At 36.8% G+C, this 144179-nt stretch overlaps 1 protein-coding gene across 1 annotated transcript; it reads left to right on the top strand.

Moving 5' to 3' along the window:
• Window positions 1-34080: 34080 nt before the first annotated feature.
• On the top strand, window positions 34081-100653 carry LOC149922561 (acetylcholine receptor subunit alpha-like 1). The gene is made up of 6 exons (XM_090164205.1): window positions 34081-34607; window positions 89339-89383; window positions 90363-90472; window positions 92741-92921; window positions 92990-93838; window positions 99640-100653. The coding sequence occupies exons 1-6, from the start codon at window positions 34380-34382 to the stop codon at window positions 99826-99828; spliced, it is 1602 nt and encodes a 533-aa protein (XP_090020331.1). The 5' UTR covers window positions 34081-34379; the 3' UTR covers window positions 99829-100653.
• Window positions 100654-144179: the final 43526 nt, after the last annotated feature.

Genomic DNA, 144179 nt, shown 5'->3' with positions numbered 1-144179 from the left:
ATTACCGTTAACCTGGACAAGTAAACAAGTGGAAAGGGAAAACTGAAGAACTCGAGCTTAAATCCCTTTATCAAGTAGAGAAACAATCGAAATTGTAGGAGTTGTTCCGGGTTTTCACCCAGGAACTGGAATTGAACTAACAAAGGAGACTACCCGAGGTGTTACACACCGATTTTGTTCAAACTCGGGGGATTAGTAGACCTTCATGTAACTTGAAAAACCCCATAAGGGATTTTATTCAATGGGCAACGGTTTGGCCATGGCAACGAAAAATGTTTTTGACTACAAAAATTTAAATTTTCCCATTGAAAATAACATGGGATTTTGACCGATTCCAAGGGTCACCCCCCTGTGAAAAATTTTACAAAATTTAAATGAAAATTAAAATACCATAATAATAAAAATTGATGAAAAAAATAAAATTTATCACATTTTTTACCAATTTTTTAAATTTTTCTCACAGGGAAATCGGTCAAAATCCCATGTTGTTTTCAATGGGAAAATTTCCATTTTATGTTGTCAAAAACATTTTTCGTTGCCATGGCAAACTTGTTGCCCATTGAATAAAATCCCTTTAAGATTTTTCAAGTTACATGAAGGTCTACCAATCCCCCGAGTTTGAACAAAATCTGTGTAACACCTCGGGTAGTCTCCTAGTAAGTTTCTCTTGCTGTAAGTTGAAATTGCTAACCATTCCGTCACAAATATTATAAAAAACGAAGGAAGCCACCGTAATAGACCAATTAGTTTTTTAGTTCTTATCACTAGCTTAATAACACATTTTTAGTTACTAGAGGTGTGCAAAATATTTGGTTAGACCAAATAATTCGATCGAATACCAAATCGAATAGCACTTGGGAAGGTTCGTGAATATTCGTTTTTCTTGATCCAATCTTGGATTAATAATAGGACTATTATTAATCCAAGATCCAATAGTCGAATATTCGAAAAGATAGGAAAAACGTATTTGGTATTACTGGTCGAATAACCGCGGGTCTTTTACTAATTTGTTGAGGTTCAAAGCCATCAGAGGAGAACGCTGTGAAATTTCCGAACTAGTGCTTATTTCTGGCACCTCTCTTTAGGTCACAGCGGCAAGGACCATATAAAGAGTAACTTGCACGTCCATTATTCATACCGTGTGTATTAAAACATCTTAGCGAAGGCAGAAGCTGTTTATTCTAGCGCCTATTGGATAGATTAGTCGCGTGTTCTTTGTTATGGAATTTTCTAGAATAGCAAAGTAAAACTAAAACGTAAACCAAGTTCAAAACCAAACTAATAACTGGGAGAAAAGTTGAAGTAAGTAACTTTTTGGATTTTTCGGTTTTTAATTTTTGAGTTCACTAAATTATTGGTTTAAAATTATTATAAATTAAATTAAATATTTTTTTTATTTGTAATAAAAGATCTGCTCCTTCGTGTTTTACATATATTTAAAAACTCGAGATTTTAATGAAGTGTTTGCAAAGCATGAAAAATATAGCAGATCCTTTGATTTTAATTGTAGTTAGTAGTTACTAAAAATGTATATTTTGAGTGGAAAGCATAGGTCTTCGAAAATTTCGGGAACTTCTTGGATCGTGTTGCTGCTAGCTGGGAACCATTCTCAATGCGAACAATATCCGGAATCCCATATCTTTGCAGAAATGGACTGATTGGTAGCGCAGTTGAAAAAGTAAAAAAAACGAGAGTAGCAATCTGATATTAAAAGATACCATTAAGCGTCGTAGTGCAAATTGTCCATTACTTCGATCTGTCAGGATTAGTCAGAAAACTGCTTTGGCATCAAGGGTTGGTGACTGTTGGAAGCTTCGTTGGCTTCTTCTTTCGAAATCCCCAGCCACCAAACTGACTGTTTGGCTCGTTCCCAACATTTGAAATTTCCTTAATGACATTTATGTAGCCACTGAATAATCTCCTTACGCATCGACGTCGTTATCACCAACTGGCTGTTGTACAGTCCTGGACCGTCAGTTCATGACGAGACGTTTAGTAGACCTGGCAGTCGGATTGCACTTTTCGTTTCTCTGGCCACTTGCTCAGGATAAAACTAGTCAAAACAGATTTTGACTTCCAGCTGACACTTGAGGACCACCGCCAACTACTGATCTGTTGCTGGTAAGGATGCTGTCACCAACTGTACGTGAGCTGCAACTTCATCTTGGTGCTCATAATCGGTCTCTTTGAGTGGATTGCGTATCTGCTAGAATCCGATTATTCATGGAATGTACTTGATATCATACCGTATTCGGAGTCTCAGCAATCTCGGGGCAAATCGTCTACCTGTCATTAAAATCGATAATAGTGGTTTTTGATCGGTCCCCAGAAGTCTTCGAACCCCCGACACATCAGTCGGTGGCTTCATCTCCTGGATTGTATTGACCTTTGCACCGTCAGACTTGATTCTGGAAGCTCCAACTATATGTCCCGAAACGTTTAAGGAATCCTTACCAAACTAGTATTTGTTTCCGTTGAGCGTTATACAGTTCTTCTCTAACGCAGCCAGTGTCTTCCCAAGGTGTCAGTCGTGTTTCTGCGTGTTTGCACCTCAAACAATGGTATCATCTTGGAGATTCGCTGCTTTCTCAACACCCCCAATGCACTGATTAGTTTCTGGTAATGTGCGGCTGAGGTGCTTAATACAAAAGGAAATTTGGTGAAGTAGGATCTTCCAAACGGAGTGATGAAAGTGGTCAACTTTAGGAGGTTTCATGAATAACCCGAATTACAATCGAGCTTTGACCTCTGCTAGCAGCCCCAACAGATAGAGATTCATGATGCCTGCAGTGGACTATCACTTAACACTAATGTTCAGCTCTGTGAAATACACAAATTCGTAGATCACCCAACAGCTTGCGTAAAATGACCATCGGTGCACACCAATCTGTCAGTTCATCGACTGGGTAGATTACCCCTTTATTCACCATGTCGTCAAGCTGCTCCTTTAACTTACCAATAAGTGGTATGGCAACTTTTCTGGGTGCGAACAGGGCGTACGGAACTACTGACTCCGATAATCCTGTGAAACTGCTATAGGGCTCAGCTGAATCCGATAATCCTGCGGAAATGCTGTAGGGCTCAGCTGAATCCGAAAAACCTGCGGAACTGCAGTAGGGCTTCAGAGTTTCTCTTGAATGCCTGTTCTTCCATATGCCATCGCCACAGTGACAAACCTCGTGCAATGTAACTGAGTTTGTCCAGAACCAAAAAGTCGTCTGTCTGACGGTTAAATATGGGCCTTCGTTTATGATTCTGGGACGGCATTAACCACAGCCCCAGGGACGAACTTTAACTTGATCAACTCGCCATTGACTTTGAAATCCACCAACAAACGGTTCTGCTGGGGGCTTTCTCTGACTGTTCCCAGGAAAGCTTCCATCTGATTTTGCTTCTTAGTTACCTCCTGCATTTTGGTCTGCTTGGTACGGCACCGGCTCTGGAAATGAGCTTTTTTACTGCACGTAGCTTTGATGGCTGGGAATTGCGCTCTCCTAAGATTATCCGCTCTGCCAAACCTCGTGCAATTAGCTGGTGACTACCCCTGGCACATGTGGTCCCTTCCTCACAATCTCTCATTGCCACAATGCATTGTCCACCTGACTGGGATTTGGTCTGCAACTCCTCGATCATGCCTGAGTAAGGACATATCAGCCCCCATCTCATTCTGCTGTCACTTGACTGCTTCGACCTGTTCGGCCTTATTGACGGCTCTCTCCAGTTCAGGTTTGAATCCTACTGCCACCTATACGAAAGAATCTTGTCGCGGATTCCAACGACAAACCTATCTCGTACAAGATCATCATATCTCCAATCTTGTAGTACTTTGCCAAGGCGTGTAACTCGGTAATGAATTATTCCACACCCTCGTCTTGTGGACGCTGCCATTGAATCTTGCCCTCTCATATGGAATGTGGCGTTTGTCAATGAAATGGGAATCGAACTGCTCCATGACCTTGTCGTAAGCCAGACGCTCCGCTGAAGTCAGCCCATGATATAAAGCAGGCTATTAACTCCCTCCTCTTCGGACTAATGCCTCAGACCAGGTTTCAGGCGAAATCGTTCAAATCGTCGATTAATAGAATGTTTATTTACTTAAAATTAAAGTAACAAATTAACAAAACAATACTATGAGACTGCAGTCAACAGTGTTGCCTTAATAGATCAATTGGTTTTTTAGTTCTTATCACTGGTTTGATAACCCAATTTCTTAATTGTTTTCCTATTTGGCATTATCATAGATCATTATTACTTCTTATCAACAATACTGTGTTCCTCTAAATCGGATATTTGTCGCTTGAAGCTTCTCCTGGATGTTAGACAGAGAACTAACGTACAACGTGAAGGCTAGTTTCTTTCGATATATTTATCGCTCGATTTATCTTTGAGCCTTTTTCGTTTATTTTACTTGGTTGATTATAGAACGCCACTTTTGGGAAGTACGCATTTGATCCGCGCTTATTTATCTTGTTGTTTAATGTAACCAAGATCTGTTTTAATTAACTGAGAACGTACGAGTCAACCTGTTTCCAGAAGCAACAAATAGTACGAGTTTACAATGGCAACTCTATCAGTAACCCCGTAAATCTTAATACGATAATAGACATTGTGCCAACTATTTTGCTTGTATGGTGAATTAAATGAATTAAATAGTTAAATACAGTTGTTATTAAAATTACACGAACTGATTTAAGAGTTAATTCGAAATGTTCCTTAAATTTATACGTTTAATTCTCTTAGTACCGATACTAGGGTTTCCGTTTGAGAGTGGATCATGGCAGCGAGCCTGGAAGGAATACTCGTTCATTCTCAGTAACCTAAATATGTTCTTGGTGGAAGAATTAAGAGTTGGTAAGAGTTTGTCCGGTTGTTAGACGCGACTAGGAACTTTCCTTCCTCTCGACTGGTCCGAAGAATAGATAGGGTGGAAACGAGCGTTTCCTCATTCTTATTAAATAAATTTGCTTTGCTAATTAGTTTCATCAGTCGATCGGTGCCGCCACGCAGGCTTCAAATTGTTTTCCTCTGGGATTTTTCCGCAGATTAAATTTCGCCCGCACTTCTGCCTCTTCGTCTTCCCCACCTCAATGAACGTTGCCTTTTATCCCAAAAATGGATTTTGCATCTGGCTCCCATTATCCGATACGATCTGTCAACCAATTTTGGCAACAGTGTCACGCTGATTTGGGCTTTAATAACCGTGTCAATTTTTGTCAATAAAGTGTGGCGATTAGGCATTTTTTTGGCCCAATATTATGTAATGGCTTTACTCTTAAAGAGGATGAAGTTTCCCAATAAATAATTTCATTTTTAGTCAAATAGTTATTCAGCTACACATTAAAGGGAATGCGATGTAAACCGAAAATTCGTTATACGAGTATTTTTGAAATAGAGCCAATAAATCCTGGCTTAGTGTTAAACCTCGTGGCAGAATTGTTAAATAAGTTGATCCATCATGAAGATAAAGCTTTGTCCTTCCTTTAACCATATAACTCCTTCAGTTTCGCAATACTGCTCTCCAAAACGAAACCTTCCATTTTACAATTGTACAGTGATCTCTATTACAAGTTGCAAAAGTTTTCTTTAATTTTTATTTTAATCCCGTAATATTAGCTAAACGTAATTAATAGCTTAGCTATTGCAACTATAATTAAAGCTAAATTGGACTATTTAACTCGTGTTTAACAGTAAAGGTTATAGATTAATAGCATAAGTGTATAATATTGTACCATAAGTGTGACCATTCCTATTCTTCACATGAAAATGTTTTCACAAAACAAACTGCATTACGCGCTTCGTCTCCGTTTTGCGTCCGCTTACATTGAAAACGCCTCGTTAGGGGGATATTTTCTTCTTTACTAGCTCTCAGTAAAATATTCCCCAAAGTGACAAACTTATAGAATAATATTATAGAGTTATGTTAATAGATATGGAAATTGGAAAATGATGTTTCAGAAATTAAAATTTAAAAGTTTTAGTTTTTTACTCAATAAATGGATTTATTTCCACTTATTATATAATATTATAAAGAGATTTTTTAATGTAACGACGTTTTTATTTTTCATAATACATACTAACAATAGTAACTGTACCATATCACTTAAGCCTTCAACATTTTATTATAATTAGAAAATTATAAAAAAATAGTATAAATAGACCTTTTTAGAACTAAAATCATGTTTCGGTATAATATCTGTTTTCTTTTTGAAAAGTTAGCTTAAGTGAATTTGCTTTTTTAATTATATCAGAAGCTAATAACAATGACTTACGAGAAAAATGCCATTGAAACGAAACAGATTTGAATGTGAATATTAGACTGCGTAAAATTACACTATTAATAAATAATATTTTCCCGATGATTTAGCATTAGAAAATAAGTAACAAAATAACAATAAGTATGTCCATTAGGAGAAATTATCACGGAACTGATTTTCGGCACAGAGCCCCCTAGTGTCTCAATCGGTCTAAGTCAATAGTATACTACTACCAAGTACTATAATACGTTACTCAGTTCAAATGCGAGTCCAAGTCGAGCTTGGCGAGATAGTCAGTGTTGAAAATAGGTTCAATGAGGAAATTAGCAATAAAACCATAGGAAGTGTAATACTTATTCTTATTACGTTACTTATGGTTGTACGCATAAAGACGTTTTGAAATACTTACAAATAGGTAACGAGATGGTTCAAATAAATAAGCACACGATTGGTCCATTTCAACGTTTCTGGTTGAACGATTTCTTTTACCAATTTTCAAATTTTGACTCATGTTATTAATTGGTAAGATTTTCAATTATGGGGACAAAAGAAAGTTTTAAACAAGATCTCAGCAGATGGCGTTACTGTTTTAAATTGAAATTGAAATTTTCAATCCGGGTAACGTTCTCTATAAACTAAATAAGCTTTTGATTATTATATTGTATCCCTTCTCTGTAGCTTAAAATTTATAGAAAAGCGAGACTGAAATTAAGTTTGGTAAATGCCAACCGAGATCTTGACCAATTCCGATGGTCAGTCTGTTATTGCCAACGTGTGTGATGTATAAGGAATATGTCGGAAAGAAAGAGGAACTATTTCCGAAAAGAGAACGGTCCGCTCTCGTATTATTCCGGTTGGAGGCTGGACGCAGTCCGAGTCAATTCTATGGAAGTATTGGAATAAGGCAAATCTTTCGCTGAGTCGTCCGTAAGCGGGAAGAAGCGGGAAACGTTCATTGAAGCGCGAATAGATCTCCAGCCGAGCAAATCGAAGGGAGCCCCCCTCTGTAGAGATAGGGAGGCCCATCTTTAGTCCATCCGCTCTCTCCTACATCCATTTTTTGTCCCTTTTTAAGTATAAGTCGCTTTTTTTTATCCTCCGGTCTTTTCCGTTCTCGGAGCATTCTGTCGCAGCGTAATCCTCCGCGAATATGACTCGTTCAATGGGAATCGTCCGCGCCTAATAACTCCATTATGGCCCCACCATCCGTGATCTTGGGCGTCCCTTTCTCTAAAAATAGGCACACCCACCCTCCTGATACCCTTTTTTGGATTGCTCCTGGCTTTACGAAAATATCCCTACTATATTTCTTATCCTCCCTCTCCCTGAGATATACGCTGGAATATTATATAGATCCTCGCGTGATTTACCGAAGCGTATTGACGAACGGTTACCGTTTACGTTTTCTTAAGATAGCAGCTAGTCTCGCCTGGGTCATCGTACCCAAATTCCAGAATAGTAAAGAAAATAGCTTCACTTTAGTGACACTATAAATGCGGTGGAAAAGACGAAAACCAACGTTGGTTATTACAGATTGAGAACGATATACAGGGTGTTTCAGAAGTCAGTGCAATAAATTTGAGGCGTTATAGGGGTTGAGTAAAGATGTTTGACTGTCTTTGTCGCGATCCTCCGCGACGAATAGGAAAAGCGCTAGAGAGCGTTAAAGTTTGGCCTAAAAACGCCTAAATGTAAGCTTTCAACGAACATAAGAACCCAGATAGAAAACCGGTTTTAAAGGGGTAGTAGGAAAATTATAATGAAAAGAGACTTAAAACGGTTTTAAAATTCACAATTTATTTATTTAAAAAATCCTACGTTTCGGAGGAACAGTTCCTCCGAAACGTAGGACCGCGACAAAGACAGTCAAAAATCTTTACTCAACCCCTAAAACACCTCAAATTTATTGCACTGACTTCTGAAACATCCTGTATATAAAAAAATAAAGAAATTGGAGGAAATTGGGTTTTATTGAGTGAACTTGGCCGTTATTTCCCTAAATAAAGCTCAATTTTTATTCCAATTTGTTGATCTTCTCTTGAACTCTTTGTGTTGTATATCATCTGTGAATTGTCAATATTTTAAAGGACTTAATATTCATAATTCGTTGGTTTATTGACCAGAAATTGGTGTTGAAAATTCTGGGTTTACAGGCCGAGTTGCAAAGCCAGCCTAATTACATTCTATGTCCTATTTGAACGAAAAATTTCCATCCATTAACTATCGGAATCGACATATTTATAAGCCTTTTTCCATAAACAACATATTAAATAAATAATTAAAGATGCAATGGAAACGCGTTTGATGATTTACATGTAAGATGCACGTTTTGATACGATGCGGTTTTTTTTATAAATAATTCTTGCTTCAGAAATGGAAAGTAGGATCTTATTTGACTTCCGATCTTCATTGTCCGGAAATAAGGTACTAAATCACTGCCTATCTTTGAAGACTAGGGGTAAACAATTTCCACTAGAAGGAGTTACAGTTTAACTTACTGCGGGGTATTTACTTTGATTAAAACTAGAGAGCTGCTTAAGATGCAGAAACATTAGCATTATCATTACCGTACATTCCATTACCATTCCTGAATTTCCTATTCTAAATATTGAAACCAGATAGAAATTCACACCGACCATTTCTGAGCTTAAATTTATCTTTTCCATCTGTTCCCTAACAAAAAATAAGAAACCATTATGATTAACGTTCATTCCAGCGGTTACCATGGCAAATGGGGTAAGATTGTTCCCACGCAGATCTGTAATAGTTCTTATTTTAATAATTATTATCTTATTATTATAATAAAATGAAAATCAGGATAACATAAGTGGGATGTCGGAGTGCTTAGCGCTTTCGCCTCGCAGCAAGAAGAGCCGGGTACTATCCCAGATTGTGGCGTTGTGTGAAAACTTGGAACAACTCCTTCCGCGTTGAGATTGCAGGTTCTCTCTCCATCGGTTAAAGAGGTTTTACCCCAAATTCACCAGGGTCCCCTTTACATGGAAATTTGCAGGGATTAACGGTAACCGGAAGTTGGCTCACGTGGTATGAAGGTCTTGCTCCCTCCAAAGCGTTGTTACCCTGTTTAATTATTATTAATTAGAAAATCGTTAATTGAGTTTAAAAACATTAAACCTTAAGTTAAGATTTTTGTAAACTAATATAACGCAATGAGACAGAGCTTTATTATAGTGTTTTTGGTAAGTGCTCTAGATATTATAATTTAGCGTGTTCTTTTACTAGCATTGTTATTTTTCCGGAAAAATAAAATGCGTAAACATTTCCGCAAACTGGTAAAAAAATTGAAACATAAATTATTTTTTAAGGGTTTTTAAAGTTTTTACTTTTTAACGATATAAAATGTCTTATATCAGTAAACATACTACAAAACATTAATAGTGTTACATTGTTAATCAGTTTAAACTAGTCTAGAGGTTTAGTTTTACTTTTAGATTCGAAAAATTAGATGACAATGCCATTTATTTAAATTTGCAAACAATATATTAGACTAATTATGGAATGTATTTTTAGTTGGAAAAATATGGAGAATTTTACCCTAAAATATTTTATTTTCTCGTTCCAAGGATGAGATTTACACTGTCCCATAAACTATTAAATACTTGTTCTACTTCTCAAAAGATGCAGTAAAAAGAGTAATTAATAAAATCGTCTGCTAAAATAGAAACAGGCAGCCATTTTGAGAAAACGTTTTTCAGAATAGGAGAAAAATGACGCCATAGGGTTACTCTTCTTATTCTACAGCAAAGCTCATCCGCTCTTTAAAATCAACTATCAAACTCACTACAATCAAAAATCAAAAATAAATGTGTAGAAATCATGATCAAAATTTCCAATCGTTGTTTCGTTAGAGGAGGTAGATTTGAATTGACTCTGCCATCACCGTTCTCTCTCTGTCCACAACTGTTACGGCCTCGGGCGACACCCGAAGCCTTTTTAATACTCGTTACGATCAAGGCCCCTGCTCTAATCCGTCCTTTCGCGTTTGGCGGCTCTCCCTCCACAAAGGAGAGCCACGCTGAAAGTCGGCTTCTCCCGCGGATCTTCCAATTAAACACTCCAGACTGCCATCCTCGGCCAAATCCCTTCTCCTTTTTCACTTTGGCTCGTTCGAAGCTCCTAATCGCCGGCCTCTTCTTAATCCACGTCGTCTTTACTCCACCGCGCCCGCTCATTATTAGAGGAAGGTGGCGCCACTGTAGCGAAAAGGGTATTACTCGAATTTTACGTCTCTGATGGCCTCATTTCTGCTTTCGTAATTAGGAAATGCTTACTCTCGAATACCGAGTAATAACTTTTCATCTTTGCCTAGTACAAACGTAGTCAAATTTACTACCCCTTTCCGACGCTTTATATCTAGAGAAACATTATATTTCCGTATTTTCTAAGTACTCGAAAGTATTTGAATTTCATTAACTCTCAGGGCAATAAACCGAACCAACTGCTTGGGGTTGTAAAAATATATTACAGATCATTATTTTGTATATAAATTTTAGATGGGAGTTTTTTCATTTTTAGTTTAGTCTGCAATTTCATTCCGTTCTTCACGAGCCCTTTAGTACCATAATTTTTATTAAATAAATTAACTGTGAATTGGAGTAGATTTACGCGAGTTTTATTAATTGATGATTCAGCAATGAATCTAGCGACGTTTTCGGCTGTGCATGCCCTAATCCAAATGACAGAAAAGGATCAGATTATGAACGTTGTGATAGTTACGCATAATGTGATATGATAGAGGTTAACGGTAATAGTTAGTGTAGAGCAGTGCAGTGGTTCCCAAAAGGTGTTCCGCGGAACCCCGGGGTTTCGTGGAATGGTCACAGGGGTTCCGAGAATTTGCAGCGCGGCCATCTTTGTTTGTGTCAAGAGTCTTTTAAGATAAGTAAAAAAAAATGAGTTGGGGATTCCGCCAAAATTTGGTGGGTAATTTAGGGTTCCATAGCAAAAAAAATTGGGTACCGTTGGTGTAGGGAGCTTCGGCTTGCGTGGCACGGAGGTCTTGCTACCACCCTCCTACGCATTGTAACCCGGCCACCTGTTTAAAGGCCTTATAAATCGCTAAATAACTTGGACCTAAGGTGGTGCCTTGGGTATTAGCCTAGCTTATTATTATTATTATTATTATTATATGTAAAATTTTTAAAATTGAATATTTACTCGCTTTAACATTAACGCGCAGTTATTAACGCACAAATCGTCTTTTTAAAAAAAATCTCAAAAAGCAATATGTTTTTCTATAAAGTAACTAAGCCTTCTTGTTTATAAGTTTCTTTTTAAGTCACTGTCTGTGACGGTTACAAGTCTACGAGCACGTGATAAGAGTGACAAGGAATTTCGGATTTTCTAGTACGCGTGTAAATCGGGCGTGGTACGATTATACTAATAAAGTTCTGTCTTGTTATTAGGTGTTTCTATAAAATACGGGACGTCACATGTAAATGTTTTTCTACGTCTATTGTCATTGAAGATATAGATCATGCGCTGGACTCGATGAAAAAAATTAAATTTTAAGACCAATAAATTACTAAAAATCTTAAGCTCGAGACGCAGAGTAAAACATTTTAAACCTTTAAATTTTTATTGTTTTATTGTATAGTTTTTTGTCATAAACTAAAATGGATAGCATCACGGGACAATGCTTTGCGATGATATTTTTGTCACGCTAAAACCTCTGACGTTACTTGTGACATTATCTCGCTCTCAATATTTTTGCGCTAAGCACCATTCATTTTATAAGAAATAAATGAACCGAAGTTATCAGTCTGCTATACTCCCCATGTTGGAGGCGTTTTCCTTATGGAGTTATATTTTGACCTCTAATTGGAAATTTTGCACTCTTCTAGGCCTAGACCAAAAAACAAAATGTTTTTCTTTTTATGAAACCATTTTGTATAGATAGAAATATCTATACCCACAATTCCCAAGTGCAATTTATCGCGTTAAAAGACGGGTATGGAAATTAGCTTTTATTTGACTCGATTTTCTCATCATTTTCATATGGAAAACGCCCTCCGATTCTGAGCGCTATTTCGATAACTTCGGTTAATTTACAACTATTTCATTTTAATTTCGAACTGACTGATTTTAAATAATCATATTACTAGTGAAAGAGCCACTACATGTAAGGGCCTAATAGGCAGGTATATAATCCTGCTTGACCCTTACAATGTAGGAAAATGTTCTGTATTCTGTAGTATTCTTTCTAATAATACGACCTTTCAACGAAGATGTAGATTCGAAATTTAGAAAGGTTCAGGTTTAGGTCCTAAGATATCGTGCCAAAGATGAACGCAAAATGTTCGGACGCTGGTAAAGCAGTTTAATAAAGAAAGCGGCACGTAAAACCTTTTTTTTTTTTTCAAAAAGAAACGTCTCTAGTTGGTTTGTATGGCGACTGGAAGCTTACCTATTTCGCGGAAAGTAACAAAATGTAGTAATTGCATTTTCCGCGAAATAAATGCTGTAAGGGGGGATTGAATTATCTCTATCGAGACACCCTTATTGGATTGACCGCGGAAAGAAAGGCAAAAAGTCGTATCTTTCGAAAAAGAAAAAGCGTCCAAGATATTCGCTTTCAGCGTGGTCGGGCTGATTCCCGGGAACTTGTTCTTTTCGTCTGAACATGATCGAATGGGAGGAGTCGGACCTTCCTTCCACTGATCCTTCAAATCAAATTGTCTTTTTTTCCATTCCGGATCTACGAGGATCGAACTGAGTCTTCGGCACCAATCCAGGTATAGGCGCTCTATATACGTTGCGAGCGCGACACAACGGGTAACGATCGAATCATTCGTACGGACCCAACAAAAGTTTCTTTTATACTCGCAGTTCTTCTCCGTCACTAATTAGATTAAAGCGATCACGCGGCTAGTTGCCAACCGCAAAAGACTCCTGTTTCAAATGGTTCCCAGTTCTTTCTTTAGATTAGATTTAATCCGATAGATTTGGTCACAATTTTCCGGCTTAATTTAATATTTATATCGGAACATATGGACGCGTGCAGAATGGACTAATTTCTTTTACGGTCCTTAAGCCATTGTCGAGGAATCCGATTAGGACGCTCGTAACAACAATTTCTCAGAACTGAGCGCAATAATTTACTTCAATGCTACTTAAATGAGCTTCATTAAGATGCCTAATTCCGTAATTTTTCCATCCAACCGTGTTCTATTTTCGCAGGAGCTCATCGAGATGAGAGCATTCAACTATTGGACATTAACGTTAAAAATTAAAGTATGTAAATAAGGGTTGGATAATTAATCAGACTTATGGTTGGTTCGAGGGTACGTTTTGGAGACTACTGTTAAAATGTTCTGACTTTTTACTTTTTGTATTTTCATTCTTAATTTACCACGAAAATAGAAGTATACTTCTATTTTCGTGGTAAATTAAAAATTAAATTTTAAATTCACGAAAATTGGAACAGATTTAACTAGGTCAAAACGTTGAAGCGATGCTGGCTAGCGCACAGAAATAAGAATGTTCAGATATTGAAATAATAATTTGTTTAATTCAGAAGTTTAACAGATATTGAAATATTATCCTTCTTAGGCAATAATGTGATTGGTCTAATATAAGATTTAAGCTTCATCACGAAACAGAGATATTGAATTCTACAAATCACTTAAATGACACTGAAAGCACAAATGGCAGATTTAAAGTTTGCTTTAATATAAGATTTGAAACACGTAATATGTTTTAATTGAAAGTGAAATAAAAGTACAACAAATATATAATATATCGTTCGGTTGATGACATCGAGTCATGCAAAGCTAGTTTCTTTACTTATCAATTAAATCTCTCCTCAGACTTTTCTCATTGTTCTTCAAACTCATATATATCGGGATTCAGATCTTGTGGGGCCCTAGGCCCAAGCTAATTTTGATGCCCCCTTTCAGTGGCGAGCGAATTGACAAGTGGATAGAAAATACAATTTCAATGTAGACTTTGCGGATATTTGAGTGACGTTAATAATGGAAAATGTGGACGCATTTTCTGAAATTCAGAAAAGTAAATGATAAAATTTTTGTACTTTAAATTTTTTCGAAACCTCCTGGTGCCCCTTGTAGGCTTGATGCCCTAGTCGGCCTATTGGTTAATCCGGCCCTAGAGACTTCACTAGAAGCAGGATTGTACAACCCTCCTTTAAGTAATTCCCAAATTGAATCGGCCTTAACTAGTTCAGTTAATTTCACCTAGTGTTGTAAGTCGGAAAATTTTCCGCGGAAAATTTCCCGCTTGGAAAATTTTCCGGAAAATTACCGAGGCCTTTTTTCCGGAAAAATTTCCGTATTTTTCCGAAAAATATTAAAAACTTTTTCATTCCATGATTTGTCTAATATATTGTTTGCAAATTTAAATAAAGCGGCATTTTCACCTCATTTTTTAGAATCTAAAAGTAAAACTAAATCTATAGACTAGTTTAAACTGGTTGAAATGTAACACTATTAATGTTTTGTAGTATGTTTACTGATATTAGTCATTTTAAATCGATAAAAAGTTTAAAACATTAAAAACCCTTGAAAAGTAATTTATGTTTAAATTTTTTATTTTTCCGATTTGCGGAAAATTTTCCGGAAAATTTTCTGGAAATTTTTCCGCATTTTATTTTTCCGGAAAGTTAACAACCCTAATTTAACCTATTTAATTTTTTAATGGTGTCTAGGGTTAGGATACCAGTTATTGCTGGTTCTGAAATGCTTTCGTAATCTTATTTTATATTGACAAATTGCATTTACAAAAACATAAATGTATATATATATATATATATATATATATATATATATATATATATTCCTTCCGTGTAATCCGTTTTAAACGAACGTGAGCTATTCTCCAGGGAATCCTGGCGGGAGTAAATTAGACTGTTAGTGCAGCTTCGAAGTTTTGGGGCAAACTGTGTGACTAGAACGAGCTCTGTTGACATACATAACGCTTCAAAGGCACGGATTTCGGAAAGTGAGGGAAAGACGGGGGAAGGGCTCACGATTGAAGCCGTTAGATGTCGCTTCTCCGCCTCCCCCGCTGCTCCGCGACGGCTCTAAATGAAGTTAGCCGTCGCAAAGTGCTCGCGTAAGCGAATTTAGAAGATGGTGACGGGAGGAGGGCGGCTGGAAAGCGTGGATTTGGGGTTCCGGGAAAGCCAACGCGGCTTTCCTTCTTGTTTTTTTCGGCGTCGCGCGAGGATTATAGCCTCCGGCTTTTGTTTAATCACATCGGAACGTGATAGGAACTAAAAACTTTGATATTACCGGGTGCCCGAGTAAATGGCTTTCGCCGCGCCCGCCTGTTAGCTTCCCTGTTTAGTTGCCAATAACATTTAGCGGGCAAAGGATAGCGCCATTGAAGCGTCAACGTTGTTCTCGCGAGCGTTAATATTTTATCGCCGCCTTTTTTGACTAGCGGGATACTTTCACGTCACATTATACTCTTCCCGTATTTATTAGTACCGAGAACGTACTTAGGTTAGTAAGAACGAGTGAGCGTTTCAGATCTACTAGCCTTAGGGAAATAGGCACCTTTAAACTATTTTGTTTGTACTAAACAAATGATTTCATGTAAAAAAAATTTAATTTCAAGGGCCATACCATAAGTAACATAATAATCATAAGTTTGATACTGAACCTATTTTCAACACTGACCCAGCTCTGACTTGGTTTCGCGACTGAGGTGACTAGTTTATTATTGTCCTTGGTATTAGTAAATTTTTATTTAGGATTATTTTAGACAATAGGGGCTCCGTGCTGAACGAAACCTGGATTTCGCAATAGCTGTGAAAATCAGTTCGCCGATAATCTAGGCCATTGGTCATACTTATAGTTATAATGTTACTTATGGCCATACCAATGTTTGAGCTCTAGAAATAGAGCGGATAAATCCCAGTATATGATTGGCGGTATCTGCCATCATGAGTTACGTAGTTATTTTACGATCTAAGTGTAGTATTTTTTCGCATCCACTGGAAAAATGTATCTCGGCACGTCACGTTAATAATTAAAATTGGATCAATAATTGTATCGCACAATCAACAAAATCCTAATATATATTTTATTCTTCTGTACCAAGAACGCTTAGAAGAAACTACGATAACATTAAGTGGTGTAGCGATGATATTTGGTGCCCGGAACAAAACACTCAAATTGGTGCCTCCCCCCCCCCCCCCTGTTGCTTCTGGAAAACCACATTCTTTTGTTTTATTTAAAAAAAAAGTTTACTTTTCAAGAAACAAGAAAAATGAGTTTAATTTATTATCCAAGAAATCCATTTTACATGTAATAATTTGGGCCATTTTGCTGCCATTATCTTTTACTTCTCAGATTGGAATCTGTCTGTAGCGCCATCTGGAAAATCCTGTCATTTCCTCGCTATGATTGAAAAAAATGGGGAGATATATTTTTTAATTTGCTTTCGTGGACTGAAGTATTATAATTTATAATTATACAAATAATTTCAGTATAATTAATAACAATAATAATAATAATTTTATAAACTTCATTTTCCACTGACATTGTGAGTTTGAGAAGAACAACTTTATGGTACCAGCATTATTTACACAGTTCTTAGTTACTTCTTCGTGATTTTGTCTGTACCAATAGTATTTGAAATTATTAGTGTTTAGCCATTTTGTTTTCGTCTTAAAAGTAGATTTTCCGGTGTTGAATATTAGATTTTCCCTTTTTAGAAATTGATAGTTGATGGTACACCACAGTATCTGGTCGCTTTTTTCACAATGGTCGGTTTGCAATTTGTGTTGTTAAGTCGCTTGTTAGCGGAAGTTGCCAAGTAGTTTTTTTCCCTTCAAATCCGCTTTTTAGCCTGTCCTTTTCGGAGCGAGGTCTTACGAGACGAATAGGTGATCATCTCGAATTGAATGTCCGCTTGGCACCACAAATCTAAAAAGCTTGTCGTTTCCCCCAGGGGTCGTTGCCAGTGTCACTCATGATTATGGGCCCGGCAGCGAAGCCCTTCTTAGACTCTTTTACTTCTCTGGGAAAAAACTCGTTCGAAGATGGGGAGGTTGCCGAACATGTGTCTTCGTTAGGAGGCCCCCCTCTTACTCTGACAGGAGGAGGTATACCCCCGAAATTCCCACCATTTTGGTTCTCGGCGCTGTTAGGGCTATACGAGGGAAACCTCCGAGATGCGGGTTATCGAAGAAATGAGAGAGATAAAACACGGTTTAATGTTAATTAAAATTAATAGGGCCACCAGGCCGACCTTTTGTGTTTTAGCAGACAGCCTTAACTATTTATTTCCTGGCCGAAATGTTTTTGGGGTTTATTTTGGGAGCTCTCTTTTCTCGTTAAAAAAAGGCGGCTTCGTCGAGCGTTATATTTTTCAAAGAAATAAGGTGGAAAGTTTTCTTGTCGTGATATGTCTCCGGGGATATTTTTTGTCGGCGCGTTCCTGGCCATTTAGAAAAGGTTAATAAGGAGTTAACTCGAGCTCGCGTTAATGGTGTCTTTATCTCAGCGGCCTTCTCATTGTGCCCTCGACGTAATACTCGCTTAAAAGACATTAAGCAACGCCCTGTTAGGTAAAGATGTATCTTGTTTTAAAGGAAGTACTCTTTTTTAATCTTGTAATGAGCCGCTAGTCACGTATATACTTTTATATACTTGTATTTCCTGATTTCGCCATGTTTACATTAAGTACATCTTTGCGGAAGTACGCGCTAAACTGAGTTTTTCAAATGATAATCCTTTCCTGTTTGCGAACAATATATGGAATTCACTATTTTTGGCCGTACAGTAAAGTAACGAACTAAAAAATGAAATATGTATCTTGGTAGATTCGCATTTTTTTAATGAACGTGAATTTCTGATGTACATCGCTTCACGGATGAAAATGTATCGCTAGTATTTCTTCACCTATCGATCAGACTGGAATAAGGATATTTCATCGATGTAATTGCTACAGAAAATATTTGGTTCTACCGAAGGGTTCGTTGAAAAATCAGCTGGAACATGGGAAAGTACATGTGTTAAGTATTAAAGGTAGATCTTGGAGAAGAGGAGGTGGTTCTGGAGGGGAAAGACCGATACCCCTAGCACAGGCGGTAAGTACCTAAGTCCGGGACAAGGATAATTTAAGGTCCCTGTGGGAGTAGTCTTTTTAGTCCGACGTAAGATTTTAAAACTATCTAGTGGTCAAGGTTAAATAAGAGAAAAATAACATTGCTAGTTTCAAATTCCTATAAATGTTGGCAGCACTAGACGAGGTCTGACCATAATTAAATTCCCCTTCCCTGAGCTGGTGCTCAGAATTTTATCCCTCCAAAAACACCTCTCTTCTCCCAGGGTAGATGGTTACTTTCTCTAGTACGACCTATATTATATACTTTTTCTACTAGATATAAATCTTAATAATAGGTGGGAAGTTCGCGGCACAACAACCCTGCTCAGGGTAGATAAAAACCGCGTAATGGGATCTTCGAGAAGTGAGTAAAAAGCAAACGTCATTGAGGACTTTTAATGTTCCAAAACGACCCTGAGAACCGCAACGTTTCCGTTTAAATCCGCAGCCAAGCAAAAACTAAATATCAAGAGTCTCTCAATAGCGTACGTAGGAATTCGCGTAGCATATTTAGATAATTCAATTTGTAGTTTCCTCCTTCGTTAGTAATCCATTTTTACCGCGACGGGGCGCTGCGAAAAGAAAGCGTATCTGTGATTGGGTTAGAGCGGAAGAATCTCTTTCCCTAGACTAGGGTCCGTGTTGGTATACACGTCCACGACCAAGACGGTGAATAGTCTTACTAACGAAGGAGAAATCTCAGGTGGCCTCTATTCTGGGCCCGCAGCTCGCTCCGAGACCTGCGAGGGGAAAAGATGAAAAAAAAAAAGCGGGATGGACCGCGCGGTCCAATGGATCTCTCTCTGAACCCGTCCAAACGAAATACACGACTAGTGTGTTTTTTCTGGCGCTGGGAAGAAAGAACCGCGAGAACGTCGGTGGGATCCAGCTAAGGTTCTTCCGTTGGACGATGAACGTAAGAAAAAGAGGCTTCATCTCAACGGAGGAACCCATCGGGAATTACGCCAGCAACGAGAGCGAGCCAGCCCTCCTTGCCCTGGTCAGGGCTCCTCTTCATTCTCCTCACGGCTCCATCCCGGCGCGCGTCTGTGTGTGTCGGTTGGATGGGCCGATCTTCACGGGCTTTGGCTAAAGAAGTTAGGAAGTCAAAGTAAAGATCTAACTAACCTTTCACTTCTATTAGAAGTCCAAACAATCTCCCCCAAAATATCGTGAAATCTCCTTTTTTCCCCATCTTCCAATACTTCCGATCCGAATCGATGCCTCGAAATTCTTCTACTTATAAAACCGCTGGTATTAGCTATAGCTACGAGGCTGAGTTTTAACGTGACTTTTTGCTATGATCTAAATGAACGTAACCAGGGTTGTACCGAAGGGGCGCGGGAGAGGACTCGATTTTGCTAACTTGGCGAAATTTTAATTAAAAAAAAATAGGTTTGCTAAAAAATGTTTATCAAAATCTTCATTTGTCAACTGGATTTTATTATTCCAACTGAACCAAAATATGGGGTGAGTCAACCAACATCCCTCCTCTAATGACGTTCCCTTGTAGTCCTAACCTAACGTAAATCTAGCCTAATCTAACCCTAACACAAATCTCACCTTAATAAGTAGAAAAATTGTGAAAAACGGTTGATTTCGCGAATTTCATAGACACCAGAAAAAAAGGATCAATTAAATTGGAAACAATGGCTTCGTATAGTAGTTGACAACCGCCACCCTAAATACCCTTATACCTAATTCCTAATTCACTAATTCCTTCAATTTGTCCCTGACAGAATAAATACAGTTGATTGAGCTTCGTCCAAATAGAAGAGTGGCTTAACTATATCTTCTTTAAACGACGTCTTTTTGCAAAAAGTATTTCTAGGCATGAGTACTTTTTCTCTATACGATACGTGTTTATTATATACGATATAAAAGGGTCCTTTCATCAAAATATTAGGCCATCAGAGCCGCTGTTACTATTATAGGTCCCCGGTAATAGGTATCATTTTAAAAGGAGGGACTCCTATTTGAAAAATGATCGTTTCGATACTGCACGGCCGACTCCACCATTTCTATCTTTTCCGCTTTTTACATTTGGCCTCGCGCCGGCCTTTTTCGGGGGTGCAACGGGGCTGCAACGGGACTGCAACGGGACTGCATTATTGCGGGAGAGGGTCTTTCCGTGATCTATTCCAGGGCCCCGCGAAAAGGAAATCAAGACGAATAGGGCACTTTAGCCATTCCTTTTAACCCATTGAAAGAAGCCGACTAACTCGTTCTCTCGTAGCCCCGTCCTTTTCGGCAGGGTTCAGAGCCCGCGTGGTGGTGCATCTGCCATTAGATTTAAGGGTTTGCCCGGTGGGAGGAAGGGTGGGCTTTTTTTAGGCGCTTTGGACTTTTACTAAACTGGGCCTAAAGCCAAGAAAAGGGGAAGAAAGTAAACTGCGCAGTTTTGGAAATTGAACCGTCACGCGCCGATCTAATTTTATAGATAGCTTGGGCTTTCTCTCGCTTTCGGTCCAAGGCGTTATTTTTTTTCGCCTCCGTGGCCGATATAGAGAAATCTTTATAAGGAATTTAAAGGGAATATAACCTCTTGAGGAAATTGGGGGAAATAATTTTATTCTCCCCAACCAAGCCGCAATTATAGTAGCACTGTTATATTTAGATTTTGTTTCTTGAGTAACATGACTTTATGTTACAATAAAGCTATTATTGTATAGTCGTCTCTTGATTAATCGACTAGCGACATCTCGAGGTATCAATTTAAACTAAAAAAACTAGGTATTTTTTCACACTATTTATTAATTAATTATTAATTTGCTTAATATAAAATATTCCCGTTCTTGAATAATGTTTACAATTTTAAATCTACCCTCTTAAGATCTAATCTTCTCGGTGGTTGACTATTCTCTTAATAACACAGAATTATTATAGTAGCACCTATCGTGGAATTTAGTAGAAACTTACTGTAGAGTAGGATTTTCCTTCTAATAGACTAAAGTATCGCTTAGATTGATTTTAAAGGGATTAAAATCATTCGAGGATATTGACAGGAATAATATACGCCCGCAGTCATCCGAAAATGAAGTAGAGCTCGGGTTGTAGTAGAAAATTGCCGTAGAGTAGGAGTTTGTTACAAACGGACTAAAATTTAGAATAGGAGGAATTTCAGGGGAAAATAATATACTCCTCTTCAGCCACATAAACTATGTTTCGTACAATTTTAATTATATTAGAAGTTTAGATTAAAAGTTTGAAAAGAATTAAGTTGATTTAAAAATATACACTCATCTTTAAAGCACTTGAAGCTCATTTTAAAGTTAAATGTTTTAGTCCAGTCTAAGTCAGTTTTTTCCCACTTTACCACAAAATTTGGCTTTTCCGTAAATCAGAAAGAAAAGCTAATCATTGGTACTCCACACCAAATAGCAGAGGTAATATTTCTTTTACGGTTTAAAATCACGAGAGAAAGCGCATTAAAAATTAATTTTTTCGTATTTATTTCTTAACATATGCATTTACGGATTGATTAGAGAGTTTCAATATTAGACAGTTTAAGCCCGGTCTAGGAAAACGTGTAGGGTGAACGTGTATGAATGTATACTGGTAGCTCTCTTGTGTATCGACTGTTTCCCTACAGGTTCTCCTTACGCGTTTTGCATATTCTTCACGCTATGAGCTCACATATTCATACAGGGGCAGGCGGGACAGTGCAGTCTGTTCAATTCGGGTCGTGAGATGTGTCAAGGGGATACTTAGGTATACGAATGGTACAGTACGACCACCACCCGTTGGTAGTTGTTCTCCATAGGCCGGTCACATTATCTGCCTACCAAATGCATTCTGGATTACTGGAGCCCGCCAATCAATATTAATTTTAGGCCTTGTCTTTGAATATATCACAGAATAAACCAAACCGTTTTCACTTTGGTAAAAAGCTTATATTTAAAAACCACGTGTAAATTTATGTTATTTAAACACTATCATACTGTGTCATTGAACATCAAGTGCTAGAACCTAAACTTTGTAATTACTATTTGGCAAGAATATAGAGGTTTTCCTTCTGGTGTCCCTGGTGAGAATAGTGTTGGCAATGTCGAAATTCTCATTGCTGGATAGTAAATTTCCCACGAATTCCCACAACCCTATGAAGCCCCGCCGCCAACGAAAACTCAACGGAAAACATGCCATAATTTTTAAAAGTTTTGGAAAATGAACTTTTTAAAATTAAATTTTTATTGAAATTATAATTTTTAAACATTTTGGTTGTAAGGCCTATGAGTTTATTGATTGTTATTTATGAAGTCCCAAGATTCACGAAATACACTGCTCTAAATAATTTTGAGCTTTCTATTGATAGTCAAAAGAAAAAACCAGGATAAATACCTCCAGTCATGAAAATTCCCCCAAAATCAACGTTTTTGAAAAAAAATTACCTTTTTCCCCCAAACCAAAATGTACCCCAAAATTCCCACAAACTGGCCACACTGGGTGAGAACCATCCCTAAATAGACGAGCTTTCCATTTAAAATATTTTTAACGAACTTCCCAGGGAATTGTGGGTAAGAAAGGAGAACATGATTAGCTATTAAGAAAGTCTGCGCAGAACCTATATTATCCTACTTGTACAGTCTTTAACATAATGTTCCGGCGAAGTGGCGGTTCAGTGTTCCACATATTAAACTAATTTTTTTAATTATTAAGTTTTAGAGATTAAAACGGTTTTGAAATAAGAAAAACGAAGTTCCTGAAGATGAACTTAACAACTTGACAAAAAAGGTATGATAATATTCAAATCAAACTTTAAATATGTTTTTTGACAAGGCTTAATGCATCTTTCAATGTAGGTCTGCTTTGAAAGTGATTTTCAATAAAGATTTAAGTTTACCAAAAGGAAACCTTTTACAAGCTTTAACGTAACACTTTGAACCACGTAAAAATCTGCTGGATAAGTGGATAACCCCATTCTCAAAATACATTCCACGTGAAAATAATTTAATTAAAGAAAAACTGACAAACAAATTCTTTACTGGTCTATGAATGCTTTTAAACGTAAATAAAATGGCTGGGTTATAGGAAGGGTCCATTGTTGGAGATCTAGGTTAAACTACTAAGTCGAATAAAGAACAACAACTGCATTTAACCATTGAAACTGAGAAGTGATGTTTATTAGCAGAAACCCATATATATTTATATACATATTAAAAACAAAAACGAGTTAAAAGAACAACTGATAACATACTATCAAATATATACATATTTATCTTCTTTTTTAACACTCCCCCTTAAATGAATATATTTTTAGGGAGGTTTAACTCATGAGATGATATTAATCGCATTAGTGACCGAATTTTCTGTAAATGGCCGGATGGAGTTGCTTTGGTTAAAATATCTGCTACTTGGTTTTGTCCAGCGACATGATCGACCTTGATGTCTTCGGTTTGATATCGCTCTCGAATGAAATTATAGTGGACATCGATGTGCTTCATTCGTTGATGTAAAACGGGATTCCTGATGAGGTGGATGGCGCTAATGTTGTCGATTTGAAGCGTCGGAACATGTTTTAGAGGTGCATTTTCAGCGAACAGGCTCTTTAACCAGATTAGCTCCTTGGTAGCTTCACTTGCAGCGACAAATTCGGCTTCCGTGGAGGAGATTGCTACAGACCGTTGACGACGACTGGCCCAAGAGATTACGCCACCGCTTACAGATCGACAGTAGTAGTAGACTAAAACTTTACCGATTTTTTCCAAGATGGCCCCCAAAATGACGTCAAAAAATTTCAAAAAACCACACAGCCTTGGGAAAGGTCGAAAACATATTTTGGTTTGACCCTGAATTTGACCTTTGACCTCGACGGTTGACCCCTGATAGACCGAGGCTTAATAGTTGTGGTCAGGGGTCAACCGTCGAGGTCAAAGGTCTAATTCAGGATCAAACCAAAATATTTTTTGACCTTTCCCAAGGCTGTGTGGTTTTTTGAAATTTTTTGACGTCATTTTGGGGGTCATCTTGGAAAAAAATCGGTCCAAGTATCGAGAGACCACACCGACGGCGAAGAAGATGTCTGGTCTCGTACATATGGCCAAGTTATTCAATCTCCACGCTCTGAAAGACCCTCGGTGGAATGGTACTTCTCGAACGGTGTAGCGACCGGTTTGGAATTCTGCATTTGAAAACGTTCCAAATTTTTTTTCACGTACATCTCTTGGCCGATGAAAAGAGAGCCATCTGATAACCTCTGTATCTGGATACCAAGGAAAAATCCTGGAGATGGGATGGTGACTTTAAACTGTACTTGGAGCTCTTCAAGAAATTTCGTCTTAGTCTCTTCGTTCCGGGTAGCCCCAAGGCCATTGTCCACATATGACAATAAGAAGAGTCCTTGACTTATCGTTGAACAGGCAAGGATCAGCTGTACTCTCCTGTAAGTGAAATCGGAGTAGAAAATCGGTAAAGCGTCTGTTCCAACATTTAGGCGCTTGTTTGAGACCATAAAGACTTTGGTTCAATTTACAGACTTTAGGAGTGTTGTCCGAATAACCTTCAGGCTGATGCATGTAAATCTCTTCGTCCAAGAGACCATATACAAAGGCAGTCTTTATATCAAATTGAAACAATATGAGTATTTCATCCACCGCTATACTGAGAATGGTACGGATAGTTTCGTAGCGTGTGACAGGGCTGAATGTCTCCTGGTAGTCAATACCCTCCTTCTGAAGACAGCCACGTATCACCAAGCGTGCTTTATGACGTTCAACTGATCCATCCTGTCAGAGTTTTTTCCGATACACCCATCGGCTCGATAGGACATTCTTTGTTGCAGGTGCCTCTAAGATTCTCCGCCAGTGACTGCATCTCCTTTCGAATTGATCTCCTCGGTATATGAACGGGACTCTTCCATGTTGCATATCATGGCCATTGCCACTATGGATTGGTCGGACAGTTTGCCGGTTGATCGACGTTTGATTGCTTACTCTTGGTTTCCGGTCTCAGATTTTAACCCATTAATAACTGCAGAATCTGTACTGGAGCCGAGCCTCTCCTGTCTCTCGACACCCGTATTAGCTTCAGCATCCGTTTCGGTCGTGTCGCTAGGATCTAGGGAAATATATTCTGGTAAATAGGTCTCCGAATCCAAAACAACATCCCTGCTTAGGACCAGCTTGTTCGTTTCCCGAATCCGAACCCTAAAACCGTCAACATCCTCGTTGTAACCAACCATCAGTCCTCTGACTCCTTTAAGATCCCACTACTGACAGCGCTCATCAGGTTTCTTTACGTAACAGATGGTACCAAAGGCTTTGAAATCCTTAAATCGAGGTTGCTTGTTGAAGAACATCTCGTAAGGCATTTTCTCTTTGACTCGACTGGTTCCGACGCTGTTTAGAATGAAGGTCGCCATATTGACAGCTTCAGCCCAAACTTCCTTGGGTAATGTCTTGGCACGAAGCATCGTCCTCGCAAGATCCAGAATCGTGCGAGTTAGTTTTCCTTCCGCGCATGCTCCACAAAGGCGATCCTGTTTTTGATACTTGATATTCATATGGTCAAGCACGGCTTTTACTTGCTGTTTATTTATATGACAGAATCGCTCGTGCCAAAGTTGTAGGTAGACGTTGTTTACTTTGGACGCTCAGACACTAATGTTAAGGGTCTAAAATACTCCATCGTAATCAGCTACCAGCTTCACCACTCCATCCCTTGTAAAGTGCATCTGAGAACCAATGTCTCTGAAGCGCAAGCCTTTTTCTTGCGCCGACTTAATTGAATATATGTTTCGTCTCAGCCGTGGAACATACAGGACTCCCGAGATTCTTGAGAACTACAACTGGTTCCCCACAACAGCATCTACTTCTATGGAAGCCTTGTATTGGAGTTCCATTTCCAAGGATTACAAGAACTGGTTGCGTGAATTCTTCATACTCCGTAAACCAAGCGAATTTATAGGACATATGATTTGTCGCTCCCATGTCTACTATGAAGGCCTCCGACTGATTAGCAAGAACTGGAACCTCTCCTACCAGTAATTAAACTGTACTAGCCGACTCATTTGAATTGGTCTTGTGTCTGGTCGTTGATTTGCTACTTTTGCATCGGCTCATGTAGTGACCCAATTTCTTGCACTTGAAGCAAACGATATTCTTTTTATAACAAAGACTCTGCCTCTGTGGGGATGTATCATCCGAATTTCTTTTCTTAGGCCAGCTCTGTTGATGACCTTTTCTGGTTGACACCTTTTGAGATGACGAATACAGCGCGTCTTCACTGGTTGATGACGTTCTGCTCTCGGCCGTTCGGAGACTATGTCGTTTTTCCGCTGAAATTAGAGTCGATGAGAGGGCGTCAAGATAACGATCTGCCACCGGATTCGCGGACCAGAGCTCGTTGATCGTGTTGAAGGCTTCTGGTAATCCATGAAGTATTTTCATCTGGATACTGGCACCAGTTGGCTTGATATTGAACGGCTCCATTCTTTCAGCGAGCTCTCTAACCCGAGTCACGTATTTCGCCATAGGCTCATCCGAATTCTTCAATAGGGTTCTTGACCACTCAAATTGTAGATTCAAGGCTTCTTGTTCTGTCTTCGGCTCGTATGTGCTATGAAGCGCCAACCACATATCTCGAGCACTTGAGTGCCTCCATATAAGTGGAAAGTCGCTTGGGTCTACCATCTTAGCAATGATAACCTTGGCTGCTTCGTTCCCTTTTTTCCAAAAAAGCTCCTTTCTTAGCGTAATCAGCTTGTTCCCCTGGTGTTGCTGCCGTAGGTAACGGAACGGTGATCTCCCCATTAACCACTTCATGAGCTCCGGGCTTGTCCATGAGGAGTATTTCAACACCAAATTTCCAATTTGTCCAGTTTGAAGCTCCCTGCAACTTCTGGAAACCAGAAACGTCCAACTCAGCCATCGTACTGAATGAGTACCAGGGACAATGGTGAACAGTAAACTTGAACCGTACTAAATGAGTACCAGGGACAATGGTGAACAGTAAACTTGAACCGTACTAAATGAATTTAGTACCAGGACCAACTGCTCACTGTAGACTCGAACCGTACTGAATGATTACAGTACCAGGAACAACTGCTCACTCCGTTGACTAACTACAGAGTAGTTATCTAACCTTCCATGAACCGCGCTCTGCAACCATGTTGGAGATCTAGGTTAAACTACTAAGTCGAATAAAGAACAACTACTGCATTTAACAATTGAAACTGAGAAGTGTTGTTAATTAACAAAAGCCCATAGTTATTTATATACATATTAAAAAACCAAAACGAGTTAAAAGAACAACTGATAAGATACTATAAAATTTATACATATTTATCTTCTCTTTTTTAACATCCATAACACAAAGATCTATAGACATTTTTAGAACCGGTATTGAAACTCTGTTTTTTCGGAAATCTTTTAGAGTTGTTTTAATTTTCAATCCCTTTGTAGCCCTCGGGAAACAATAAAAGATGAAGAAATGATTAGAATAGCGCTGAGTATCGCGCTTCGTTAATATTCGCAAGAATTTTAAATGAAAATTAAACAAGTGCCACGGCCGGAAGCTCGGTCGGTGCCCCGAGAATTGAATCGAGCGAGTCAGTTATATTAAGACGAGAGGAGAGACCTTAATTTCCACGACTCTAATACGCTGAATTTAAATGAGGGAGAGCTATTTCTCCCAAGACCTCCATGTATAATGTATAGCATTCGCGATTACCTTCGATTCGACGCCGCGCTCGAATCTCGCTAAAGTGCCTCGTATAATTCCATCGAATCAAGGCTATCCGACGAACTTTAAACCTTGCAGATTTACGCCGAGCTCGTTACGAATTCGTGGACGCTTTTAAACCCGGAGAACTCTGCGGCCTTTAGTTAGATTAACGCAAAATTTGCAGTCTAAGGGCGGGGTTTTTACCTCTATTTTATACCTCTTAAATGTCTTGTGATAAAGACAGATATAAACTGCTCCAATTTCAATTTTTATCAGATAAAATTTTACGTTTTGAGAGGGTAATTTGTAGATCAATTTTCAACTGGCTACTTTAAATATATTTTTATGATTTTTAATAGCTAACTTTTATTGTGTTTTTTTTTGGGGGGGGGGACTTGACTTTTTCAAACGCCTATTTAATTTAAAAAGATTGAAATTACCACAATCCATAAATTAACGTACCTTTCTGTGTGTTTAAATAAGCCCTTCCAAAATATATTTTTTGAGCAAAAATATTTTAAAAATTGTAATTAAGCTACTTAATAATTTGGCTAAAATCCAAATAGGTGTTTCTATAAAATACGGGAGGTCACGTGTAAATGTTTTTTCTACGTCACTAGCTATAGTTGTTGAAGATAGAGAGCGTGCGCTCGAGTCGATAAAGATTTTGGTATTTGAAGTCGACGTGCGAAACGCGCAAGCCAATAAAGCACTAAAAAGCTTAAGCTCGTGACATGGGGAAAAACATTTTATACATTTAATTTTTTTATTGATTTATTTTATAGAAACACCTATTGTGGTATATTTTCTCATCAACAAAAAATAGATGATTTTGTAAAAACATTAGCGTTTTGAAATTCAATAATAAGTTTTTTAGTTTTTTGTGCTAAGATCTAAGCCGTGTATCTTTTCGCATCCTCTGTGAAACATAGCTAGACACATCCAGCCTTAAAATTGGATCGATATACGCGATACACGCTGGCGCGTCCCAATAGTTGTAGATGATCCTAGTTTTAAATTTAGGGTGAAATTAATTATGAGACTAAAAAATCGATTTAATTCTTCTAAAAATTCCACAAATTTCAGGGATATAAATATACAAGAATTAGATGGAATAGTCTATTAAATATACCATAATTACCGGGAATAGATTTTAAATATACCAGTCTTTTAATTTTACCAGAATTTGAGGGAATAGTCTACTAAATATACGAGAATTAGAGAGAATAGTTTTATAAAAATACCAGAATTAGTAGGAATAGTTTTATAAATGTACCAGAACTAGAGGGAATAGTCTACTAAATATACGAGAATTAGAGGAAATTGCCTTATAAATATACCAGAATTAGAGGGAAAAGTCTTGTAAATATACCAGAATTAGAGAGAATAGTCTTATAAATATGCCAGAATTAGAGGGAATAGTTTTATAAAAATACCAGAATTAGTAGGAATAGTTTTATAAATGTACCAGAATTAGAGGCAATAGTCTTGTAAATATACCAGAACTAGTGCGAATAGTCTTTTAAATAAACCAGAATTAGAGATAATAGCCTTTCTAACACGGACTTTCATCTGATACATTTTGATAAATTTGCTTATGAATGGGCTAAACTAAAATAAAATAAATTAAACGACGGATACTTCATGGTTTATACATATTGATTTAAAACTTTAAAAACACTGCGAGCTTTCGGGTATGCCACCCCTTTTCAAGCGTATGTGTTGAATAAATATATTTAAACCATGAAGTATCCGTCGTTTATTTTATTTTATATAACTTGACCATGGTTAAAAATTTAATTTGTATAATATGAATGGGCTTATTATAATCTTAACATTATATTGCATATTTAATTAAATTATATTATTAAAATCTAAATTATCATATCAAAACCGGTTGGTCTATATAGTTTAATAAAATATAATTTAAATTAGTTTCGTGAAATATTACGAATATTTAGTTAATTTTTATTGTCTATCTGCAACGTTAATTTTAATGTACATATAAATTTATATTTTCTACTAAAACAAAAATGTATTAATTTTTACTTATTTTTAATAATGACTATCTTGAGAAGATTTAAAAAAATATTCATATCAGCTTAGTGTATTACGTCACCAAACGTGTCGGGAAAAATTTTATCTTCTCAAATACAGTGAAACCTTTTCGACAGGGAAAACAAACCAAGAAATAACCTTTTTTTTACAATTCTTACAGATTTCCCTGCCGCCATATTTACCCTACCAACGACTAAAACCACGAATTAAATCACCATCTTAATATAACGGTCGTCTCTTAGGAATTCGCCAAACCGGAGACAGTGTCTGCGGCAAATAAGAGACAGAGTTACGGAGGGGTTACCTTGGTAACGAGGCACGTCTCTCATTCGCGGCCACCCCCCCCCCCCCCAACTTTTTAAGACTGCGATGATTAATCACCTTGGCCCGTCTTGGCATAGTAGAGAAGGACTCTGTCCCTCTCTTATCATAAACGTCAATATGCGGGGAAAGGACCGGGAGGAAACTGATTAAAGAAAGTTTTAGCGTAACCCGAGACCCTTCCCCTGAGTATTCCTCCATCGTGCCGTCGGCCGAAAATTGACCCTTATAAGATATAGTCTAGAGGAGCGGGTGCTGTAAGGTCCAGGCATTTTTTCCTTCCTCTCAGTCTTCTTCTTCCAAGTCGGCATCATCCGTTTAAGCGTACCCGTCATCCGGATGTGTACTCGAGCGGCTCATCTCAATTGACATTCTCGTCCTGTAATTCTCTCGGCCGTTACCCGACACCCCACCGTCCTTTGGTCCTCTTCTTCGCGGCATCCTCTGATCTCCCATAGCGGCACTCTCGAGCCTCTCCCTCCGTCGCTTCTCCCGACGTGAAAAATAACTTTAATAGTTTCATAGATCCTCTTTTATCCGATTCGTTGGTTACGGATTGGGTATCGCGTACGTCTTTGAGAATAGGTTGATTTTCTATCGTACACGGGAGAGTTTTTCCAACCCGTTGAGCTGGGATGGAGTTGATTTTTGATTTCCCGACTGACTATGGCAATTAAGGATATTTCCCCGTCCATTATTCCTGGGGATAATGGTCGTCGAGAGAGAGCTTTGTTTACAACCCGCTTTTCTCTTTTTGACAGCTTTACCGAGCGTTTACGAACTAATGGTGGACGTCCTATTCCTTTTGAAATATTTATCATTTTGCTTTTATAAGCCGAATCAAAACTGGGTACCTTACGCTTTAAATAGACGATACGGAAGTGAGCAATTATTTTTGGTTGTAAAGTATGAAGCTGATTTACTACAAATAAATAGGTGTAGAAAGCGTTGGATATGGATAGACCAGCGGGTCAAGCTATTCACGTAACTTGAACGCTGTTGCTTCCAATAGTAGCATATCTAACATAATCACTCATAAGTATGCCATAAAAGCATTTTCGTTAATGGAACCTTGTTCACGGGATATGACGTAAATTACGTCACTTACAACTCCGTGACGACATACGCGTCATCAACTTTACTGATGGGAAACGGAAGTTAGTGAGAATTCCTCGCGCGTTTCTGGCTTTGCCCGTGTCAAGTTAAGCTCGTGCCTCGCGATCACATGATTTCATTTCCATGGTAACCTTTTCAATAGCTCAAGGATTATAAGCATTTTTGCATTTTTGGGTCTGCTCAATGTATGTTCCGCGTGAAACAAGGTCTCATTGAATTTTTTTCAATGTTAATATTATATAGAGGCATCCTTATGAGTAATTATGTTACATATGATAGTAGTTATAAGGGTTTAAGGGGGAAGAATACTGTGATCGGTATAAATTGGTGAAGTTCGTTCAAGCTGAACACCTACAATTTGCTTCAAAACTAAGAAAATTTTATTTCATACTTAGAAATGAATCTTTATCTAGTGCTTAAAATAATTTTCAAAAAAATACTACTTATCCTTAATTTTTAATTAAAGTTTTCGCAAACCATGTATCTGCATCGTTTTTCAAGCGGAAAGTTTTAACCAATTATCGGAGGATTGCAAAAAGAAATATACCAAAAGATAGAGCTTAAATAACTAGTGCTTGAATGTAAAATGAGTGTCGTGGTGCAAATATTGTAAGAGATATTGCATTAAAACCAAAAAATTGCTGTAGACCATAGATGGCGCGCGGGAGACCGATGGTCAAGAATAATATTTGAACTCCATCGCCAGTGGGATAGTATTCTGAGGGGGGGAGGGGACGCTAAGGGCGGGTGGCAAAACGAAGACGGGAAGTATTCGTCATTTATTCCCCTACTCACCCATTTTCACGCTTTTGTAAAAGGATTCTTCCCCCTTAATGAGGCAAAATCGAAATTTAAACGTTTAAAAAAGCACAAATTTTAATGCGTTTATTTTTATCTATACCTTATTTTTTTAGATTTTAATTATAACTTATCAAAGGGCAATAACCAGGGCTGGATTTACCATAAGGCACTTAAGGCTCAGTACCCAGGGCTTAAGAAACTATAAGGGCCTACGAAAGAGCTGAAAGAAAGCTTGAAGAGCTTACGGTAGCCAATCTAGAGCAAAGTGCTTAGGGCCTAAGAACACCTAAATCCGGCACTAGCACTAGCTGATGATTTGTCGTTGTCAAAATATAAGTAATTAGCTAGGGTAATACCCAAGGCCGAAGTCATCTAGAGACTTTTAAGGCATTTTAATTCTGGTGCTCGAGCAAACAGCTCTCTACACTAACTATTACTGTTAACCTCAACAAGTTTTATGGAAGGGGAAACCGAAGATCTCGGGGGAAAAACCCTTAAACCAGTGGGGAGAGAACTTGCTAACTCTACGCGGAAGGAGTGATTCAGAGTTTTCACCCAGTGCCACAAGCTGGGACAGATTCCGGTTCTTCTTGCTGCGAGGTGAAAGTGCTAACCACCCTATCTACTACTATTTACTTTTGGTCTTACGAATTACATAATAAAAATTCACATTTTTATAAACCAAACTCATGGTAAAAGTCCACATTTCTATAAAAAAATAAATTATGGTAAAAAACCATTTTTTCATAAACCAACTTTGTATTAGATAATTAAAACACGTAACTTGAACATGTAATATATTGTAAATAATTTCTGTTTAAATTGTTCATAACCTTGTAATTAAATTGTTAAATAACATTGTAAATAAAGTGTTCTCCCTACTCTCACCTTCACTGTAACGCCTCTGCGATGAGGACGTCGCTCCCTCAAGCATAGGTGATTTAACTCTTTCATTTTTCCAAATTTAAAGACTTAAGTGTGTTTGTAATAATTTGTAAATAGTCTGTATATATTTGTTATCCTCACCACTTTCGTTCTAAATGTCGCAAAATGTAACACCTTCGTGATAAGGACGTCGACCCCTTACGCGTTAGGTGATTTTACTCTTCATTTTACTATTTGTTTACTCATAACATGAGTCCGTATTTTCGTTCTTCTGCCAGTTTGCACTAACTTGGCAAATTTTGTTTGTCAACTGAATTTTTATTGCATTTCACCATATGTATTTCTCATGAGTCATAATAAAGAGTTCCTTATAAAAAAAAACACGTGTATTCAAGAACATTTATTGATAAATATCTATGTCTACATATTATGAGTTAAAAAATAACTTTATAATTTAAACTTCTAACTCTTCCTATTATAAAATTTAAATTAATACGTTAATTGGAATAGTATTAACTATAGTATTTCATTTGATTAAGTAAAGCACAAACGAGTAAGCGGGATTTCGTTTGATTCGAACGGGATTCGTTGACGGTACAGTCGACCGATGAATTTCACACAATTAAGAGTAGATGAAAACCGAAGTGACCTAATTAAAAACTGCAATTAGGCGTCGACGAATAGATGGCGCTCGGGTATCTGATATCGGTCCACGAGCGATTTCGGGGATCGCGGCGCCGAAGGAGGATGGAGTAAGAGAGACTCTGAGCCGGCGACGATCGGCGACGCTATTGATCGTGAAATCGCTTCCGAATCCCGCTAGAGGCCACCACCGACGCCAGTGCCCAGTTTTCGGAGGCAGACAGCGCTATAGTAGCGCGCGCGCGGCCAAGCCAAGCCTAAGCCCTGCCGCATCGTCTGTCGCACCCGCCGAACTCCCCCTTTTCGACTCCGCGTTACGTAGGCCAGGCTGTCCCGAGGACGACCTCGACCCCTAACCTCCCCACCAGCCCCTCCGAAATAACGGAGCGCACCATCCGAGCCCCGGATGACCGAGAACGAACGCGGGTAGCCCCCCAAAAAAATAAATTCGGGACACGGTGAGCCGAACGAACTCGTCGCCGGAGAAGGAAAATTTGGGAAAGACTGCAACTGCGAGCCGAGGCCGAACGCTCTCGTCCCAAAACGATGATGACCCAACGTGGAAAACGACAGGACTTGGTCAAGGTGGCCAAGGACCGGGCCGTCACCCTGACGCTGTTGCTCTTGGTCCATGTGGTCGGCGGGAACTCTGACGCTAAACGTCTCTACGACGATCTCATCAACGGCTACAACGCTCTGATTCGACCGGTGGGCAACAATTCGGACCGCTTGACCGTCAAAATGGGACTGAAACTGTCCCAGCTGATCGACGTGGTAAGTACCCGATTTTTAGATCATGACATTTCTATTCAATAACCACGCGTGTCGTTCATTTAGTGTTTGTCGTGATTTTTACCGGAAGTAGAGTGTTAAACCTTTTGTTTACGTTGTAATCACATGTTTTCCGTTCCGTCGAAACGTTCGTGAGGGGGAGGCGAGCGGGGGGAGGGGGAACCGGAAGTTACGGGTTAAGAAGTGTAGCGGAAACCCTCGAAGAAAAGGGAGGAAGTAGACTAACGCGCATGTCTCTTACTTAGGCGCAGTAGCCTTCTTTGTATTATCCAATCGTAATGGTATAACAGCGCATTTCATCCGTCTTTCCAACGTAGAGAAGGAAATTCTTGTCGATAATTGAAACTCATGGCGGCTTCGTTAAGCCTTTGCGGCTCCTTCGCCCGGCCAACAGTCGTATTCGCGCCACATCACCCCAATAACGAAGCTCGTTGAAAGATTTGGAATCGAAAATTCCTAACCGCAATTAATGTTGTTCGTCACTCCGGGCTGCAGACGACATTCCTTCCTTCCTGTATTTCAGATCGTTAAATTCCCCAAACACCGCGCTTCATTTGTTCCATGGTACCTGTTTTATCTCATTTAGCTAGCCTACGACCGTATTTTGGGCCTTATTATATCAAAAGTAAATAATGTACCACTTTGGATGTATCCTTCTAAGCCGTACCTTCGAGACAGTTCTCAATGGGAGCGTTTTTCCCAGCTGAACCGCGGAAGCATATGCCGAATCACGCCTCTAAATATACAGAGTGTAAGGAGTTGCTTCAGGATATAATATAAATAACACTGCGTAGGGATACTTACGTTGTACGAACCATATTTTCCCGATGTAATATTATTGCAATTATACCCAAGCGACTTTTAAAACCATTAATTCAATTGGCCAGTTTATAGTGCGTAGGAGGTTGGTAGCGAGCCCTTCATGCCACTGAAACAACAGCTATTTCCCTATACTTAATTATCTATTTCGCCCCGTATTGTTTTTTTTTTCACAAACCTATTTCTTATAATTAGCGTGTGCAGGGATAAACCATACCACCAACGTTTTTCAGAATGGTTCTTTGTTATTGGAGTTAGCGAAATGGAAATTTCAACGACGACTTTTGTAGTTTTCAAAAGTTTCAAAAGATTGCAATTTTAAACTCTGAACCGGTCTGGCCAGCATTTATCCACGTCAATGTAACAGCTTCGTATGTGTCAGACATAATCGAATCTCGAGATTTGCCAAATAAAAGAAAATTATTTCCTTAATTATATATAATAAATATATAAATAGCCAACACATGAAAATAACAAATAAATAATGAAATAGACAACACATCATATGAAAATAACAAATAAATAATTAAATAGACAACACATCATATGAAAATAACAAATAAATAATGAAATAGACAACACATCATATGAAAATAACAAATAAATAATGAAATAGACAACACATCATATGAATATAATAAATAAAAAATAAATAGACAACACATCATATGAAAATAAACAAATAAATATTTAAATAGACCACACGTCATATGAAAATAAAAAATAAATAATGAAATAGACAACACATCATATGAAAATAACAAATAAATAATGAAATAGACAACACATCATATGAAAATAACAAATAAATAATGAAATAGACAACACATTTATATGAAAATAACAAATAAATAATGAAATAGACAACACATAATATGAAAATAACAAATACATATTTAAATAGATCACACATCCCATGAAAATAACAAATAAATATTTAAATAGACAACACATCATATGAAAATAACATAACACATAAATGAGTGGAGAATAATTATCATTAATAAATAAATGACTAATAAATAACATATTAATTATTAAATGACTAATAAATAACATATTAATTATTAAATGACTAATAAATAACATATTAATTATTAAATGACTAATAAATAACATATTAATTATTAAATGACTAATAAATAACATATTAATTATTAAATGACTAATAATTAAAATATTCGTAAATAAAAGACTAATTATTCACATAAATAAATATATATCAAATGACTAAGTGTTTCAAAAGGTTTTATAGGTATTTTTATATACACCCTTTAACAATAAAACAAAACTGGACCTTTAAAATGTATAGCCCGAACAAATACTAGCAAACGGAACCATTTGCATCGGTTAGAATTCGAACATTCCATTTATAACTATAAAGTTAATTTTAGCGATATCAGCTCCCCCTATGTAGTTTCCGCTATTTGAGACCTTTGGGGAAATGAGTGATGGTGTTAGAACGTCTAATAAAGCTATTCCAGCCATTAATAGATGATAACAAGGCCTGGCCGCCTGCGTATCCATTACCAGAATAGCAGACACTGACACCATTAATAAGGAGACGCTGGCTATTTCCTATCGATGGACTCACTATGTCGCTCTCGCGGAATCAAAGCCCTTGTTTTATTGAGCCCGCCACTTTGCCGCTAATGAAAGGCTTGTCGTAAATATGTTTATCACTCCAAATTAAATGCGCCAAGAATAAAAATTACAGTTAAAAAGGTTTCTTTAAATAAAAGACAAAAAGGTCTACTAACTCTTCTCAATCTCATGGGTTAAGTATACCTTTATGTACCTTGAAAACTCCTAAAGGGAAAAGTTTCAATGGCCATTGGTTTTTCCATGGCAACTAAAAAGGTTTTTCACGACTCAAATTTAATTAAAATCACGGATTGTAAACCTTTGCGTTTTGACCGAATTTTATTGATTTTTCCCATTTTTATCGATTTTACCCAATTTTATCAATTTTACCCAATTGTTTTGCCAAAATTTTAATTTTTTAATTTTTGGAAAATTACAATCCGTGATATCCCCATGCTATTTTACATAGAGAAAGTTTAAACTTGAGTTGTGAAAAAAATTTTTGGTTGCCAAGGCAAAACGAATAGCCATTGAAAATTATCCATTTTGGAGCTTTCAAAGTACATGAAGGCCTACTTAATCCCCGAGTTTTAAAAAAATCCGAGATAAACACCTAGGGATGTCTCCTTGTAAGTGGGTTATAAATATTAATGCTATTTGAAAAAACATATTGACAAATAAATATAATAAATGTTTAGCGTTGCTTCCAATCTTCCCCTCTCGTACCAGGGAGAAATTGGATCATTAGATTGTCTAAAAATAGTCATTAATTATAAATAAATAAGGTTCTTGTTTAAAAATAACATACATATATAGAAAAATAAAAACCCTAGATAGGTAGCGGCTAAAGCAGATGCTATTAGTTTTTCCTCATCGTTATTCGTAAATTTGACTTTAAAAATAATGATACTTGCATTTTAATATATTTTTGAGTCATTTGCTTATATTTTGATAAGTTTATTAAAAAATATAACGTTCTTATGAATTTTTAATTTGTCTGAAGTAGACGCGCTACCTCGTACAACCTAGCGCAGTTAACGCCACCTAGACTCGTTTCGGCCGCAAATAACGTTATAATATTATAACTTATCTATGAATATAAATGTTATTTTTGCCTAATCTTATTTAAACATGTTTAATAGCTATTATATTTTTAGATTTAAATTTATTTTAACATAATTTGCGCTATATTCAGTGGCGGCCATAAGGGGGTAGTCCATATAGGCCAGGGCCCACCTTGAAAATTTAAAGGAACCCTCAAATCCGGCGAAAGAGGGCCCAAAAAATTAAAATTAGCGAAAATGTTTTTGGTGATATCTTTTAAAATCCTTGGAACTACTCTGAAATTTATTTCTGATAGAATACTTATTTAACGTATGAAGATGAAACACCAAATTTTGTTCTCTTTAGGAGATAAGAAGTGCTCAAAATCCTCAAGAACTTAGCGTAGATGAATTTTAATCAAAATACTAAATTTTAATACGAAGGTTAATTACATTGTTTAAAGAGCAAAAGAATGACGTTAAAGCTAGCTAACTTACAAAGAAAATACCCTTGGAATATTCAATTTACTAATAATGAATTATGACTTACCTATAGCCAATAGTTAGATAAATTAACGCAACCTCCTTACAGTTGAGCACTAACTACAACCTCGAAAGGGTTATATAAAATTTTCAAGGTTCTAGTTATAGTGCTCATTGCAGGGCGGATTACTGCCAGAATTAAGAGTTTCTACTCTTGCTCTACGGCTCCAGCCCGAGGCTACTCGTAACAGTCCACTGATGATCAGGATCTCGATGGTTTTACGTTCGTTAAGTGATGGGCATTTTTGAAAATTTTGTGATAACTCTCACTTCACCTCATTCCCGATTCTAAAATTTTAAGCTCAAACTCATCTCCTCTAACCACCGTAAACTAACTTTTTATCTCAGCTCCTCTCATCGAATTTTGCTAATTAATCTAACCTCGCGCACACTCCCGCTAGTTTTGTTGAAAAATCTGATCTCATCTCACGCTCTTTTCCGTTTATTTCAATCTCCTCTCTCTGAAATGCGTACTTTGTGAAACTCCTCTCACGCTCCTCTCCTTTTGAAGTTTTGCGCATCTCACCTCCTCTCAGTCTCTCACACTGTTCTCGCAGGGGTAGAACAACGACAATCACTGGCCGGTGGCTACATTAGATTTACTGTCTTTAACTTCTTTATAGCCTTCTAACGTCACCATATTATGTTATTGTACGTTTGGGCTTTGTTATTGGCCAAAGTAACATAATTATTTCCAAGAAGGTCATGTTTTTATAATTCCTTTGTTTTGGTTTTCTTACATCTAAACTCACCTCCTCTCACCACCGCAAACAAACTTTTTAGCGGATCTCGTCTCATCGCATTTCACTAATTAAATTAACCTCGCTCACACTTCAAATACATTCTTTGAAATATCTTATTTCAACTGACTCTTCTCTCACTTAAATTCATAGCTTGGAAACTCATCTCACACTCCTCTCCATTGGAAGCTTAGAGCATTTCACCTCCTCTCAATTGGTCTCACTGATCTCACGGTGAGAGGAGAGTGCCCACCCATCACTGCGTTCGTTAAGTTATATTAGTTAAACGTTGATGCCGCAACTTCGCAAGGCTTAAAGCGATCAGTAACTTATGATGGTGTCAAAAACCCAAACGAATATTTTCATAGAGAAATCTTTTACAATAAACAAACAAACCATAGTCAGATAGGCTAATACCCAAATCATCTAGCGAACTTTTAATGACATTCAAGTGCAGCAGTTTGACAATAGAAAGGAAATTGACTACGTTGGAAGCTCGTAGAATGTTTCTTGGACACATTACGGTTCATGGTCAACCGTCTCTCTTCGTAGATAATAATTCATAAATTTAATTTGTAATTATTTAAATGTATTTATATGACCATAAAATATCGTCCCATGTTGCGTAGCGTCATCTTCAGCTTAGTCCGGGTTAAAATCTTCTTCGTTATATGTTTTACCATAACTGTATAATATTGTTTCATAAGTTTGTCAAACCTCATGCATTTAAATCAAATCATTCAAGAGGTAAGTTAATAAGAGCCACCATCAGTCTATAATATGATTCTACAAGTTTGTCACTTTGGGGAATATTTTACTGAGAGCTAATAACGGAGTGACGTCATCATAAGAAGAAAATCTCCCCCTAGTGAGGCGCTGTCAAAGGCTATACGTGTGACGCGGACGTAAAACGGTGACGAAGCCCGTAATGCAGTCTGTCTTGTGAATAGCACTCAGTAAAACTTTTGCATGTGAAGAATATGAAGTGTCACACTTAGGTTACAAAATTATACATTTATGGTTTTACGTATATATTTTTTGTAATAAAAACCTACTTAGTGTATGGAAACGTGTTCAGTTAAAATTGATTTTCAAACCTTTTGGTTGTGGTTAGTCTTTAGTTTGATATTTCTAAATCACTAACGAGTCAAACTATCATTGTAAATATCATTGTTTTTATAAAATATGCAAATCTAACTAAGTCATTTATTTTCATGATACTTTAAATTCGCATATTGGACTTACAACAACTACCTAAGCCAACGAGTAGGGTGATGTCTACCAGTGGCGTAGCCAGGTGGGGAAGGCAAGGCGTAACTATATGGAAATGAAAAATGCATTTTTTTTATTCATTGGGTTTTTCTTTGTGTGGCTCCAAAGCTCGGCTCGTGGCTTTATGAGAGCGATTTCCAATAATGAGAAACAGCATGTGCTTAAGAGCAGTCTTTCGGTAACCATTTTAGGCTAAATTTTTAAATAAAGGCATAGAAATATTTTATGTTCAATCCTAAAATAAATTATAAATAATTCAAAAAACTTAAGAAAATAAGTTATTGGCATTTTCGGCTACGTTAATTTACACTGAAATGATTTTTCAGGCCTCGACCATCAACAATACGCATAGGAAAAGCATCAAGCTTAAAAATCTTAATATTTTTATCGTGATTTTCCGTAACACATAGTAGCTTACGCGTAGGCCTATTAATTTCAATTAATTAATCATATTTAATTACCTTAATTTATCTTTAAAGTTCGTCTAAAGGCAATGAGAAACCATAGTGGTAGAAAAATTCGGCTGCCCCATGGCAAAACCTTTTAACCACCAAATTTTTGAAAAATTAGATTTTTACGCATCAGTATTACTAAGGCATGTACAAAAGTACTGTAAAAGTTTCAGGTAAAAGTCATAAATATTTAACTATTTATGTCTTAAAAAATGGTTTTGGATTTTATAATTTTCGCATTGAAAACCACTTTAAAATCTTATAACTTAGGTTTTGAAAAAGTCAAATATCTCAAAATTACGATCGTGTTGGTTAAAAGGTTTTGCCATGGGACAGCCGAATTGTTCTTCGCTCTAACTTATAAATATCGTCATTAGAAGTCTCAAGCTTACGCGAGGTTGTCAACTAAATAAAAAAACAATAACACAGTAGTTGAATCTTGACTTTAAATGTTAATCTTAATCCCTGCAATTATAACAAAGTATATAAGATTTGGGAAATTAATAACACTTAATTGCAAATCCGTTCGGTATATAGCGGTCCATAAGGAAATAAAGCTTAAATATAAACAGCATAGTTTTAGATTCTCACGTATTCCCTTCGATCGATTGCCCAGTGCACGAGAGCCAGGAATCCCAACGCATCGCCCACGGAGAAAAGAGAGCGGCTTTGACATTAGGCACGAAGAAATGTCAAGAATTGGATTAGGAGAGACAACGGACTTTCTATTCTTTGACCTTTTCGAGTAGAAGCGACTACTTACTATATTTGCGTCACTATGTATATTTACAACCATTGGTTAAAATGAAAATGGCCGATGTGGACGCCAATGCCAAATGTCTACAGCTTATTTTCGTTCTTTTCCCTAGTGTTTTTCGTTTGAGTAGTAAAATAGAAAATTTATGAATTCGTTTTCGGTTGTTTTAAGGTTGATGGAAGAAGTCGATTTCGTTCCCTCTTCGGGCGTATTTTCGAAAGAGTTACATTGTTTCCAATTCTATTGTATATTCGGGCTTGATAAAGTACCATCATCATTTTTAAAACGGAATATTTCAATTTTTAGAACATGATATTGTGTAGATTATTTGGTTCATTCCCGGGGGTTCCGAGTTTCGCTGTAATGTAAGTGTTATAAATAAATAACTGATTCCCCTGAAACTGCTTATTTGATACCAAAGCTATTATATCTCCATTTACTTTTAAATAATTATAATTATTTTTTAAACTAGTAATTATAATTTAAATAATCGGTGCTTAATTTTAAGCAACGACCATTTTTCACATATATTGGCGTAGCGAAACTAGCCACAGTAATACAGTACACACGTTCTATAACGTTTTTCTATATAATTGAGTTTTTTAAATATTATTACCATAAACGTATGTTAGTACTCAGATCCTACAAACATCGTTACACCTAGGAGCAAAAAACACAGGACGCCACACAAGGAGAACGCAACCCGTCAAAAGTCGTGCATTTTCTCGCGTACAATTTTCATTGGTTAGACGCTTTAGCGCCTGCTGCCGTCGGAAGGGGAAAATTGGGAAATTGTCATCCCCCGCCCGTAAAACGTTCAGCGTAAAGGTTCGTTCAATGAAATTTGTACACAGATCTGTGTTAGCATGCTTAAAGGCTAGGTGCGTTCTCCTTGTGTTTGTTGCTCCTAGGTTACGCGTACAGTCATACGAATTTAAAAGAGCGACATAAAATCACGCGACGAAATATTTAAAGCAACATGTGACTATTTTCGGGGAATTTTAAATACGCGTAAATAATGCCTGCTGTAGTATAGTTTTTTAATTTAAAATAAGCAATTATACCTCAAAATTACAAGTTTGTTTTGTATTGAAATACGATCTAAAAGCCGCAACTATTGCTTTAACGCCGTTGATGATCTATAACTTGGACCCTTAAAGGGGAACGGCCAAGCTTTAACCAGTTAGATAGCCCTATAGCCCATTAAAAACTAAAATTTATGGCGAAAACCGCATCAAAAAATATTGAGTGGTTAATTTTTAATAAAATAAAGAAATTTCGGGAAATCGAAAAGCGCGCGTCCGCCGCGACACCTGGTGAAAAGTCGGTGAGACAGAAAAACTACGTAAAAGCGCGCGCTGCTGAAGACGCAAAAAATTTGTTGTGCACGCGCGGCGCGTTCCAGTTATAAGAAACCTAAGCCTAAATTGCGCGATTTTAAAAGTTAGGATAGTTCGCAAATCGCTCATACGGGGTTAGGGGCGCTGGCGGCAGCCCCTAAGATGGCGCCTAAAATTCAAACCCAAACACCTGGCGTTATTTTTAGTTTCAACTTTTTGGGCCAAAAGCTATTTTTTCAAGACAAAAAAAGGTACGTGTTAGTATATTGAACGTCTTGTTAATCTTTTGATACGGAAATAAGGCCATATTTGGAAAAGCTTGGCCGTTCCCCTTTAAGTCCCTTATGGGGGGCCTCCATAAGTATTTTAAGCACAGGCTGTCCAGTAGTCTATGTCCGGCACGCCAAAAATTAAACTCTTTAACGATGCATATGTTGAATTAATAATAAATAAAGTTTTCCCTCTATTATATATTTAGAAAATCTTATTTTGATCTTTCATAAATTGTTTTTAAAAATCAAGATGGGCCTGCGAAGTTTGTAAATAACATTAGCAGTATATCTTACGAAATATTTTACATAATTTTGTTAGTATTAAGAAAGAACGATAATTAATAAAAAAAAATTGGAATATACAAGTTATGTACTACTTGGAATAAATTTTTTTTCGCTTATAGTTTGCGTACATTTTATGATTTTTTCATTAGGAAAACAAATTTATCGGTACTTATTCTGAATTATGATGGGTTTCCCACGATGCATAACTTCTAATATCCAAACCATTATTTTCATATTTGAAAGCTGCACGTGCACTATTTCTTTATTCTTCGGCTACGCTTTGAGTCGGCACGAAAGCCTTTTTAGAATCCTCTCCAGGCGCGTTCCCACTTTACCTTGATATCGTTTTAAACCGATTTGAACCATTTTGTACCACTTACGTGTGAACGTAGCTTCGGCTAAATTCTTTTCGAAGATATTTCACGCGATTTCCCGTATTCGGTACGTACTTGCTGGACTGAATCCGATATCATCTTTCGTAAACGCGATCCAGCCTTCGCCGAAGTTTAGCACGAATATGAGAATTTCACGCGTGCTCTTAGCTTTAATACACCAAACCTTATTGAATATTTAAGCAGAAACAGCACCTAAAGTGTTAACGAAAGTTCCCCAAAATGTATATTACAATTAACACCATCTTCTTTGACATATATATATACTTTTCTTTTAAGATTTAAGAGTACGTATAGATTAAACCAGCCACTTTTTGGGGCCGGGAGGGGTGGGGGGGTCTGGATTAATGGGGCATACAAAACTCCGTCGACACTTCAAACAAAGAGCGTTTATTTGGTCGTTGGCGCAATAGGCTTTCCGTCACCCGGAACTCGGTCCGCCGGTTCTTTCTTGATTTAGTAGCTAGAAGGCTGCGAAGGGTTCTTTGGCATCAGTCTTCGAAAGCCTGATCAAACACTCATTTAATGAACACTCACGTTCGTTAGCGCCGCGACTAACGACTAAAAATAACGCCCCCCAAATTGTCTTTTCCAATTTACGCATTGTCCCGCTCTATAAGTAAATTTGAGCCAGACGCTCCGGGTCCTTAAATTTTAAACTGAGAGAACGTTTTGCCTACGGACAATTCGAGCATTACGTTCGACGCCTTCCCGCGGACCGACTCGTTTCGAAGTTGCGGCCGTCGTGTTAGGCTTTCGGATAGACAACCGCCTAAAATATCTACCGTCCATAAGTTTATCCCCTCGCGTCAGATAGTCGGCGCTGCCGATAGATTGGGCCGTTGGAAATAAGTGTCGCTTAACCCTAAACCAAACAGACGTGTGTAAACACGCCGGAAACGGGTGCTTTCTAACAACCGTGGATAAATGACAGCCTTGTCTCTCTCTCTTTCCTCGGTCGAATTTAGCCGCCTTTTTTTAAAACTAACGTCCCAGTTTATCAACGCTCGAGGCTCTTCGTTAATGTTTATACAAATGAGAAAAGATTATTGTTAAAGTTGACGTTCGTTGTTTAGGCCGTATTGATGGGGAATATATATATACGTATATATCTTTGTATACGAAAGCTCCGTTGTAGAAGGGGTGGGCAAATCCGTATAGATTCTGGTCTTATATAGCTTAGGGATTTACGGAGGCTTTTCCCAAACGTTATCCTATACTGGGAACGGTCTCTTTTTTATTCCCTCAACTTCTTTTACACCCCTGCCACCAGATGGCGTTTCTCGCATCGCTTTTTTCGCCCCGTATCCTTTTTTTTTATCCCAGTTTCTCCTGTTTCTTTGGCGAGATTGATTCTGATTCGCGATATTACTCGGGGTTACGAGACACCTTCCGAGACATGCCGGAATGATTACTTTGATTAGTTTCTTTTTATTAATATCTATAAGAATGGAAACGATATAAATAAAAGAAATCGAAGATTGGCCGATCCGACTCGATTAATCGAAACCCTTTTCGATTTATCAATTTGACAAGGGCGAAGGAAACGCATTCGAAGCGGAATGCACGAAACCGCGAACACAAAATGGCTTCGAGAGAGAAACACGTTGCGTTATTTGATAAAGCCCGGATAAGTTATCGTACAAGATTTCCGGGCCAACATTCGAGCTATCTGTTCAGAGCTACGGTGAATCGTTGTAACTCGACCGAAAATTGGCCCTTTTTCGTCGTGTCGGTCCTACCAGAGGTCTATTTTCGGTTACCGGAGAAGACTATGGACGTAACGTAAATTTGTTCCTTCAGTCGCTGGTAACCTCAATCTAAACAAATGTTTCCCACTCTAGGTTCGCAGGGTCATATATTCTTGTTTTCCAAAACTTCTTTCTGACAGCGTGTTCGAATCGTAAGAACTAGGTGACGTCAGCTCCGTTCGCATTCGTCAATTTTGACCTACTTCGTATTGTAAAAACAGTATCATTCGGAAGTATGCCATAAAGGTATTTTCTTCAATGAAACCTTGTAAATTTTGTCACTTTAATTTCCGTCAACTTTATAAATGGAAGTTATTGAAACGTCCAGCAGGTAAAAATAAACATTTGGTGAACAACAAGTTTTTAGTTTTATAATAATATAATATATTTCAATCTAGAAAAAAGAAGGTTAAAGCAACATTAAAAATCAAATAATGAGTCAGTCGAATGTAAAAATACTAAAGGATTCTTATTTAAAATTTCTTTCAAAAGTGATGTATCTTCACTTGCTTGAGTGTTGCTCTCAGCATCGACAAATAATCAACAGGGGACTCACTGGTCAGGCTTTAAAAAGCACGCGTTAATACAGGAAATAGGAAAATCACAGTAATTTTAGTTCTATGTGGACCAACTTGGCGTCGCTGAAGTCGATTTCCAACGTAATTTCGTAGAGAAGCTGGAGCGTTCACGCCTAAGCCTCTCGTAGTGATAGTTGAACAGAATTCTTTCAAAATATCGGGAACAGTGAGTCCCCTTAGATTCTTGGTTCATGCTCTCAGGTACCGAGATCGGCTCAAGAGTCGCGATCGTGAGATTTTGTTTCCATGGTAACCGTTTCAACAGCGCAAGGAATTTTGCTAGCTCCGTTTGAACAAGGTATTCATTGAAATGTTTTCTATAGAAATGTTATACAAAGGCCTACTTAATAGTAAAAAACAGCATTTTTGCTTAATTTAAATACACCACGTTTTAGAGCTAATCCAAAAATAACAAAATCAGAACTCGAAATTTATGGTCCCCGGTAAACACTCTGGTAGAGTACGAGAAAAAGACGGCACGCAGCAAAAGTATATAGCCGGAGTAAAGTGCAGGTTGACAGCGTCTTTAAGCGAAAGAACGTGTAATTATATCAAAAAGGCAGTAATCAGAAACTAGAAGATATCTTTCTATACTCTAGTGAAAAAGCGAACAATTAGGATTCCCCTACTTATTCGATAACCCCGCACACCCCCGTTCCTTTCCTTGTCACTCGTCCGCGTCAGACAGTCTCCGAAGCCAGGATTTGAGTCTTCGGTGGCGCTGACAAAAGCTGGTGTGAATGACTCGCTTCTTTTTGTTGTTGGGGCCTTAGCCCCGAAAGTGTCGTCGAGGGTTCCTTTCTCCCATCCCTCTCTCTCTCTCTCTCTCTCTCTCTCTCTCTCTCTCTCTCTCTCTCTCTCTCTCTCTCTCTCTCTCTCTCTCTCTTTCGGGTACGGATGAAGGAATGGAAGGAGGACATTTCTGGCATGCAAAAGTGTTCTCGGAAGCGGCCAATTCTGCAAATGGATGCTGGAAACAAATGTTCCTCGCCGTCACGTGGCTCGGATTGCTACGACAGTGCTTCCATCTTTCCCTCTCTCTTCTCTAGTTTCTATTTCCCCCCAGCCCAGTTCCTCTTTTTCTTCTTATCGGGTGCCCTTTATTTCGGCGGCTCTCGAGATTAGAAGGGAAAAAACGCGTTTAATGGCGTTGTCCTATTTCCTTCCAAGCAACTTTCTTTAGGCACGGCTTTTTTTGGCGTTCACAATTTTTGCGTTTCGTTTCCTATCAGCCCCACTGTTAATCTCCAAATGATTGATACTATATCAAGCATCATCGAATTATTACGATATTTCATTAAAATTTACGGTTGTGACGATATTTAATTAAATTTTACGGTTGTGACGATATTTCATTAAAATTAACGGTTGTGACGATATTTAATTAAATTTTACGGTTGTGACGATATTTCATTAAAATTTACGGTTGTGACGATATTTAATTAAATTTTACGGTTGTGACGATATTTAATTAAAATTTACGGTTGTGACGATATTTCATTAAATTTTACGGTTTTGACGATATTTAATTAAAATTTACGGTTGTGACGATATTTAATTAAAATTTACGGTTGTGACGATATTTCATTAAAATTTACGGTTGTGACGATATTTAATTAAATTTTACGGTTGTGACGATATTTCATTAAAATTTACGGTTGTGACGATATTTAATTAAATTTTACGGTTGTGACGATATTTAATTAAAATTTACGGTTGTGACGATATTTCATTAAATTTTACGGTTTTGACGATATTTAATTAAAATTTACGGTTGTGGCGATATATAATTAAAATTTACGGTTGTGGCGATATATAATTAAAATTGATAATTTAATTAAATTGATAATTGTGATGATATTTCATTAAAATTGATAATTGTGATGATATTTCATTAAAATTGATAATTGTGATGATATTTAATTAAATTGATAATTGTGATGATATTTCATTAAAATTGATAATTGTGATGATATTTCATTAAAATTGATAATTGTGATGATATTTAATTAAATTGATAATTGTGATGATATTTCATTAAAATTGATAATTGTGATGATATTTCATTAAAATTGATAATTGTGATGATATTTCATTAAAATTAATAATTGTGATGATATTTCATTAAAATTGATAATTGTGATGATATTTCATTAAAATTGATAATTGTGATGATATTTCATTAAAATTGATAATTGTGATGATATTTCATTAAAATTGATAATTGTGATGATATTTCATTAAAATTGATAATTGTGATGATATTTAATTAAATTGATAATTGTGATGATATTTCATTAAAATTGATAATTGTGATGATATTTCATTAAAATTGATAATTCTGATGATATTTCATTAAAATTCAACAGGATTACTGACGACAATGACGATATTTCATTAAAATAAATCCGAATTACTGATGATTAGGACCATATTTCATTAAAATTTACGGTTGTGACGATATTGAATTAAAATTGATGATTGTGACGATATTTCATTCAAATTGATGATTGTGACGATATTTCATTCAAATTGACGATTGTGACGATATTTTATTAAAATTTACCGTGGTAATGATATTTCATTAAAATTGATAATTGTGATGATATTTCATTAAAATTGATAATTGTGATGATATTTCATTAAAATTGATAATTGTGATGATATTTCATTAAAACTGTAAATTGTGATGGTATTTCATTAAAATTGATAATTGTGATGATATTTCATTAAAATTGATAATTGTGATGATATTTCATTAAAATTCAGACGGATTACTGACGACTAAGACGGTATTTCATTAAAATAAAATAGGATTACTGACGACTATGATGATATTTCATTAAAATTAAACCGGATTACGGACGATTAAGAGTATATTTCATTAAAAATAAACACGATTACTGACGACTATGACGATATTTCATTAAAATAAAACCGGATTACCGAAGATTAGGACGATATTTCATTAAAATTAAACAGGATTGCTGACGATTAAGATATTTCATTGAAAATAAACACTATTACTGACAACTATGACGATATTTCATTGAAAATAAACACTATTACTGACAACTATGACGATATTTCATTGAAAATAAACACTATTACTGACAACTATGACGATATTTCATTATGAAATAGGATTGCTGACGATTACGATGATATTTCATTAAAATTAAACACTATTACTGACAACTATGACGATATTTCATTGAAAATAAACACTATTACTGACAACTATGACGATATTTCATTATGAAATAGGATTGCTGACGATTACGATGATATTTCATTAAAATTAAACACTATTACTGACAACTATGGCGATATTTAATTAAAATAAAACAGGATTGCTGACGATTAAGATGATATTTCATTGAAAATAAACACGATTACTGACGGCTAATGCGTTATATCAGTTAAATTAAACAAGGTAATTGAGGATTGTGACGATATTACATTAAAATTAAACACTAGTACTGCCGATTATGAAGATATTTCAAAGAAATTAAACGGGATTACTAACAATTAGGACATTTCATTCAAATTAAACGTGATTATTGACGATTGTGAAGATATTTCATTATGACTAAACACGATTATTGACGATTGTGAAGATATTTCATTATGACTAAACACGATTATTGACGATTTTGAAGATATTTCATTATGACTAAACACGATTATTGATCATTATGACGATATTTATTTTAAATTAAACACGATTATCATCAAACTTAAACCCGGTTATAATCAAACTTAAACATGCTTATTAACCATTATGATGATACTTAATTTAAACTGAACATAATTTCTGACGATTGTGACGATACTTCTTTACGAACCATTCGAATGATCTCAATATGACGATATTCAATTTTTAAACATTCCATTTACGATAATTGTGACGATACAACACATCAGTTAAATTTATTTGCTTCCTTAAAGCAACATTTTCAGCTAGTGTTCCACTAAAACGCTAGCCACTATTTGACAGTGATTTTGTGAATAGTCACACTAGTGCTACTCGACTCAACTAAACATCGCGATTGATAATTAATATTATTTATTTAAAGTAGTTTTTTATTTTTCATACTAATTTCGTAACGATAATTCTAAAAAAGAGAATTAAATATTAGAAATTAAGCCTTGGCTATAATTACGGACATGGCGAAAATTCGACATATTTGTGTTAGTGGCGTCTAGGAGCAACAAACACAGCACCCCACACAAGGAGAACGCAACCCGTCAAAAGTCGTGCATTGTACATTTTTCATTGGTTAGACGCTTTAGCGACTGCTAACGTCAGAACGGGAAAATTCGGATATTGTCTCCCCCCCCCCCCCCGGCCGTAAAACGTTCAGTGTAAAGGCTCGTCCAATGAAATTAGTAAACAACACTGCGTTAGTGTGTTTAAAGGCTAGCTACGTTTTCCTTGTGTGTGTTGCTCCTAGCTCTCAGCATGGACAAAGAATCAATAGTGGACTCACTGGTCAGGCTTTAAAAAGCACGCGGTAATACTGAGAATAGGAAAATCACGGTAATTTTAGTTCAATGTGGACAAACTTGGGGTCCCTGAAGTCGATTTCCGACGTAGTTTCGTAGAGAAGCTGGAGCGCTCACGTTCAATTTTGACAAAATGGCGCCGTCGGTTTATTGATGAGGCTTAGTAAGTTTAAAACCTTTTATTTTTGAAATTGGTTCTTTAAAAGTTTAAGTAATGATAAAGTAAGTAAAAATAACTAGTAGGCCACGTATGGCTGAGATTTTTAATCAAATTCACTGGAATCCATTTCATTTCTAAACTTAAAAAAAATATAGAACTAAGCCTAATCTAACTTTCTCGCACGTAATGTCGCCTAAGCCTCTCGTAGTGATAGTTGAACAGAATTCTTTCAAAATATCGGGAACAGTGAGTCCCCTTAGATTCTTGGTTCATGCTCTCAGGTACCGAGATCGGCTCAAGAGTCGCGATCGTGAGATTTTGTTTCCATGGTAACCGTTTCAACGGCGCAAGGAATTTTACTAGCTACGTTTGAACAAGGTATTCATTGAAATGTTTTCTATAGAAATGTTATACAATGGCCTTCTTAATAGTAAAACACTCTTAAAAAACAGCAGTATTGCTTAATTTAAATACACCACGTTTTAGAGCTAATCCAAAAATAACAAAATCTGAACTCAAAATATATGATTCCTGGTAAACACTCTGATAGAGTACGATAAGAAGACGGCACACAGCAAACAACCATCGTTACACCTAGGAGCAACAAACACAGCACCTCACACAAGGATAACATTTTCTTGTGTACAGTTTTCAATTATTTGAAATTGTCTTCCCTCTTTCCGTAAAACGTTCAGAGTAAAGGTTCGTCAAATGAAATTTGTACACAATACTGCGTTAGCGTGTTTAAAGGCTAGCTGCGTTCTCCTTGTGTGTGTTGCTCCTATAGGTGGCGTGAACTACACCACGAAAAAATAAAATGTGAGGTACATTTTAAGATACACTTAAAAGGATCGATATAGTTTCCACTAATTAAGCTGAATTCTATATATTATGATATTGAGAGGATATCATCAAATACCATAATTTGTAATAATTGTTACTATAATTCATGTTGACTATCGTAATGATAATTCATTTCAGAACATTGGGTTTTCAAATATTTGGAAGATATTCCCTACGATTATTATAATGATATACATCATATAATATATATATATGAATATGTATATCAGTGGTCAAATCCTAAAGATAATTTCAATTTCTTGACCCGGGCGGGGTCACCCGTTTCTTTCTTCGTTTTCCTTTGCCGTGGCAAGCCGGGTACAGTTCATTGATTTTATTCCATTCTTTTGTGTGTATGGAAAGATATATTTTTTACGCTAGTTTGGTTTTTATATATATATATTCTTGTATGTCCGTTTTCGGTGTGGTTACAATCACCGGACAGGCTAGCGTGAGCCGCATACCAATGCACTTCTGCGGGCTATAGAATCTCGAAAAATATTTTTTTGTTATTTTCGTCATTCAGCACCGGTTTCTCAACAGAGGGAGAAGGAAAGCTTGTTTATTTTGCATCTTTTCCGCGACCCTTTCAATCCCCCTCGTTTACGCCCCCCCTAAGGCCCCGGCAAAATCAGCTATCAAGTACAGATGCTTTTTCATCCCCTCCCTCTAACGAAGCAACTTATGCACGCGCGACCAAGGGGTTTCTCCAACCATTGTTACCCAAGTTTCACTTCGCGAAATATTCCTGGGGTTGGATTTTTTTGGGGGGTTGGCGGCCCGTTCTCTTATAACCCTTTCACGCGGGAGGTTTCGATACACGCATCGAGAATTTCCTTTCGTGGAATGAACTTAATGGAAGCGGGTTCTAGTTGCTAGTTCCGCTAAATGGGGATAGAGGGCGTATCGGTATAGATATATATTGGTTAAAAAAAAACGACCCAGATAAGCGAAAAATATATATATCAAGAGTGGCGTTGAAATCTCGTCGTCTGCTCGAAAGTTGGCCCCTTTCGCCCGGTGGCGCCCCCCCCCCCCCTCCCACGCTGTATTCTCCTCTTGGGAGTCAGTTTCATTTCCGGCCCGATCTTTCCGCGCTAAAAGACGCGTGTGCGGCGCTAGTGGGTGGCCCATCGCGGAATCGATTCCTCTATCTTTCGAAGGAGTCCCGTTGCCATGGAAACGCCATCTTCTCCATCCCGGCCGCCGACATTGTAACCTTCCCCGTTCCGAGCTCCGAAATTAAATGGTCGCTCGGTGTCTCCGTCTGGCGACGTTTTGGCGTATGATAATAATAGTAATAATTGTTACCGAGAACGTCGCTAGGTGGTGGTTGATAAAAATGCTACATACATATATGAAATTATTGGCGAAACGATTTATTTCAAAACCCTTCTGGCCCCCCATTATCTTATGATCCAGTAATTACTAGGGTGGCGGGAATTATATAGTCTCCGACGGCTCTCTTCCGAGAGTTTAATACCGTGAATTGGGGATACGAGGCCTTTGGGGCCAGCCGCCTAAGCCGGCCAGAATGAAACAACCGCGCCGAGAAATTGCTTCCTAACTTGCCTAAGTCTCGTTGTATTGAAACTTCGTATCGCGTGTGGTCGTTCGCGGACCCAACGCCCTCTATAGGCGTCTCGATTGAAACAAAAGGCCGTGTCCCGCGCGCGAAGGGGTATATCTCACGGAGTTGCGCTCAACCGGAAGCCTCCGAAAATAAACGAGGTTTGTGGGTTCATTCTTCTACTTTGTATACGTTGGGGTATATTTTGAATCTTCCGGAAGTAATATTGGCTAGACTAGATTTATTTTCCAAGTTGCCGTTTCTCTTTGGAAGGTGCGCCACTCTCGCAGTCATTTCGAATACCGAAAAGGAGCCAATTCAGCTCGATTCGAATTTATTCCATTCTATTTTCAGTTGAGCGCCTCTTTTATTAAGTCGCTATGCTACTTTTGGTTTTCAATGCTGATACGCTACCATTTAGATATATCTGTCCTCCTCATAATTACAGCTCATTTTTCACTTTGATTTAGTATTATTTACGTACGATAAACAAATATTGTTTTTATCTAATTTTGACCTACTAGTTAAATGAAGGAGTTTTTTCTCTCGCCTAAGATAGCTTTTAAATTAGAAAGGTGTTGAGCTCATAGCCTAGACACACATTGAAATATGTAGAATAGTACGGATATATATTTAAAAAAAACCAAAATTATCAAAGAAATATATACATTAGACTAATAAAAAATATTTTCAAACCGTATTTACCAAAACCTTTACAAATTATGTTTACAAAAACATATACGTAAACTTTTACAAAACATTTACAAAAACAATTACAAAAACATTATTAACAACATTTACAAAAAATATTTACAAAAACAATTACAATAACATTATTAACAACATTTACAAAAATATTTAAAAAAGCAATTACAAAAACATTATTAACAACATTTACAAAAAATATTTACAAAAACAATTACAATAACATTATTAACAACATTTACAAAAATATTTAAAAAAGCAATTACAAAAACATTATTAACAACATTTACAAAAAATATTTACAAAAACAATTACAATAACATTATTAACAACATTTACAAAAATATTTAAAAAAGCAATTACAAAAACATTATTAACAACATTTACAAAAAATATTTACAAAAACAATTACAAAAACATTATTAACAACATTTACAAAAAATATTTACAAAAACAATTACAAAAACATTATTAACAACATTTACAAAAATATTTAAAAAAGCAATTACAAAAACATTATTAACAACATTTACAAAAAATATTTACAAAATCAATTACAATAACATTATTAACAACATTTACAAAACATATTTACAAAAACAATTACAAAAACATTATTAACAACATTTACAAAAAATATTTACAAAAACAATTACAATAACATTATTAACAACATTTACAAAAATATTTAAAAAAGCAATTACAAAAACATTATTAACAACATTTACAAAAAATATTTACAAAAACAATTACAAAAACATTATTAACAACATTTACAAAAAATATTTACAAAAACAATTACAAAAACATTATTAACAACATTTACAAAAATATTTAAAAAAGCAATTACAAAAACATTATTAACAACATTTACAAAAAATATTTACAAAATCAATTACAATAACATTATTAACAACATTTACAAAAAATATTTACAAAAACAATTACAAAAACATTATTAACAACATTTACAAAAAATATTTACAAAAACATTTACAAAAATATTTACAAAAACATTTACAAAAATATTTACAAAAACATTTACAAAAATATTTACAAAAACATTTACAAAAATATTTACAAAAATATTTACAAAAAATATTAACAACAAGCTGTTGAATCAATGAGAAGCAACATTTTCAAAGTTGTGGCTTTCTAATTTGCTTCGTGGCTTATGATGTGTAAGTTAACAACAAAATTAACTTAAAATGGCCGAGACTATCAATTTTACTACAATAAAGAGCTTTTTATTTCCTGTGAAGCATTTAAAATAACACATTTAACTACTTTTGCTTAAAATGTTTTTTATATTTTAGTTGATTAGTAGATGAAATTCATGTTACTTCAAATTCTTTAGCTTCAGGTTATTTTGTTTAAATACGAATCAAATACCAATTGCGAAAGTTATCTTAATCGCTAGAGGATACGCTTCTATGGAAGCCAACGTTTCGGTTGAACCGTTGAACGTTCAAGCAAGCCAGGAAGAAGGAGAAGGGGCGCCAACATTTCGGTTGAACCATTGTGCATTCTAGCAAACCAGGAGAAGGGGCTTCAACATTTCGGTTGAACCGTTGAACGTTCAAGAAAGCCAGGAAGAACGAGAAGGGGCACAAACATTTTGGTTGAACCATTGTGGATTCTAGCAAACCAAGAGAAGGGGCTTCAACATTTCGGTTGAACCATTGTCCATTCTAGCAAACCAGGAGAAAGGGCGCCAACGTTTCGGTTGAACCGTTGAACGTTCAAGCAAGCCAGGAAGAAGGAGAAGGGGCGCCAACATTTCGGTTGAACCATTGTGCATTCTAGCAAACCAAGAGAAGGGGCTTCATAATTTCGGTTGAGCCATTGTCCATTCTAGCAAACCAGGTACAAGGAGAAGGGGTTCCAACGTTACGGTTGAACCGTTAACCGTTTAAGAGAGACACGAAACAAGAGAAGTGGCGCCATCATTTTGGTTGAACCATTGAACGTTCAAGCAGGCCAGGTACAAGGAGAAGGGGTTCCAACGTTACGGTTGAACCGTTAACCGTTTAAGAGAGACACGAAACAAGAGAAGTGGCGCCATCATTTTGGTTGAACCATTGAACGTTCAAGCAGGCCAAGAAGAAGGAGAAGGGGCGCTAACATTTCGGTTGAACCTTTGACCGTTCAAGCAAGCCAGGAACCAGGAGAAGGGGCGCCCACGTTTCGGTTGAACAGTTGACCGTTCAAGCAAGCCAGGAACCAGGAGAAGGGGCGCCAACTTTTCGGTTGAACAGTTGACCGTTCAAGCAAGCCAGGTTCAAGGAGAAGGGGTTCCAACGTTATGGTTGAACCGTTAACCGTTTAAGAAAGCCACGAACCAAGAGAAGGGGCGCCAACGTTTCGGTTGAACCATTGAACGTTCTAGCAAGCCTTGAAGAAGGAGAAGGGGTTCCAATATTTCGATCGAACCGTTGACCGTTCAAGCAAGCCAGGAACCAGGAGAAGGGGCGCCAACATTTTGGTTGAACCGTTGACCGTTCAAGCAAGTCACGAAACAGGAGAAGGGGCGCCAACGTTTCGGTTGAACCGCTGAACGTTCAAGCAAGCCAGGAACCAGGAGAAGGGGTGCCAATATTTCGGTTGAACCGTTGACCGTTCAAGCAAGTCATGAACCAGGAGAAGGGGTGCCAACGTTTCGGTTAAATCTTTGAACTTTAAGCAAGCCCGGAAGAAGGAGAATGGGCGCCAACATTTGGTTGAACCGTTGACCGTTCAAGCAAGCCATGAACAAGGAGAAGTGGCGCCAAAACGTTAGCCAAACCGTTCACCATTCGTAGCTAGCCAGGCCTAAGAGGTGCCAATTCCTCCTAGGGCTGGGGTTGAGTAAGTTATCATTTGAAATTGCCTAACAGTGATACTTTGGTACTTCAAATTTACCAAGTTAATAATTTAGTGCGGCAATCATAACAATCTACGTTCTCTTCATACGAAATAAAACGAGCACTAAATCGACTGATGCGCAATCTTTTAAAGGTAATAGACGGTAACGTAAGCCATACCAATGACTTAAAACTTAGAGGCGGTCCGCAGAGAAAATTCTATAATGGTGTTATCGCGAATTTTTTTAAATGATTTCTTTCAGTAAAAAGAAGAAACTTCTTAAAAGCCTGGATTGGAAAGTTTTTTTTCGGGGAAACTGAGGCTTTGGGCGCCACGGCTTTTCGAGATTTTCAATCAACGGAAGTAGAGTGGAGGTCGTTTCCCTGAAATATATATATTTTTTTCTTTCGCGGCGGGCCTTCGTCATAGGAGGGAACGTTGCTGTAAAAAGGTCGTTTTTTGTTTCGGACCTCGAGAAAGTGATTCTTTCGGCAAGTCGTCCCTGGCGAGCGTAAAAATATATAAAAGAAACTTCGGAGGTTAATGCTAGCGTTTCGCCCCTCTCTCCCCCCAAAAATAATGCCAGGGCAAACAGCTATTAGGATGAGGTGTGTTTTTGATGTCCACTAAAAGTTTTCCCAAAGATAAATACAAGTTTTTTTTGTATTTAGAGAGATAGGGAACGGAGGGTATATGTATACCACCTCGTTTAACGACTTCATTTCTTAATACTATACCTTGTATCTTACCATGGGAGGGGTTTCAGCTACTCGGCCGTGTTACGAATGTCTAGGTTGGTAGACAAGCTGATGGCGTAGACGAACTTAAACTTTAAATCGTCTAAGAATTGGGTATTTTTTAGTTGAGGTGTGGTGCAATTTCATTACGAGAAGTATTATATAGATATACTCCTTCACTTTACTTACTCTAAGAAAAAGATAGATAGAAAGTTTATAACGAGACTCGTAAAATGTTTTTAAGGTTGAAATTGTTTTCCAAATATTTCTGTCTCAAACAACTGTTTTTACGTTCTTTTTCGTAAAAGAAACAAAATAAAATACAAAAGCTTTCCAAAAAGATTTAAAATATGTTTATTGCCATATAAAATAACATATTCCCTATTTATCCCTATATATTTAAAGTTGTTTCTTAATAATTAATTGGTTTAAATTACTCGCGGTGGTTTCACCTTATTTTTGGTTCGCTTTCGCTTAAATTTTTATACATAATTTGTGGGATATATTTATATTTAAATGGTATAAAAATATTCTTTTATTTTTACCTTGTAACGAAGTGAATATTTTAATTAGAGAAATTCGCCGCTTGGCGATATACGCTAACTTGTATCTCGAAAGCCTACGTTATTGATTAAAAGAGCGAAGTTTGGAGAAAGATGGGTTTTTTTCGGTTTCCTTCAGTTTATTAAAGTGCCCGTCAGATGGCGACACATCTAACAGAAGCTACAGCTTTCCGAGGATTTTTTCCATCTTAATCCAAAAGTTTCTTTCCTCTTTTTTCTATGTATTTTTGTTTTATTCGGAAAATAGAGGTTTTCTCCCCCTTTTAATAGTCTGCATTTTCTCACTCTGGATCTATTTTAAGCTCATAATTATTGGAGATTATATAAATTCATCCTTCAAGATTTCTAACGACAATATGGCATAGTGTAAGCACGCGGCATCCTAAAAACTAATTTTGGACACTTTTCAATTCAATATTCTTCTACAGAAAGATTTAACGAAATTTTAAGATAGTGCTCATTCGAAGAGACCAATCTAATCATTTTAGTACATAACCTTCCGATTGAACCAAACTAAAACGAATACAAAATAAATAAATAAAAAAAATTACTCTTACACACCTTTATATTTGTAAATAAATATATTGTGTAGTAGTAGATGGATCTGTTTAAGCATTACGAGTAATAGGCCTTAGCTGTTGGTATATTCGATTTTGCGATAACTTAAATTATTTGACAATCTAAAATGCAGTTTTTGAGGGAAAATGATATAGGCTTACTCGTAAAAATATGGAGAATATTTTGTTTACAGTTTCATCGATCATAGGTTTTCTTTTCAATCCACTGTTCTTAAATTGAGGTCAAACCATTTCTGTTCTTTGAAAACATTGCAATGTGAAGTAACTCGTATATTTTGACTTTCTTTACAAAGATGTTGTCTAAAAAATATGAAAAATTTTTCCTTTAAGTATGTAGCGCGTCTATGGTTACGCATTTTCGTTTATTCCTAAATTCCTATTTTATTTATAAACGTTATCTTAAATATAAAATTCGAGGAATATATTAAAATGGTTATATTCGTAAATACGCTATATATTAAACCGGGGCTAAAATTATGTCATTGTTTGTGAAAAAGTTCGTATGGACCTAGAATCGACGACATGATTTAGCTGAAAACTTTGACAAGAAACGTCGCGCGATTGGAAATGCGAATTATACCCCCCTCTTGGAGTTCTTGTCCTATACTCTGACTGGAGTATTTTCCGAGGTCCCCCGTTTTCTGAATTCGAGAGATATAAATCAAAAGACTTCTGATAGGTTCCTTTCCAGTCTGATGTAGGGTAATGCTTTTCTCTCTTTCTCTATGGCGAACCTCTCAGCGTGAAGGTTCATATTTCACTCGCCTTACGAATACGTTTAAAAGGATTTATGTTTAGAAACTTTCATCCACTGTAAGAGGACGGGAAGAATGTTATTTTGAATATATTCTTTCAGACTCTATTTATGTATTATATAGTTAATGGCTTTAGAGAAAACCTTGAATTAGGATAAATTCCGACTCTGAAATTCTATATTCTTCACATTTTATTTCCCTGCCAATCTTCTGCGGCCAGTTTTGATTTACTTTATAAATATGGTTATAAATAATATTTATTTTATAGTTATTTATTAAAAATTTATATTTATAATTTTTATGTTGGGTTAGCTTTTAATATGAAATATAAATATCGGGAAAAATTTAACAAAAAAGCTAAATCAAAACGTAAAAAATTTATTACCGTTTTTTTCTTAGTAATTTATTGCTTTATGTTATGAATTTTTAATACCTTAAATTTAATTTTCGAATATTTAACTGAGGAGCTTAAATTTTGAAAATTTTCCGCCATAAAAATGTAATACAAAATCTTGATTCTTTAGAAATTTATTACCCTATTTTGGATTTATTTATTATTAGGAACTAAGGAGTTTTAATTTATAAATTTTTCCGGAGAAAGTAGCAATTATTTATTAATATTTTGGTGCACGTCCTTTACGACTTTATAAATATGCTAATATATTTGGTTTAAGTTTCAGAACAATTCCCGAAATTAAGGTGAGGTAAACGAAATAAATTCTCCATTTACGCTAAAACGAATTTTAAGAAAATGGCGCAAAGGTTACTCGAGCTTAAAAATGCGTAATAGGAGCGAAGCGAGCGTAACTTAAATATATTGAACTGTAGAGAGAAAGTTTTGGTTGGTTAGATGGATACGACAATTCCGGAAAAACTAGTGACCATTGAAGATACTAAATTCATTTGGCCAAATAGTAATTAAATTACTCCTCTTTTCTGGCTGATGACGTTTGTAGTTTCACTCCAGGTTCACTCCAGTTTAAGTCCGTATAGTCGTAACGATTGTAAATGGTGTCTATTAAATCAGAAGGTTAAATTCCACGAATTAAGCCGTTAATTTGCAAATTTGTGAAGTTTTGAAGATTTTAAATTAAATTTCCACGTGACTCGTAATTTATGGCTACGGAGAAATCTAAAACGAAGGTTCGTAGCAGCGTTTTAAAGGAAGGGTCTTTCTCGAAGCGTGATGCGAATGTCTCCCCGTCTTAAACGCTAATTTCGGAGAAGATCGCGCTCGGATATATCTCGATAAATTCTTTAGTTTCGTGTATAGTGGCGCGCGAGAATATTTAAATCATTCGCTTTGGTCGGCAGCCGGTGACGCCGCTCCGATTCCTTATAATACAAATTTCGGCAGAGTTTGAGAGAGATAGCGTCTCGTCACTTTTACATATCGCGGTTTCCTTAATATGGAAAGGTTGAAATGACACCTTTCATTATCTAATTCCCGCCCAAGCGTAAAGCGACGCGACTTGCCGCCTCCACTCCTTATTCGCCCGTTTTAATTTCTTTAAATGGTCTCTCAAGAGAGAGAGAGAGAGAGAGAGAGAGAGTGAGAGAGTGAGAGTGAGAGAGAGAGAGAGAGAGAGAGAGAGAGAGAGAGAGCGACTTAAATCTCAAATATTTGTCCGTTTTAAGCGTACCGAGTCTGGTGGGCCTAAAGCTTCGAAAGACTGACGCGACATTATCGTTAACGAATTCCCGAGAACGGCGTACCGTTTGTTGTTATCTTTGAGCCTCGAGAGAGGGCGCCACGTTCGATTCGACGCTATTTTAATTACGAAAGGGTACCAGCACCCTTTAAATTAATACCTCCGAGTTTCCCCTGATTTGGTCGCGTAGGGGGGGCGCCACCGTCACATTATAAAAGCCATCTTGAATTTATAACTGTCGGGACCGCTGGTTGGAAAGTTCCCGAACAGGCGCGGTTAGAGTGGACCCCCTCGTTCATTTCTGTAATATCTCATTAAGATATTGAAAGCGAAGTGATTATTAACAAGCTAAAAGTTTGCAACAACATTTCAACTTTATTATTTATTTGAATACGTACACTTTAATCTACCCGAATTTCAACGCGGGTTTGTTACTGTTGCTATAAAATTAAAACCGCTCTTTTAAACTCTTATTTCATATTGCTATAATTGCTAATTTATACGCCGATAGCGCGGATTTACATTTTGCAGGTCGGGAATCATTTTTCGAAATGTATTCTGCTGGTACAGATGATATAGCTTACTTAGAATGCACTAACTCGATCTAATAAGAGTTAATAAGAACCAATACGCGTTTATTTTAAATCGATTATAAATACATTCGACTAAAAAGAATATAAAAGTGCATCATACTGGAAAATTCTTTAAGTAATACCAAGACCGTATTTAGGTTAGCGAGAACGTACGACGCTACCTTCCATGTCCGCTAAGGGTGCTTCTATTTTAAACGAAAATATCCCAGTTTCCCTAATGGTATCGCGCCATCTAGTATTGGTCTTAAGAACGTGTTATTTTATAATTTGGGAAGAGTAATTTTGAAAAAATAAATTGAACTATTAGTTTAGTTAATATAATTTTAAAAAAACCTAATTTAATGATATAATTTTTGATTATTCATAAATAGCGAAATAGTTCGTAGATTCTCAATTATCTAGTTCAGAAAATATTTTAAAATAAGTCCCAGACAGATGGCGCTACCGTTTCAATTTCGCAAGCGATTTTACAGTCTCGCTTCCGCAAACTGGTCGACTTAAAGCATTCTTCGTAACCCGAATTCGTTCTTGGTATAATTAATTTCGGGGGGCGTTCAATTTGCCGCCCCGTATAACAACTATTGAGAAAAGAGGTCTAATTAAAAACGGGGGACACAAATTGCGCGCGAGAGATGCTGAAAAGAAATTGTAGGCGTAAAAAGCGCCGGCCAAGCTTGGAGTTCCATTTACTTTAATTACCTTCTTCAGACGCCAGGGGAAAAAAGAGCGGGTCGGGAGCGGGAGGGGGAGGATGAAGCGGAGCAGGCCAGCAGCGGAGAACGGTTCGGTCAATATCTCTCTCCTTTGCCGGGTCATTGGAATTTTTTGCCTACGCTCGATTAACTGTTTCATTATTTCTAAAGCACGGGCTTAAACAGAGGCCACCCCGCATCCTCTCGTTTCTTTCTCATTCGGAAGCTTAAGCTCGCTTAGTGCTTACTTCGATGGCTTTATTTTTTGGCTCCAACGCTCGGAAGGGTGTTGAGTAGTATAGGTTAGATATAAAAATGGAAACTCCAGAGCCGCTATATAATTTCGGGCAGCGCTGGCCTCTTATAATTAAATCTTTTTCAGCCAATCTCTCGGCTCGTTAGAGTTGAAAATTACTTCCTCTTTTCTCCGATGAGGGCGCTCGCTCTCTCCAATTAAAGACTCGACGGGTATCTCCTTACGCCTACGAGGGATAAACAGCGCGCGTACACGCGGTCTTGGAGAATCTTCGCCCACTTCCCGAGATAAATAATTCGATCAATGTCTGATGCTTCGATCGCATTTTTAGGGGGAAGTTGAATTTATTACCTTCAGCAGTTGACGACTGGTTTTGGAGCTTGTTTATAACCGGTTACGCTCCATTATGAGACGTATTTAGCTCCAAATACTAGACCGGGTTTCGCTTCAGTTTCAAACACCCATTTAGCACCATTTTTTCTTTCCACGACAGCGTATGACCGATTTCGTACCGCTTTCAGACTGGTTTTTCCGTCAGTTCATAACCGGTTTCGTACCAATTTGAAACTGGTATCGCACCATTTTAGATTGGTTTCGATCCAGTTTGTGACTGTTTTTCATTTCACAACAGCTCAGGTTCGAATTGGTAATAATAATAATAATAATAATTTTATTGTTTGTTATCAATAACTTCTACATAAGGAAATAATGGGCTAAGTCAATATTGGCTTTTAAGCCGCAACGCAGTTTACACAAAAATTAGATTTAAGTGTTGAACATGAATCCTATAAAATAAACATTCCTAATAACCAAAATTATGCAATTTAAATTTTTTGTTTAAAAATACTCTAATTTGCAAGTATTTCTGGGGTTACGTATGCTAATTAAATTTCCCTAAAACCAAATCACTTGCAATTTTTTTTTTATTTATGCTCGTTCGGAAGTTTAGCCTTTCTCTCAATCCACCCGTTGGTCCGCCCAGTACGCTCCTCCGCTTAAAATAAAACGAATAGTCCCGGTATTTCATTGGCTGCTTAAAATTTACGTCACCTAACGCGATGGAAATCAAACGCCGGTGACGTTTTGTCTTTCCCCCCGCGCGAGACGGGGGAAAGGCGTTCAACGTACCCGGCGATTGTCGCAACATAATCATTCTTCCTAAATATAAATAAATACATTCTTGGTTATACCCAAAGAACTATAAAGATATATTCCGTTATGAAATATAGATTTCGATTTAATAAGTGTGCGAGAAGGTATATTTATTAGGAGCCTTTGACTTCTTAAACTGTGTGTGGGAAAAGTGTTATAGTGGAATACATAAAAATTTGGGTACTTCAATGATTTTGTAAATAAATAACGTCATATTATAGTATAATATTTCATTGATCGTCAATAAATATAGTATTATAAAAATAGAGGCATGCAGTATGTGTCTTATCTATAATACGAATCGCTCTTTTTTGAAGGACTGATAATCTATTTATGTTTTTAGCCGATGTATTACCCCATATAAAGATACAGGAGGAGCTCGAATTGGTACCACTTTTATACTGGTCTTGCACTACTTCGAGGCCGGTTTCGCACTAGTTTCAGACCGGTTTTATTTCCACGACAGCGTATGACCGGTTTCGTACCACTTTGAGACTGATCTCATACCATTTTGAGAATTGTCTCGATCCAGTTTGTGACTGGTTTTCATTTCACAACACCTCAGGTTCAAATTGGTACCACTTTTATACTGGTCTTGCACTACTTCGAGGCCGGTTTCGCACTAGTTTCAGACCGGTTTTATTTCCACGACAGCGTATGACCGGTTTCGTACCACTTTGAGACTGATCTCATACCATTTTGATAATTGTCTCGATCCAGTTTGTGACTGGTTTTCATTTCACAACACCTCAGGTTCAAATTGGTACCACTTTTATACTGGTCTTGCACTACTTCGAGACCGGTTTCGCACCAGTTTGAGACCAATTTTCTTTCCACGACAGCTTATGACCGATTTCGTACTACTTTCAGACTGGTTTTTTCCGTCAGTTCATAACCGGTTTCGTACCAATTTGGAACTTGTCTCACATCAGTTTCATACCAGAGGAACATTGTAGGTCTTAGTCTACGCAATATACCAGTCCCTTTCCATTTCCACTGAAGCCTCTCCCGCCTTATCTATCAGTTTAAAAACTTCATTACGTAAATAAGAAACAAAAATAAATTCAAGTTGAAAGCTTAAATGTAGGCCTAATTAACTCGCTATTCTTTGGCAGAGAGCAAAGTCATGTCCGCAATATTACGTACGGTACCATTGATTATGCTCAGCATTTTTTCCGAGGTTCCCAGAGGATGGTCCGAAGAAGAGGAACAAAGCTTTCGGAATCCAGAAGAACCTTTTTGTATTATCGGGAAAGGCTTCGGGCCATAGTTTAGGGCTTGGGTTTTTTTAAGCCGGCAAAATTCCCGAACTATATTTGCATAACAAAAGATCTATTCTCTCACGAAAACTTTTTTTTGGTGGTCCTCTTTGCTCGCGCGGATGGCGGCTGCCCTCCATCGGCCGCGTCCCTGAGCCCGAAACACCTGTATTGTTCTCCCTCCTCTTCCACGCACTATCGCTGTTTTCTTAGAGATAGCGACTCGCGCTTTAACGAAGCCCCTAATCACGGGCACTTGACTTGATTGAACACGCAGCGCCGCCTATGTACGCCTCCGCAACTATTTTATAAATCTATCGGAATAACTTTAAAATTATCCTTTTATCCAAACTTCTCTTTATATATACTGCCTATACTTAAATTCGTTGGCGTTAACTCAGTCCTGCTTTATTGGTTTCGTTTTGTACTTAACCATTTCGTGTGTATCATTTTTGCTTACGTTGGTGTAAGGTATTAACTCAGTCTTGCTTTAAAGGTTTCGCGTTGGACGTTACCATTTCATGTGTATTCATGTATTTTTTTTTGGCGGAGATTACGATGTGATTTTTTTGGGCCGCAAATGATAATTTTTTTATTTAACTTAATTTTAAAAATTAGTAATTTTAGGGGATTAGTAACGTTTTACTTAAAAATAGTTCCGTCGTGTATCCGCCGACACCACTTTTTAGGCGCGCACCAGCCCCAATCTGAGCATTGACGGTGGGCCTTCTGTAATCGTACCTAGGGGCATCGTAATTAGTGAAATCGTATCAACTTAAATAGTAACAAAAATGAGAACAGGTTTGAAGCATACTTTAAAATTCCCCGTATTGGCGCCTGACGGCGCCGCGCACTCACTTCGATCAAGCGCTGGGGGCGTGCGGCACCTCCCTAACCCCACACTAAAAAGAACGATGGGTCATCTATAACGCGACCTAGAGGACAGTTCCAAGCCTTACGCATCAAGTATTTAATTTTGAATTATCAACAACAACCAAAAACGTGAAAAGGCCCAAAAAAGTGCCAGCTTTTCAATTAAATTAAAACCTGAAATAAGCGTTTTGGCCCAAAAATACAAAACATCTAGAAAATGAACAAAAACTTTAATTGATTTTATAAACTACCGGAATATCACGTGGAAATTATTAGGACACCGAAACTGTGGTGTCGGCGAACACACGACGGAAATAAGTACAACGAAACACGTGAAAATGACCAAAAATTTGAAATTTTTTAAATTAAATTGAAAAATTAAATAATCATTTGCGGCCAAAATAAAAATACCCTTGGCATCTACGTGACAAGGTCTATCAGGCACAACCAAAATGAATATAAAATTCAATGAGGCCGCTGTAGTTAACTTCGCCCAATTTTTGTTTACGTTGGTGTTAACTCAGTCTTCCGTTATTGGTTTCGTGTTGGACTTTACCATTTCATGTGTATAATTTTTGCTTACGTTGGTGTTGACTCAGTCTGGCTTTATTGGTTTCGCTTTGGACCTTTACGTAAGTCTTTTATTTGTTTACGTAGGACTATAATTATGTTTCACAAGTGTCACTTAGTAAAAATAATAATAATATAATAATAATACTGGCCTACTAATTTAAAATGCTAACGCTACGAAATCAATACAGGGGGGAAGGCCTAGAGGAATTTCATTTCTGGTGGCTTTCAACAATAGTATTACCGAAGCATTTTTAGGGAAAATTATAAGAAGCTTACTTTTGATATAGGTGGGGTGGTGGAGTGCTTAGAGCTTTCGCCTCGCAGCAAGTGGAGCCGGGTTCGAACTAAGCTATAGTGGCACTGGGTGAAAACTTGGAACTACTCCTTCCGCGTTGATTTTGCACGTTATCTCCCCACTGGTTAAAGGGATTTTTCCCCGAGTTCTCCGGTGTCCCTTTTCCATTAAAACTTGTAGAGGTTAACGGTAATAGTTAGTGCAGGGAGCTGTTGGCTCGCGTGGCATAATGGACTTGCCACCACCCTCCCACGCATTGTAACCCGGCCACCGGTTTAAAGGCATTATAATTCGCTAGATGACTTGGTGGTGCCTTGGGTATTAGCCTAGCTGATTATTATAATGTACTTGACTCAACCCATAATAACGTACTTGATTCAATTTGGTATTTAAAATATTCTACTATTACGTACATTTGTAATACTATTATTATTATTATTATTATTATTATTATTATATGGTTACAAAAAGTATTACAAATATTTAAACTAAGCAGGGCTTGTATTTAAGGGGAGGTATTAGATATAATTAGTTTTTCGGTAGCACATCAACACCGAGTTATAACTTTAATAATTGAAATACACTTGTGTTAGTTTTTACAAATATCTTCAATTTACTTTTAAATAACTGGGTAAATCTTTTATATTTTAGTTCCACGGATAATGCATTAAACCATTTAGGTCCCAAATGAATAAAACTTCGACGCAAAACTGTGAATTGCACCACAGGTATGCAAATATTATGATTATACAGAAAACGAGTAAAATAATTAACATTCGACGTATCTATTTTTCTAAATAAATTAAAAAAAATAGTTGAAAGTACATACATTATGTATAATTGTTTAAAATTAAAAACTTTAAATTCGTTGTATAACTTTGTGGCAGAATACAACCATGGTTTTCTAAGACATACTCTTATAATTCAATTTTGCTAATTAACAAATGGTTTCAAGTTAGTTTCAGTAGCACTACCCCAACAGATAATACTATCTGACTAAAACTTGGGACAATGAGTTATTAAATGTCATCCTATTTATTACAAATTGGAAGGAATTTTATTATGGGTTCAATATAACGTAGTCAAAAGTATAAAAATTGATTCTTCGATAAAAGTATCAATCATACACTGCCACGAAATCCGGTTTCAAACTGAAGCGAAAACCAGTCTAATACTGGATCCGAAACCGGTTTCAAACCGGTGCAGAAACCAGTCTAATACTGGATCCGAAACCGGTTTCAAACCGGTGCAGAAACCAGTCTAATACTGGATCCGAAACCGGTTTCAAACCGGAGCGGAAACCAGTCTAATACTGGAGCCAAAGCGGGTCAGAAACAGACGCGTTCACACTGAAAAAAGATAGGATGGCCTTTAAGTAAAAACAACGTACGGGTATTTGAAAGTTTAATAGAGGGAAAAACGCCATAGCTGTTAATTGGGTAGATTTTTGGATGGGAACCACATTCGGGTCTTTTAAATTTTATAAATTAGCTCTTTGGGGGCTAAACGGAGGCCGCAGAAATAATTGCGATCAAGTCTGAATTAATCACGTCCCGAGCGCAAGCGCCAGGAGAAGATATTTACGAAGTTTCGTATATCGCTTCTGGATCTTCCGAGGCCTCCTTTTTCTTTTCAATTTAGCCTCTCCTCCCTCTCGCCCTTTTATAAGACGGCCCCGAAATAATAAGACTTCGCTCATTAATTATCGAGTGGCGTTCGCAACGCTGCGGCAGTAAATCTCCGCGCGAGGAGGAGCGAGACAAGGATGAAAAAGATATTTATATTGGGTAATAAGTGAGAGACAAAAATGGCGGAATAAAAATAAAATATTTCCGCGTCAAAGTCTCCCAAACATGGCCGCCCTTTTAGCCGCCAAGTTCTCAATTTTCGCATTCTCCGTCTAAAAGTTGAGACCTTCTTGCAATACTTCTTCTTTCAAAAACTAACCTCGTTTCGAAGAGCGTTGGACAGGGAAGTATCTTTTAAGGCGTTGATAGTGGTACTGACGAGTAGACTACCCGAGGTGATAATCACCGATTGTTGAAACTAGGTGGGTATGTAGACCTTATGGTAACATGATATTTCACCAAGGTAAAAGTTGCAATGGGCATTTTGCCATGGCAACCGAAAAGGTTTTTGACAACACAGTATGTATATTTTACCAATGAAAATAACATGGGAATCTGAGCACTTCTAAAAAATATTAATAATAATTCTAATTATTAATTTTGATCAAATTCAAACAACTAAATTCTATTTTATTAATTTTGAAAAAAAATCATTTATTACCGTCGATTTGGCGAATAGTTGGTAAATTCAACTTTTTATTTTTATATTTCGCTTTTCTCCATTTTTACCGATTCTGATAAATTTTTACATATTTTGATCAAATTGACCAAAATTCATCAAAATATCATAAAATTAATTTAATTTGTCAATTTTTATCTTTTTTTTTCTTGGTTTTGAAAATTTTCACAGGGGGGACTTTTAGAAGCCCTCAGATTCCCATGTTATTTTCAATGGGAAAACATACATACTGTGTTGTCAAAAACACTTTCGGTTGCCATAGCAAAACTAACGCCCATTGCAACTTTTCCCTTGGTGATATTTCATGTTACCAAAAGGTAACACCTAGTTTCAACAAAATCGGTGATTATCACCTCGGGTAGTCTCCTCGTGAGTGGTTATGGGATTTTAAAGAAGCGACGTTAGTTTAAAGAAGGTGGCTTGGGTGGCGTTACTAGGTGAGCTCTCATAAGTCGCGATACGCTCGTTCTGGGAAATTCCGTAACGTCCTCCTTGTAGTTTATTTCGCCGGCGATATTGAGGCGTTGCGGAGTGTCCTCGTCCGACTAGACAGAGATATCTCAAGGGGGGGGGTCGTTCTCTCTTTGGGGGAGCGTCAGAAAGTGGGCGTCGGGGCGACGCTATCTCGAGGTCTATAATTTCATTAATTTCACCTTCCGGGCGCAAATTTGGCCTTCTTCGAATTCTGGCTTCCCTCATTAAAGCCTTTTCCGAGATCAAGAACGCGTGGCTTAATGGGTCCTCTGTCCCAGGCTTCTCTGCAAGATGGAAAAGGGATGGTCGCGCTGTTTGACGCGAAGAATGAAGGCGAGGGGAGGGAGATTGAGCTCGAGATGCGGAGATATCTGTCCTTTTTGGCAACATTTCCGCAGGCGTTCGGGCTCGCTCTAATGGCATAGTGGAGCGCAGTGGCGTAAGAGAAGCGAGATGGACTGGCACGCGGAGGCCCTGACACCGACCAGAAGATGAATGACCGTAATAAGAAGCGCTCGCGGCGGACACGTGTGGTGGAGCGCCCGAAGCAAATTGACGTCACGCTCTCTTCGTGGCACGGATCGTCGATAATTTTCCGGGCCCCTCCCACGCGCCACTAAAAGGTCGTTTCCCAAAATTTCACGAGCGAAGAATTGTTCCGGAAAAGTTTGACTTTTAACTTACGACGTTAGTTTATTAGGCTTTTTACGTAACATTTGCGTGCCTTCTTGAATGTTGCGTTAGGATACAGACCGTAACGTATTTTCCTTCGCTTTTCAAAGTTATATTGAAAAATATTTACTTTACTTTGTTTTAGACTCTCGGATGTTGAACAGATTGCCTCCATTAAATTGCTTTCGGGAGAAAATTGCGTATCTTACAAGGAATCAATTTTAATTGGAAAGTAACCGCTGTTTGGCATTAAATTAGTACTCTGTTCTTGATAAAGAACCTGCTACAATTTTCGTAGTCTCAACAGGGATGTAAATACTTTATGATGAACTTAAATGGGTATTCTTAGGTCAATTAAATGAACACTACTCTGCTTATGAATTTTCATTAGTATATAAATAATGTTTCCCGATGTAAGTAATCAGGGTTCGCAAAACCCGGCAAAAACAGGTTTTTGCCGGGACATGTGGGAAAAACTGGTAAAAACCGCAAAAAATTAAAAAACTCTTTTCATGCTAAATTAATCAATTATATATCTATTAAGTGACTAATTTGGTCATTGCAAATAGGAGAGATGAAAATAGAAGAATATACTGCTCTTATTATTTATTTTGTTATTGAATTTTGCCACTAGAGGTGGAAAAAACCATGGAAGTACGATTTTCCACACGGTTTTTAACAGGAAAACAATAGGTGGAAAAAACTAGTTTTTTCCACCCTTGGTAAAATTGTGCCAACCCTGTAAGTAATAGTTACTCACTATATGGTGTATTTCATTCCATTAAAACGACTTTCGAAAAATCAACGGGAGCTTGTGAAGGCTCATGTTACATACTAATAACATTAGGCACTAGAAGGAGATGAATACATAACACGAACTTTTGGCTGCACACGAAACCTTAATTAGAAATCCATTTCCTAATTTACGAAAACAGCACTTTCATTTAAAGCAAGAGCCAACGAACTTCAAAATATTCTTGACCTTTTTCTCCATCGGTATTTCTGTCTACGGCTCATTCGAATAAATAAGTAAAAGGTAAAATAAGGAAAACGTAGAGAGAGGGGGGGGGGGGGAACAGCGGAGAAACCAAGGCCCAGGCCGAGGCTTAGCTTCTAGCCGCTATGAATAGGAAAAAGTCGCAGGTGTGTTTTGCTGGCACGGTCGACTTAGCAATCGAAGCGACCGACCGAGGCTTCGAAATTGAATTTCCGCTTCAATGGCGTTGGAAGCGTCGTTTGATATACATGGCTCCCGAGAGCGGCTTGGAGGGCCGACGCCAGGGCCCCGCTTTCTCCAAACCGGCCCGCGAGCGACCCCCACGTACGCTCTCATATAATGGGGCCCTAATCTTTCTGGCTTCACGTAGAAGCGGTCGCGAATTTCTCTTTACGATACCCGTCCATCGTTTCATCTCCAGGCCTATCTACTACCAATGCGATTTTCGACGCGCTTTTTTTCGGTAAACACTTTGTAGAGATGAAAGATTTACTCGGACTGTTTAAGAAATTGCGATAGACGGTAAATAATAGGCTCTAATAGACAAGAGTATTATCGTAAATGTTCGTTTCTCCCTGACCACCGGTGTGCCGCGTGTAGAATTTCCTACAGGAGATTCTAGACCAATAATAGGCGATATCGACAGTTTACAGTGTAACCCTCCAAATATTACATCGGAGAAAATATGGTTTATAAATAAGTAAATATTAAATGCAATTATGGAACTTTTAATACATTTTCTGGCGTTTCGAGGTTTGGCATCCATTACGTTCTGCTTCTTTTTTATAGCGTAACTTTATAGATATACTTCTGGCCAAATTAAATTTTAAAATAACTATAAATTTAAATTTAGTATAAACCTTTGAAGCTAAAGTTTTAATTAAAAATATAAGGTTACCGAAATAGACCCTTTTATATTTTGGGTATGTATGAATGGAGGAGTATTTTATTTATTTTATTGGGTAAATTTTCCAACCTTAGTTGCTTGGTTAAATATGTACCTAACTCATTTATCGATTATATTTTTAAACCAAATATCGAATTCAGTGCCAAAAGAATATCTCGTTGATAGCGTAGATATTCATATATTTATTATGTATCTTTATTTTGAAAAATGTTCTCTTCACGTTGGTTACCTTAGCTATATAGGGTGTTTCAGAAGGTTATGCAAAAATTTGAAGGAGTTGTAGGGGGTGTGTTGAGAAGTATGCCTGTTTTGTTCACATTTTCTTACGATGAGTGAAAAGAGCGCCAGAGAGCTTCAAAGTGTGGCCTACTAGCCCCTGGAAGTAGGTTGCAACAAGCGCAAAACTAAGCAGCAGGGACTTTAAATACTTTTTAAGTTTCCTTTTTTTACGCTGGTTACCTCGATTTGTTTACAAAATCCTTTTTTTTTGCCTATTACACAAACCCAAACCTTAACGTTCGCATTTCCCTGCTGCTTGGTTTTGCGTTTGTTGCAGCCTACTTGCAGGGATTAGTAGGTCATTTTTTGAAGCTCTCTGGCGCTCTTTTACTAATCATAGGAAAACGGGAAAAAACACAGGCATACTTCTCAACTCACCCCAACCACTCCTTAAAATATTTGCATAACCTTTTGAAACACACTGTATTTTACAAATCTACCTGGGGTTTCAGAAATATTCAGTCTGAAAGAGATGTACAAAATCCGAATTTCCAAAGTCAATTTCCAATTTTTAAAACAGTTGCCAATCCTACTATTAAAGTAAAGCTTCTTAGCCTTTCTTAAGTTTCTAACCGGTTTAGCTTGGAATACATACCTTTATTTCTTAAGTTGAAAGGCTCAACCCTACATGCTATTTTTCGTGCCTATATTTGGGGAATTTAGGCTCCGTTCTTCGGTTGAAGGGTATTAGTCAAAGGAAAAAAATATATTTGTTTTATATAATTGCGGCATACATTTGGAGAGCCCTAGCGGTACAAGGGCCATTTACCCGAAATTTTATAACGGTTAAAGCGGGAGTTATTTTCTTTCTGGGTTTTCTGTCACTCTTCACGCGGTGAGATTTATCAGGGCGTGTCGTTGCCTAGCAACCGGTTTCGGAAGCCTCATTAAAAAGATTTCTGCAAAAGTTATCGCTCTTCCTCGCTAATTTAGAGTGCGAATCATTTTTACTTCCCTCGCCGGGGCTCTAAGGACGTTAATTATATGTATTGCCTTCGTGTATTTCTTTTTAACTGACCTATTACTGCTGGTATTAGGAATATCAATTTAGGAAATTTTTCACTTTTGTCTATTTTATAGTTGCCTCTTGAAAGTTAAGTTTTGTAGGAAATTTCTTTGAAAGAGGTTTCGTAGAAATAATTACCCGGAAGTAGGATTTAGATGGGACTTAAATTATAAAATTTTAATTTGTGACTGAAGTGAATTTTAAGGGGATTTCTAACAATGTTTTTGAAAATTTCTAAGGCTTGAGATCGTGGTTGCACTTTGTTCTATAAATAAGATACTCAACCTAAAATAAAGAAATAGCACCAAGATAATATTGGTTCATTTTATTTTTGTTCATATGTCTGCAGAATTTTACGCTTATAATAAATTGAGTGGAAAATATTTCAATACTTTTATAAAGCAATTATATTTAAAAAAAATTGATGTCCAATTTCAAAATGCCACAGAAATATTTAAAAAGTTAGTTTGAACTTCCGGAGGATACAGTGTTTATTACGATTACGTTGCCCATTAAACAAATAGTTATTATAAAAATAAATTGTGTGATCATAAGTCAATTATAAATTTCCATAAGTTTGAAACTGTCTAATCTTTGAGTGGAAGGTTTTTACTGAAAATGTTTCACGACAGCGACTCTATATAGGTATTCGTAATAGTTTTGAATCCGCTATTACGTAGTTCTCAACGTCTAGACGATGAATCTCTTCCCGTGGATAGCACCCAAAAAACTCCTTCTCAAAGCGACCTACTTATTATTATTGACTAATGGTGATACGCGTAATAAAATTTGCGGTTGTAAAATGGTGGCTAAGGCTTTAATCCTGTACATTTTATCCATAGTCGGTTTGCAACGAACATATTTGTAGCGCGGATTCTATCCGGCCATTCAGGATCCCTCCTTCCAAAGTGATAATTTGAGAAAGAATAAGGATAAAGCGGGGCCGAAAATTCGAAGGGTACTCTTTTGGCGGGCTTAATTCGCCTCCTGTTTTCTCTTAATTGCTTTTGTACGAGTGCGGGATTGGAAGGAAATTCAACTCTTTTCTATATACGCCACATGTGCCACAGCTAGGAAAGAGATTTAGCATTTCAAGCTTCCTCCGTAGCTGGCGGGAGGCGGTGGGCTGTAACACCTGGGACCTTTTATATTCTTCCCCGTCGGTTCTTTGCCTAATTAGCGATTCCGTTCCTGATCGAGCCCCGCGCCGCTTTCCGAGCCACTTTATAAGATGATTCTTGGACGAGTTTAGCGTCTTATTTTCCTCTTCGGGGTTTCAGTCGGTCGAAATCGACGCCAGCGCCACCTAACTTGATGAAAAGTGCTCGTTTCCCTTCGCTCCCTCAACAGCTCCCGCTTTTGTTTACGTACAAAGACGTCCTAATTCTTCGTCTGTGAATAATACATCCAACCTTTTTATCTAACAATTTTCAATAACGTTGTAATTAATATAAGGGGAAGTATGTCTTTTAAAGATAAGTATTCCTCTTCAAATACTGATAAGCTCTTGTTGATTTCTTAAATAGACTTTTCAGAAGAAATAATTGCGCAAAATACGCCATAAAGCGTAATTATTTTAAACTATAAAACGTTCGTTTTTCAATCGTAATTTTTAACGCGAAAGTTCAAATCTTACAAGAAGGAGGCTATATACTTCTAGCTTAAAAAAAATCCATTCGCTATTTCGAACGAATATAAAATTTTTTGCATACTTTGAAGTTCTATTTGGAATTACAATTACCGAATTAAAATGGGCTGAACTACGATAACCAAATCAGTGAATCTAAGTTATTCCACAATTCCTTTTATCAGATAATGAAACGAATGCATTTTAAATTTGGTCTACTCGCGTTAGTTGTGCCTAGGTAAGCTCCAGCTACATAACCTTGGGCAATGAATACAATTCAACCCGATATAATCTTACGGTATAACGCTTGGAGTATTGAATATTCGAAGGTATATTTCTATCTCATTATCCCGCTCGCGTTCCCTTTGTTCCGTAATTTCTCTCTTATTAACCCCTAAGCTACTGTTATTCAACCAAAACGTTGCGCTGTTTCAAAAAGAAAACTTTGAGTATTTTTCAAGGATTTATCAAAGTTGTTTGTCGTTTTTAGGCTAGCTTTCGTTATCTATATGTATTTATAAATATATACATACCTTTAGGGCTTTTACCTCGAAACAGAAAGATCACTTGATGAACCTTTCCTTTTTTAGCCGCGCTCTCTCTACAAGCACCTTCCGCATTAAGGCATAGTATGAAGAGAAAATTGGGAAAATGCTTCTTCTCTCTCAGCCCACTTTTAGCTGGATGCCGGCGGCTAATTAGCAATCTCGACTCTGCTCTCCTTTGGCGCTCTCCCTCTTTGACTGTCCCAAATTCGGGAAATGGAAGTTTTAAAGCAAACATTAATTTTATTCCTCTATCTTTATTATTGCGAGAAAGCCCAATCTGGCGCCTTCTCGAGTTGAGTTACTGGCCCTTATTTCGCGGTCACTCGTTTGGAAAACGGGCCCGAAAGCGGCCCGAACACCAGATCGAGCCCTATATAACGAGTCTCTCTTTATTCCTGGCTAATTCCAAACCACTCCGGTGAAATGCACTCTAAATTTCGTTTCTTTGGATTGATTTGACGTAGAACCGTAAGGTGTAGTCTAATTTTGTAGGTTAAGAGGAGGAAAGGTAATAGTTAGTGTAGGGAGCTGTTGGCTCACGTGGCAAGAATGGCTTGCCACCACCCTCCTACGCGTTGTAACCCGGACACCTGAATTAATGGCTTTAAAAGTCGCTCGAAGACTTAGGCCTAAGGTGGTGCGAAGGGTATTAGCCTAGCTGATTATTATTATTATTATTATTATTATTATTATTATTATTATTATTATTATTATTATTATTATTATTACATAAAGACACAAATATCGGTCCAAAATTCACGTCTTTATGTTTATTCGAAGATCTATTTGGTCCGAAATTCGCGTCTTTATGTTTATTCGAAGATCTATTTGGTCCGAAATTCGCGTCTTTATGTTTATTCGAAGATCTATTTGGTCCGAAATTCGCGTCTTTATGTTTATTCGAAGATCTATTGGTACGAGCATAAGCCTATCATAAGGTCCACATAAGCAAAGGTCTAGGCTAAATTTTTTTACGATCACATAGTGGATACGTCCTCAACTATGCATTTCTGAAATAAATTCGCGAAATGCATTTTGAATGCGCACAAACCGTGCTCGAACGTTTTTAAACTTAGAACCACGCGGGAAAAATCTCCGCCCCGAACCCTTAGCACCGTTGCCAAGGCTTAGTCCCAAATTTATCTCTTTAAAACTTAAAATTAACGCTTATCTTTAGAAAGAAGAGTTGTGTTTCTGAAGGTATTTATTTTTCAAATGTGAGGCTTAGACTCGTTTTGTGATTTATTAACCCAAGCGTGGCTGCTTTACCTAGTAAGATAATATTTAAGATGTAGACATTTTTAAAAAGAAGATGTCGCTGTAACCCTACGTTTTTCTTCTCACGTGGACAATGCCGTAAACATATGGGGCTCTATTCTAGACCTTTACTTATGGGAATCTTATGATAGGCTTATGGTACGAGTTAATTGTAAGTTTTTTAATATCTTGAAATGTTTCTGAAAATAGGAAATTTGGGGTTCAACTGGCGGATTAACCCTAAAAACAAATTGAAAGCAAACCTCCCGGGGGTAGATTGGACCCCAGGGTTCAATAGCTAGGTCGCGGAAGGACCCTTCTTTCTGGTTTTCGTTATCAAATTTCGCTCGCTTTTCATTTCTCGATTCGAGATAATTCCGGGGTCGATTGTCCCAAATTCGGACCATCCTTTTAGGTCGTGAATTGTGTTGAATTTGTTCCAGCGAATTCATTTACAGCCGTAGTCTTAGGTTTTCGGTTACCTACGCCAGATGTCGCTAGTCTTTCATCGCGGCCTTTTCACTTCGGTTTATTTTCGTCTTTTTTAGTCCTTCTAATTTCGGCTGTGGAAATGTGAATCATTAGAGGAATTAATTTTGGTTTTGTTTTACTGGGAGGGATTAAGTAATTTTAAAATGAAACTGTTTTTTTAGACGTTTATCAAAAGTATAAGGATCCTTCCTAGGTTTTTAATAATATACTAGAGATTCAGCCAATTTCTATAATAAAACTAGTGCCGCGATCTCTAGATTCTTTGCAGAGCAACTATTTCGACGATATAGTTTCTAGAATCCGAGCATTTTTGATTATTAATAGTTCCACAAAGAATCTCGAGATGGCGCTCCGTTCGTCACTTCCACCGTGACGGGGACTGGTTTGTAAATCTAATTAGTGTTAGGGGGAAACTAACGCATTTATGAGTAATATAAAGCTTTCGGCTTTTATAATTATTATTTAAAACTATAACTTTCTAAATTTAATTAAACTTTACTGTTTACTCATTCACAAGGAGACGACCCAAGGTGTAACACACCGATTTTGTTCAAACTCGTGGGTTTGGTAGACCTTCATGTAACTTGAAAAACCCTTAAGGGAAATGTCTCCATAGGCAACCGTTTGGCCATGGCAACCAAAAATGTTTTTGACAACACAAAATGGCAATTTGGTAAAAATATAAAATATAAATAAACAAATAACGAAAAAGTTCGAAATTGATTAAATGTTTTACAGGGGGGGACCCTTAAAATTGGTCAGATTCCCATGTTATATTCAATGGGAAAATTTCAATTTTGTGTTGTAAAAAACATTTTTGGTTCCCATGGCTAAACGGTTGCCTATGGAGACATTTCCCTTTAAGGTTTTTCAAGTTACATGAAGGTCTAACAAACACCCACGTTTGAACAAAATCGAAGCTTTACACCTCGGGTCGTCTCCTTGTCAGTGAAAGCGTTTATAAAGGAGTAAATCTGTTATAACAGCGTATAAGCTCTGTTGCGAGTTAAATTTAGACTAAAAAGAATACTTTTGATTTTAAAGTTTCTGTTGTGCCTAGTTATGTCCTTAGCTCTAATGGAATAGTCGGAACGCAAAAGTAGCTTTTCTCTCAGCCTGGCAGCACTCTAGATGACCAGCACGTGACTGATATCCGTCAGGCGAGTCCCGAGGTGTGCGCCTGACGAGGTCATTACCACGCCGTTCTCCAAAAATGCACTCATCCTCAGCCTTCCTGGAACATCTCCGCAGGAAGTGCCCCCTCCCCTTGCCTCGCGGAAGAGCGTGGAGGGTATCAGCTGCGTTCCTTTATGGCTTTCTCTAACTACTCGTTTCGGAGGGAGTTTTACTATCCTCGTCGCGCTTAAGTTTTAATCTAATTTTCCTCGTACGCCCTTGATTACCGCGCGTTGCAATGTAATTCGAGAATAATTACTCATTAGAAACAACGTTTTAATTGCTTGTAATAGATATATAAACGATATAAATGGAAAATATATAAAGATAACCATTGACGACGACGTGTTCCACCGCTAATTACTTATTCATAATTAATTACAATACGCAATTGATAATTACATTGGCTATTTTAAATGAATTTTATCAAAAGTTTAGATCATATTTCGATCCCATATTTTAATAATATTTCATTCATTTTTAGAGACGAAATTTTAGTCGTATTTCGTTCATAATTCATATTTCATTCAATTAAGAGACGAAATTTTAATCGTATTTCGTTCATGATTCATATTTCATTGAATTTAAAGACAAAATTTTAATAATATTTCGTTCATAATTCATATTTCATTCAATTTAGAGACGAAATTTTAATCGTATTTCGTTCATTTTTAGAGACGAAATTTTAATCGTATTTCGTTCATGATTCATATTTCGTTCATTTTTAGAGACGAAATTTTAATCGTATTTCGTTCATTTTTAGAGACGAAATTTTAATCGTATTTCGTTCATGATTCATATTTCGTTCATTTTTAGAGACGAAATTTTAATCGTATTTCGTTCATGATTCATATTTGATTCTTATTACCATCCCAAATTTCGGACAAATTAAAATTCCAAATTTCAGTCGTTTTGTTATCATATTTCGACTCAAAATTTCAAATTTCATTCTCTTATTTCGACTTTAAATTTCAAGTTGAATTGTCTTATTTCGATCACCAATTTCAAGCATATTTCAATCTTATTTCGATCACAAATTTCAAGCATATTTCAGTCTTGTTCGACCACAAATTTCAAGCAAATTTCAATTTCATTTCAAATCGTATATTAATTATATATCAAACTATTATTTAATCATATATCGAACTATTATTTAATCATATTTCGAACTATTATTTAATCATATATCGAACTATTATTTAATCATATATCGAACTATTATTTAATCATATATCGAACTATTATTTAATCATATTTCAAACTATTATTTCATCATATTTCGAACTATTATTTAATAATATTTCGAATCATAATTTATTAATATTTTAATCATATTTAAAATCATATTTCGAATTATTTCGACCTAATATTTTAATCATATTTAAAATCATATTTCGAATTATTTCAATCTAATATTTTAATCATATTTCGAATTATTTCAATCTAATATTTTAATCATATTTAAAATCATATTTCGAATTATTTCGATCTCAATATTTTAACAATATTTCAATCCTCTCACAAAAAAATTTTAATCAAATTAAAAGTCTGAATTTTAGTTATAGTAAAGTCGAAAAAGGAAAGTAAATAGAGGGATAAATCAGAGGAGGTTTATACCAGTTACGGTCCTAGGCGCAATGCGATTTTGGGGCCCGTTTTTTACCCCCTCTAGACAAATCAGGAACCCTAGGTGGCCCTAGTGGTAATCAGAACCACGAACGTTAACAAATTAGTCCTAGAAGACGTGATTATAAAATGGACAATAGAATTGCTGCAAACTGGCTCACTTTTCTTTAAATAAATCGTACTCTTTTAGTGAATTCTGGGTAAACATTTTAGGTCTATTTGAAAATACCAAATAATCAATTATTTTGCTTTATTTAGTTTCAATTAAAGTTTGAAATATTTTAAAAATAGAACGAAATACCTGCTTAAAATAATTGTAGAATGTTATTATGTTTAGTTTGGACACACAATTTTAGATTGCAAATATTTTTATCAGCGGTGGGATACGCGTTGTGCTAAAACCCGTGTTATTTTGGCATAAGTAACATAATAACAATAAGTATTTCAATTAGAAAAAAATATCACTGAACTGAATTTCAGAGCTACTTCGCAATCTTGGATTAATTAATAGTGCGCTATTAATTAATCCAAGGTGCAGTATAGGTATAGTTATCAGCACAGAGCCCCCTACTGTAAATACGCCTAAGGCGAAATATACTACAACCCAGGACCATAACACCGATTTTGATGAAACTCGGGGGTTATGTAGACCTTTGGGTAACATGAATTTTCACCAAGGGAAAAGTTACGCTGGGCTTCCGTTTTGCTATGGCAACCGAAAATGTTTTTGACAACATACAATGAAAAAATCTACATTTAAAAAAGCATGAGATTTTTTCGATTTCACAGGGGGGTACCCCGTGAAAATTTTTGAAACCCAAAAAAAATAAAAATTTAAATTTCAACTAAAATAATAAATTTGAACAATTTTGGGTGAAATTCATCAAGTGAAACCGAGAAAATCCCATGCTTTTTTAAATGTAGATTTTTTCATTTTAAGTTGTCAAAAACATTTTCGGTTGCCATAGCAAAACGGAAGCCTAGCGTAACTTTTCCCTTGGTGAAAATTCATGTTACCCCAAGGTCTACATAACCCCCGAGTTTCATCAAAATCGGTGATTTACACCTTGGGTACACTCCTCGTCAGTTCGAGTGCAAGTCCAAGTCGGAGCTTGGTTGGTCAGAAAATTAGCATCGAAACCATGGGAAGTGTCATACTTATGGTTATTATGTTACGTATACTTTTGGTAAAAAGTGCAGAGGAGAAACTATCTCCATCGTGTATGAGGGAAAAATAGCGCGTGATATCGAGCCCGAGGGAATCGTTTCGTTCTTAGATTGGACTACAAGCAGCCTCGTTTTGGCCAGAATAAGGGAGGCGAAATAAAAAGTTTGAGACCTCGGTCTTTCTTCTCTCGCTATCCCGAAGAAGAACGCGCTTCTCGAGTCGGCGTGAAAGAAAAAACCAGAAAAAGCGTTTCTAGAATTCCTGGCTGGAATGCTTGCTCGGCGGAACGTAAAATGGGAAAATACTTTCGCGGAAGGACACCACAAATTCCCCTCTACCTATCTTTATATACTCTTATTCTCTCTAACTCGCAAATTAAAAATAAACGAAGCGTCGACGCCAGCGAAGAAATGTTTCCTTCGTATAATGTACTTTTGTTCCGTTTGTCGGGGCGTGATGCAACGTCCAGCCCGTCATGCTATTTATTTACCTGCGGAAAATGAAAAATATACCCTTAAGAAAATGATGGCTCAAATTTCATTCCATAATTATTTCCGAAATTGGGCGGATTCATATTTGACTTTGAACAAATATTACAACACAAAATATGTTACATTTGATCCAATCAGATTTTTCAGTTTAAAACTTCATTCTCTTTTTGTACGATTTGTCATTTTAAAACACAAAGCATCTGCTTATCGGGGAATTTGAAAATTACCCCTAACAGTCAGGGAATTCGAAAATGGGTTCCAAAAGTCAGGGAATTCGAAAATGGGTTCCAAAAGTCAGGGAATTTGAAAGTGCAGGTTCCAAAAAATCAGAGAATTTGAAAATGGGTTCCAAAAGTCAGGGAATTTGAAAATGGTACTAAAAAGTCAGGGAATTTGAGAATGGTTCCAAAAAGTCAGGGAATTTGAAAGTGCAGGTTCCAAAAAGTCAGGGAATTTGAAAATGGTACTAAAAAGTCAGGGAATTTAAGAATGGTTCCAAAAAGTCAGGGAATTTGAAAGTGCAGGTTCCAAAAAGTCAGAGAATTTGAAAATGGGTTCCAAAAGTCAGGGAATTTGAAAATGGTACTAAAAAGTCAGGGAATTTGAGAATGGTTCCAAAAAGTCAGGGAATTTGAAAGTGCAGGTTCCAAAAAGTCAGAGAATTTGAAAATGGTACTAAAAAGTCAGGGAATTTGAAAATGGTTCCAAAAACTCAGGGAATTTGAAAATGGTTCCAAAAACTCAGGGAATTTGAAAATGGTTCCAAATCTCAGGGACTTTGAAAATGGTTCCAAAACCTCCGGGAATTTGAAAATGGTTCCAAAAAGTCAGGGAACTTGAAAATGGTTCCAAAACTCAGGGACTTTGAAAATGGTTCCAAAACCTCCGGGAATTTGAAAATGGTTCCAAAAGTCAGAGAACTTGAAAACGAATCCTAAAAGTCGGGGATTTTGAAAATGTTTCCAAAAAGTCAGGGAATTTTTAAATGGTTCTAAAAAGTCAGATAATTTTAAAATGATTCTAAAAAGTCAAGTTCCGGATTATAATATTAATTTGTATAAATTATGGCGATAATGTTTTGGAGAAAAACGAATGTAGTATTCACTTGAATTTCTTTACAAGTGCAACATATCTATGGAATATTTCAAAGCGGATACAATATTTCGCCAGCGCATCGTCAATTCCATCGCGAGCGGTTATTAAAATTAATCTCCGCAACGCGTCGCTTCTTTTCGGTTTAAGTCCAAACGATTTTAAGCCCCTTTCCCCGGCTTAAAGTATATACGAACGTTCGGGCTTAAAGAGCGAGCGAAATCTTTCGTTGCGTTGGCCCTCGACAGTCGGCGATTTGAAAATTCCCCCGTCCGTTTGGCGGGGGAAAAGCCCTGTAGGAAAAGCTATAAAACGGTGCTGCGGAGGCAATGTCTGAGTTCTCTCCGCGGTTGGGAAACTGTCAATGGCAGAAACTGGGACTCCGCAGTCGACTTTTATCCTTAATCTGAGGGGAAATGACCTAATACAAACAACGGATGTGTGCCGATACTGCGCGTGACTTTCAATCTTGAGTCGCCCTCTGGAGGATTATAGACCAAACTATAGAAGGACGGGCGGACAAAAAAATAGAGGAAAACCCCCAAAAGTCCTTTTCCATAATATTCCTTAATTCCGCGGAGAGCGACGCGCTCCAACAATATGGAACCGCGCGCGCTGTTTAAATCCGAGAGTGCAGTCGGAGAGAGTTAGCCACTTCTTCGCGAAGGCTGCTTCCCAGGGGTCGCTGGCTGAGACGACTAGGCACTGAGAACCGAAAGCTCGTGGAGAATAATGTCGCCCTGGGTTCGGTTTCCAAGTTCCCGAAACCCAATATTGTAATATTTAGATATTCATAAGTTAATTAATAACGCCTTCGGCTACGGGAAGGAAGTAGACCCGGCTTGGAATGTACACTCGAGCCAATCAGTATATTGAAATATATATACCTTGAAAACTATGTAGATCTCTGGTTCATTTTACAGACTCGCGTTTCACTTCGCGAAATAACGAATGCCTCGAACTCTGTCTTATAAAATTTCCATGACTGGTTGGGTTATTAAAGTGTCTATTCGCGGTAATGTGTTTATACTTTCGTAGTAACCTTAGATTGCATTAGGTTAATGAGATACGGCCCATCGAAATTCGGTACGTTGGTTTACCCTAAATGCTCGCTACAAATCAGTTAAATATATTTATCTCCATTACGAAATGGGTTTTGTATACCTAAGGGCGTAAATAACGTAATAATATTCGTCTATCGTCAGTGAAAAATCAAGGGTAGTCACTTAATAAGAAAAAAGATGGTTAAATCTATAAAGAAAATCATGAAGAAATTTTAAGGATCCATGGAAATCGTTAATTAAATTTGATTCCAAATTTTTACACGAAATTGGGAAGATCCAAGTTCGTCTTTGATTGATCATCGAAAATTACCATCTAAAATATGTTTTATTTGATTCAATTACAATGTAATAAATTCGAATTGATACCGATTTGATAAAAATTATTTGAGCCCATTAGAATTGGATTCAAACTAGATGTGAATTAAATCATTTTTGTAAGGGATAGAATTTTTATCGAAACTAAGTAATCAGTGACTATCCTCTCAATCACTTGAGGGATAATTACGCAAAAAGGTGGACATTTACCCGCATTATAATCCATAGGTGGTTTTTATTCACATGGAGGTTAGTTTCGTGGCGTTTAAGTATCAAATTAGAAACCAAGCCAGTGTTTATAATATTTATTTCATTTTCCGTGTATATTTCCAAAGTAAGCGTTATTTATACTTCCAAAAGCGTTTCAATTCTCAAAAAGCATTCGCAGCTCCGGAAAAAGGTCATGGAACAGATTTATCGAAAAATTTTAGTTAGTTTAGGATTCTAAGAAAGTTTTTACTTCTTAGCCATGTAACGATTCCAATAAAAATTGTAGTACTACACCACGTAATGATTTAAGGAAAATTTTTAGTTCTTAGCCATGTAACGATTCCAGAAAAGTATTTAGTTATTCGCCACGTAACTATTCTCATAAAGTGTTTAGTTCTTAGGTATGTAACGATTCCAGGAAAGTTTTTAGTTCTTCGCCACGTAAAGATTCTAATAATATTTATAGTTCTTAGCTATGTAACGATTCTAATTATGTTTTTAGTTCTTAATGTTAAGTTAAAAGGAACCACCTATGGACTGCATAGCCATGTAACGATTCCAGGAAAGTTTTTACTTCTTAACAATTAACGTAATGATTATAATAAAATGACAGTTCTTAGCCACGTAACGATTCCAGGAAAGGATTTAGTTCTTAGCCGTGTAACGATTCCAGGAAAGGATTTAGTTCTTAGCCGTGTAACGATTCCAGGAAATGATTTAGTTCTTAGCCGTGTAACGATTCCAGGAAATGATTTAGTTCTTAGCCACGTAACGATTTTAGGAAAGGATTTAGTTCTTAGCCACGTAACGATTCCAGGAAAGGATTTAGTTTTTAGCCACGTAACGATTCCAGGAAAGGATTTAGTTCTTAGCCACGTAACGATTCCAGGAAAGGATTTAGTTCTTAGCCACGTAACGATTCCAGGAAAGGATTTAGTTCTTAGCCACGTAACGATTTTAGGAAAGGATTTAGTTTTTAGCCACGTAACGATTCCAGGAAAGGATTTAGTTCTTAGCCACGTAACGATTCCAGGAAATGATTTAGTTCTTAGCCACGTAACGATTTTAGGAAAGGATTTAGTTCTTAGCCACGTAACGATTCCAGGAAAGGATTTAGTTCTTAGCCACGTAACGATTCCAGGAAATGATTTAGTTCTTAGCCACGTAACGATTTTAGGAAAGGATTTAGTTCTTAGCCACGTAACGATTCCAGGAAAGGATTTAGTTCTTAGCCACGTAACGATTCCAGGAAAGGATTTAGTTCTTAGCCACGTAACGATTCCAGGAAAGGATTTAGTTCTTACTCACGTAACGATTTCTATTGTCATTGGCGAAACAAACTATCACTTTAAACGTTAACGTTCGTTGTTGCGTTACTTATGCCACAAGTTAATAAAAAATACATCCGAGAAAACTGACTAAATTTAAATTAAAATTGTTACCATTTTAACTTTGTAAACGTGGTGCCATCTCTAAATTAATTACTGAAATACAAATTAGCATAACTCTCGGGATTCTAGATAATATATGGTCTGATAAATAGTGGTTTAGAGATGGCAGAAATCAATTACGAAATTTCGTCTGCTATGACCGGAATCTATAACATTTTTGTTTTATCAACTTAGGGGGTGATCGGCGCGTACAAAATACGCGATTGCAATGTAAAACGCCATCTACAATGAGAAAATGAAATGCCTAGTATGTAACTTTAATTTTGAATATCAGTCGCCTGAAAAATAGCTACCTAAAATGACTTGACTGATAATCATTCGCTTCAGCGTCGCGTCGCTAGAGAAAACCTAATTTAGGTTTTAAAATATACACGTGAAAGTGCGGAATGCTGGAACTAATATTGGCGTACAGCCCCTTCCGCGCCTCCCCGTCTCCCACTGATCCGAATCCTGGAAATCTTCTCGTTAATACGAGTCTATTGGTTTTCAGGCTCGCCAGCGGATCGAAGACGACGAGAGCATCTCTTTATTCTAATGGCAGATTTAGAGGAGGGAAAATATCCGCGGTTTTCATACTATCGGGTTTTTTCCCTCTTTTTCGAAAGGGAGTTTGGAACCTAACCTACCCCAAGCCCTAGCAGTCTACGTAAAGGGACCTTCTTTGCCGGCATTTCCTCTCCTCAAAACCGAAACTGATTACTTTAAGGGGATGAAAATCCTGCAGCCCAAAAAAAAAATTCTAGAATGTATAAAAAGGTGAAATATTTTCCAAAATCGGTGTCCTCCTTTGCCAATAAGAGGAGAGAGGGGGGCTAGCGTTCCGCGTATTCTAAGCAGTAAGGGGCCAACAATATCGGGGGGTAAAGCCCTCGAGACTGAATAAGATGTTTCGGAGACTCTTACGGGCGCGCCGCTTTTAAGATTTCAAAGGCCTAGGAGAGAAGCCAATGGAGAGATTCAAAATAGCGTGTTTGCATCTCTACGGATAAATAGGCATCCGCTCTTTACTTCGTCGATCGCATTGACGGATCCCCCGAAAACCTGCAGTTTGAATGGCTCCTCGTTAGGGGCAGGGATGCCTGCAGACGGGCTCTTCAGCTTCCAAACATTCTCGTCTCCATCAATACTCCCATCTCTCTATTCGTCCCGGCTCTCACACTCGAGAAAAAAAATGTTACCACCGCGTGCTTGAGTTTTTAGAGTTTATTTATTTTACTTTTATGCATTAGCTTTTTACTGAGTTTACGTTTTCACTCAAAAATATTTGTTATCTCTAGTTCCCTTTTCAATAGATTTTATTTCCATTCAGATTAATGGCATTCTTACGAGGTGTTAATTAAAGTTTTAAGTGCTTTTCTACATAAGATGTTTGTAATTGATTTTTTAGGGGATAAATATCCTTCTATGACATAAAAATGAAAATGCGCTTTCGCAGGATTGTAGAATTACCGTAATTTTTACTAGCTGCCTGTAATTTGACCGTAAAACAAAATTTACAATTAGTCATTAAAAAGCATAGCTATATTAAAACAAAATTTACAAGGATTATTTCAAAATGACTGAATTACTACTGAAACCTTAACTGTCTATCAAATGTTGATTTTACGGTAAAAGTATATTACATTTTACAGTGATCAAACCGTTAAACAAAAGTAAATACAATCACTCGTAAAATTAAAATTGCTAAAGCAGATATATTTTTTCAATCACTGAATATCAAAATAGAAAAATCTTATCTCGTGTAAAAATTTACGATTTCAATTATCCAATCTCTAAAGATAAGGTTTTCGTAAATATTCAAACTGTCCTAATTTCATAAGACAATATTTCGATTGTCAACCAAAATGGTGGTTTCACTCCGCCAGATGAGTTGCAGTATTTGAAAAATTCACGCAATCAACTTTCAACAAAACAAACTCTCACATTAAGAGTCCAGAGTTGGACTTATTCAAATGATTTGAAGGGCGTGTAAGCGTCTGCAACCGACAAACATTCTTTAAATGAGGTAAACTAAAAACATCCCTAACATGATGTTGCATTCCAATTCTTAAACATAAAACAATTTTCGTGTACTCTATAAATAAAATTATACCTCTATAGGATTTACAGGATAGACGACTGAAAAGATATTTTCATTATGTTATATATTTTTCATTTATTAATAATTTATAAATATTCGGTTAAGAAAAATGGAAAACCAAATAATACCGTTGAATTTACAGATTTAAAGCATTAAAAATTGTACAACATATACTGTTGAACTCACGAAATAGTTAATGCTTGCGATATGTAAATCATTTGTTGGTCCACTAGGAAATCAATCACGAAGACTTCATGCCATCCGATGATACTGTAGGCTGATATTTATGTTAACTACCACCCGGGTTTTGAACATGATTAGAGGCCACTCAGACCTCGTTCTAGCTTGGTCTCGGGCCACCCTAGCTTCTGACTAGTTCCGTGCCCTAGGCTTAAGCCTACTCAATCTATTGGTTAATTCGCTACATAATGTATTAAACAATAATTTAAAATTGATACTAGCTATCCAACGGTAATGGCAAATTTTGATTCAATTTTACATTTTTATTTAGTGATCAATTACCGTAGAAAAACCCATTGTATTTTTACCGTTAATTTAACGTTCAAAAAGTACGAAATGTGGCTTAAGCGTTAATTTAAGTGTCAACTTTTCGTTAAAAGAAATAGTTTTCAGTTTATTTTACGGAAATATTTGAAACTTTCATAGAACTGTAAATTTTACTATTATATTAAGATTCAGTTACGGTAATTTCATATCAGGTTTATTACTCAGCCTTATAATGCCTTATTTACTTATTTATAAACCATTTTCCAGGGAATGTATTTCGCCCTGCATTAAAATTAACATAATGAATGAAAATAATTAAAAAGCACTTTAGTTACGTAAAATAATGATGATAAAAATAACTTTTATTACGTAACTAAAGTGGTTTTTAATTATTTTTATTCATTACCATATACGAAAGAAGCCTTTGATTTTTAATATAATGAACCTATTTTGAAGGAAAAAATTTCAAGCGAATAACATACATTATATAGTTATGTTAATATTTATAATATTTATTGATGTACTTTCAGAATTTGAAGAATCAGATAATGACTACAAATGTGTGGGTGGAGCAGGTAAGAGTACACTTCAATATAACATCAATTGAATACCGTGTTTCAGACCTGATTCACTTCTACTTTTAAATTAACATATTAGACAGTTTTAGAAACCCATGATCATTTACTACAAGTTTGGTTTTACAAACGGTTTAGCAAGTAGTTGTTGCAACTTCATACGTTTAAAGGAAATATTGCCTCAATTTCTTATCACTCGAATACCCCAGGTTCAGGGCTATATGTAAGCTATTAAGCTTTTCTGACTACTATCATATGTCCTTCTTTACATAAATAAATTTTAGTCTAAGCTTTTAGTTTCTAAAACTGTTGAATAATTTATTATTTAGTTGAATCTACGAAACATCTATCAATAAGCGAGCATGTATCCTATAGATTAATTGAATTTTAAGGCTGGAAATGGCGAGGTACGTTTAATATCTGAGGCGAAAAAGTAATACATTTTAATCTTAGTAAAAAAATTAAGAAACTTATTATTAAGTTTCACACAAATTTTTTTGGTAAGCGATGTACGTATCTTTAAATAAACCATTTTAAATTTTTCAAAAAGAATTTTACCCAATTATACCAAAAAAAGCAGTATTGTAAGGAAAGGTGCGTAAAATGTTACCAAAATGTACCTTATTTTGAAGAAATCTAGCTTGAGGACGAAAGAGAAAAAAATTACTCTCGTGGTAGAACTCGCTCACTCGACTAACGAAGCTTTACATTCAGGACTTCAATTTATTTTAACTTATTGTCACGAAGGAAAAATAGCTAATTTATTTAAATTCTATTTTTGTTGTCAATTTATAGAAATACCGAGATACCGAAGTCTAACAATAATGGTTTAAATGTATAATTATCGTCTTAAGTGCCTAAGTGCTCCGCGTATAACCATACTGCATTTAATTATCAATTATTATACACAACCTCGCAGAATTAACCCCCCCCCCGTCGGTTTAACCGTATTGTACAGCTGAAATTGTTGCATTCGCAGGAGTGGAACGATTACAAGCTTCGTTGGGATCCGGATGAGTACGGTGGAGTTTCCAAATTGCACGTTCCAGCTGAGCAGATATGGTTGCCGGATATCGTCCTGTACAACAAGTAAGGCACGACTCGCAGACTTACAGCGTACGGCTCAATTGCGAATTATCGAACGGAGGATTCGAGACGACAGCGTCGATTATTGGGCCAGGATACTTAGCCCTTTTCGCTAATTTCCAATTTCTAAGTTCGGCCTGTTTGTACTATCAGACGATTATAAGACATCTCTTACGAGATAAGAAACCATCTTAGTCATTTAAACGGCTACTTTTAATGGGAAGCGCTTAGTTCTTTCAAGAGAGTAGATGTTATACTATATACTTCTGGTAATATAATTATTATATATTTTATTTCTTAGAATCACTTTTGATCAGCATTAACTGAAATTTATCAGTTTTTGTGGGTTTCTACTATTCATATTATTAGTCAAAGTTAAATTAAGCCAATTCGATAATATTGATTACGATAAATTCCATATATAAAATATAAAAATATTACCGTTAAGATTCAAGCTTACTATCAGCGACACAAAAATTAAAATATTGAAACTAAAAACTTGTAGAGGTTAAGGGGGAAGAATACAGTAAAAGCCTCTTTTTCGTTCAAGCTGAACGTTTCTGTATTAACAATTACATAATTGAATTATATTTTTCTTATTAGGCTGAACCGTCCTCTAGTCCTTAAAATAATTTTGATAATTCTAATATTAATAGTTAACGAGATATAAGGTCCTAACTAAAGGGTAGTGTGGGCACTTATTTAACTCCGGGGGTCCGAATTAAAACGCAATAACTTAATTAATTTAAAATTTTAAATTGTCAAAATTATTTTAGTCACTAAACAAGAGGCTGTTCTACACTTACATATTATTTTTATAAGTTAAAATACAAAATTAAAAGAGTTCAGCTTGAAATAGCGCGAAAGTAGACAATGTCCACTGTAGTCTTCCCCCTTAATGGTAATAGTTATTGTATATAGGGTGTTATTGGCTCACGTGTCATGAAGGACTTTCCACCACCGTCTTATATACGTATTGTAACCCGGCCATCTGTTTAAAGGCATTGAAAGTCGCTGGATGACTTGGGTATTAACCTAGCTGATAATTATTATTATTACGGTATCGTGGTATTCTACATCGGCTCTGTATAAAATATCAGATTGGGGGCTTTGATCTCTAAAAATAGATAGTTTTGTAGGCAGAATGTGTAGATCGAAATCTAGTTAAACAATATCTCTCTAAGTCATTTTTAAAATGGAGTTTTCTTCCCGTCATTTTGTCCGCGGGAAATCTTTTTCAAAGCCTAATAGGCTTTGTCGATTTCTACGTCCGTTTTACTCGAAATGGCTCTCGCTCAGCGGACACTGGCACTCCCTAACGGCCGCTTCGTCCATGGACTTCGTAACGTGGACAATGTTTCGAGGAAGGCCGGGCGGATACGTTACGAAGTGGCAGTGGCCGCTTATAGGTTTTTTATTTTCTCTCCGCTCCGAAATGAGCGGCCATTCCCGTTTCACGGCTCGCGCTTCCCTCTTTATCTATTCGGGCGAGCCACGAGGGATGAGAGAAGGTTCCTGATCCTTATTCCATCCAGCCCATCGCCCCTTCCTCCTGTCGGAACAAGCGCGGACATATTACGTACTTTTCCCGAAGCTACGCCAGGGTTGCTAGAAGGGGTAGGGGGTTAATAGTAGCTTTTCTAAAGACGAATGTTATTGGTCGGGATGCGAAATAACGCCATCTAGCGGCGCGCGGATAAGAAATATATATATATATATAACCCAAGCCTACCCTTTAAGATTTCCCTTTAAAAGGGGTTAAGGAGCTCCGGGTAGTTTGGTACCGGTTATGGATATTTCCCCCCCGTCTCGGAATAGATTTCCTATCTACAGCTCCATCGCCGCGTGATACCCCGGGCCCGTGGGCCCCTCGTCCTTAGACGGAGGGGTTGGAGGTTATACCCGCGCCCCTGATATTTGTAAGAAGAAGTGACGGGGGAAAGAATGGAGGATATAGAAAGGGAAAAATGGAAGTAAATGTCTCTTTGACTTGCAAATGCAAAGTGACAAGGTTTCCTTCGGATGAAAAGATCTCGAGTCGCGCGAGTCTTATAACTCTTTCGCGGAGTAATACCGAGCGAACGACCGGGTTCCAAAAACCATTTTATTCTGTTTATTTTTAGCCTGTAGGCCCGTCTTGACGCGTCTCGGAAGTGAGATCCAATATGCGAATTGTGAAAAATCACGAGATGTTATTACGAGAGACGAAACTTTTCTTACTTATCCGAGATGGTCGATGCTAAATCATTGTGTATTTGTTTTCATCTTCAGCGCCGACGGCAATTACGAAGTGACCATCATGACCAAAGCTATTCTACACTCGGACGGTTTGGTCATTTGGAAACCACCGGCCATTTACAAAAGTTCGTGCGAAATTGACGTTGAGTTTTTCCCCTTCGACGAGCAGACTTGCAATATGAAGTTTGGTTCCTGGACTTACGACGGATATACGGTAAGATTAATTACATTTTTTTTTCAATCGGAAATGTGAAAATACGCAAATCGCAATTTCGTTGCCAGGTGGACTTGAAACACAAGCACCAAAGCGAGGACTCGAACAATATCGAATTCGGTATCGATTTGAGCGAGTTCTACTTGAGCGTCGAGTGGGACATCATGGGGGTCCCCGCCAAGCGCAAGGAGAAGTTCTACTCTTGCTGCGAAGAGCCTTACCCCGACATCACCTTCAACATCACTCTTCGGCGGAAAACCCTTTTCTACACCGTCAACCTGATTATTCCCTGCGTAGCCATTTCCTTTCTTTCGATCTTGGTCTTTTATTTGCCGTCGGACAGCGGAGAAAAAGTGTCGCTCAGTATCTCCATCATGCTGTCTCTGGGCGTGTTCTTCTTGCTACTTTCCGAAATCATCCCTCCCACCTCGTTGACGGTGCCGCTGTTGGGCAAGTATCTGCTCTTCACCATGATTCTCGTCTCGCTGTCCGTCGTGGTGACCATCGCCGTGCTCAACGTTAATTTCCGTTCTCCCGCCACGCACAAGATGGCGCCTTGGGTTCGAAGAGTCTTTCTCGAGTTTTTGCCAAAAGTAATGATGATGAGACGTCCGGACGACGATAAGGACGAAGAGGCGTCGCTCGACCAAAAACCAATCACGTCCGTCGTGGGACAAACGTTCGAAGGAGTCGAGATTCGGGAACCACCGGGTGAAAAACCGGGGGTCGTCCAGTACGAATGCTCTTATCACGGCACCACGTACACCGTCTCGTCGGTTCCCGAAGACCTGGCCGCTTTGGAGTCGGAAGTCAGTTCTGCGGTTGCGGAGAAGAGACTCTGTCCAGAGTTAGAGAGAGCCATTCTCAACGTCCGGTTCATCGCTCAGCACATGGAAAACCGAGACAGCTACTCGTCGGTGAGATATTCGATATTTCTTATTCCTCCTACATTTACATCCGATCCTCAACGCGATAAGCAGTCGCCGGTGACTGAGTTTAGCCCAGACCACTATCGTCGCCTTTATTCAATGACGCGAAAAAACCCGCCGAACAATACGCGTCTTCGAATCAAGCGCTGTTTATTCGGGCTTCCTTTCCCGTTTTAATATCGCGTCACGACTGAGGTATAAAAAGAAGGAATCATCCTAGCTCGGGTGGATGTTTATATCTCGACGCTATTAGGAAGAAACCGCGAATAAGTTATCCGCGAGGGGACGTTAACAGTCCCTAGAAAAGCTTTCCGAACGACTGCGGCGAGTAATGTATCGGGCCAGCTCGGTCGCTTCTCCATTGAATGGCTCTTAGCGTTTCCTGAAGAGTGTCCTTCGTGAAAGACATACGCGGAGCCGACAGAGAGAGGGAGAATAAGATGTGGCGCTTTCGCGGTTTGCCAGAGAAGTAATAATGGCCGAGGGTCTATATCTCGCCCAGGGGTAAACCACCAGAAAACCTATAATAAAAAAGGAGGAAAAGTCAATCCTCGGCGCGAAGGTGCGGAGACGGGATTGGCTGGAGAAGAATGAAAGTTAGAGGTCGAAGATGAGGACGCGGGGAGGACAGAGACTAGAAAGGGGGAGTCGAGGTGGAAGAGATGGAAAAGCGCCCAGGGAGACCGGAACCGCCGACGGCTGCGGGACAAGTTCTCGGAAGTTTTTCGTCATTCTCTGGACGACTATACATGGTCTATTTCCCGCCAATCGAGGAAGCCTCGAAGCTACCTTTCTTATTTTCGTCCCATCTCCTTTCTTATAACTCTCCCGACAACCTCTTAGCTCTCGCTTTTTATCGAAGCAAAAGGAATAATTTAACGAGCGTACAGTACGGTCACTCATTATTATTACGCTTCACCTCATGAATTTTAAATCGTATCGCTTTCATTTTATTATCGGACGAAATTGATTTGAATAATTTGACATTCCACCAGCGGCAGTTTGGATTTCTCTGACTATTAGGCACCTAAATTTTACCAGCGGTAGTTTGGATTTCTCTGGCTATTAGGCGGCAAAATTTTACCAGCGGCAGTTAGATTTCTCTGATTTAAATCACACTGACTATTAGGCGCCTAAGCTGGTGAATTTCATTTACAATGATCACCTATGAGAGTCCGTTTTGGTTTCAAAGATCTTAAAGTTTTAACCATATGTTACATGTTTTTACATATCATCATTGTTCCAGTTTCAGGAATCGATAGAGACTACCGGGAAGTACAGTGGCCCGTATTCTTGGGATTTATTAGGGCCCTGACCTTCATCCCCTTGACTCGGGCCACTATTCTTTTTGGAAAGTTTCGAGCCCATAGACTTAAGTCTACTCAGCCTATTAGTTAATCAATTGTTCAGTTTGTTAATTAATTAGTAAGTTCTAAAAAGTCTCGTTGCAATTAGAAATAATTTTAAAGAATCATAACGCGCTCACAATAAGGTCCAGGCAAAAGGCACTTATTGGCTCTAATAAAGTCCACAAAATATTTGGTTAATTCTAGAAATGGCAATAAGTAAAAGGTTAAAGTGCTGAAGATAGGGAATTGACATACTTATAAACTCATGGTAAGACTTAAATAATATTTATACAATTTAGCAATTTTGAAGATTCTTGTCGTTTTCTTGCTTTTGCTTTCTCTGGGTGAAAATTCGGTTTCCCTTTTCCATAAAAATGTCTCCTGACGTTAATGTCTTAACACCCATTGTAACCCGGCCACCTAGAATAATGACGTTAAAACAGGGTTGGCAAAAACCCTGCAAAAACGGGTTTTTTCCGGGACATGTGGGAAAAACTGGTAAAAACCGGAAAAAAATGGAAAAACTCTTTTCATGCTAAATAATCATTTATGTATCTATTAAGTGACTAATTTGGTCATTTAAAATAGGAGAGATGAAAAAAGGCCAGAAGAAGAGTGAATAGAATAGAAGAATATACTGCTTTTATTACTTATTTTTATTAAATTTTGCCACTAGAGGTGGAAAAAACCATGGAAGTACGATTTTCCACACGGTTTTTAACAGGAAAACAATAGGTGGAAAAAACCGAGAAAAAATCTAGTTTTTCCCACCCTTGGAAAAATTGTGCCAACCCAGCGTTAAAAGCCACTCGATGGCTTAAATCAGAAAAGATTATTCATCTGGCATTCAATTAATTTAATTCTAAAATCACATCTTTTAATATAATCAGAGGTTCATAATATATCCATTTAGACCATTTAAACGAAACATAGCAGGCTTGTAAAAGTTTTAAAATAGTGGTTTTAGAATGACGTATTTCACCAAGCACTATTTCAGAAACGAAAAAAATTGGTGATAGCTTGCGCAGGTACGTGTTTCAAGTAAACACCATTAGCAGACCCGTAGCCACGGGGGTGGGGGGGGGGGCATTCGGGGCGATGCCTCCTCAAAAATAAATGTTGCCCCCTCAAATGAAATTTTAATTTTCCCCCATTTGCCCCCTCATTTAATCCATTCCCCCTCAAATAATATTATCTACACCTTCAACTTTATTAGTTTTTTAAACTTCTATTCGTGGAAATTTTCCTTTTGGACCACTTGTCTTGGTCTAAGGTTTAGATCGTTATTTATATGTGACTATTTCTTAATAAAATTAAAGGTTCTAGAATGATCTGCTTCAGAAAGCAAGGTTTTTTTTTGAACACCAAAAACATTTCACGGCGTCACTAATTATGTTAATTTTCCCCCTCACAAAAATCTACTGCCCCTTAACGAAATTTTTCTGGCTACGGGCCTGACCATTAGCATACTTCTAGCTTAAGAGATACATTATATTCTTAAGATATAACATATTTGTGTTAGAATAGGATCTATAATTCTCTCTTTGAAAGAAAGGGCTCTTGTTTGGTGCTATTTGTAGGTCGAAGTCTATTTCAGCGGCGAGAGAAAAAGAGGAATCGGAAAGAAAACTAAATGAAGCCTTGGCTCTATCCATTAATAATTCATCGGTAGCGTCGGTTTCTTGGGGTTTTTCTCGTTTTTCCACAAATAAAGGCTCGAGTAACGCGAAACGTTCGATCTCTTTCTCGCGGGAGGGCGCTGCAGGGTTTTTTCTTCTCCTTCCCGAGTAACTTAGCAGCGCGTTAATCTTGGAGTGGCAAAATCTATCGGTTGATCTTCGATCTCGCACGCTCGGCCCATCCGATCCAATGGACTGGCTCGCAGCGGATGCAGCTCCGAGATACGAGAACGAATTAATTTGTCAAAGTCGAGCCCAGCCTACGCCGACGGGAAGGTGTATATATACCGCTATTCATTTTCAGCCGTGTCTCGAGTTTCCGCGCCATTTTTTACCCGTACGTCTTCGAGACTTAGAAGTGAAAGCGAAAACGATCCCGCTTCAAAGGGGGAAGAACGAGCCAAACGCGCGGTACCGCGTTTCATCCTCGTAATATATCTCTTTATAGAAGTAAAGCGGCCAAATCCGGAGAAAAAGGCTTAAAAATAATAACCTGATAATAAAGCGAGGCTGGAAAAATGCCACCTCGATTTTCAGACGACGAGAGAAAAAAAATAAAAATAAAAAAGTTAATTATATTTTTAATATAATAAAAAAATGAGCTAGAAATCGGAAACATTTTTCCTATGGCGTATTATTCTCTTTTTTGTTTGAAACGGCAGCGACGCCTGGGTTAAAAGTAGGAATGAAAATCGGACTAAAAGTAACAAAAATGTAATTAATATCGTTCCCGTAACGCTTATGGCGTCGCCCCTCGGGATAAAGTGGAACCAAGAAAAAAAACGGAAGAAAAATCCAATGTGTCAAGAAAGAATTTCTTACGTGGCACGTTTTAAAACAACTCTAGCGCCTCGTTTTTCTACAAGTTGTTTTATTTTTTATGCTCTAGAATTAGGTCTTCGCGAAATAACAAGGGGAGATAAATTATATATCGCCCGCAGTCATAGCGGTGAAAGAGAAACAGAGATGTCGCTGGCTACTTTCTGAAACACTGAAACTTTAATGACGAAAGGAAAAAAGGGGGGAATGAAATGTTAATCTTGATGCGTCTTTTTGTTCAATCTCAACCCCCCCCCTCTCTCTCTCTCTCTCTCTCTCTCTCTCTCTCTCTCTCTCTCTCTCTCTCTCTCTCTCTCTCTCTCTCTCTCTCTCTCTCTCTCTCTCTCTCTCTCTCTCTCTCTCTCTCTCTCTCTCTCACTCTCTCTCTCTCGCTCTCTCAGTCTATTTGCGTTTACGTAATTTCGCTTTCCATAAAATAGCAGCGCCTGTATTTCGTTCTCTGCATACAGAAAGTCTGAAAGCTCTTTAGGATTTTGGTTGGCGGCCGAAGGGTACTCCACTCTCTCTCTCATTCTAGATGGACTCTTTTCTCGGGCAATCTTGGTCCCTGTTTACTCTATCGCGGTGGGAAAGGGCCTGAGATCTGAAAGAGACAAGAGCTGTATAATGCTACTGGCCGCGGTAATTAAAGGTAGAAACCGTGCGGGGAGGAACGGGAAATGTTTCCGCCCGAATCGCTCCGCAGATAACTCGGAACTCTCTTCCATCCTTCACGGACGCAATACGAGAGCCACTAGCTCTTTTAGTTTGGCCTTCTTTCGATAGATGGCGTTATAGTATAATTTTAGCGTCCGTCTCATTTGTCAACCCCCGAAGCCACCGCTTTCCCCCGTATATTGGTTACTCAGAGCGCGCTCATTTTATTCTCCCGGCGTAATATTATAGTTTCTGATGACTCTGCCATATGAATAATTTCCACTAAACATTATTTTTCCGGTTATTTTATTTTATTCCGTCTCTACGTTTCTAAAATGCACCGCTACCAGGTCTACGCCCCTAAGGCCAAGCGCTCACTGCTCTTCGTAACGTCTACGTACTAGCTTCCACAAGCGTTTGCTTCGTAACGGAGACAATGCCTTGTGGAAGGCAGGACGGATACGAAACGGAGAGCCAGTGGGCGCCTATCCTTAGCGACTGAAATGACTCGCTCGATAATTTCGCGTTCGTAGCGTATGCTTCCGTTTTAAAGTATAATTGGTTTATATACCATTTCTAGGTAGGGTAGATACCGTTGCCGTCTGACGTCATTTTACTCTCATTCTGTACTCGCGGTTTGGATTGGGGTAAAAAGATTTCCAAAGACTAATAAGAGGATACGAAATACTTAAGCTATTCGTCTGCCGCAACACACTGCTTTTAAGCAGATGATGTAATGGTTTTATAGACGACCAAATCCGATTACGTCATAATAGTACGTTGGTTCTCCGAACACGTGTGGCAGCAACCAGTGGCGGATACAGAAAAAACTCACGAGGGAGGGGGCGCTAAAAGACATCTTGAGCTATGGGTGTAATAATAAATCAACAAGTCTCATGCAAAGGTTAAGCATCAAGGGGGGATGACCCCTGCAACCCCCATATATATCTGCCACTGGCAGCAACGGTTCCTGATTTTCATTGGTTCCAAATCCTCTCTTTTTTACCGAAAAAACTTAGAAAGAACCTTAACTAACCCTAAAACACAAAAACGACGCCTTTTCTCGAATTTTATAAACCCTGGAAAAGAAACAAGATAACGTAATAAACAGTGAATGAAATTGACCACTCTCAAACAGTCTTACGATTTAATGTTGTTTGTCACTAGGGCGAAAACGTCGCGAAGGTGGACGTCGATGCAAAAATATTGTATTAGGCCTAACGGGGATTTTTTTGCGTCAACTAAAACAAAGGGTTTGTTTTTAACTGTTTCTTTGGAAATGCAGATAGAAGATGATTGGCAGTTCGTGGCCATGGTGGTGGACCGGCTTTTTCTCTGGATTTTCACCTTCTCCTGCATCGTTGGAACTGCGGCCATTATCCTGCGCGCTCCAGCTCTGTACGACGACAAGACCCCCATCGACATCATGTTCTCCAAGGTGGCTCCCAGAGCGCGTCAACACTTACAAGAATGACTAGCGAAGACTTAGCTGGCATTCTCAATACGTTCCGCAGCCAGCTAAGTTTCGTCTAGTCCACGGTAGATGTCGCTTCTAATAACGTACCAGAGCCAGAGAGCACGACCAGTGCTAAACGAGATTTGTGTCACGAACTGAACTGAACTCTACGTTAAAGGTGGCGTAGTTAATTGATGATCAAACCGAGTGACGCTCCGCGTAACGTGCGCGAATGACTCCGATTACTCGTTCGTGATCCTTTGAAGATAATCCATTTCGTAACAACGGTTACTAAACAAAGTTTATAAGTTTAAACGGAAACTAACTAATTGACAACAAAACGTTGACATTTATGTGACAATGTACTGACTCTTCGGGACTCATAAACTCCGATTTTTATAAAATCCGAAATTTATGAATCTCCAAAACGTGTTCTTACTTAAACTAATTAACTAGCAAATGGATTTAGTTTCAGCGCGTTTTTAAATTATCTTAATTAGTTAGTTAATTATAAATTAATTAATTAATTCTAATCGATGTAAAAAAATATCTAAAATTAATTCGCGCCTGTTTATCGGTGTGTATATAAGATGTGTAAATGAACTCTTTAACTATGTTGAGCACCAAAGTATACAACGTACGTAGTTAGGAAATTTCATGATGCCCCTGGTGGCTTTCGGCGTGTTCGACCTCCCCTACCCCGCCCTGAGGATATTTAACTACATGCCTTCTATTAATCGTCTTAATCGAAACTCTTTCTTTCAAATGGACGAAAGTGTAATAATTAAGAACACTTTTTAACCGGGAACTAACTTCCAACACTAACGAGAAAGTCTCGTATTTCAAAACCTTTAATTGTAAAGTCTGAATAGTTTCCGTAAACGTGTACAATATTTTGTCCATTTGCAGAAATTTGGTATTAAACTAAGTAAGTTTTTTCAATGTAACTGTACCCGCGTGACATTAAAATTTTGTCGCCAAAAACCTACAATTTTCAATCGTTGAAATATATGAAGTTTACCATCGTTATTTACTAATAATCATTGTAAAATATGAACCTTTTGTAATACGTATTAGGCGGTCTATCAAGAACTTATTTAGGTTACTGAGAATGTACGAGTCTACCGTCTAGCATAATTAATGATCTCCATTTTCGCAGTTGTACTACGCCATCTGGTATCAGCTGCTTAAACGTTTTCTTTTATCTTACGACAAAACGTCCATAATTAGTTAAATTTAACTCTTAATTTAGTTCGTGGAAATTTATTAAAAGTTGAATTAAGTCATTTAATAAATTTAATTCATTATAAATCGCAAATTAAGTAGTAGATTCTTAAGGGGGAAGACTACAGTGGCCATTGTCTACTTTCGCGCTATTTCAAGCTGAACTCTTTTAATTTTGTATTTTAAATTATAAAATTATTATTTAAATGTAGAACAGCCTCTTGTTTAGTGCCTAAAATAATTTTGACAATTTTAAATTTAAAAGTAATTAAATTATTACGTTTTAATTCGGACCCCCGGAACTAAACAAGTTGGGCAAGTGCCCAAACTAAATTATTTTAAGCACTAGATGAAGGTTCAGCCTAATAACAAAAATATAATTCAATTGTGTAACGTTCAGCTTGAACGAAAAAGAGGCTTTTACTGTATTCTTCCCCCTTAAGAAAATCTATTTGAAAGCAAATCCCCCACAGATTGCGTTGCAGTGTTCAAGTTTTCAGTCAGACCGCTCTGTAAACGGACAAACTTGCATCTTCTCTATAACGTAAATATATTCTTGACGGTGTATATCTTGTTGTAAATATTAAGTTGTTACAAAAGTAAAAAAACCCTTGAAGAGTTGTAAGTGAAACACGTTTTAGTAAAAGCATTCCGATTAATAAATAGCATCGAAAACCAAATCTTGATCTCATTAATTGCCAGCCATTTTTCAGACTAATTCGAAGTCATCTCTTTGTCTTTGAGCCGGGATGTCAAGATACTTCGGCAGAAGAGTCAAGGTAAGGGGTTTTCTGAGACCTATCTTTAGGTTGGTCGTTCCTTCTTAAAGGCTGGTTTCCACTAGGACAGAAACGGGACGACGGCGACGGCGGACGCAAAAATATTGTATTAGGCCTAACGGGAATTTTTTACGTCGAAGCTAACCGTCGTGTCGTTTTTGGACTAGTGAAAACTAGCCCTTAATCCCTGGACGTTGTAGGTTATCGTCAGCCATTGTTACTAACGGGGGGGGGGGAATTGATTTAATCTAGTTGTAACAAAGACCAAAGCCGATACAATAGAAGGGGGACCCCGAAAGTATAAGCCCCCGGAGGAAGAAGGAGGGGGGGGGGGAAGCGTCCCTCTCAGGGAAGTTTACTTAAGAAAATCAAGCCTCGTAATGGATGGCAATGTCACCTTCTTTCGGAGGCAGAGCGCCAAATCTCTGAAACAAAAGCTCCCTTCTTTAAGGAAATCGTGTGTATCGGCCATCTTGCTTCGGGTTTATTCTGAAGATGGAGGGATCACGTGACCCTACTTTCGTGCCCCCTCCCCAATCTCCGACGTAACCTCCTTCTCCTCTCCGAATGACTGATGGATGTGGGCTGCTTTCCCAAATGCCATCGATTCCGTTCTCCCGGGGCCCAGAAATGTCCTGGCCCCCTCCTCAACGCCCTTTTATTCGCGATAGATCGGACTGGGGGGGGGGCGACTTTCCGGAGGGGTTCAAGGGAACAGCGTTTTGAAAGGGACGCGTAGGGCTCTTCCCATATATTTTAAAGGATTTCGTAGTGGCCTAAATAGTAGATTTTTTTGGCAACGTCTCCGTAGACTGTCGAAGCCCAAAGTCGCTTTCTGTCTTTGTCAAGCGGCAAAAAGAAGCCACTAGATCGACCTTATACCAGCTCTCTATTCTATATATCCCTTTTTGGCACCCTTTCCAGACGACGATGGAAATTGTAGGCTACACTTTTTAAAAAACGCCTTCTTTGGAATATTTTCTAAGCCTCGGTTCGGCCCGGCCCGGGCCAGCGATAAAAGGCCGCCTTTCGTTTTAAAACGCGCCTTCTTTCTCGTTTAGAAACGCCTGGAGAACTTTGTGATACGCTTTCTATGGGCGCTCGACAGGCCCCTCATCCCGAACCTCCTCCTCACGCTCCACCTCATCATCCTCCATCTTTTTATTTTCTACGCGGCTTCGCCCCGGTTGTGATTGAGGTAAAATAAAAAGAAAAACAGTGTGGTACCAATTTGGCACTCGGGGTCCCCCACCCCGTTGTCCTCATCAAGGGGTCTACTGTAGAGAGCTGCATGGAATCGGTTTTTTATCATTTACCATGGTTACCGCGGGATGGACGGGAATGGTATCAATATTTATTTTTCGGGAATGGAATGGATGGAAAATCATTTATTTAAATGGGAATGGAATGGGAATGTAAAATCTTGCCTCTTGAATGGACGGGAATGGATTTTCCCCCCTTTTATATACATAATGTACTAAGTGATTGGCCCCCTTAAATAGAATTTAGTTCGAGTGAAACGGGTGAATCCAATGTAAATATTTCATTATTAGGGGTTGTCTCTTCTCACAAGCGCTTTGCGCCGTTAACTCTTACACCTACAGCTTCTCGTACTCGTATCGTATGCCAGGCCGTGACCAGGGTTGGCAAGTTTTAAACAAAATGTTTAAAACAAATGTTTTAAACATGTTTAAAACACCGGTCCAAGTTTTTTTTCAATTTGTTTTAATCGTTTTAAACAAAATGTTTTAAACATGTTTTTTTCCTTAAGCTACATATAATGTTAATTTTGTTTTTTTTTATAAAAAAAACATTTAAATTTTTAAAAATTACTTCATTTATTCAAAAGTTAAACATTAGTTACACGATTTACACGAAAAGGTTTTTGATTCAGTGTTTTTAACCAACTTAGCGGCTTTTTCAGTTCCCAGTCGGTTTCGTATTTTAGAATGAACCAGACCAAAAGCTGAAAATACTCTTTCTATTCAGGCTGAGGAAGCTACAGCAGTATGAAGTTGATTAACAACTTCTATAGTTTGCTCTGCCAAACTTGAGCTAGAACTATTATTCAAGGCTTTCCACCAAGTAATGAGTTTTATTTCACTTTTGAGTACAACGTCTGAAAACAAACAGTCTTTAAAAGGCGACATTTTTGCTTGATATTTTATTACATCAGGCATTATCGAGGGGTGATATGATGCTATGTACTGCATTGCTAAGTCACGTTGGTCCTCATCCAGTTGATTTCCGTTGAACCTTGGGTCTAGCATATTTCCTAAGAAATGTGCAGGAGTCAATGCCATTTGCAACCTTTTTTTACAACTTTCAATGTCTTTAGTTATTGCCTCTAGCTCGAAAAAAATTGAATTTAATATATAAATCTTCCTAAATAACTATAATTATCAAGAACACAACAGCTAGTTTAGTGTTGCAGCAGCACACGTGAAAGAAAGTACAAGCCGGCCTTGTCTCGTTATTTGTGATTATCTGGCGTGAGTGGCGTCTGCTCTTCTGTCTCGAGATTGTAGTTTGTAGGGCTAGACATAATCACTACCACTAAAAAAAGGTTTAAAACCTGTTTTAAACATGTTTTAAACATTGTTTTTTTTTGTTGTAATAAAAAACTCATTTTAAACAAAAAAAACATGTTTTAATCATAAAAAACTGTTTTTTTGTTTTTTATGAAAAAAACATCATTTTTGCCATACGGCCCGTGACTGCACGGACTTCCCCTGAATCCCCTCCAGTATTCTTTTTATTTTCGCCATTAATTTCGAACATTATAATTTATAATGTTCGAAATTAATTGCTTCGGGAATGGGAAATTCGGGAATTTAGGGAATGGGCGGGAATGAGAATACTTTGTCGGGAATGGAATGGGAATGGATTTATTTGAAAATTCACGGGAATGGTATGGTCGGGAATGAGAAAATTGGTATGGAAATGGTATTTTTGTGGTCGGGAATGGACGGGAATGGTAACGTTTTTTCTTGAAAAAATGCAGCTCTCTAATCTACTGAAAGTATCGGTCGATGGGGTCGTAATTTTAAAAATTTATTTACTTTTAGCAAAAGTATATAGACCATGTTTTAGCTTGCACTGTGATTGTGAATGAGCCCCGGAACATTTGATTTAATAGAATTATTGCAAAGCCCTTTTTTTAAACAAAAATCTGCGGTTCTACAGGCATCTTTGTAAGATTATGACAAGGGGTAAGACAGTCTCAGATAATCTGTACACCGAGTTCGTGCATTTAGCACTGTTAAAGGTACGGCAGTGTACACCGAGTTGGCAGAGTGTCTTACCCCTCGGATTATGAGACCTATTTGATAAAGCCAAATACGTAATAATCTTATTTGATTAGTTGTATTTCAAGTCTCATCTATTTCATCAATAGAAAGTACTTAATGTCCACGTGAAAACGTTGTAGAATACAATTCTATTTAGTTTTTCCTCATTAAACCCTCAAAAAGAACTACTTTTTACCGCGACGGATTGCACGTTTTCATAAAATCCCTGTGAACAGGATTAGGGAAAGAAGCGGAATTATAAAAAAAAAAAATTGTTTTCCTCTCAAATAGCTCGTCGTCGATCTAAGTCCTTGACTTTCTCTTCCCCTATTTACTTTTACACTTTGGGTTTAGCTATAGATTTAAGCTATACCTAGTTTTAAACTTCATTGTACGACCCGTCATGGATGGCTGACATAATACCGCCGGATTGGATTGAAATCCAGTGAACCTATAACGTACTTTATCCTACTCCGCGACGCCTTTCGTCTCGACACTAATGAAAAAGAGACGCGTATTGCGCGAGGGTATTTCAAAATGGCGACGGGAACTATTTTTTCGCCTTTTTTATTCGGGGGTCCCTACAACCTCTCGCAGTCTCTTTCCCTTCCGCCCAAAATATTTCGAAACAACTTCGATTAGAGAGAATTCTTCGGAATGGGGGTGGCTCGGACGCCGGGTGCGAGTCAATCGAATGTTGGACGGTCCGTGTACGCGTGACTTGCTTTAAAGAAGTTTCGTCTGTAGGAGAAACGACCGTTTTTCTCTTCTTTTTTTAGGCGGGAAAAGTTTTCTCGCGGCTTCTCGCACTCTGCGAGAAAAGTACGCCGTTAAACGCGTCATTGCACTGGCACAATTGATCCGGCAACCTCTTTGCAGGATTCGAATCTCATTCCCCGCTTTCTTTATGGCTTCAGCTTTTGCCACCGACGCCTCTCGCTCTCTCTCTCTCTCTCTAAGCATTCAACCAACGAAAATATCCTTTTTCGGATGAATAAGATTTTGGTTCTCTCTCGCTAGTCTATAGCTCTTCCCTCTTCAATTCTTCCGTTTCTCTTTTAATTTTACCGCCTGTGTTTATAGACTTTTGCCCTCTAAAGAACCTACTCCATTTTTGATCAGTTTGAAAGCCAAATTTTATACATTCTTACCCGAGCTTTAAAATTTCTTTTGAAGTCTTGTAAAAAAATATGTTTGGGATAATTATGCGGCTTAGTGGTTAGAATTAGTTATCTCCGACATTGATGCGAACTAATAAGACTCGCTTTTAAGGTAACTAGCGCCACTAACCCCTAGATTCTAATTAACGTGGCAGAAATGCCGAATTCGTTTATCCACCATAAACATGATTTGGCACACGAAATAAATTTGAAGTTAAAGGACCACTAAATCATTCGAAAAATTCGATCCGAAATTCAAGTGATATATCCTTAAAAATATTAATAATCAGCTAGACCAATACCCAAAGTACCACCCTAGCAACTTTTAATGCCTTTAATTCAGGTGGCAGATCCGAGCAATCAAATTCTGAAGATAAGCACCAGAAATTACAGAAATTCAAACGATATTGTGTCCCTTTAAGAAACCCATTTTCCACGGGGATTACATGTACTTAAAATCTCGCGAAATGTATTGATTCATTTGGTTTTTATGCTCTCATTCACTCGTCCGTTATAAACGCTACTCTCAAACAACAGATTGAAATTTTAAAGTTGGGTTTCGTTAAGACACAGTTTCATGGAAATTCTTAAGTTGAAAATTTAATTAAAATCGGTTAACTACGAAATAACGCACACTTCGACATTTGAATCGATGATAAGTTAGCGTATCCTTAACTTGACCAATTAATTCTCATTATTTTGAAAAATCCATAGCGGGTGTCTCCTCTTTGATAGAAAATGGTATTCATTCATTCCTTCAATAACAAGCATCTTGTAGGTGAATTTTAGATAATGTGGTAGTTATTATTATTAGGATTCATTTAAATATATTTTAATTAATGCTACGTTTAAATTTCCTAATTAATACAAAATTATAGCCTAGCTGATTATTATTATAATATTTGCGAAGCACCACGCTCGAGATAAAATGCGTTGCCACAAAGGGTCGTTGAAATTTAGCGCTTTCTGACATATTTGTTGAAAGAGAGAGAACGTTTCCATTAAACTTATAGCTAAAACCATTCGACGATGATAGTAGACTAGAGTTTCTATGCAAATGAAGTGTAGGTTTGGGTGGCGAAAGTAAACAGGAATCAACACCCCGAATGACTCTCATTTGCATTTTCCCGCGAAACTCATCCGCTTTTCGAGGAATTCCCTGACTCCTCGTATCGAATTTTCCCATTTTTCCCTTTCCAAAAATGAACCCTGCTCTTCATTGTAGGTGAGCCTCTCTATTGAAATTTTGGATACCGCGGGTTATACCGTGTTTATATTAAATTTATGGCTTTAATTTGTAACCAAATTTAACGTGGCCCCTCCGGTGATGCTAACATTTACGACTATTTGAGGTGGCGTATATCACGCCAGATAAACAAGATATCTTTGCACTGTTGGAAATGATTTTGTTATATCAAAAGTATATCGTAGAAAGTGAATATTTCACTATACGTTACGCGATCGTAACAGGTTTTCGCTGATTTTTCGAAATAAATTTCGAATGAGAAAAATAGTGAATCTTTAAAACGTTTACACCAAATATATCTGGTTGGAAGTATAAAATAGATATTTTCATAAATACTGCTAATGTTATATAATTGATACATTTTAACTTCGCAGGCTTCAAAATACGTCTTGGAAGAAAAATTATGGAGTTTAAAAAGTTACAAATATAAATTGGACACGTCTACCGTTTGGCAACCAATTCACGTCCATTGGAACTTGCCTCGAACTTACGAATTGACATGTTTCATTTTCGTGGTCCTGGTGTTGACTTTTCTCGTAAGATATCAATTTAAGTCATCAGGTTACGAGTCTGATCTAAGAAGAATTCGTCGTAATATCAATCAATTCCAATCTTTATGAAGACCCATTGTTTACCTTTAACGCTTAATTATATATTACCTCGTATCAAGTATTGGATTTGTTTGCGAAGTCGTTACGTGTTTTGAACGGGACTTTTACGCTTACGATAAGCTACGGAACTATAACTGGAAGCTCACTTAGAAGCGAACGTCAACTTTCATGAATTCTTAACGGAAAGGAGCAACCCTTGATGGAAACATTTCGCTTTGTTTATGCCGTATAGATTAATATGGGATTTAGGATATGCTCAGACTATGAATATAGAATGATCCACCCGCGTTAATTACCTTTATTTTACTACGAATAGTAAACGAATCTTTATTATTTTTCACTTTGACCGGCCAAAGTTGGTCAAAAGGAGAGCCCCCTCTGCCGGAAACAAATTGCTTTTCTTATCTGGCGCAGTGTCATCTATCGGAGAAAAAAGTGAACAAAGGGGCAGATTTTTTGTCGCGATATTTTTCTGCCGGAACAGAGTGTCCGAAGAAAATGGAGCCTCCGCTTCGCTGTTGATTTTTGCAGCGCTCCGTAAACAGCGTTAAAGGGTCTTGTTGACCTTCGGATTCACCCCCGATAAAAGAAATAAAGTGGCTCGTTTGCCCCGCTGCGGGGGCTCTATATAGGACAAAGTTTCGCCCGAGACATCTTCCAACTTGACCTTTTCGACCTCTAAAATGAGCCTATACATCGTTCAATAACGTTCGAGGGACCGATCATTCCCTTGATTATCGTAACGTAGTGATTACAGAGCTATTACCGTAATCATTTCAGTTAGAGTGCGCGCAGATTACGGCAAGAATTCAGCACCCTCGATCCTACGAAAGTTACACAACATCCTTTTAAAACTTTGACTCGAGTGTGTTCCTATTATTTCTGAGTTTTCGTTTAATTACGTTGAAGTTCTATTAGCATAAGTATTATCTTTCTTTCGGTACGTTAAGGGATTGCATTCGGCTATTTAAATTCCAGGCGAGTCAAAGTTCGCCAATTTAATTAAACAGTGGCCTCGCATTAGCATTTCTGGTACGACGAGAATACGCACCAGAATCCGCTCGAACAGAAGAACAGAGATAAAAAATGTTACCATTTCTCTCTCGCTCTCTCTCTTAAGAGGAGAGAACCTTTGGAATTGAGAATGAAGCGAGTTTTTATTATATCTGGTGGTTGGCTGCGATGGCCTCCACTCTTTGCGGGTGGCATGTTCTTCCGATTCAGTCAGTCGGAACAAACTTCCAAGAAAAGTCGCAAACACCGCCATTGCACAGTCGAGTATATCGACGAAACAAGAGCGTCGCCTAAGGGCCCATCGACTGGTTGCGCCAAGAATTCATTCGGTCTAACAAGATCAGTTTTATGTTACTGAGAACGTACGAGTCGATTCCTTTGCGGAATCCTGACTTGAAATCAAGATTTAAATTGAAACAATAAAGTAGTTTGGGTGGAAACTAGCTTTAAAATACAATTATTGACACAATAATTGGAAGTCTATTGAATATTTTACTAAATTAAACTTTTATTAAAGTTACTTGAACAAAATTTATATTTAATTTCATTTTTCCGTAGCTAATTACAGACTATAAGCCCCGCCTCTTTTACGCAACTCGTATCACAAGACGATAACAGTTTTTGAAACTTTATCACCGTCGATTGAAATTAACTTGCATGACTCAAAAAAATTACAAGATTTTTGATGTCAGAGCTTTGTAATTAAGTACACATCATAGTTAAACTGAATAAATTCGTTGTTTCACTAGGTAATTATATTTTACCCTAAAAGTTATTTTCAACTTAAAGCAAGTGGCGGCTCCTGTCGAGTAGCATTCGCTCGCACTAGATGTCGTTAGCGTAATAATAAAACCAGTTGAGTAAGCATCAAAATCTAGCCTAAAAGGTGTGGCAAATTGGGATCTTCTCGCATTGATTGGCATTTCGGAATCACGTGATTATTAACTTATTAAACACGTGGTTTCGGGAAGCCAATAGATGGCAGACAACTCGCCTTTCACTTTAAGTCCCGGAAGGTGCTGCCACCAAGGACAGTAGATACAGGGATGCGAAAGTGTATTGGCGGCCTCTGTTGGAAAATATCACCTAAAACGACCTAAACGCAAGGAGAGTTAGTTGTAAACAAAAAAATGGTGGTCACCTAATTTTAGCGGTTCTTGACGAGGCTTAAGTGTTCAAAACAAATGGGCATTTTTTATTTACGCTCGTAGTTTTATTTTTAATTTAACATCAAAATGGTAAAAACTAACTACAATAATACTGTCCATGGTGAACCACGTCTTAACAATGGCCGCGGTTTGTTTACATCTAACTCCCCGTGAATATGAAGACGTTTAAAATCGAATTTTTTTTCCTGCTTTCTCGTCCCTGTATCTACTGTCCTTGCTGCCCCCTAGAAGCATTTTTGTAAACTTTTTGAACTCTATTTGATAGAATCGCCACTTGCTTTAAATTGCTTTATATTTTTTTGTTTTGACGGACATACAGCGCCTTTAATTAAATGAAGAAAATTAATTTTGAAAATCTGATAACGCTGCTTTTCTGAATTGTATAGCATTCATTCTCAAAACACTCTTCGATAAAATATTCTTCAATTACAAATTAAAAAATACAGAAAGCTTTTAAAGTGTTGACGTAACATTAAACCGATAAAAAATAAATTGTTTTAGGCTTGTGAGTCTTCTTTCAAATTATTTCATTCTGTTTCATAAGTCACCATTGAAAGGTAGTATTTTAGAGTTAGAAAACATAGGTGAAAGAAATTTATAATCAACATAAAAGATTACTTTATATTTTTACAAGACACGACATAATTAAAAAAGGACTACGTTTTACAGTTAGCTATTTAAAAAATACTATTTTCGATAATTGACACCTTGACATCGTACTGAAAACCCTGAAAGCACACGGAAATATTTTATCCATTGAAACGCCAGTGATATTTGTGTCGACACTGACAGAAATATATTTAAACTTCAGAAAAACTTGGTTTCTACCATTTTTATTTGAGGTTATATTTATTAATTTCATCGATTTTTTAAAGGATATTTCTGGAAACAATATATTGCAATTTTCTGTTGGTTATGGATCAAATATTATACACGTTTCCAATTTCGTGACGACATCAATGCTTTAATACGTCATAAGATATTTTTTATAATATGTTTTACGATGTTGAGTACTAATTAGTTTTTCGATAGTGTCGATTGAAGTATTTGCATTCTATTCCAATATCTGGAACTCGGTTTTCTACATAAAAGGGGAAAATTTACCAAATATTATAAATCTTTCAGTTTTCGTCATCCCTTAAATGCGTCACAAGATGATCATTTTACGCCGTTGAGCAGTAATGGTTTTCCTTTAGTGTCGATTGTAACATCTTCGTTCCAGTCCAATATCTTGGACTGCGTTTTCTACATAAAAAGGGAAAAAATAACCAAACATAATAAATATTTCAAATTTCGTCAACACTTAAAGGAGAACTGTCACAAAAACCAAAATTTACGAGGTTTTTTTTACAGAAAAATAGAAAAGGTATTAATAATTATGTCCCTGAAATTTTATAGTTATAGGAAAAGTATTTAAAAAGTTCCACTACTTTTTCTGCAACCTACATCAAACGGCTTAAAAAAAATTCAGAAATCGCGGTTGAACCTACGTACAGCGCCAAAAGAATGAAGCGGCAAAAATTTTAGAAAGGGTGGCGTGTAAGGCATATTAAAAACAGGATTAACTACAATATACCAATATAACTAGGTTAAAAAGCCAAGGAGAATGTCGTAGCAGACGGCAGTTCTGACCGAAAAACGATAAAACCTGGGGAAAAATATTTCGTTCACGAGATGGCGCTGCAGGTAGGTTCAACCAAGCGGCTCTGAGATTCTCGAGTCGGGGAGGGGGGATAAAACACGAAATTTGGTTGCTTATAATAAATCAAATACTGTAAATATTAACATAAAATATTTTGTTTAACCATTTTCGGACGTCCTCTATCCATTTAAATGGTTTTTAACCAATTTTAGTGTGGTGACAGTTATCCTTTAAATACGCCACAAGATGATCGTTTTATGCCATTGAGTAGTAATGGTTTTCCTTTAGTGTCGAGGTTTTACATTAGTGTCGATTGTAATATCTTCATTTTCGTTCAATATCTTGGACTGTGTTTTCTACATAAAAAGGGTAAATGAACCAAATATTTAAAAACTTTCAAATTTCGTCAACACTTAAATAAGTCGCAATATGATTGTTTTACGCCCTTGAGCAGTAATGGTTTTCCATTAGTGTCGATTGTAATATCTTCATTCTAGTCCAATATCATGGACTGAGTTTTCGACATAAAAAGGGGAAAATTCACTAAATAATATAAATTTTCCAAATTTCGTCATCACTTAATTACGTCATAAGATGATCGTTTTACGCCGTTGAGCTGTAATGGTTTTCATTTAGTGTCGATTTTAAAATTTTGATTTTCGTTCAATATCTTGGACTGTGTTTTCTATATAAATAGGGGAAAATTAACCAAAATTTATAAATCTATCAAATTTCATCAACACTTTAATACGTCATAAGATGAGCGGTTTTCAGCCGCTGAGCAGTAATGGTTTTCCATTAGTGTCGATTGTAATATCTTCATTCTAGTCCAATATTTTGGACTCTGTTTGAAACGCAAAAAGGGGAAATCGGTAAAAACGGATCCAAGCAGAGATTTAGAGTTTTCGGGGGAGAGGAGAGAGAGCAATCGGCGACCCAAACTTCTCCCTCTCTCTATTTTTTTCCTAAGTTTTCTCATTGTTGTTTTTCTCTTCGGAGGAGAAAGAAAACGTCTTTCTAAACTGAAGAATCCAATAATTGAGAGCGGCTCTTCGGAGCGTAGATTAACTTCTAAAATATATCTACGCTCTTTCCCCCTCCCCAGTTGTCTTTATTTACCCCGAGCTATTTTCTTCCGCTTGACCGTATTGTCTTAATGTCAACGGTTGCCAGTCAAGTTTTGTTAGAACGTGATAGTCATTCTTCGTCGCTAATAACGCCACCAGGGGGTGTCGGGCGCGCTATTTATCGGAGAGATGGAATATAGCGTTTTTGGAAGTTTGAGTCCGGTCTTGAGATTGAGTCGCCTCTAATGGCCATCCGCCCAACCGTCCGATTGATCGTAATGACCCAATTCTTTTCCCTCTGCCGGTCCGGGGATACCGCGGCTCCGGGTGACAAAACCAGTGGGCGCTCGCCGAACGAAAATGTTTTCAACTTTATGACAGTTATTACGAGTAAAACCGCGCGAACGAATATTTATCCATCCGCGAATTGTTCCTTTCACCTATTCCGCCGCGTCTGTTTTATTGGTTATTATAATACTTATTGGATAGTCTGACCCGTTGGACAAATTACAATCGATTGTCAGCCTCGGCTTTAATCGGTCATTTACGGAGGCGACGGCTCTATTTGGGGGGCTCGCCTTTTGAGTTGCCAAAATTGTTCGAGCGGAAAGTCTGCCTTGATTTCCAGAGCGTTTCCTTTCGATTTTTATGCGGATGGAAGTCTGACCAATATGAAATCTCCGTTTTAACGAGCGTCTTCTTTATCGCCCCAAATCCAACTTTTATCGAGATTTTTACTTTCCAACAACTTTTCCGATATTTCTCGCGGTACTAATCAGTCTAAAATTGCCACAAATGAAAGGCAGAGAGCTTAAAGTTCTCCAACTTTAGCCACGTTCACACGTACCCTCGGAAACGTTTTGCCTCGTTTCGATTTCGCTGCGGTTCATAGCGTTTGGAAATCTTTTTGTTCCCACGTTTTATTTCCAGTGAGTTTTGAAGAAAATTTGGCACGCGTAGTATAGAAATATAATTAGAAATTCGTCCGCTCACGCATTTGAATGACGTTTCATAACATTCTAATAGGTATTTTCATAAAATCCGGCTATGTTGCTTTCCACCCGACGAAAATTTCCCCCTCAGTCTTTGATGGGAGTTCAGTTCAGTACGTTCCAGTTCTAAAACCGTCGGCGCGACTCGCATGAATATACGTCAACAAGCCGGCAAACATGTTTCCCGAAAAATCAATAAAAACCAAAGACTACAGACTGTTACATGTCCCTTCCTAGAGTATACCACCTCTTAGGCAGTTCTTTGATAGGGATTTTATGAAAACCCTATTAAAAATTAATGCAACCAGAAGAAATTTGTTGGATTTTTTAAACAAATAGACCAAAAGTTACGAGACATTTTCATCTAAAAAAGGCATACAAATTTTATTAGGCGCAAAGAAATTCACGATTAACGATTTTTGTAAAAAAAGGCTCATGGTTCACAAAAACCGACTGGATGACGTCACGAATCGCTGCCAAAATGGTCCACGAAGCGGTTCAGCCGGAGCGATCTGAAACGCTGGGACGCGCAACGGTCACTGTTCACACGACGGGATACAAACGTTGTGGGAGCACTCGCAACGTTGCATAGGGTATGTGTGAACGCGGCTTTTTAGTCATAACAACATAAGTTAAGTAATAAAAAGAACGTATTTATTCTGCTGAGAAAGTAAGAGAAGGAATCAGTACAGCCCATAATGAATTAATGTTCACTGAGGCATCACAGTATAATAAAAATAATAATAATAATAATCAGCTAGGCTAATACCCAACGCACCACCTTAGGCCTAAGTCATCAAGCGACTTTTGAAGCCATTAATTCAGGTGGCCGGGTTACAATGCGTAGGAGGGTGGTGGCAAGCCCTGCATGCCACGCGTTCGAGTATAGGGGTGAAATCACGAAAACAGAAACTATAGTTACGACTGTATGCTCTCAATTAAGTTGAATTCATTCTTGGTGGTAGTAGGAAACGTAATATGTATCCAATTGGAATTTCTAAGAAAGTCTATGGTTGCCTTGTTTATTATCGTAGAATCGGGCGCGATTTCGCTCGCTACTTGCTAAACTAGTCTCGGCGCTTAGTCGACATTCAACCTCTTCTCAAATAAAAGTTGACTAGTCTCCTTTTCTCTTTTTCAACCATCTAAATAAGCGATGTTTTGCGAAACTTGAAAGTTTTCTAAAGTTTTCCATTGTGAGAACTAAACGTTGCTTTTTACATTAATATTTTGTCTGGTCCTTCATGTCATTCCGCAGTACGTTTTCTTAGCGAAGGTGGCTTGCCAAATAATTGTAAACACGCCTTTCGGTCTTCCATTCTACGTAGGAAAGCTAGTTTCCTTATATTACCTAAGTCTTATTTAAATTGGCTATTTAAATTGAAACAGTAATGTCAAGTGTCTACCAACTATTTTGATATATGATCATTTAAAAATGAAATTGTCGGATGAAAGTAATTAATTAGATATTAGACATATTAATTACCATGGTATATTACAAATATAAAAATTAAACTGGAGAAACTCTCAACCATAAACAATTTCATTTTATTTTATTTATTGGAGACGTTTCTAGCCGAGGTCCATCATTAAACTATTATTTTAAGAGTACTAATATAAATTTAAAAGCCGGACATTTTAAACTATTTCGCTTGAGAAAAATGCGTCTGAAGGGAACGTGAAATCAAACCAAATAAATGCCAAATTTATGGAATACAATACGGACTTAGCAGCATGACGTATATAATACGTCACCCATTCTTTTTATAATTGGAAAATGAAAAGAATACCAGCATAGTGGCCATAGCCAAAGGTACGGCGTGACGTCATGCTGCCAAGTCCCTATAGTTCTTTTTATAAGGCTAGGAGCAACAAACACAGCATCCCACACAAGGATAACGCAACCCGTCAGAAGTCGTGCATTTTGCTGTGTACAATTTTCATTGGTTAGACGCTTTAGCTCCTGCTGCCGTCGGAAGGGGAAAGTTCGGAAATTTTCTGGCCCACGTCCGTAAAACGTTCACCGTAAAGGCTCGTCCAATGAAATTTGAATACAACACTGCGTTAGCGATTTTAAAGGCTAGCTGCGTTCTCCTTGTGTTTGGTGCTCCTAGCCTTCTGGTTTTATTGTTGCTCTTACGTCACAGTCTCTTACTTCTACAAGTCTACGAGCGCGTTACAGTCGCGAGGAATATAGGTTTTTCTAGCGTACGTAAGAGCAACATTTTAACAAGTTGGGTAAGACCACTTTTTATTTTATAAAATCAACTATAGACGCTAAAATAAATTATTCGAGTGAAAATTAAAACCGTCAAAAGAAAGGGTTTTTAAATTTAAAACGCGTGAATCTCGATTATATAACGCATTTTTTCGTCTGATCATAAAATCGAATCAAGTGGACTCAGCAATATTAATCTGCATTTGTCTTAGTCAATAAGATTACCACTTTCGAACCATTGCGCACCAATTTATACAATGAACCGTTGAAGTTTTTTCAATTCAATTTATTTTCAGATGTATAAAATACTTTAAAGTGTAAGTTGCAAAAAGATTTTCGGAATAGAAACTAAACTACTTTATATTTTTCTTGTTTATTTGATCATGGGCTTTCCAAAAATGTAACTCACTTGATTAAATACCGTCTTTAAGTTTATTTTATATTAATATTAAATTTACGTGTAGCGCTCCACTGCGGATTTTATCTTGAACGATTATTTTATCACACCTAGTTTGTGACGTCATTGACTACGGTTTTCTCTGAATTTTTCCAACTGCATCTGGTAGATTATACAGTTCCCACTATCCTAACAAGATCATGTCTGTAATATCCTTGGTAGATATGGCGATGTCAATTTAACACGCGTGAGCGCGTGTTTTTAAAACCCGCGGACAAAAATCAGTAGTAGAATCCCATGGTTCTTCAGGATATTTTTTGGTTTCGGTCACCGAATCAGCAGCATCTACATTTTGTATCCAAGCCCAAACTCTATGTCGGGGATAGCGGCCAATGAGAAATAACGTGTAGTCAATGACGTCAATCACCACCCTAAAATTCCAATTGTTTCGGCGTTCTACTAATTATTTCTAATTAACTACGGAACGGAATGCAAAGAAACTTTATATTTGGGTACTTTAAATATAAGCGCTTCGTTTAATAACAAAATGAAGACGGTAACGAATAATATGCTACTTACTCTTTAATAATTTTAAAAATATAATATGTACTAAATGGAAAACCAAAAGTTAAACATTAAATAGACTCCAATTAGTTACTTCCGAACAGTCACTATCTAAATTTAAAATCTCGTGCTTTTAAATTTATATTAGTAGTCCTAAAATAATGGATGGAAATGTCTCCGATAAATAAATTAAAACTGTTTATACTATGAGAGTTTCTTCAGTTTAATTTTATATTAATTAATTAAATACTTTTCGTCCAATGATAACAGAAAAAGTTCTTAATACCGATACTAAATGTCGTTGGAGAGAAGAGCTTCGGCTAGATAACGATAAGGAAATAATAATTCGCTGAACAAAATAACGCTTACTTAGCCCAAAATAACGATGTATTATCAAAAGTAAATGAACCAAAGTTTTCAAACTACTATACTCCCCATGCTGGAGGGGTTTTCTTTATGAAGTTACATTTTGACCTTGAATTGGAATTTGCGACCTCCTAGATGAAAAAAAAAACGTTTTTAATTTTATGAAACCATTTTTAATACATAGAAACAGCTAAAACGACAATTCCCAAGTGCAATTTATCCCGTCAAAAGACGGGAATGTAAGTTAGCTTTTATTTGACTCGATTTTCTCATCATTTCGATAACTACGGTTCATTTACTTCTGGTATTATTGAATGGGAACATAAAATTGACTTACATATATCAATGATTCGCTGAATTTTACATCTAAAAGCTAAATATATTTATTGGCAACAATCTCAATCGACATATCAAACAACATGTAACCCACCGATTTTGCTTAAAGTCGGTGAATTAGTAGACCTTAACGTAACTTCAAAATTCCCAAAGGGAAATGTTACGCTGGGCTTTCGTTTTCCCATGGCAACCGAAAAGGTTTTTGACAACACCAAATCCAAACATAGGAAAATCACATATTATATATGAAAAAACAAAGAAATTTAAAAAAATAAAATAAAAAAAAAGTATGTAAATTGGGAAAATTTTTGCATTTTTGGGTAAGAGAGACTATTTTTGGGTGAATTGGTACGTCGTTGGGTAAAAGCGAGCGAGGTAGGGTAAATTGAGGTAAGTTCAAATATTTGGGAATAATTGCTAATTAAACTACAAAATAGAAATTTAGTTAGATAAATTCGACTAAATTGGACCAATTTCAAAATATTGGGTAAACCGGAAAAACACAATAAATTTAGGTATATTTATGTTAAATACGAGAAATATTCGGCAATATAAGTAATAACGTGTACATTTTAATTAATTTGTGTTAATTCGTCTGTAATGGTACGAGTTATTTTTAATTTTCTACAAATTTTTTTAGGGTTTAGCTTTTTTATCCCTTTTCATAATGGACTAATCTACTTATTCGCTAATTTTTTCATCCTTTGTATTGGACAAAGTCGATTAAATTGGGGAAATACTGATTATTTAAGGTAATGTTAATATATTACGAAAAATCCGAGTTAAATTCGGTAAGATAAAGTAAAGTTCGGTAAGTTACGACTAATTTAAATAAATTTGTCTAAATTGGATAAAGACGATTAAATTGGGTAAATACTATTAAATATTACTTTAGGTGAATGCGAGTTAAATACGATAAGATGAATAACTAAAAATATATAAATTGTGAACATTTTAGTATTTTTGGGTGAATTATTCTGTCGTTGGGTAAATGCGAGCGAGCTAGGGTAAATGCTCATAAATTGAGATAAGTTGAAGTATTTGTGAATATATGAACAAAATATAAGTTAATTCAGATATATTTTACTAAATTGGATCAATATCAATAAATTGGGTGAAACCGAAAAATTTAGTAACATTTTGTAAATTTGAGTGAAAAACGAGAAATATTCGACAATATAAGTAATAAAAGGTAAATTTTAATTAATTTGGTTTAAATCGTCTAAATTGGACAAAGTTGATTAATTTGGTTTAAATCGTCTAAATTGGACAAAGTCGATTAATTTGGTTTAAATCGTCTAAATTGGACAAAGTCGATTAATTTGGTTTAAATCGTCTAAATTGGACAAAGTCGATTAATTTGGTTTAAATCGTCTAAATTGGACAAAGTCGATTAATTTGGTTTAATTCGTCTAAATTGGACAAAGTCGATTAATTTGGTTTAAATCGTCTAAATTGGACAAAGTCGATTAATTTGGTTTAAATCGTCTAAATTGGACAAAGTCGATTAATTTGGTTTAAATCGTCTAAATTGGACAAAGTCGATTAATTTGGATAAATACTGATAATTTAAGGTAAATGTTAATATATTACTGAAAATCTGAGTTAAATTCGGTAAGAGATAGTAAAGTTCGGTAAGTTACGACTATTTTGAGTAAATTCATCTAAATTGGACAAAGTCGATTAAAAACTAATAAATTAAAAAAATAATTTATGAAAATGCCTTGAAATATGTGATTTTCCCATGTTAAATCACGAAAGCCCAGCGTACCTATTCCCTTTGGGAATTTTGAAGTTACGTTAAGGTCTACTAATTCACCGAGTTTAAGAAAAATCGGTGGGTTAAACCTCGGGTCGTCTCCTTGTTAATGTTATTTTTTTGGGGAAAACCAGTACTATTCAACTAGGGGCATGAAATACGTTATTACTTTTTTAGTTCAACTCTGCAGTCATTTTAGAAAATGGCAGATATAATTTTATCCATTTAGCAATAACTGCCGTTATTCTAAGCGTATTTCTTTGAAATGCTTATAGTGGTATTTGGTTGTAATCTGCCGCCATTTTGGAAAATGGCCGTAGTTCTAATCCAGTTCGCTCAAATGATCTTTTCCAGATGACCACCTACGGTTTACGGTTAACTTCCAAAGCCGTCTTGGAAAATGGCAGAACCCATATAGAATATATCTTTTTAGGCGATTTGAAGTCATTGATTCCAGCTCCGGGTAATCTTTGAATCGCAGATTCAACTAAATCCTAGTTTATTTTATACAAATTTCATTTTCTAGGATAAATAATATTCCAGACCCCATCAAACAATATTATATTTCTCTTTCGCCGAATCTGTCGTTGAAGTTGTGGAAATCCACGACTGTTTATTTTATAGCGAGGACCCTGAGGCAACGATACCTCGCGACTAGTTAGTGGTGGGTGAGCGTGTTGGGGTCGAACGCTTATTCGGCGCGTGACATTTAAATTTAATACAGTCAACTTCTCTGTAAATCGTGGTAGAGGCAATTTTCCTAGATGATGCTCTACAGAGGGCGCTCGGGGAGGGGTCTATAGATGATGGTTCAACTGGGAAAAGGCTTAAATGCCGGGAAACTCGGCCATCCGGAACGTTATGGAAAGAAAATAAAGCGAGATAGAAGTCGCGGGGAGGTATTTCGACGCCGAAGACGATGAAGGCTGACAAGCAATTTCGAAGGCGCTTACGTTTTCATACCCGCTGTGTCCCGGCAATGACCGTTCCTCCGCGGAGGAAAATTCTCCAAACGCTTCCTTAATTGACCGTGTCTCCTCTTCTCGCTGCCGTTATTTCTAGATCGACGTCGCTCCACCCTCCTTAAAGACACCCTAACGCGTTTATCTTTAATTCCCGCCACCAAAAGACGCGGCTGGGACCAAAATAAAAACAGACCTGAAATGACCAAGTACTTTTCTTGCCGGCTCTTTCGGAGACTGTACTTTCTGCCGGGGGCGATTACTCGCTGTTTTTATCTACCTAAACAATATTTCGTGGCCTTTTAATCGAGTTATTTGGACGGTTTTAAAGCCGGGTCCCTTCGGGCTTTTCCGGCAGTTTAAAGTATCTCTTTTTATACGGGATCCAAGGGCCTGCGTGCTTTTTAGCTGACACGCGTCTACTTGAAAGAGTTAATAGCGTAACGAACAATACTCGGGTCATTGGTATGTGACCTTTATACGTGCTGTAGATGGTTTTGATCTTTTAAGCCATTTTGCGACCAATATTGCAGCTAATGCTCACGGAAAAATTGGCTTAATATCTTGGCGTGACGATGTAATTTTGATCGGACTATGAAAGCTAACTATAGTTAGCTCCAAACAGAAACAAGACATTACATTATAATGTAATGTCTTGTTTCTGTTTGGAGCACTGAAAAGCATTTGATGATCTTAGGCTCATACTGTAGAGCAATGTTTTTATAAATAAAGATATAAAACTTCAATCACCAAAGTCAATTTAACGGTAATTTTTGCAAATAGTGTCATAGATTATTATTTATTAAAATGTAATAGAAAAATATATAGTTTGTCAGTTAATATAGTAATTTTTAAAACTTTCTTGCCCAATTTTAACGGTGAAAGTCTTATTTTAAGTCAAACTACCAATAAATTTATTTTGCTATTTTCTACCCATATTTACCACTTGTCTAAACATTTCCTTATAAATGTAGCATTGACGTAACACCATAAGAAACGTAACAACCATAAAGAACAAAGTTGAAAGAAGTTGAGTATAAGCGTAAATAACATAATAAACATTAGTATTGCCGAGGGGCTGATCACTCCGCGTAATCGGTGTACAGAGCCGTACCTTTGACTGTACTAATGGGATTACGCGTAATCTTTGAAGTCCCTGCCTTTGGCAGTGCTAATCTAAGCTTAATCCGGTGTACAGATTTTCTAAGAGTGGTTAGCCCCTCGAGTATTGCACAGAACGAATTCCGTCTGTCGTGTAGTGATTGCGAAATAGGAAGTTTCCGAACAGGAAACTCATTCCTTCCTACTCTTTCCGTTGGACAAATAGTTGGTTTGTTTGATTGTGATAAATACTAGCATACACGCGTTTACGTTTGAAATTCGAATTTAATTTTTCCCCGATTCAATAATTCCTCATTATTTTCCAAAATTAGGCGTTATTTACACTTTTGAAAGCATTTCAATTTTCAATAGGCCTTGACTGGTTCGTCGATAAGGCTTCCGGCGGACCGTCGGCGATTTTCCGATCATCCTCCAGATACTAGGAGCTGTTCGTGGAGTGTTGTCAGTCCGTCAGTACGTTATGTTAACGGTAATAGTTAGTGTAGGGAGCTGTTGGCTCGATCTCGTGGCATGCAGGGCTTGCCACCACCCTCCTACGCGTTGTAACCCGGCCACCTGAATTAAGGGCTTCAAAAGTCGCATGATGACTTAGGCCTAAGGTGGTGCCTTGGGTATTAGCCAGCTGATTATTATTATTATTATTATTATGTTTTACGTTGTCGTTGGCGAAACAGACTATCATTAAAAAAGTTGCATTTGGTGAATATTAAGTGTCATACTTATTTCTACTATATTAATTGTGGTATAAGTAAATACATTCATTCCTACAAGTTCATACTTATGGATATTAGACGTATCTTGTACTAGAAACTGTGTACGTGTACGTGTATAGATTGTAGACTAGCATTACAGTGCACAGACTGTTTATCCTTCGTGACACCCTTCGCGTTTTGTAGTCCCTGTTTAACCGGCCTATTATGTTACTTACGGTAGCAACAGTACAGGGCAAGCAAAATAACGTCAAACTCTAGAAAGTTCTAAGAAAGATATCACTACCCTCATCATATTTTAATGAAACCAACTTAATATTTTTATAATATTTATTTTATATCCTATATGAATATAGATTGAATACACTAGTGGCGGTATGGGGTATAAAATACTGCACATTCGGTATTTTTTGGCATTTTTTAAAAGTCTTTGGTCTTTGGAGGGGCGAAAAGAGAAAGAGAGAGAGAACTGATATAAAGCGGGAAAAAAGTGAGAGCGGGGAAAAAATTGCGTCGCTAGAGTTAAAGTGTCTGAGTCGAGGTTATAAATGATCGTCGCGACTTCTCGCGACAGACGAGATAGCGCGAGATGATAAAGCTACGTAACGGGTACTGGCACGCGGCTAATAAACGCTCTACCCCCCTTACTCCCCCCTCGAGCAGTGGAGAAAGAAACCTCGGGGGGACTTTATTCACCAACCATCGGGATGAAAAGAAAAGGCAAAGACTACGCTCGGGGTACCACTAGCCTTTTTTCTCGCACCGAAGGAGGTATGGAATATGTCTAGTAGAATCCCTTCGCCACCTTGGCCTGTCAGCCGGTGCAGTAGGCTCGGACTCTGAACAATTGCACCGGCACAAACCTCCACCCTCGACTGCCAGACACGGTTGAAGGAGGAGGATGATTGCGGGGATATGGGTGAGGAATAAGAGGGGAATATCTTTTTGATACAGGGGTGTTAGGAAGGGGGTTGACGGAACCGATATACAATGGTTATACGAAGCGACGACATTAAATAACAAACGAAATGGTATAGAAGCAGCGAGGACAATCGTTAGTATTAAATCATATGGCTCGTCTATTATATTAGAGACGCGAATCAAGTAGAAACGTTACCATTCTCATTCCATTACCGTTGATATATTACCATTCCCATCTCCGTTGAAATGTTACCATTTCCAACCCCGTTGAAATGTTACCATTTCCAACCCCCGTTTAAATATAACCATTTCCATCCCCATTGAAATGTTACCATTTCCGACCATGTTTTAATATTACCATTGACAACCCCCGTTTAACTATTACCATTTCCAATTCCCGTTGCAATATAACCATTTCCAAACCCCGTTGAAAAATCACCATTTCCACCCCCGTTTTTATGTTAAAATTTCTGACCTAAGTTGAAATATAATCATTCCCATCTACTCTGAAATATTATCATTTCCATCCCCTTTGAAACGTTACCATTTCCATCCAGTTTGAAATGATACAATTCCCAACCCCCGCTGAAATATTACCATTGCCAACCCACGTTAAAATATTACCATTTTTAACCCCTGTTTAAATATTACAATTTCCAACCCCCGTTGAAATATAACCATTCGCATCCCCGTTTAAATATAACCATTTCCATTCCCATTGAAATGTTACCATTCCCATCTCTGATGAATTATAACCATTTCCATCCCGGTTTTAATATTACCATTTCCATCTCCGTTGAAATATTAAAATTTCCAACTCCCGTTGAAATATTACCATTCCCATCTCCACTGAAATATTACCATTTCCATCGCATTTAAAATATAACCATTTCCATCCCATTCCCATTCGGATATGTTTTTTTTCATCCGTTACCGTTAAAAAAAATTCCAATACCATTTCTTTTTAACATAAGTTTTCCCTAGAGTTCCCGAAATAAAATTTAATTTTGAAAAGTGTTTTCCTGTTCCATTTGCCAATGGATATTTATCTGAGTTTATAAGGTCAACGGATCTTTCACTACGTGAATTGGATTGGAGCGATTAAAATTGACACTGTCGAGTATTTTTGATAATTGAAGAAATCCACCAAACAAGACCAGAGTTTTGATAAATTTGTCATATTTTGAAACTATGATGTGGACATTAATAAACCATAGTACTTATGAATAAGTAAATATTCTAGACAGACTAGAACACCCAGTCTCTTTTATTATCAATTATTACTGGGCACCATACTACCAACCATTTGAAATCCATTATTCCATCTCCTCAAGTGTCTTTCGCTGGAAAATTGAGATGCTCTTTCTGCTGAGAGCTCTCTCGATGGCGTATTATCGTGTCCTTTTGTACTCTGGTCTCTTCTTCCATCTGCTTTGTTGTCCACCGCCGCGAGATTTAGAATGCTTCGAATTAGGTTTTCTTTTATCCTAGATGATGATGATTTTATTAAGAATCAATGCACTCTCAAACCAAAATAGAACGTCATCTACAATAAGTGTTTTTAAAATAAAATCACTACCGTGAAGTATCCGTCGTTCTAAAGTTTTATTATTTTAAATGGAATAATATTTACTGAAAGGTTTATTTTTATCGATGTTCTTTTAAAAGTAAATAAAGGGATAAATCTTGTAGTGGGAAGAAAATTTGTTTTTGATTTTATCAAAACGCGTACTCTGTCGTGATAAAAAGTAGAATAAGGCAAAACTAAATTTTTAATAACGTTTTCCATTTGACTGTTCTCGAGCACTCTAGATAGCTCGGATCTGCTCCGATCAAGTTTTGCGTGTTCCATTTCCCCGCTCTCGGGTGCTCCGAGCTCACCCGAAACCAATCTGCCGATTTAGACAGATCATCAGATCGAGATCGGAGTAATTTATACGTGTTCCTTTTAGATTTTAATGGAAAAATGGAAGACCAAGGCTTAGAACGACGAGACGCTATGAACTTTGCTTTTCTGTTTTCTTAGAATCATCTTCAGATATTTAAAAAGAGGAAAAAAGCGCTGTTATGAATTAGAACACATTAAATAACCGCTTAAAAATTAACAATTTTGTTGAAAAAGTAATTAAAATGTATTTTATTATTCGTAAATAATTTGAAATCATATTAAACATGTAGTCGCGCCTGATTCATACTAATGAACTTTATAGTTTCGAAGAAATTTTATTCTTGAACGTAACATATGTGACCCAGGTTTGAATATTCATATTTGTATCCAAAAGAACTCCATCAGTGGCGGACTGGGCCTAATAGTTTTGACTGCCAGGAGACAAAGGGGCTAGGCTTAACCATTATAATGCTATCATGTTTACGGGGGCCCGATTCATGAACAATCCATGGGGCCCACCTGCCACCGGGCAGGTTCACTCCATGGCCAGTCCGCCACTGAACTCCATGGTCGCAAGCGAGTTTCCGCAGAAGTTCAAATTCTGTAATTTCCTTATTAGGTTTGCTAATGAGTAAAAGTACAGGCTTGAGTTTTCTGTTTATTAACTTTCAAAAAAAGAACGTTGTAATAAATTCATTTAAATATATTAAAATATAACATTTTCAAACAAAATATTTTTACTTTGTCCACTTTGAGCTCTTAGTTTAAATATTTGAATTAGTAGACTTCAAAATACACCTTAACTGAATGTTTTAAAAACGAAATATCACTTTGCAGCTTATTTTTTAAACATTTAATATCTTAAATCACATATTTGAAGAGCGTAATCCAAGGTGGTAGCACAAATACAAGGTTACAAAAATTCTTCTTTTAATTGTGGATGTAAAATAATGTTTCATTCTTACTCAATCGCTTTGGTTTGCTAAGACGCTTTTTAGCTGATGATTCGAATTCGGAAAGGCTTTTCTTTGCAATAATAATTTGGCCAACTCCTTGTTGCATCTCCGTCTGTAGACTGACTATCATCTTTATCCGTTATCTCTTCAAGTTCTTCTCTGTATTCCACTTCTTTTCTTCTAGAACCCGAAGTCTTGTTGTTTTTTTGGGCTTCATTTTTTCTTCTCCGGATAGACTTAAAGCGGGTTTGGCATAGAGTGTAATCTTTATTAGCATTGACGGTAAATAGATCCTCAGAAAAAATAGTCAATTTATGCTATGACGCCAAAGGCAAATTAGGAGAGAATCTCGAGCAATCAAATGGAAAACGCTATTAGTGTTTGAAAAAGTTACATCTTAATTGGAATTATTAATTTTATGATTTAAAATAAACTTTACCCACTTTAATTACGTAATAAATAGAACTCTTTATTACAAAATTGAAGTGGTTATATTATATTTTCATTTATAAATTTATACGTAAATTCGTCTATATTTTTGTTTATTTTTTGGCCTAACATTTTTAACCAGAATCTAATTTCTGAGCATGTTTAAGCAAACCAGTGCGAAGTAGGGTGGCAGAGTGTTTAGCATTTTCTCCTCTCAGCATGAAGAATCTATTCGATCCCATCTTGTAGCACTGGCTGAAAACTCAGAACAACTCCTTCTGCGTAACAGTTGCAAGTTATCTCCCCCAATAAGGGTAATAGTAAGTGTCGGGCTTGCCACCACCCTCCTACGCATTGTAACAGGGCCACCTGAATTAAAAGGCATTAAAAGTCGCTAGAGGATTCGAACCTTATTTATCGTGGAACCCTCGCTTGAAAAAAGGTTCGGTATTTCAATTTTTTCGCCGAAACTTATTCTATCATAGCACAGCTCAAAATCCTGTGGAGCCCCTAGACCTTTTTTTTCAGCTGAAATAGGTTTTGAGTGAAGAATACGACTGCGTGAAAACCACCTGAAATAATCTATTTTAGAAGAACAAAATACCTTTAAAATATTTTTAACAAACGAAATTATCTAGCTACATTTAGAGATCCAAAATATAGTGCAGGAAAACATACATTAAATAGCGACTTACTAAAACTATTGCGTCCATAATTAAACGTATGTTTAATTTCTATTTGCGACCAAAAGTTTCGATAAGTGGCACTTCTGTTGCGTGAAAAATTCAAAATGGTGTTGAAACGAAACGGCGTTTCCATTCAAAGACGCGTTACAAAGACGGAAAAACGCGACATTTTCCTATAAATTATCTAGTGTTAAATCTATTTCTTTACTGGTTTTAATGCTAAAAGTGTAGTTTTTGAACAATAAAGTTATATAATGTTCAGTTACTGGTTGTAAGATTTCGCTTTCTTCCTAAAGTTCAAAAACTCGCTAAAGACTTCGGTAACAAAATTTGAAATGGCTAAGAAACCATCGAGAAAACTGATGGCGTTCTCCAACATTTCTAAATAAACTATTAGAAAACAATTCCACACTATTGAAAACACATAAATATTCTGCTAATTGTTTCCATTTGTTAATAAGCAACTGGCCCTAAATGGGTCGGAGTGTGCAATAACTGGTGGCTTTACCGGGGAGTCGGGGTCCGGCTCTTGTAACCCATAAGGGCGGTGGCGCACTGGGAGATGTTAGCTTCGATCAAATGGTCCTATCTCCACCTCCGACTTCGTTCAGGTTTGGGCTGGATACTGAACTTCGGCTCAGGCTAACGGAGAGGGTCCGTGCAAACTGGCCGCCTCGGCGGATTGGGTAGCCTGCTGTGGGGCGGCGGGCCTCCATATGCGGGCATGGCGGTCCTGTTTCCCGGCCTTTTGGAACAACACCGGGATCTCCGGTGCCGGCTGTGCCGGGTTTCTTGGACTGCTGTGTGCTCATCGATCCCCTTTATGAGCTCTCTCCAAAGGGTTTGACTCCTTACCTGTGTATAGGTAGGGTGTCGGCTGGAGTTGCTACAGCATCCATTCTTAATCCCACTGCTGTGTGCGAAGTGGGGATTGGTCCACCCATTGCTGCACCTTCTGCTGGGTTGAGTGGCTCGCGTCAAAGGTGCGACCATCAGTAGTAGGGTACTACTACCCATGCTGGATTTGTCACCTGTCCGGGCTAGGTGGACGCTGGCGTAGGGCACTATGATGATAGGCCTCCGGTGGTATGGTCTCTGTTACTAGGTACACCGGGCTATAAATTCTGACACACTGTTAATAACCAACTAAGGTTAAAGGCTTGTCAGTTATCCTATACAAATTTAGCAATTAGGAATAACGATAAAAAATTAGTACTAGAATGTTGATTATCTCACACCTTTCCCGTTTTATTCATTAATACTTTAAAGCATCGTCTATTTCTTAATAATGTAATATCAAAGTTATTACACCTATATAACTTTCGAAAACTAAAGAAATAACTAAGTAAGTTCGGGAATTCTTAAGCTTTAACGTTTTTCTTTCAAAACGCGAAAACCATCTTCGAAAATTCAGATAAATTTGTTTCGTACGCTCCCCCCCCCCCCCCCTTCAAACTTAGTTTTTATAGATTCCACTTGGGGGCGCAACTGAAACATTTGATTGCGCATATTACGTTTCTAACACTTACAATTACATTTCCCACTCTATATACGCAGAGAGATTTACGATATTATAATAAGTTTCAAATACAAATTATTTAGGCCAGCAAAATCAATACAATATTAAATGAGATTTTAAGTTTTGTTTGCTCTGCTTTATTGCAACACTGTGAAATTTTCTTTGATTTATATCAACAAATTCAACATTCAATTTATCGCAATGACCAATAGAAAACATGTTTTCCCGAATCCACATGGCAAAAAATAGACTAAAGAGATGAATGGACATAAAGAAAAAAGCATTTAATAAAAATATTATCTTGGAAATTGGCAAATAATAATGGATAAAATTGTGAAAATCAACCGCTAACGCTCTTTTGGGCTTTAACCTAAGTGAAAACAAAACTTAAATCTACACATAATTAAACTATTTACTAAAGTATATACATTTAATAAAATTGAAAAAAATCAGAATTAATTAAAATAGGGGCATTTGCACCATTAAATTAATTTATAAATTTCTGACCTATTATCGTGCTTAGGGTGAAGTTGAATTACGGGTTTGGTTCTATTGGAACCCCATCTATGTAAACACGGTGTTCTTAAGATTATATTTTCATTGATATAATCAGAAGTAAATGAACCGCAGTTATCAGACCTCTGTATTGCCAATGTTGGAGACCCTTTCCTAATGGAAACATAGTTTAAAGCATCCTTTAAAATTTCACGCGCTTAGTGGCTATCGAGCCTAAGTTTTACTATCGCCACCTACTGTCTCTAGGAGAAAACAGCAAAGCACCGTACAGATGTTACCATCGTTAGGCTTAAGTTGCAATTCAATGGATAAAATAACACGTGATATTGAAATGATTCCTGTCAAATTTCAAAACGCGCGCTCATGATTTTTCACGTAATTTTTAGAGCACGCGCTTAAATCGTAGTAAAATATAGTACCCACAATTCTCTAGTGCAATTTATCGGGGAAGTAGATGGCACTGTACATCAGCTTCGTCTTAACTATATTTCCATAAGGAAAATGCCTTCCAATTTTCATGTCAATTTCAATAACTTCGGTTCATTAACTTCTGATATAATGTGTAAATCTGGGAGAGTCACCCTCGTTAAACAAATTTGAGCCGGCCAATTCAATGTAATATTGCTCCTGTCAAATTAATCACGTTTTGATTGGTTCTTTCTACAAGATGAAAAGGATCGAAAGAAATTGGAGACGGGTTTTCGTCTTTTAAAGGTCAGAAAATGTTGACCCGGGCGCGAAGAACGAACAAGGAAGAGAAACCAGTCTTAATTCCGGTTTTTTGATTGAAAGGAATTGTTTTAGAGGTTTCCGTTATTTTTCTTCGTTCGCCGGGGATAGATTGATCGCCTCGGAAAGCAGTTTTGGTCGAAAAGAAAAATAGAAATGTGGAGAGAAAGAGAATGCACGTACCGGAGATAAGGAGGGGGAGGCGCGGGGCGAAGCAGTGGCTACGATGTAACGTGTTTTCAACTTCTTCGCGTTTTCATTTCTTCTCAGTTTTCTTTTCACCCGCAAGCTTGTTACGTCAACAACCTATTGTCCGAAAAACTCCTAAGAAACGCGTTCGTCTTTATTATATTATATATTATATTTTTTTCTCAGATTAACGGGAAAAGGTTTACGGTTACCACTCGCAATAACTCCTAATTGTAGTATTTCCGAGGTTAAGCAAACCGCTCTTGGACGACTGCGTGAACGTTCTTGGGGTAAAATTCTTTAATGCTGGTTTTCATTCGGCATAAAATGCTACGACGGCGAACGTGAAAGTATTATGTCTGGTTTTAACTCGGGAAAAATGACGTGATGATCAGCTTATACCCTAAAAATATGTATTAGACCTAGCGGATAATTTGTATTAGGCCTAACGGCACGGTTGGCAAAACCCGGCAAAAACAGATTTTTTCCGGGACATGTGGGAAAAACTGGTAAAAACCGGAAAAATGGAAAAAACTCTTTTCATGCTAAATTAATCATTGATATATCTATTAAGTTAAGTTAGAAGAAACCACCTATGGACTGTGAGAAGGTTGATAAAATACGCGAAAAAGTAGAGTAGTCAATAATTAAAAGGGATAATAAAGCTAAATCCTAAACAAATTTGAAGAAATTAAAAAACTTACTAATAACTCGTACCAATAGGTCTTCGAGCCAACATTATGTTTAGGCTTAGTTTCTCTTTTAGATTTGACAGTCGCCAGCCAGATTTCCCGCACGGTACTGATAAGTTCCAAATAGAATGAAACCGGTCTACCGTTGGAATTTCTGGCTATTTTATTTATTTTTAATTTAGTTTATTACTCGAAGATCTATTTGATCCGGGTTTCGCGTTTTTTGTTTGCTCGAAGACCTATTGGTATGAGTTATTAGTAAGTTTTTTAATTTCTTCAAACTTGTTTAGGATTTAGCTATATCTATTAAGTGACTACTTTGGTCATTGCAAATAGGAGACATAAAAAAAGGCCAGAAGAAGAGTGAATAGAATAGAAGAATATACTGCTTTTATTATTTAGTTTTTATTGAATTTTGCCACGAGAGGTGTAAAAAACCATGGAAGTACGATTTTCCACACGGTTTTTAACAGGAAAACAATAGGTGGAAAAATCTCGATTTTTCCTACTGGTTTTTTCGACCCTTGGCAAAATTGTGCCAACCCTGCCTAATGGAGATTTTTGGCTGAAAGGGAATATAACCCGCGAAGCAATCTTTATGGAAGACCAATAATAATAATAAAATATTTATTTATTTCATAAATAAATTAAACTTTAAAATACATACAAATTTTCGAACGTGATGGATAATACATCCGCGTTAGGACACAACGTTTCGGAACCTACGAGTTCCTTTATCAATTTAAATTTTAAATATTACAATCACCTCATGATTCTTCCGTAATAAATAAATATTTTATTATATTCTAACATGACAAAAGACCGTTTCAATTTTCCAAATTACCCTGTGCAGTGGCGCCAAACAACTCAAAAGCCAAAGGAAAGAGCAGCCTAATACATAAGGTTATAGTCCCTTTAAGGGTTGCCTTTCATTAGAGAAAAACCATTGTGATTGCGAGAGTAAACGCAAGAAATCCCAATAAGCCCTTAGTGTGCGTTTAGTTCGACGACTAACTAATACGTATACACAATAAAGACTGTTTTACACTAGGGCGAAAATGCCGAGACGTATAAGGCCTAACTGATATTTTTTGTGTTGACTTATATATTTAATTTTATTTTTCAGAACAATTTCTCTTTGTCTAGCTTCTTCTAACTTTAATTTAGATGGCCTTAAAGCCAAGTATTTAACAAATTTTGTAACCAAGTAGATGGAGCTTTAAACAATTTTTCAGTCATGTAGTCAAGGAAATGTTCAAATATACGTGTATTTGGTCATTTTGATCGTCAAATAGCCCAGTATGGAACTGCGAGATGATAGTCAGACATTTAGACGCGGGTGGCGCCCGTGCCCCAGCGTCCGCGCCAGCCCCGTCGGTGCCCCATTTCACATTTCAGACGTCGACGGAGGCTCGGGGCACCATCAGGGCGAGGGCGCGGACGCTGGGGCACGGGCGCCACCCGCGTCTCAATGTCTGACTATCATCTCGCACTTCCATACTGGGCTATTTGACCATCAAAATGACCAAATACACGTATATTTGAACATTTCCTTGACTACATGACTGAAAAATTGTTTAAAGCTCCATCTACTTGGTTACAAAATTTGTTAAATACTTGGCTTTAAGGCCATCTAAATTAAAGTTAGAAGAAGCTAGACAAAGAGAAATTGTTCTGAAAAATAAAATTAAATTTATAAAAACTAACCAATAGTATTTCGAATACCAAATAATTCGACGTATTTGTTTTTGAAATAACTAAATAGTTTGCATATTTGTCAAAAAAAAACTAAAAAAAGTAATTGAAATTACTATTAATTTTACTTGCAATAGTAAAATACTAAACCAAATGTATAATTTATATTTTATTTTATTTAATAAATTTAAACTATAATACTAAACTTTTTCAAAAAAAATTTTTACAAACAAAATTTAAAATACACATTTTTAAAATTTAACTACACCAGCTCCAAGTCAGCTAGCGACTTTTTTTTAAGTAACTACTAACTACAATTAAAATCAAAGGATCTGCTATATTTTTCATGCTTTGAAAACAATTCATTAAAATCTCGAGTTTTTAAATATATGTAAAACACGAAGGAGCAGATCTTTTATCACAAATTTTCAAAAATTATATTTAATTTAGTTTATAATAATATAGGGAACTCAAAAATTAAAAAACGAAAAATCAAAAAAATTACTTACTTCAACCTTTCTCCCAGTTATTAGTTTCGTTTTAAACTTGGTTTACGTTTTAGTTTTACTTTGCTATTCTAGAAAATTATCAGTAAAACCACTTACTTTAAGTATTTTTTTTAATTAGTTCGGTCTAATAGTAGATTACGCACCTATAATCCATGATGTTTTCATTTAAATTCAAATTATAACGAATTGAAAGTTTGAAGAAAATTTAGTTTGTAAATGAAATCCTTTTATAGTACTCTGAAGGGCTCTTAATACGTTTTGAACTTCCAAAATAAATTAATGTACTAAGTTACGTTTAAAAGAACCTTTTGTAACAATTCCAATATATATATATATATATATATATATATATATATATAAAAAACCGTGATAAATAGTAAAACCCACTTATTTTTCAATTAATACATTTCAGATACACAAATTAATTAAATAAAAGTATTTAAATAAGAATTGCTTCACTAAATTATGCATTTGTACTTTAAATAATACCTGATTTTGAAATTATATTAGAATAATTATATTGTTAAACTTCTTTCATTTTTAAAAATGTAGTAGAAAATGAAAGATATTTTAATTAAAACATTTCTTAATTTCTTTATTACCTAAAAATATTTACAATATTTACAAATTTTTATATTGTTTAACTTCTTTCATTTTTAAAAATGTAATTGCTTGACTTAAATAAAGCGTGAAAATTATTAGTTTCAAATGATATTTACAAATCTTATCAACTCTAAAGTCTGTTTGTTTTATTTAAAAAATAGGCTTGTTCACTTTCGATTATTTAAACATTTAACAATTTTTATTTAACTATTGGTTATTTAAATAAATACCACTTTTATTCAAATAAATGCTTGGTTGGGTAAAAAACACAATTAAATAAGTTAAAATGATATTCTTTTTACCAACGTTTTTTAAATAAATCGGAAAATTTTTGGATAAAAATTAATCGACTGCCGAACACTAGAAGCAATTCTAATTTAAATGCGTATATTTAAATAGGAAAAAATGAACGATTCGATCGGAGGCATATCATTAATTTAACGTATTGAACGTAGAGTAAGAGGCTTTTGTAGTAATTACTACCTATATTTGCATTTCTGAAATCTATTTTAACATATTGAACGCCAAGAAAAGAGGCTTTTGTAGTATTTACTACCTATATTTGCATTTCAGAAATCTATTTTAACATATTGAACGCCAAGAAAAGAGGCTTTTGTAGTATTTACTACCTATATTTACATATTGGAATGTAATTTAACGTATTGAAGGTAGAGTATAGAGATTTTGTAGTATTTACTACCTACATTTGCATTTCAGAAATCTATTTTAACATATTGAACGCCAAGAAAAGAGGCTTTTGTAGTATTTTTCTTCCTATATTTACATATTGGAATGTAATTTAACGTATTGAAGGTAAAGTATAGAGATTTTGTAGTATTTTACTACCTATATTAGCATTTCGGAAGTATATTTTAACGTGTTGAATGTAGAGTATAGAGAGTGTTGTAGTATTTTTCTTCCTACGTGACTACACCGGAAACGTCTCTGTGTTATTCGCTTTAGTAATCAAGCCGACTCTGAACATATGTTTTACTCTTTATTCTACGAGGTTTAAACATACACCATTTCAGTACATTCTTAACTTATTCCATACGCTATTTAAAACACATGCGATAAAGATAACGAGGAAACAAGTTAACTCTGAACATATATGTTATGCTCTATACGTGAAGGATGTTGTAAGCTTAAATTCATAATGGTTAATGTGTAGTATTTTTCTACCTTTTTACATTTTATAGTATTTCTTTATCTATATTTGTGTATCGGAAATGTATTTTAACGTATCGAACGTAGAGTAAATTTGTTTTTATATTTTCTTTATATATTTGCGTATCAGAGTTGTGTGTTGTCGTATTAAAAGAAGAAAAAGGAACTTTTCATAGTGTTATTCTACCTATTTACATATCGGAAATATATTTATATTTTACCGTATTTAAAATATAGGTAATTGTTTTTATTGGCTTGACTTAAATAAAGCGTGAAAGTTATTAGTTTCAAAATGATATTTACAAATCTTATCCACACAAATTTTATTTAATTTTAATTTTAGTGTTTTATAGTATCTTTCTGACTATATTTGTGTATAAGAATTATATTTTACCGTATTTAAATAGTAATAAAAGCGAATTGAAAGTTTGAAGAAAATATGAATTAAGTTCGTAAATAAAATCCTTTTATAGTACTTTGAAGGACTCTTAATACGTTTTCAACTTGAATAAAATTAAAAACAATAATCTAAGATACCCTTTAAAGTTAAATTCCTTTAGAATTTATCAGTAAAACCACTTTAAGTATTTTTTCAATCCTTATACCTATATTTACATATTGGAATTGTTACAAAAGGTTCTTTTAAACGTAACTTAGTACACTAATTAAGTATTTTTAATTTACCGTAATTAAAATATAGGTAAGTGGTTTTTATCTTATTTTATACCTACGGAAGGGATAAATAAATTAAAGCAATAAATTTTTGGAGTTTGGAGATGGGTGGAAAAAAAAACTAGGCTCTTCGTTTTTCCAACTGCTTTTCTGATGTACCCAAAAATGGACCAAAATAGACCAAAAGTACCCTTAAAACGACCAAAGTCACCATTTTCGGCCCTATGTACCCCATTTCGGACCAAAAGTACCCCAAACTGGACCTATTAGCTTTATTGTAATGTTAAACTCCCATAGAGATTCCCCTAAAAGAAAAAAACTTGCGGTCCAATATTGGGTACATGAATTATTTCGGAGAGGGAATCCATGTTTTAAATTCAAATTAACCGCGCGCCCGGGCAATCCGCGCCTCCCAGGTAATCCGCGCACGCGCGCGCTATCTTCCTGCCTAGGTTATCAAGTATCATACAACTTACATAATTTCCACTTATTTCGTACGATAAAACGCGATCGAGATATTCGTTTTAAGAAATACTCGTGAGATTGGTTCAAGTGTCAAGCGTACTACAATGATATTAAAATGAAGTTTAAAAATATTTCCATTCTACTTTAACAACGAATATTCCATGACGTCAAAACACTCTTAAATTCAAATTAACCGCGTCCCCCGGGGTAATCTGCGCACGCGTCGCCTAGGTTATCAATTTTTACATCATTTTATCTTATTACGTACGATAAAACTTGATAAGATATACGTTCAAGTATCTTTCGAGATAAGCGTAGATAAATGAACAAGTTGGTCTGGACACAATATGTTGATATACGAGAAAACAAATCGTCGCGAGAAATATCATAAATACATTGACTTTTCGACGATTTTACCCCCATTTCACCCCTTAAATCCTGGATCCTCGATCCTCGATCCTAGGACTGGCGTCAAACCCTCACTTTCCTTCTACTGTCTACAGTTTTTAAACACGTGGCTCGTTGTGGTACCGTAACACCCTTTGCGCTGGTGTTAAGGTATCGCAAGGAGCGGTCATTTAAAAATAACGGAGTTTGGTTTATTTGCGTCTACAGTTTTTAAACACGTGGCTCGTTGTGGTACTGTAACACCCTTTGCGCTGGTGTTAAGGTATCACAAGGAGCGGTCTTTTAAAAATAACGGAGTTTGGTTTATTTGCGTCTACAGTTTTTAAATACGTGGCTCGTTGTGGTACTGTAACACCCTTTGCGCTGGTGTTAAGGTATCGCAAGGAGCGGTCATTTAAAAATAACGGAGTTTGGTTTATTTGCGTCTACAGTTTTAAATACGTGGCTCGTTGTGGTACCGTAACACCCTTTGCGCTGGTGTTAAGGTATCGCAAGGAGCGGTCTTTTAAAAATAACGGAGTTTGGTTTATTTGCGTCTTAAGTTTTAAATACGTGGCTCGTTGTGGTACCGTAACACCCTTTGCGCTGGTGTTAAGGTATCGCAAGGAGCGGTCATTTAAAAATAACGGAGTTTGGTTTATTTGCGTCTACAGTTTTTAAATACGTGGCTCGTTGTGGTACCGTAACACCCTTTGCGCTGGTGTTAAGGTATCGCAAGGAGCGGTCATTTAAAAATAACGGAGTTTGGTTTATTTGCATCTACAGTTTTTAAATACGTGGCTCGTTGTGGTACCGTAACACCCTTTGCGCTGGTGTTAAGGTATCGCAAGGAGCGGTCATTTAAAAATAACGGAGTTTGGTTTATTTGCGTCTACAGTTTTTAAATACGTGGCTCGTTGTGATACCATCCCACATGCGCAGTAGCTGTTACGCATATTTTCCCCGATAGAGGGATAGAGAAATAAATGTTTGGCATTAGCTTACGAAATTCTGTGGCACCGAAATATCCCTGTTTTAATTAATGCAAGCCAAAAAATCCCCGTTAGGCTTAATACACAAGTTTCTCGTCGTCACTTAAAAACCAGCTTTTAAGAAACAGTGACGTAAGAGCTACATAAAAACAAGAAAGCCACGTTACTTTAAAGAAACCATTTATTCCGCACTTCGAAATTCTTGATTTGCCTATTATAAACCAAAAAATAGGTAAGTAAAAAATGAGCACTAAATCTCCGCTTCCCCGAAGTCAGCTTTAGGTACACCTCGCTTCTGGAATATTAGAAAAACAATCTCCTGCAAAAATCCCCGACTTTTGGAAAGAGTTTCTCTTTAAAATTCCACGCTTCATTCGCAAATGCTTCCTTGTCTCAAATCCCTGGCCAGCTCTAATTATTTTTCTTCTCATCTCGGCCACGGAGGACTAACTTCGCTCCTTTATCACCTGGCCACAGATGCAGCCTCCAATTAGCGATATACCAGCGCCTAGCCGACAAAAATTCATTTCCGTCCTAGGATAAGACCCTCCAAGCTACAACATTACACTTTTTTTCCCCGCTAACCGCTAGATGGAGCTGGAGTCTTTTTTCCACTCTTTTTCCAACCAACTCCGTTCTTTCCGTAAACCACGTTGCGGATTATCACGGGAGAAATTTTTATTTGAGACATTAAACGAAAACTGCGTCCTTGGCGCCGTTTTTAAACCCTAACTCTCGGAGGGACGCCCTCTGGTGGTGGTGTTTCTCCCTCCCCCCACACGAAAAAACCTTCCAATTATAGGGAACTTCAAGAGTGCGGGATATTTTGGAAGAATATATTGACCCCGGTCCTGGCGCGACCCTATTTGTACCTACGGTCCCTGAGATTAAAAACCTCTAATTGGAAATTTATCTTCATCAAGAGTGGAAAGCTCTTCACGCGCGGGGGTGAAATGGGGGATAGAAGACATCTAGGCTTTTAAAATATATTCTATTTTCGTCGCTTTGAGGCGCTAGATGGTGTCATTGTTGCCTCAAATTACGTCGGAGGGGTTTCGTAGGGGATGGAGGCATTTTTTTTTAATCTTTAATTCTGACGAAGATTAAAACGTTTTTCCACCCCTCCCCGTTTTTTTGAGTTATTTTATGCGGAATACGAAAACAAGGGCTTAAGTCCTTTCTTTATTAATATGAAAGATGAAATTGAAAATACCGCTTGCGAAAAGTTTAAATTTATATTTAAATTGCGGTTATTTGTGAGTGGTTGAGAAAAATACGGTGACTTGTATTAGACAAAATTAGGATATTAAGTACGTGAAAGAAACATATATCAAACGTGTAGGTAGGCTCGTTATCCGTTGATTAAATGAACAAGTTTGCTCATAGGTTTATAATTATGTTTCATAAATATGTCAGCTAGAAAAAATAATATTCGTAATGTGGCGTAGAATAGATAAAATTTTACACGCGAAAGATTTATTTAATAAAGTTTTGTCTACACGTGAAGCGATAAAAGCTGTTTAGTAATATGATAACTCCATGTTGATTAAATCCAAAGAAATTGAATTTATTGTTATATCTGATATTAATTCATTGATGCCTGTTTTACATTTTAGCATTGTCTATTGCATCACCACTATCCACTTAATGCTTTCAAACGTGATAGGTTATCTAATACTTGGTCTGATAACATCGAAGAGTTTTTAGCTTCTTCGCAATCAGATGGATCCTTTTTCTAATCTGCAGATAACAGCTAGCTGGTTCATAGTAATCTTGAATAAACAGAAATCAAAAAATCATATTTTTTTCTTTAACCGAATTTATCATCTGTTTTTTCTCTGAGATATCAAATCAGAAAGTAAACGTTACGTTTATTTATGTGAGGCAAAAAACAACAAAAAATAAAAACCGTTCTTTTTAAATTAATGATTAAATCCTATGTGTGGTATACGTTTCATTTAGTTTACCCAGCGGCAGTGTTAAATTAATTATAATATTAAATGGTAATTAAATTATAACTACCTATATTCTTGGTTGAAACAAAAATAATTTTACCATACTCTTTAAATCATTTACAATTTGTACTTATATTTAAGTTTGTAGGATTTTTAATTTCAAGATCTAGAATATAATAATGTTTTTTTACAAAAATGTGTCATGTCTTACAAGTTAGACCATAGACTTATCTATTGATGATTGTCTATTTTTCAGAGTTTAGAGCAAAATAAAATTAGCGTAAAACAGTTTGAAAGAGCACAAAAATTTTACTGTAAATTTCCTGAATATTCTAAAATGTAACAACAACAGTTATATCTTAGACGATTTCCGAATTAAAAATGTAGGACGTTCACTTGGAAAATATACTAACCATAATAGTTATATCAGTTAGAAATGCAAACAAAAATAAACAATAGTTACAATTGAAATTTCGTCTTAATCGATAATAGTAAAATATCATTTTTGTTTGAGAAAATTTATACTCTGAGCCTAGGTGGTAGACTTACTGGGAAAGCAATTCCACATTCAGGTAATTTCTCTATCGGCTGGCGCAAGATTCTACTGTGTACAAGCCTAGTTTTGTTAGTATACAAAATCCGAAATATAACTACTGTTTATTTTGTACTGACTTTATAACTAACATAACTTTTCTCAGGGTATAATTTTCCTTTAAAGTTCTCACATTAAACATCTCGGATAATAGTTCTTTTTATAAAGCAACGTGGCCTTCTTGTTGAAATGTTGCTCTTACGTCACAGTCTCTTACTTTGACAAGCCTACGAGCGCGTGCTACATCCGCGAGGAATATAGCTTTTTCTAGAGCGCGTGCAAATCGCTCGTGCGAGGAATACACTAATAAAGCTGGGTCTTGTGACGTAAGAGCAACATTTTAACAAGTTGGGCAAGACCACTTTTTATTTTATAAAATCAACTATTTATAATGTTCTTGCACGAAACTTTTCTATAGTTGCTCTTGAATTCACGTATTTTGATGGTTAAATAAATGATGTAAATGAATTTGAGCCTAGGCTTAAATGTCGAATCGGCGTCGAGTTTAGCCATACCACGGCGCTGGCGAAAATCCTATTGTTATAAGCCACGCCCGTTTATATCGTGTTACCCTCATCTTCTATAGACATTCCAAGTGTATGGATATATAAATTAGACATAACCTATTCTTCACAAACTGTTTACTTAAGAGCCATTGATATCACAAACTCCACTCGCTAATGCCTCTCACGTAGCCTTTGACCCAGGTAGCAATAGTTTATTTTTCGATTCGCCTAAAAAACACGTGCGGATTTGGGTAAACACGAGTCTAACACCATAATTCCGGAATTTCTACCATATTTACCCGTGTGATTGCTACCCGTGATATTTCCCAAAGCGGCATACTTACGCGCCGATATTATAGACTTATGGCACAACTACTCTCTTTATTGTTAAAGAGGTCTTATCTGAACTAATTTGTCTTTATAAAATACTAAACAATATAATACCCAGTGCAAAGTTAATTTCAAAATTAACTATCTCTGTTCCTCAGTACAATACTCGAACTACAAAAATGTGTAAAACTGAAAAGGGTACTCTGAATCCTATTAATAGAATACAAATAACTGCAAACACCCACTCCAATGACATAGATTTATATAACTGTAAAATATCTGAAATCAAAGCATTGCAAATGTACGTGAAAATTTCTAAAACTAATAACCAATTGTATCTAACATAGTTAAAATCTTTGATATTTTATCAGACTCAAGTTTTATATAAATTCAGGTTATAATATATCTGATTTCACTACTGCATGTGATATGTAAATATGTATATCTAAGTAACACACTGTGTACCAACTAGTTGACACTGTGAAAAGGGTTGTTTTGGAACACATTAAAATTTCATTTCATTTCATTTCTATATTTTAAACGTCGGGTGTTGTTTGGCGCTTATTGGGAAAGTGTTGCTTAAGAAACAATGTTGTTGTTTATTGTCTGAGTAAGGATTTGATTAAACGTTAATTCGCGGTTGTCTCTCGGAAGATCCGAACTCGAAACGACCAATTAGCGTGTCCTCGTCAAATAAAACGAGGAGACATCGGATTTACCTCGTCGAGCGGGTTACACTTTGAAAGCGTTCCCCTTTAATTAACGAGTGATTCCGTTTGAAGGTAATTAAACCATTGAAACGAATCCCCGCAAGGGAGGCTGGTGCTTCCCCGTACTTTGCCCCAAAACGAGAACCTTGTCGAGAATAATACACGAATAAGCCGCCATCTTAAAATTTTGTATATTTTCTTTTATTATAAATTTTAATTGTGAAAATGAAATACTAAGCGTAAAGAGGCGTTTATTAGACCTCGACGACGTTTCATAGCACCCCACAAAAAAGCGCGTTCGTTGTATATTCTAGAATCGTCAAATTTTTATTAATGAAAGTGGAGCTCGTAATTTGATTTTCACTTTCTCGAAAATTTGTTATTCCGGAGCTGCCGCCCTGAGCGAATTAGAAATCAAAGCTTATCCTGATGATGATGATGACGGTTGGGTAAGTTCCCCGGGAGCGCGTTAAATTTATGATGTTCCACGGTGCAGTTCCAAAAGAGCAAAAATCATAAAAAATTACTATTTTTTATCTACCCCATTCCCAATTTCTTTTTTAAGAAAAAGATTTTTTTAACGCACCTTCGTCAGAGTCCCTTTAATTTTTAGTCACCTGAGGTACGCGTAAAATATGGATTTACATTATAAGCTAGCGAAGAAGCCCGCAGCGGGAGAGTCGAGTTCCAAGTTGCCGATTTAATTAGGCTTGGCAAACGGAGAAAATAATTAGATTGGGTCCGTTCCCAAAGGGTGCGCGGGGGGGGAGGGTAGAGTCGCCTTGGTCGTTGCGCGTGCATCAATTGGGAGATTGCCCCCCTCGCTTTAACGAACTGGATTCGAGGGAATAAATTTGAATTTTCCGTCTCCGTCCTCCGCCCACCCTAGCCCACCCGGCTGCGGCTTCTTCTCCCGGGCTGCCTTTTCTCGTTGTTCTCTTAGCTCCTAAAATTTCACTTACCATATACTCGCCTTTTGATAACGTTTGAATAAACCTTATCACTTTGTTTCGGAGAGGACGATTGCAAACTGTCGTTTAAAAAGCCACCGGAAGTTGCCGGACGCCTTATCGTGCTGCTGGCCTCGTTTAGGGTTATTGCGCCGCCCTGACCCTTACCGGTTTTTATTATATAAGGATAAGGAAACTTTTTGTAATCTAAAAAAATACGATTGTTTGTGTATAATAATGTGAAAAAAAAAATTGTCTGTGTATAATTATGTGAAAAAATAAAATTGTCTGTGTATAATGATCTGAAAAACACGATTGTTTGGGTATAATTATCTGAAAAAATACAATTGTTTGGGTATAATTTTCTGAAAAATACGATTGTTTGGGTAAAATGATCTGAAAAACATGATTGTTTGTGTAGAATGATTTGAAAAAGATGATTGTCTGTGCATAATAATCTGAAGAACGCGATTATTTGTGCATTAATAATCTGATAAAAGACGATTATTTGTGTATAATGATTTGAAAAAACTGATGGTTAGTGCAATAATAATCTAAAAGATCACGATTGTTTGTGTATAATAATTAAAAAAAGAAGATTGTTTGTGTATAATAATTTAAAAAAGGAGATTGTGTATAATAATTAAAAACAAAAAATTGTTTGTGTATAATGATCTGAAAAACATGTTTTTAGTGCATAATAATCTTAAAAAACCAGACTATTTTGGTCTGTACAGTAACTTAAAAAACGAATGTTTGTGTATAACAATTTAAAAACACGATTGTTAGAATATAACAATTTCTAAAACGAGATTGATCGTGTATTATAAGCCGAAAAAACCCGGTTGTTCCTGTATTATAAGCCGAAAAAAACCCAATTGTTCGTGTATAATAAACTGAAAAATCATGATTGCTCGTGTATAATAATCTGAAAATATAAACACGTATGTGTATGTAATAATTTAAAAAAAAACATTGTTTTTTATAATATATAATATAAAAAAAGGTTGTGCATACGTTCAGTACAACGCTTATCAGAAACATTGATTGTTATCAATGTCAACATTTTCTACCTTCGGACTTTGGACGTTTCCAGTTGTTACGTCATAGTGCCAATAAAATAAAACCGGCTAGAAGTGGGGATTTTAGGGTCGTGTTCCGATTCGCCACCTGTATGTCGCATTTCACATCCACTCATAATGTATTATGATAAATTTATTATAGTCTTTAAAAAATGTATTTACAAATTATTTATTCCGTATGTTTTCGCGTATTTTATCATCCTTCTCACAGTCCATAGGTGGTCTCTTCTAACTTAACTTATCGTATATACTATTCTCCACCACACTCCCCCCTTTTCGGCTTTCCGTTGCTATGCAACGCGTTTTGAAATTTTTAATGTTTAGGCTTAGTTTCTCTTTTCGATATAACAGTCGCCAGCCAGATTTCCCGCACGGTACTGATGAGTTCCAAATAGAACGAAACCGGTCTACCGTTGGAATTTCTGGCTATTTTATTTAGTTTTTATGTAGTTTATTACTCGAAGATCTATTTGATCCGAGATTCGCTCGAAGACCTATCGGTACGAGTTATTAGTAAGTTTTTTTAATTTCTTAAAATTTGTTTAGGATTTAGATATATTATCCCTTTTAATTATGGACTATTCTACTTTTTAGCGTATTT

The sequence above is a fragment of the Leiobunum rupestre genome, chromosome 11 (genome assembly GCF_980474605.1).
Source record: "Leiobunum rupestre chromosome 11, qqLeiRupe1.1.hap1, whole genome shotgun sequence".
Classification (NCBI taxonomy): domain Eukaryota; kingdom Metazoa; phylum Arthropoda; class Arachnida; order Opiliones; family Sclerosomatidae; genus Leiobunum; species Leiobunum rupestre.
This window is presented reverse-complemented; position numbering and strand designations above follow the sequence as displayed.

Excerpts from the sequence above, each read along its gene's own strand:
- LOC149922561 (XM_090164205.1), top strand. The coding sequence starts at position 34,380 with ATGATGACCCAACGTGGAAAACGACAGGACTTGGTCAAGGTGGCCAAG. Across the intron at positions 90,473-92,740 it reads GATATCGTCCTGTACAACAA|CGCCGACGGCAATTACGAAG; the intron begins GTAAGGCACGAC and ends TTTCATCTTCAG. Across the intron at positions 92,922-92,989 it reads GGACTTACGACGGATATACG|GTGGACTTGAAACACAAGCA; the intron begins GTAAGATTAATT and ends TTTCGTTGCCAG.